At 42.9% G+C, this 121,222-nt stretch overlaps 3 protein-coding genes across 5 annotated transcripts; all 3 read left to right on the forward strand.

The window, feature by feature from the left end:
• The first annotated feature begins 18,865 nt into the window (after nucleotides 1–18,865).
• LOC124238645 (small integral membrane protein 29-like) lies at nucleotides 18,866–19,198 on the forward strand. The gene is made up of 2 exons (XM_046659828.1): nucleotides 18,866–18,981; nucleotides 19,042–19,198. The coding sequence occupies exons 1-2, from the start codon at nucleotides 18,866–18,868 to the stop codon at nucleotides 19,196–19,198; spliced, it is 273 nt and encodes a 90-aa protein (XP_046515784.1).
• Nucleotides 19,199–28,547: 9,349 nt separating this feature from the next.
• APOD (apolipoprotein D) lies at nucleotides 28,548–80,447 on the forward strand. Of its 2 annotated transcripts, none has more exons than XM_046659293.1 (5): nucleotides 28,548–28,700; nucleotides 67,337–67,487; nucleotides 73,309–73,430; nucleotides 76,723–76,811; nucleotides 79,957–80,447. In XM_046659293.1, the coding sequence occupies exons 2-5, from the start codon at nucleotides 67,365–67,367 to the stop codon at nucleotides 80,190–80,192; spliced, it is 570 nt and encodes a 189-aa protein (XP_046515249.1). In that variant the 5' UTR covers nucleotides 28,548–28,700; nucleotides 67,337–67,364; the 3' UTR covers nucleotides 80,193–80,447. The 2 variants fall into 2 exon arrangements, with proteins under 2 accessions (XP_046515249.1, XP_046515248.1); XM_046659292.1 differs by lacking the exon at nucleotides 28,548–28,700 and adding an exon at nucleotides 63,583–63,713.
• Nucleotides 80,448–98,595: 18,148 nt separating this feature from the next.
• PPP1R2 (protein phosphatase 1 regulatory inhibitor subunit 2) lies at nucleotides 98,596–120,539 on the forward strand. 2 transcript variants are annotated; one of them, XM_046658910.1, is made up of 6 exons: nucleotides 98,596–99,033; nucleotides 109,124–109,231; nucleotides 111,410–111,487; nucleotides 112,001–112,098; nucleotides 116,866–117,033; nucleotides 119,019–120,539. In XM_046658910.1, exons 1-6 carry the CDS (start codon nucleotides 98,912–98,914, stop codon nucleotides 119,063–119,065), a joined length of 621 nt encoding a protein of 206 aa, XP_046514866.1. In that variant the 5' UTR covers nucleotides 98,596–98,911; the 3' UTR covers nucleotides 119,066–120,539. The 2 variants fall into 2 exon arrangements, with proteins under 2 accessions (XP_046514866.1, XP_046514867.1); XM_046658911.1 differs by having other exon boundaries at nucleotides 112,001–112,095.
• The last annotated feature ends 683 nt before the right edge of the window (nucleotides 120,540–121,222 follow it).

Raw genomic sequence — 121,222 nt, forward strand, 5'->3', positions numbered from 1 at the left:
TGCTTTGACAGCCAACTGCAGACAGGTGTGACTCAAGAGCACCTTGCCTCAGCGGCACCTGCTATCTTCCAGCCTCAGGGCTCTGTCACTGCAGCCTGGGACCCCTGCAGGAACCCACTGCCCATTCTGACATGTGCATAAACCTGGAAGTGCAAAGAAACTAACACTTCATGGGACAACCCTTGACCAAGGCAGACAGGAGCTGGTGGGGACATACTCCACTCTTCCATTCTTCAGGTGAGCAGTTCTGGGGCACGTCCTATACAGATCCCAAGATGATAGAGTTCCCGATGCCCATATAGTGCCCAGCTCCATCAATTCAATAATGCATCCCGTGATTGCCTTTCTCTTTCCCTCCTTGCCTGTTTGACTCTTCCCAGTCTTCCACTCCTGTTCCTGGTGATTGATTCCCCAAATAAACTACCTGTACACGAATCCTTGCTCAGGCTCTGTTTTAGGGGGGAACCCAGATTAAGCCAATGGTTAATCCGAAAGAGGCATCTCAGCCCACGTTTCAGACCTCATTCTCCCCAGACCTTTCCCAACTCTGTTAATGAGGAATCATTTGTTTGCTTTGAGCTTTTGCTCCTTTTATTTCCCAGTTGGCCTGCCCTCTGGGGCATCGCTAATTAGCTCAGAGGTAGACAGGAAGTGTCAGAAACTCCCAGGAGAAAGGGCCCCTGAAGGGCTGGGACTCAGTGAGAGTCCGACAAAGCCATCGGCAGCCTCGCCTTAAACTTCTCCCCTGCTTCCAAGGTCCCGGCTGCTGACTTTAGAGAAACTCTCAGCTCTGGGGTTGAACATGGAAGCAGAGACAGTGTGAGACCTAGGTCACTCCCAACACAGCATGTGCCAAGATTCTGTCTCCTTCCTGCCCTCCCCTTACCCCCACCTCCCTGTAAAAGCAGTTCCTCTGCCTGGATACAAGGTCTCGGGCCAGGGTCTTTGGCACCTAGGACATTTCAACTCATTTCAACACCAAGAGGGTGTTGTTGCAAATTACCAAGCTAAGATTAGGTGGGAAAGAGCCCTTAGTCCCTGCCTTCAAGGAGGGAAATGAGACAGGGACATAAGCTAAATGAATCATAAGTCCGTAAGTCTTCTAAAAGAGGGGCATGTGAGTGTAGTGAGAGTTCTGGCAGTGGGTCAGGATGGGCTTGTAGAAGAGGTCGCATCCTGAAAAACTCTCAGTTGGAAGGAAGTACTCTCCAAAGATCCCCTGCTCAGAGAGCCACAGCGCTTGCTCCTGCCCCTGTATCAGCTCCTAATTGCCTCCGAGCTCACACTTTTGAATCCCAGCTCAAGCTAAGCATTCCCCCATCTTCCTAGGCCCCAGCCCTCCCCTGCTAGATCGGGCCCTGCCCCCTCTCCAAATGCCCCTGGTCTTCTCTGCCCTCAGTGTTAAGTGTCGAATGCCAGCTGGTGCAGGTTAAATCCTGCCTTTAGAAACTAAAGACAAAATAAACAAATGGGACTACACCAAAGGAAAAAGCTTCTGCACAGCAAAGGAAACCATCAACAAAATGAAAAAACAACCTAACAGTTGGGAGAGGATATTTGCAAGTCATATATTGGATAAGGGGTTAATATCCAAAATATATAAAGAACTCATACATCTTAACAACAAAAAAACTAACGACCTAATTAAAAAGTGGGCAAAAGATCTGAACAGACATTTCTCCAAAGAAGATATACAGATGGCCAACAGGCACATGAAAAGAGGTTCAACATTACTAATAATTAGGGAAATGCAAATCAAAACTACAATAAGATATCACCTCACTCCCATCAGAATGGCTCTAATTAACAAAACAAGAAATAACAAGTGTTGGAGAGGATGTGGATAAAAGGGAACCCCTCGTATGCTCCTGGTGGGAGTGCAAACTGGTACGGCCACTATGGAAAACAGTATGGAGATTTCTCAAAAAATTAAGACTAGGACTACCATATGATCCAACTATTCCACTGCTGGGTATTTATCCAAAGAACATGAAAACATGAATGTGTAAAGATACATGCACCCCTATGTTCATCGCAGTATTATTCACAATAGCCAAGACTTGGAAGTAGCCTGGGTGCCCATCAAGGGATGAACGGATAAAGAAGAAGTGGTATATGTGCATGTGGAATGCTACTCAGCCATTAAAAAAATGAAATCTTGCCATTTGCAACAACATGGATGGACCTTGAGGGTATTATGCTGAGTGAAATAAGTCAGAGGGAGAAAGTCAAATACCATATTATCTCACTCATAAACAGAAGATAAAAACAACAACAAGGACAAATCAACACATAGATACAGAGATTAGATTGGTGGTTACCAGAGGAGAAGGAGGGAGCCAGAGGGCGAACAGGGTCACTGGGCACATATGTATGGTGAAGGATGGAAATTAGTCTTTGGGTGGTGAACATGATGCAATCTAACAGAAATCGAAATATAATGATGTACACCTGAAATTTATATAATGTCATAAACCAATGTTATCTCAATAAAAAAATAAAAAATAAATAAATCCTGCCCTTAGCCAGCCACCTCGAAGCCCTCCAGGAGTGCACGTGTGCAGTGCTCTGTGCTGAGTTCTGCTGGGGGATAGAGAATAATAACACCATTTACTCTCCCAAACCCCGTAGGTCTGCTGTTTTGATGCAATTGAATTTCCCTTAAAGAAAAATTTGGGGGGGGGGGGGGGTGGCTAGAAACCATGCCTTTAATCTGCAGAATTTTAGAAGGATCAAGTTGCTTTTTCTGTAACTGACAGTGAAGGAAAGAAAAAGCCCAGTGTATTTTTCTAAAACAAAGCTGTGGTGCTGAGAACCTAGGGTGATGAAAAGAGCCCTCGATCCTGACGTGGCTGTAATACTGAGTTCTGCCCATGAACGAGAACCAGAGGCCCAACTTTTTCCCTGAAGTGAACGAGCAAGTAAAACAAGTGCTTGGATCTTACGGGGGCGGTGGGGGGCGGGGGGGGGGGGGGGGGGGGTGTATTAAGTGCCTTCATCCCCAGCTCCTTTCTCTCTCTTGACTCTAACATATTTAATTAAAATGACTGTTTGTTTAAGCCACAAAGTTTCAGGGGGAGAAGTTCGGAAATTTAAGCAAAGTTCTTTTGATGTGATTGGGATCTTTGAAGAGGGGAAAGTAGGGGAGGAGATAAAAAACACATGTGTCCCCACCACTGCCCATCCACCCCAAGCTAGAGCAACCCATAGAATTCCTTCCTGCCTGCCTTCAGTTTACAACCATCCAGCCCTTCTTATACCCCAGGCCTTGCGATTTTGTTCTTGCAAGGGTGATAACCCAATTCAGGGTCCCTGTTTCCAGTAATACAGCTTAGCAGTTAGCGACTGACCACAGTGTGCCCGACACTATGCCAAGTGCCTTGTGTGCATTATTTCACTTCATCTCTGCAACAATCCTAAAAGTGACCTAAGATTATCCCCATTTGCATGGCCTCAAGAGGTCAAATAATTGCCCACAGCAACACAACTGGGAAGTGGCAGAGACAGATCCCACCCAAGTCAGCCCCTTTCTTTAAGCACGCCACGATTGTCCTAAGTTTCTTGCTTTGAAAAAAAGTATAAATATCCCAGTTCACAAGGCTATTTGGGATATAGAATATTTTATAACCAGTTGGGCGTTGTTTCCATGAGCAATCCAACAGAAGCTGGAATTGCTTTGTTATGTGGAAATTTCTTGCAGCACAACACAGATGCCAAGATCTGATGCCCTCCACTAGGAAAAGTAGGTTTTAATTGATCATAAAAACTTGGCAAGACAAAAATATAAGATTCTCAACCTTTAAATCTAATTTTCTAAACTTCAAATTCTATTTTTTCAGAGAATATTGAATATGTTGTACTAAACTGTTTTAAAACCCAGGATACAAAACCATATGCTTATTTTGATTAACATCTGTTCAATTTTTTCCCAACGAATGTGTATTATTTATGTTTTCTGCATATTGCTACCAGGGACAGAGCCTACTATTTCAAAAGGGAAATCAAATTGCAAAGCTCTTGCCTCTCTTTTCGGGTTGCCACCACCCCTTACCAAAGGCCTGTTTGCTCCTCCCCAACCCTTCCCCTCACACCAGCTCTTTCCAAGACTTGAAGGTTTTCCTTCTACTGATCGTTCTCATATCCAGCATTCTCTCACCTTAGTTGGTGGCGTAGCAAGGCTCCTTCAGCCCTATCAACATGCAGGATCTTCTCCAGGCAGATTACAAGCCAGATACACCTGGAATCCTCTTAATTTTGTTAATAGGGTGTAATAGACACCCCTGGAAACCTCTACTAGGCTTTAAGTATGTTATTTCAATGTTTGCCTTTAGCTGGGAAGGGAAATTCTCACAGTCGTATGACAAGCAAAGCCAACTAATGATAAAATACAGTTTTTGGAGTTCTGGGTCTTTGTGTGTTTGTCATGGAATAGACAAAGTTCAGCTTCATAACTGTTTGTTTTAAGCTTAAAATGTCTGTGAGTTTGGCCCTCTGACAAGCAGAGGGTCGAGGGTAGATGCCTCTGCTTCGGGACACACAAGAAAAAATGATGCCAAAGGGCAGCTCCAGCTGACTCCATCTTGAGCTCTCCCTACCAGGTGTGTGTGGGCATAAGTGAGCAAGGAACTGGCCTGAAGAGAATGAGAAATATCTAGAGTGCTCTGACCATGACTAGAATCAGGACCTGAGAAAGATTTCAAATGGCCAAGTGGCTTTGGACAGGGTCAGCTGTAAGACGGTGGGGCCAAAACATACCCCTTGAACATCAAAAAGGAGGTAAGAAAGAGTACATCTGGAATACAGGAAATCCCTTAAGTGTATCTCTTAGTATTACCATGCCCTGTGAGGAAGGTCAATGGAAAATTACAACAACCCAGTTCAGTCAGGACTACTAAGGCTTAGAGCCTTCATGAAGGGAGGTTGGGTTCGTCCCACCCGGTAAAGAACCATGACCAGTTGAGGGCAAAGGCAATATGGGATGGGCAGTGGGAAAAGGTCATTATAAATACCAGCTACAACCATACGTCCAGTTACAGAAACAAGGACTGTATTGTCATGAGATTTCTTTCTTACTTTGTTATGAATATGCGTGTGTAATATCTTTGTTTTCTTTTCTCTCTTATCCCCTTATCATGCAACATAAGATGTTTTGACTTCATATCATATATATCATAGTATTGTTAGCTTCACATTATAGTATTTAAGTTACAGACCATCTAGGACAAGAGTAAACATCACGCAAGGACTTTGTACCTCTCCCAGTGCATTTTCAGTTGTACACAGGATAGTTGTATCATGTTAGGTGGAATTATGACTTTGTTATTGTCTTTATTGGAGACTAAGTATGGTTTAAGGAGATGTGTATGGGTGCCAAGTTGACAAGGAGTGGACTGTGATGGTTAGTTTTATATATCAACTTGGCTTGACCACAGTGCCCAGATAGTAGGTCAAACATTACTCTGAATGTTTCTATGAAGGTGTTTTTGGGTGAGATTAACATTTAAATTGGTGGACTTAGTGTAAAGCAAATTACCCTTTATAATGTGGATGAGCCTCATGCAAGCAATTGAAGGCCTTAGTGGAAAAGGACTGACCTCCCCAGAAGAGGAGAGAATCCTGCCAGCAGACCACCTTTGGACTTGAACTGCAACTCTTCCCCGGGTCTCTACCCTGCCAGCCTACCCTGCAGATTTTGGACTTGCAAAGCCTCTACAATCATGTGAGCCAATTCCTTGAAATCAGTCTCTTGTTGTCTCTCTCCATCCATACACATCCTGTTGGTTCTGTTCCTCAGGAGAACCCTGACTAATACACTCACGCAGAGTGGTCTGCTTCCCTAAGTGGACCCTGATACAATATTGAAATAGATCCTTCTACTCTGGAATTGGTCCCTCTTTCTGTCTGGGAGGGCAGGACCCAACAGGAACAGGGAGGACCCTTACTCAGGGGCCTGGGGCACAGGTCAGAGGCAGGAATGTTGGTCTCAGGCCAAGCTGGGACATGGCGAGGCTTGCTTTTCACTCTCTCCATCCCCTGAGCTCTCTGCGGTCTCTGCCCTCCGGGTGCTCACAGCCCAGGGAGCTGGACAGACACATCTGCAGCTTGCTCCACTCCAGGGCAGCTTGGGCCAGATGATGTAAGAGGGAAAACCATGGGGCTCTGGGAGGAGAGGGGAGGAAGCTATTTCTTCAGATTGGGGCCAAAGAGCAGGCTTCACCGAGGAGATGACTGCCTTGGCTCCCAGATTCAAAGATAGACTGGATATTTTTCCTCCAACTTTGAATTTGAAAAAGTTTAAACTTACAGAAAAGATGAAGGAAGAGTATAATGAAGACCGATACAGTCACAATCTAGATTAACCAATTGTTAACACTGTCTCATTTGTTTTCTCTTTACATATACACATACACATATACACTTGGCTGAGTCATTTGAAAGTACGTTGCAGACATCAAGCTACATCACTCCCAAATATGTCAGCATGTATCTCAAAAGTACAAGGCTCTTCTACATAACCGCAATACTATTGTCACATTCAAGAAATTTAACATTGACAACAATAATATGATCTAATTAATTCATACTCAAATTCCTTCAAGTGTCCCAATAATGTCCTTGATAGTTTTATAGTCTTTTCCCTCAATCAGGATTCCTATCAAGGATCATGACCTACATTTACTTATCATGTCTCTTTAGTTTCCTTTAATCTAGAACAGTGCCCTGCCTTTCTTTTTCAGGGAGAGGGTCTTTCATGACATTGACAATGTAAGTCCAGGCTAGTTGTTTTGTAAAATGTCCCAAAATCCATATTTGTCTGATCATTTCCTTATGATTGGATCCAGGCTAAACATTTTTGGTAGGAATACTACAGAGATGATGTTTAGGAAGAATTTGGATGGGCTGAGACGGGGAAGGGTACACCAGACACAGGGAGCAGCAAAAATTATATTCCTTAGGTGTGAAAAAGCCCAGCAAGTCTGGGAATAGCTGTGGCCCTAGGGAGCTGCACTGTGTCATGGGGCACGTTGGGGGTGGGGGTGGGGGGGGGGGAGGCAGGAGACGGGTAAGTGGCAGGAGCCAAGGATGGCCAGGGAAGTTTGGTCCATGTTCAATGGCCTTTGTTCAGAGGGCACTGGGGAATCATAGCCTCTGGAGGCATATTAGCTTTTCATAAAAGAACCTCAAAGACCAAAAAGCCTTCAAGACCCAAAGAAGTAAGTCTCACATGGTAGAGTCCTGGCCCTGGAAGAGATATTTTAACAATGGGGCCTTCCCAAGTATCCCCCACTACACCACATATTATAAATTGGAAAAGAGAGAGACAATCTCAATTAAATAAAAAGGAGCATAATTACTTTAGTGTCATTCCTCTTTCTTTCACTATCTTTCTCTATGTTTCACTATTTCTTTCACTAGCTCTGTCTATAGTCATTTTCCTCAGGGATGTTTCCTTCAGCCCCTTGCATCCTTTGCCCTCCCTTCTCTCTCCTTCCTAGTCACCCAGCCAAAAACCTGGGATTTCCCCAAATTCCCTCTGCTTCACCCCTCACATCCAGGCTGCCTGGCCCAGCCCCCTATAGCCGGTGCTGCAGGGGAGGGTGGGGGAGGACAGCCAGGACCAGGTCACCAGGTACTGGCTGTCCTCTAGGGAAGCTCCACCTGGGGGCCTGGGAGATGCCCAAAGACCCTGACTCAGGCGGGGGATGCAGGCTGTGAACAGGAAGTAAGGTGTGCCCCAAGCCAATGACCAAACTGGAAGGAGAAGTTTGTAGAAACGAAGAAAGTCTGAAGAGATGAGGCTGAGGAATGTCTTGGGAGGCTAGGGGGAGGAGGGGAGGGTGGCTGGGGGCTGGGAAGCTTGTTTCTTGAATTTCATGGCAGATTCACTGGGCGATGAGAGGTGTGTTCTTAAGGTTACACAACCACCCTAGCAATATCTCTTTTTTAAGGGGACCCCAGCCAGCTCGGGTAACTCTGGGTTATCCTAATACAATGTTTCCTCACTGCTGGAGGAGACTACTTGAGGCAGACCAAGGGTTTCTGGAACTTCTCCTTGCTTCCTCATCCCTCCCATTTTACCAGGTTCTGCAGCCAGCCTCCAATGCAGGAGGGGTTGGCTTACTTGTCCCAGCTTCCTATTTCCTCTCTCCAGTCACTGGGTCATGTCTAGGGTAGTGGAGGACAGAAGACACAAGCTGGGATCCTAGTGAGTCAATTAGGAAGAGTCAAGGAAAGTATAGGACATGAAGGGATGCACAAAGGGGTCTGGGGTAAGCTGGAAGCCAAAGACCACCAGACTGACCAGCCCAGTCTTCCAGCACTGACTGAGCTAGAAGGAAAGGCAGAACCAGCAGTGTGGAAAGGAGTGAGCTAAGACAGGGCCCAGATGCTTGCTGGCATTCAGGGCATATCAGGCCATCCTTAGAGGTTTTCCCTTGAATGGCTGCTCATTTTCCTGCATGACGTGAGGCTGCAGCAGCCACAACAGAGAGAGGTGAAAGCCGTGCTTACGGGGAGGGTGTGTTCTGATAAGTAGAGGCTGGCTCAGGAAATGGGTCCCACACCCACACAAAATAGTGATAGAACTCCACCCGTGGTTGGGGGCTTGCAGCTGGAAGGCAGAGCCCCAAAGTCATGTCCCAAAGAGATGCCAAAGAGAGACACCATGTCCAGACACCTCAATGGTGAGGATGAAAGGCAAGAAAAAGAAATGAATTATAAATAAAAGGAGCCAGAACACCATTACTGCAGCACCATAATTATTAATCTAGAATATTGAGCACAGTTAACATAAAACTATTGGAATAATAATGGAGTTCAGTAAGTTGGTTGACAAGACAAATATAATGAGAAAAATAAAACCCTTCCCATTTAGAAAAGGTAACGGCAAAAAAAAGAGAAAAAATCATAATAATCACAATAGCCCAAAAACTATGACGTACTTGGAGACAAGGAAATGAAAAGTCTGTATTTTACAAAAGTATGTGTCTACTCAGAGACATGAAAGATGAACTGGAAAATGAGGGCAAATACATGTTTCCAGGTAGAAATGCAATATTATAAAAAAACGGATTTTTTCCCCCACATTTATTTAGAATTCAATGCAGGTTAGGGGAGGGGGGAACTCAACCAATTAATCCTGAATGAGTAAATATGCAAAATTAGGCAGGATAATTTTGAAAAATGCCTCATAAGATCAAAACATACTACAGGGCCAGCCCCAGTGGCCTACTGGTTAAGTTTGGTGCACTCTACTTCAGCAGCCCAGTTTGGTTCCTGAGCACAGACCTATACCACTCGTCAGTGGCCATGCTGTGGCAGTGACCCACATACAAAATAGAGGAAGATTGGCATGGATGTTAGCTCAAGGCCAATCTTCCTCAAGCAAAAAGAGGAAGATTGATGGGGCCAGCCCAGTGGCACAGTGGTTAAGTTTGCATGCTCACCTTTGGTGGCCCAGGGTTCACAGGTTTGGATCCCCAGCACTGACCTAGCACCACTTGTCAAGCCACACTGTGGCAGCATCCCACATAAAGCAGAGGAAGATTGGCACAGATGTTAGCTCAGGGCAAATCTTCCTCAGCAGAAAAAAAATAAATACTTCAAAGCTAATCTAACTACAAAAAGATGGTACAGGGCCAGCTCTGTGGCAGAGTGGTTAAGTTCATGTGCTCTGCTTCAGCGGCCCAGGGTTTCACCAGCTCGGATCCTGGGCATGGACGTGGCACTTCTCATCAAGCCACGCTGAGGTGGCATCCCACATAGCACAACCAGAAGGACTTACAACTAGAATATACAACTTTGTACTGGGGTGGGGTTGCGGGGGAGGCTTTGGGGAGAAGAAGAAAGAAAAAAAAGAAGATTGGCAACAAATGTTAGTGCAGGTGCCAATCTTTAAAAGAAAAGAAAAAAAGGATAGTTCTGGTGCATGAATAGAAAAAGTAGATTAATAGAACAAATATGCACCCCAGAAACAAGACCACAAATTAATGGAAATTTAATATACGATAAGATTAGCATTTCCAATCAAAAAAGATAAATTATTTAATAGTATAGAGACAATTATCTATGTATATACCATACACAAAAATAAATTCTAAGTAGATTAAAGATCTAAAAATGAAAACTAAAACTATAAAAATACTGGAAGAAAATATGAGACTATGTCTATATCTTGAGGTTGGAGAAGGATTTGTTAACCTTAACACAATGTCCGGGAGACACAGAGGAAAAGACTGGAAGATTAGACTACTTAAAAATTTAACTTTTGGGGCTGGCCCCATGGCCGAGTGGTTGAGTTCACGCGCTTCACTGCAGGCGGCCCAGTGTTTCTTCGGTTCGAGTCATTGCTCGTTGAACCACGCTGAGGCGGCGTCCCACATGCCACAGCTGGAGGGACCCACAACGAAGAATATACAACTGTGTACCAGGGGGCTTTGGGGAGAAAAGGGAAAACAATAAAATCTTTAAAAAAAAAAAATTGAAACTTTTGTACAAGGAGGGCCACCATTGAAATCATTGGCTGAAAGAAAAATTTGCAACATATATAATAAATAAGGGCTAAAAATCCACAACCTATAAAGTGCTCTTACATATGAATAAGAAGAAGATACACAACTTAATTGAAAAAAAAAAACATAAAGAGTAGATAAATCACAAAAAATAAAATCAAATGGCCAATAAACATACGAAGATATGCTCATTTATGATGATGAATCCTAACTTTTTAAATGCAAAAATTAAAAATTTGTTTTGTCAATCAGTTTGGTGAACATTAAAAGATGGGAGGGAATATGAGTATGCAGCATCCTCTTACACTGCTGGCAAGAGGAAAACTGTGATCTTTTCTGATCAATTTGGCCATTTGGCAGCATGCATGATACCCATGGACTGAGCAATTCCATTCTAGGATTCCAGCCTACAAAAATAGTAACATACTTCACAAAGACGTGTGTACATAGGTATTTGACACAACATTATTTGTAACAGGAAAAAAAAATCAAAAATAACCTAAGACTGGAACATTTAAATAAATTATGGACCACCTACACCAAAAATACCGTCTGCCCAGTACGGCTGCTTTTCTGGGTCACACTTCCTCATGTCCTGGCTCCATCCACCCCCTGACCCTTTTCACATGACTCCTGTTAGAATAAGTCTGCCTTCTGGCCACAGCTGATTGATTTCTGGTCCTCACTTGCTCCATGGCAGATCAGTCAGGGCCCTCCCCTGAAATTTTGGAACTGAAAGTGAGAGAAGAGTCAGTCTAAAGACGTAAAATATTAAGCTCAGGAGGTAGCTGGGGAGCTCCCTCAGAAGCCAGGTTTCTGCCCCGTGAACCCGACAAACACAGCTGCCAGGCTGCAGGGAGTGTGAGCGGAGTAGCAAAGCTGACATGCAGAAGTCCCGCAAACAGAGAAGGGGAGAGTCCCGCCCCCACTCCAGCTGTCCGTCCTTGTCATGGGTCTCATAAGACCCTGTTGTTGTCCTTTGGCTCAATTCTCCTTCTCACTTAAACTAGTTCAAGCTGGCTTTCAGTTGCTTACAACCAAACATGTACTACCTACTATGATTTCCCACCATGGAGCACTGTGCAGTCTTAAAAAGACTGAAGTCAAACGTATGAAGAAACAAGGAAAGAGATCCAGGACATATTGTAATGTGAAAAAAATCAAGGTGCAGAACAATAGGCATACCATGATTTCATTGAAAATTGTTTTTTAATTTTAAGAGCACTATTTGTGTAATATACAAAATTACAAACTGTTACTTAGGCATGAAAAAAGATGTGGACTAGTAGACACCGAACTCCCAATAATTATTATTTCTAAGGGATTTGGACGGCAGAGGCAGTGAGGAAATTTACTTTCACTCCAAATCCTGGTGTATTACTTTTTTAATTAAAAAGGCTTCTGAGCCAACCCTGACGGCCTAGAGGTTAAAGTTCAGCGCTCTCACTGCTTTGGTGGTCCGGGTTCCATTCCTGGTCGTGGAACCACACCACTTGTCTGTCAGTAGCCGTGCTGTGATGGCAGCTCACACAGAAGAACTAGAAGGACCTACAACTAGGATGTACAACCATGCCCTGGGGCTTTGGGGAGGGGAATTAAAAAAAGGAAGATTGACAACAGAGGTTAGCTCAGGGCAAATCATTCCCTGTGAAAAACAAATAAATAATAAAAAAATAAAAAGGCTTCGGAGGGCAGGACAGTGCCCTACATCATTTTTTGTTTTTTTACAATTGCTCTAACATTCATTTATGCATTCTACAAATATTTACTGAGCCCCTGCTTTGGGGAGTTCTGGCCTCTGATCTAGCCCCTGGAGACACAGCAAACACCTACCTTTAAGGAACATCCATTCCAGACCAACACTGAAGGTGCACTAGGTTAAAAAACAAACAAACAAGAGCCTACAGGATCCAAGGAGCTAAGATATGGAACCAGAAGTGGAGGTGGGGCATGGACAGGGCACAGAGCCAAAAGCAGGAGAGGAAAGTGGGAGAACCAGAGAGCAGAGCAATCCTGGAGACACCACCAACGCCCAAGGCAGCTTATTGCAACACAGAATTATGCCCAGCACTTGTTGGAACCGGTGAGCTGGATTTAGTCGAAGGCACTGAGCCAACTGGGTGGCATGTGAGGGATTGTTATAAGCAGTTCCGGCCATATAAGAGGCACATCACAGATATTTGTTAAATGAAGGAATAGCTACATTAAGTAGGCACATTCACCCTTGATCACGTCAGCACTAAAAAAGCCACCAAGACCTTCCAACGTAACCAGCGGAGGGAGAATGTCAACCTTTGGGAGTGTGGCTGCCCCTCACCACCTCAACTCCCGCCTCCAGGGAGCCCCTCCCCTTAGGCATGCCCGAAGCTGCTCCCCTTTACTTTCCACCCAGACACGGGCACTGACCTTTCCCCTATTCCCGCTGGGGCCGGGAGAGCAGAGTTGTTCCGAAACCGGGGGAAATGTTTGCCGGGTCCTGACCCAAGGCTCAGAGCAAACTGAGGGGAACTTCACACCTGAGACAACAGGTAGCCTCTGATTCCTGAGGCGATCTCAAGGGAGTCACCCAAGGGACGTTGAGATAATAGCAAATGCAAAGAAGTCCCTGGGGACAGCCACTCACATCTGTTCCCATCTTTACTTGATCTTCCGAGATCTCTGTAGAGTTTCTGCTCCCTGAGGTTCCGTGGGACAAAGAGCGAGTGTTCACCACTTCTCCCCCATCCTGAGGGCAGAGAGCCAAAGGGAAGCCCTGAAGACTGGTGGAGCCCACACCTCCTGTTCTGTTCTTTCCTATTCTTTGTGTGTGTGTGTGAGGAAAATTGGCCCTGAGCTAACATCTGTTGCCAATCTTCCTCTTTTTGCTTGAGGAAGATTGTCGCTGAGCTCACATCTGTGCCAATCTTCCTCCATTTTATGTGGGATACCACCACAGCATGGCTTGATGAGCAGTGCTAGGTCCACACCTCAGGTGCGAACTGGGGAAACCCAGGCCTCTGAAGTGGAGTGTGTGAACCTAACCACTACACCACCGGGCAGCCCCCTGGTCTTTGCTATTCCTAAAGTGCTCCAAGGGACAGGCTCTCCAAGGGCAGCCTGCATCAAAATGACAAAGCTGTGAAGAACTCCTACTCTAGAGTCTAATAAGAAATTAGCAATTCAGCAGATCTGAACACTTCTCAGAGTCAAAAAATTGGCATCCAGTTTCTGCCGCTCTCTTGCTGTGTGACCTTAAAACCTCTCTTCCCTGAATCTCCATCACAGCGGACACAGAATGACAAGGCAGGCTTGGGGAACACTGCAGACAGCTTAGAGTGCCGATGTTCCCTCATTTTCATCCAGCGTGATGCCCTCCTGACTCCTCCAGGAACTTCACTGCCCTTTCAAGTTCCCAGGAGCTGTGATCAGGGACGTGCAAGCGGGAGGCAAGGTGGAGAGCCGGAAGAGAGCCCAGCAGCCCTTCCCAGCAGTGGGACCAGCCCTTATGAGAAACCACGGCGAACCAAGCTAGCTAGAGGTGGAGCTCTCCATTTAGTTGAGAAAAAGTTAAGCCATATGTTGAGTTAATAGTCTCATTAAATATTATGGTCCAACAGTGTAGCACCGAACATTTTGGGTAAATAATACTCCCTCAAGTATCAATAGCATCTGCCAGCGATGAGTGACTCACCATGTGTACAGTTATAATAGCCTCACTTCTCTTCTAGGAGAAATTAATCTGAGTGAGACAACTTGGTTTGGGCCAGAAACAGTAAGAAAGTCAATCTAATGGGCTTAAATTAATTAAAATAAGGTTTTGGAAAATGCCTCTAACACTTAGGGCTGAACAAATTTATGTACCATGAAGTTGTAGATATTTATTCCATTAATAAAATTACCATATAAATAATGCATCATTTCGCTCCCAAATGCTCAATGGTGTTTAAAGCAGCAGCAACCTCAATCCTTGGAGCGTGTTCAGAACCTTGCCTTCCTGACTACTGCTCTACCTCCCAAGTCTTGGAGACTCCAAGCTAAGTGGGAAAGGTCTTTGAGACCCAGGCCAGATGACTGCCCTGGAAAGGCAGTGGCCCTCTCAAAGATCCAGGGCAGCTGATGATGGGTCCTTGGTGGCAGGGACGGCTGGCAAGGAGGTTTAGGCTTGGCAGCTCCTCCTGCAAGATGCATCTGTGCTTCCTCCCACCACCAAGCCACTCGGCTCTTGAACCACGCAGCCTCTACCACTTACTGCTGAGCCTTGAGTGCTCTTGCATGGTTTACGTCATTTGTCCAGAACCATGCATCTTGACCCATCTCCAAGATGCGTACCCAACTCCAAGTCCACGCTGACCTGTCCTGAACTTCCCAGGTGTGTCTTATTTCCTGTCTTTGGGCTAATCTTACCTACTCTTTAAATCCAATGCTAGTCACCCTTTCTCTCATCTTCGCTTCCATTCCAGCCCACTCCTTTTAGGTGTTCAGTGGTCCCCTAGGGCTAGCAAGTGTCCTACACCATTAGGGAAGAGGGACATCTTATCATCGGAGAAACCTATGAAGAAGAGGGACTCGAGAGACACTGCTCAGAAGTGGAGCATCCTTCCACAGGGAGGTGCCTTAGAGACAATGGAGCAGAAATGGGCCCTCAAAGCCGTGTCTGCTCCTGGGCATGCGCCCCTTACAGAATACCCATATTCCATCGGCCCCAGCACATCAGACCAAACACCAACTTAGGAGTGTTGTCAGGGGATGCAGGGAGCTGGGGCTTGGTGAACACAGAGCCACCTGTCTTTTCCACTCCTCCTACCTCTGTCCCCCTCCCACGGTCCTGCCGCCTTTTTGAGTCTCCAAATAAAAATTAGCTTATTCTACCCCTCTCATTCCAAAAGTAGAACTTCATTCATTAAACCAAAATTTATGGAGCACTTACTATTCGCTCTAGGCACTGGGGATATACCCGGGAACAAAGCACATAAAAATCCCTGTTCCCGTGGGGCTTAAATCCCAGTGAGGGAGACAGAAAATAAACAAGATAAATAAGGATTCATATTGCCATGGTGATAAGTGCTGAGGATAAACATAAAGTAGGAAAGGAGGATAGAAGTTGTCAGAGACGATGGGATGGTGGTGCAATTTAAAACAGTTTCACTCCAAAGGTGATATCTGAACAAAGACTTAAAGAAAGCGGAGTAATGAGGCACACAGATATCTGGGGACCAAGATTTGTGGGCTCTAGTAGATCCAAGATTTGTGGGACCCAATGTTTATACAACTTTGAGACCCTCTTTAAGAAAAAGAATATAAAGTTATTAATATAAAGTTAGCTGCACGGCTTTAGACGGGCCCATGTAAGTTAAGCGTCAGAAGCTCACATTAGCTCAAGAGCAACCGCCTTGCTCCGGCAAGAGCGCCTGCTCAGAGAACAGCAAGTGCCAAGGCAGGCACATCATGCGCAGTGAGCACAGAGGGGCCAGGGTAGCTGGAGCAGAGCCAACCAGGGGAAGAGCAGGACCGGGTGCGGTCAGAGGGAGCTGGGGCCAGATGACCGGGGATGTCGGACTTTGGCTTTCCTGGTTGGGATGGAAGCCACTGGAGGTTTTTGAGAAGAGGAGTAGCATGATCTGGCTTCCATTTTGAAAGCATCCCTCTGACTGCTTTTTTGAGAATAGACAATATTTTGAAGTAGGTCATGGACGGAAGAAGGGAGAACAGTTAGGAGCCGGTTGGAACAATTTAGGAGAGAGATGATGGTGGCCTGGACCAGGCTGGCGGCCGCAGAGGTGTGAGAAATGGCCTGATTCTGAATATGCTTGGAAGATAAAGTCGGCAGGATTTGCTTCCAGATCAGATGTAAGGGTAGGAGAGAGAGAGAGATGGCAAGGATGACTCCGTGCGAGGATTTTGTCCTGTGTAACTGGGAGGGTGTAGTTCCGTTAACTGAAATGGGGGGAATTTGAGGGCAGATTTTAAGTGGAAGATTAGAGTTTAGTTTTGAACATATTAACTTTGAGATGCTTCCACAGCCCAAGGAAGAGATGGAGTCTGGAATCCAGTCGGGAAGAGACTTGGGGTGGAAAAAATAACTTCTTGAACCTGGCTTAGATCCCTAATGAAGTGAATGTGGACAGAGAAAGGAAGTACTCCTAGATCTGAACCCTGAGACCCTCTGATTTAAAAGTGAGAGAAGAGAGAAGGAACTGGCGGAGGAGACGAAGAAGGAACAGGCAGGAGGTAGGAGAAGAACCAAGAAAGAGTGATCTCTTGTAAGCCCGGTGAACAAAGAACATGAGAGGCAGAAGTGGTCAAGTGCTCCAGATGCTGCTGACAGGTCACGACACGAGGACTGAGGAGGGCCGCTGAATTTAACAACACGGGGAGATCAGTGGTGATAGGAGGCATACCAGAGGGGATCCAGGTCTTAGCAGAGTGAAAAATCAAACCACAATTAAACCTTCAGCCTGATATGTCTGGCTGTGCTGCCTTTAGCCCCTGTAAGCAGTTCTCGTCCATCAGGTCTGGTCCCTGGGACCTTCCTCCTTCACTTAGGGCTTGTGGGCTGTTCCTGCCTCCTGGTTCTTTCCAACCCTGCAAGCCAAACTCAGACACCTGGACCAACACTTCACCTCCTGGAAGCCACTAATTTCCCAGCCCACCAGGATTCTATATCCCCTGGGTGGGAAAAGAAGACAGAAAAAGCAAGACAGACAAGGAGAGAGAAAGAAGTGAACTGGAGACAAGTGAGTTGCCCATTTTTAGTTTCTGATGTCAGTGAGTACCTACTGCCTTTACTTTGTTGTGAGTTAGCTATAAATTTCAGAACTGTATCAATGACTGTGAAGACGGTGCAAGTTGGTGGGAAGGTAGCTAAAACAACATTTTGTTTTTCTGTTTACAAAAGGACTTTCCTTCTTTTTTAACCTGGTAAAAATAGGTAATCATCAAATGAATGTGCCTAGCTTACCAGAAAGCAAACTGAAAGCCCAAGAAGAGGCCGCTCTAAGGTTTATAGTATAAATCTCTGATTTAGCACAGTTTCCCTTCCAGCGACCTAATGCATGTGTACTCTAGGAACACACAGTAGTCCCCTTTAATTGTTCCCCTCCTGACCTTTCTGTTGCTGGTCTTTACATTCAACTTTTAAACTTACTATAAAACCTCCACCACATTGTTCTTTTTATTTAAACAGTCAATTGTCTTCTAAAGAGATTTAGGTAATAAGGAAAATATTTCATATATTTACCCATGTAGTTGCTCTTCATTCGTCTGTGTAGATTCATATTTTCATCTGGTATCATTTTGCTTCTGCCTGAAGGACCTCCCTTAACCTTTCTCGAAGTGCAGGTCTGCTGGAGATGAACTCCTTCAGCTTTTGTATGTCTGCAAAAAAGCCTTTATTTCACCTTGTTTATGAAGGATACTTGTGCTGTCTCTGGAATGCTGGTTAACAGGTTCGAGTTTTTCCTTGCACTGCTTTCCAGAGGTGACCCCACTGCTCTCTTGCTTGTGTTTTTTCCAGTGAGAATCTGCTGTCCTCTTTCTTTGTTCCTCTCCATGTTTCCTTTTGGCTGCTTTTAAGGTTTTCTCTTTATCACTGATTTTAAGCAATTTGATTATGATGTTCCTTGGTGGTGTTTTCTTCATGTTTCTTATGTTTGGGGTTTATTGAGCTTCCTGGATCCATGAGTTTATAGTTTTTATCAAATTTGGAAAAATTTTGGTCATTATATTTGCAAATATTTTTTTCTGTTCTGCCTTCCTTCTCCTCTCTCTGAAGCTGACCTTTGACTGGCTCAGGAGGCAGTATATGTCCAAAATGTGCTGGGGGAAAAAAGCATAGCCGGGGGCCAGCCCAGTGGTGTAGTGGTTAAGTGTGCTCTCTACTTCGGTGGCCCAGGGTTCGCTGGTTTGGATGCCAGGCACAGACCTACACACTACTCATCAGGTCATGCTGTGACATCATCCCCCATACAAAAATGGAGGAAGACTGGCACAGATGTTAGCTCAGCAACAATCTTGCTCAAGCAAAAAGAGGAAAATTGGCAACAGATGTTAGCTCAGGGCCAATCTTCCTCACCAAAAATAAATCAGTTTTCTCAGTTCAACTTTTCAGGAGAGTTTGGACATTTATCTTTGAATAATTTCGCTTCATCACTGGTATTAAACCTGACAGTGCATCCTATTCACTCCTAGGGACTTAAAAAAAAAAAAAAAGGATAGCTAGTTGTCTTTTTGCTTTTTTTAAAAAAAAATTATCTTAGGCCCAGGAACCTAATGAGGGCATTTGTGGCAGACTGCGGCAGCAGGAGGGAGCTCAGTGGAGGTGCCTCCTGAGACACTACTGCCCATGCCAACTACCCAGCCCTCCGGCTGCCAGTGTCATGAGTAACACCACAGTGCCCAATGCCACCCAGGCCAATAGTGACTCCATGGTGGGCTATGTGTTGGGGCCTCTCCTCCTCATCACCCTGGTCGGTGTGGTGGTGGCTGTGGTAATGTATGTACAGAAGAAAAAGTGGGTGGGCCGTCTTCACCATCACTTGCTCCCCATGTGCAGCTACCACCCCACTGAAGAGCTACACGTGGCTGAGCAGGAGCTGCTCTTTGACATGGGGGACCCCAAGGTGGCACGTGGCTGGCAGAGGGGCTACCAGCTCAAACAGATGCCCTTGCTGGATGTCAGACATGATCTGACCTCTTGCCCTGAGCTTTAGAACCTCAGGGTCCTGGAGAGCCTGGGCACCAAGCGGTCTGCTGCTTCCCCCTCCCATTTGCACCCACCCAGCTTCCCCTACTGGGTGCTGGGTCTCCACTCCTCCTGCCACCGGTCCCCAGAAGCACCCATTTCCTAAGCGCCTGCATAGCAGCCAGTCTCCACCACCACCTCACACCCCCCAGGCCTTCAGTCCTTTGTGGGCTCTGAGCCTACGCCCTCTCCCAGGGGCTAAAGGGAAGCTGTTCCTTCTGGGGTGGAAGGGTGGCTGGGAGATGGAGCCTCACCCTTTCCATGGGCACCACCTTTCTCTAGCCCTCCCTGCCTTGGCTTTGGCATTGTTTCCATGGTGACAGGGCCTAATGTATCGTATTCAGTGTATATATTTTGTAAATGAAATTTTTTTTTTTTTAAGATTTTATTTTTTTCATTTTCCTCCCCAAAGCCCCCTGGTACATAGTTGTATATTCTTCGTTGTGGGTCCTTCTAGTTGTGGCATGTGGGACGCTGCCTCAGCGTGGTTTGATGAGCAGTGCCATGTCCGCGCCCAGGATCCGAACCAACGAAACACTGGGCCGCCTGCAGCGGAGTGCGCGAACTTAACCGCTCTGCCACGGGGCCAGCCCCTAAATGAAATGTTTTTTGACAAAAAAAAGTCTTAGAGTAAGATAGATTTTAGAAAAACATATAAATAGCAAGTAAACAACAGCCATTAAAGAGAGAGAGAGAAGAGAAAAGAAAAATGATAGATAAATTTGAAAGCAGGAAATGTTTAAACACTCACGAAAAAAAAATAACCTAAACAAAATCAAAATATAATGACAAAAAGAGGGGAAGAGAATAGAATACATATGACAAAGAACTAATTAGCTTAATACACAAGAAGACATTTACAAATAAAGAAGACAAAGATTTGAAAGAAAGAAATGAGCAAAGGATATAAAAAGGTAGTGAACAGAAAAAAAAGTGAATGGCTCAGAAACATGTGTAAATGTGTTCAACCTTACTAATCTTAAAGACACACCCATCACAGCTACATATACAATTTTCACCAACAGATTGGCAGAGATTAAAAACTTGGAAATGACCCGCCCTTAACATTTGCAGGGTTAAAGCAGCAATACAAATACATACCCACATATCATATAATTAAATACTTAAAGGTTATAAATCAAGCAAACTGTTAAATAAAATATGTTCTTTTCTCTTACCTTAACAAAGACATCTCAGTCACAACCTAGAAGGCCAGGTTCAAGTTTAGGATCCTCACACTCCTCAGATTTCTGCACCAGATCCAGCTCCCAGGCTAGCGTCCGTAGCCACCCTCCCACTTCTTTTCCCGCCCCAGCTCCATCCTCCACCTCAAGCTGCCTTATGCCCGTGTGTGTGTGTGTGTGTGTGTGTGTGTGTGTGTGTGTGTGTGTATACCCCACCTCATACATCCAAGCCCCCTCTACACTTTATATCTGGTTACCCCTTGGCCACCTTATACCAACCATATACACTCTGAAAGGTGGATCTGGGAAGGGGCCTATGCAGACCCGAGAGGGAAGCTTAGGGCTCTTTGGGAAGGAAATTGTGAGGTCCCAAATCCCCAGAGCACGGTCAAGAAGGGGAGCGCAGGCTCTAGGTGGGCACATCCCCTTGACTCCATAGAGCACAGGCGCTGTGGGAAGGGCACAGCCAGAGGAGAGCCAGAATGGAGCAGGCTACGGCTTGGGGCTCATGGTAGGAGCCCCCCCAGGCCTGGTCCCAGGGCGGTACTAGATGCAGGGAAACAGACAGGTTCGTACGCTAGTTGTTTCCAATAAATTTGGGGTGGAGAGCAATTTGGCAATGTTCTCCAAAATTTGACCCAGCAGTTCCACTTTTAGTGATGTGCCATCTAGATTTACTGGTAAAAGTGCCCAATGATCTATGCATGATTACATTCACTATAACACTATAAAACCAAAAAACCTGCAAACCATATAAACATCCACCTGACGGTGAATGAGTAACTAAATTATGGCACCCTCAAGCACTGAAATATATTTTGCAGCCATTATATAGCATAGGCTGGTGTGAAAGATCTTCAATAGATATATTTTTAAGTGAGAAAAGCAAATTAAGGATCTAATGTGTAGTATGACCAACTCTGTGTGTGTGTCTATTATGCTTACATTTGCTAAGAAATTTCTAGATGGAATTACAAGAAATTATTGAGTTATAGGGAGTTACTGACCCTGGTTAGTAAGAGCAAGGATGGGGGCCAGCCTGGTGGTGCAGCGGTTAAGTTCACACGTTCCGCTTTAGCAGCCTAGGGTTTGCCAGTTCGATCCCGGGTGCAGACACAGCACCACTTGGCAAGCCATGCTGTGGTAGGCATCCCACATATAAAGTAGAGGAAGATGGGCATGGATCTGAGCTCAGGGCCAGTCTTCCTCAGCAAAAAGAGGAGGATTGGCAGCAGATGTTAGCTCAGGGCTAATCTTCCTCAAAAAAAAAAAAGAGCAGGGATGGATGGGGACAGTTTTTGCTTTACCCCTCTGTCCGTCTGAATTTGTTGTCAGAGCATTTAGGACTTTCATAATTAAAACAATAACAAAAAAGGCACTGAGTAAAATATCTCAGATACGTCCAATAACAACCTGGCCTCAATCAACTACAGAACCGAGGACCAATCACGTGCAGGCCGCATGCTGGGCACTGGGGTGACACAACCATGAGTCTGAGGATCTCCTTTCCAGTCCAGTGGCATTTTGTTCAGCCATTTGCTGCCAGATGTTTCTCCTTCTTCATTTCCAAGGTGTCAGGAACCCTACAGAAACCCAAGAAAGAGTGTGTCACACACCAAAGCGTGTTTTCTTCGTGCATTTCCCTAGAAGGCTGCCAGCCTGGGCAGTGGGTCAGAGCCCCTCTAACTGCTGGTTTGCACACAGCTGGCAGGGGCCCTGCGGGCTTAGGGAGGAGCTCAGGCCCTGAACTGCCCTGGTCTCACTGATGTGCACAGCGGATCAGAGGATTCTTCTGTTACTAGGAAAACAACTCAAAGGCAACCCTCCCCAGTAGTGAGTAAATATCAACACCCCCAATCCTGAGAGAGGCCGGCAGAGACGATCTCTACCCAGGCAGAGTCCTCCACGGTTAGTTCTTAGTTATTGGTCCGGGAGCTCCTGGACCTCAGGGACCAGACTAGATTAATCTCTGTACCCCGATGCCTGGCACAGTGCCTGGCACGTAGGTGATGCTGCACAAATGTTTGTTGAATTGACATCAGAGCCTGTCCCCTCCCCCTGCCACATCACACCTCCTCTGCAAAGAGCTGGCGGCTCCTGGGCTTCATTGCTTTGGGTTTGGGACAGTCAGCTCCCTGAAGGTGGTCCATCCTCTTGCAGAATCTGCATCCAGGAAAACTCACCACATGAGGAGCTCCTGATGACTTGCTCACTTTGATGCTGAGAACTTATTCCAGAAAATTTAGAAAATAAAAATTACTAGTATTACGAATGAGATAAAAATTATATTTCCCTTACCTTCCTGCTCTAACAGAACCCCCCATGGGACATACTCCCCTGGTGGATCTTCTGGCCTCACATTATTTGTCCATTCCCGTGTTCCCACTTTCCTCAGCCTTTCTACTCCTTCACTACCATCTGCCAGGGCAACCCAGGCTTTTCCACTTTGGCACCCAGCACTGGCTGTCACTTTCTCAGGCTTCTAGGAGCCACCCTGGAGTTTGCCTCATCTGCTGGGGTCCTTGCCAGGGTTTTAAACTCATCATCCTGGGAACGTGCCCCCAAGTCAGCTCCTGCTTCTCCCATCTTCTATCCCAGGCCCGGGCTCAAGGGCGGGTTCCCTGAGCAACCAGCTGTGTTTACTTAAGAAGCCAGGGACTGTTTGGTACCGAGCCACCTTGTATTTGCTTTGCCTCCTCACCTCCCTTTTCTCCTCACTCTTACTTTCCTGGAACTCAACCCCTCTCCTCAGTAAAGCCTTAGCATGCAAGCTTTGCCTCAGGCTCCGTTTCCTGGGGAAACTGGGCCAGGGCCGGGATCCTAAAGATTTAACCTGTTGTGAGAAGGGAAGAGAGGCTTTCTTCCTGGCCCTTGGCCGGGGGAGTGCCCAGAGTAAATCCATCTAGCCTACGGATGAAATGGAAACCCAACTTTCATGGAAAGCTGTTAAAAGTTAAGAAGGGTACCATAAAGGCTAGTAGACAGACATTTAATGGGTACAAAATGTGGGCCCTCCCTGAAATGACACAGCATTTTTTAATTGAAAACAGCTTGAGGATGGTGCTTCGCTGAGGCATCCCCAGGCAGCAGGGGGCAAAGGAGAGGGGCAAGAGAGGGTACCATATGCTTCCTTGATGCTTACTTGGTTCACAACCTGTTGTATATTTCTGCTTTCCTCGTGGTCCATGAGGCTCCAGATCCTGCGAAGACTATGAGGAGTTAGTGAGTGTGGCGGGGTGGGGATGGAGGAGGGAGTAGGGGAAACTGTTTCAGGATTTTTAAGAGGCTTTAGTGTTTAGAAGAGCTACATTGCAAGAAAAAAGGAGGGGAGTGTTCGTTAGGCAAAAGCGGGTGACCAGCACACCCAAGGTCCTTAAGACTTCAAAATCACAGGCTTTCTCTTACATACAAGTTCAACCCAAGACCCCTTCCAGGAATGGCTTTGTAGTCAGTGGGAGAGGAGGGGCCTTGTAAAAAAGACAGGACCTCACCATGCCCAGCAGAGGAGAGAAGGGTAGATCTTGTGGTCATAATTTGGCAAACTTTAAAATGGTTGTTTGTAGGCCCTGGTGATATACATTTGAAAGGGGTATTTGTCCCGTGAAACATTGAATCTATCCTATTGTTGAGACTCTACTTTTCTTTAGCTTCTATCATGAAGCATTGTCTCATTTTGGAGAGGCTCATTTGTTTATCACTCAACAAGAAGTGACCAGGAAGTTCAAAGTCAAATGATAGGTCTGACTTTGTATCTCACTATCGAATACTAAAACCAATTATTTCTTCTGGGACTCCAATGCAACGTTTGATAAAGATACAGGATCCAAAGGGAAATATGGGGTCCTGAGCAAAAGAAGATCAGATTCCATTTTCACTTCACAAGATGCCCCTGATTCTACATGACAGTCCTTAAAGGCCAGAAGAATGAATAAAATACAAGCTAAGACAAATGAGAAGGGACCCGTGCCCTGATGCATGGTTCTCCTGAGAGAAGGCAGGCAGAACAGTTGCTGGAAGAAGCGGATGCTCGAGAGATGGTTCTCAACCCCGGCTGCACGTTGGAACCACCCAGGGAGCTTTAAAAAGGGCTGATGCCTGGGTAGCACGCCCAGAGACTCTGATTAAATGGTCTAAGGTATGGCCTGGTGGTCAGAAAGCTTCCCAGGTGATTCTGATGTGCAGCTCCAGGCTGAGAACCAATGTTCTAGAGGAGACATACTTCTGTTCTTGATTCTCTTGTCTCCATCTGTTACTCTCTTCGCTGTTCTTCAGTCATTTTCCCCTTGCTATTGGCCAAGGCAGCTTGCTCCAGAGCCCAGATGGGTTGTGCTGACTGGTCAAGTCAGGAGTGGAAGTCAGCTCTCCGGTGTGCCCTGTGCTTACTTCCCAGGCTTCAGCTTCTCCTCTGCCACCCTGAATAGAATACATTCCCACTCTCCTGGCAGCACGGCGCATACAAAATAAAGCTTGAAGAGTGCCATGAGTCATCCACAAAGCTCCACTGGGAAGAAAGACACTGAAGAGGACAATTTGAGGTCGACACAGCCAGAATTCTTTTCATTTCCCTTTTAGTTTACATCAAGTCAAAAAAAGCCCTCAGTGGGGAGGTTGAGAGATTCTTTCCCCATTGATAAGTCTATTAGGCTCCTTATGCCTTGAAAAGTGAATCAGTATTCTTTCAGGCTCAGATAAATGATTCCTGCTGAGACCCATTTGGACGTGGGAAAAGCTCTTTGTAGAAAGGAATAGCAGTTTCTACAGAATTCTGCATTCCGGGTGGCCATAGCTTTCACTTCCTGGACACCTGATTACCCTTCAAAAATAAGTGGCATCCTTTTTATTTTATTTCAACCAGAAATCAGCCATAGATATCAGAGGCTGAAGAGATAAGCGTTTTATCTTTAAAGCAAAACTAAATTGGGCCATCAGATTATAGTGCTCTAGAATCTGGCACATACGAAGAGCTTGGCAAACCTAGTTTTATTATCCAGAGGTGGTATTGGCTCTGCAAACCATCAAAGGCAAAATTGCTGCTTCACTTTTAAGCAAGTCCAGGTGTGATGGCCACACCTGAAAAGGCAATGGTGAAAGGACAGCCTGCCTGGGAGTAGGGGAGCAGCAAGGGGGAGAATCGCCATGAGTTTGCTCCACTTCTCTCTTTGAAGCCAGACAGAGCTCTAAGAACAGCTTGGAGCAGTGGTTCTCAAACCTTAGTGTACAACAGAATGACCCCCCATTTCTGATTCAGTGGGTCTGGGGAGAGGCCCGAAAATCTGCATTTCTTTTTAAAAATTGCTTTATTGAGGTCACATTGGTTTATAACATTATGTAAATTTCAGGTGTACATTATTATATTTCAGCTTCTGTATAGACTGTATCAGTTCACCACCAACAGTCTAGTTTTTATCTGTCACTAAACATATGTGCCGCTTTATCCCTTTCGCCCTCTCTCCCATTCCCCTCTGGTAACCACCAATCTGTTCTCCTTATCTATGTGTTTGTTTATCTTCCACATATGAGTGAAATCATACAGTATTTGTCTTTCTCTGTATGACTTATTTTGCTTATAATACCTTCGAGGTCCATCCATGTTGTTGCAAATAGCACCATTTTGTCTTTTTTATGGCTGTGTAGTATTCCGTTGTGTGTGTGTGTGTGTGTGTGTGTGTGTGTATACACATATACCACATCTTCTTTTTTTTTTTTTTTTTTTCCCCCCCCCCCCCCCCCCCCATACATAGTTGTATATCTTAGTTGCAGATCCTTCTATTTGTGAATACCACATCTTCTTTATCCATTCATCCATTGATGGGCATTTTGGTTGCTTCCAAGTCTTGGCTACTGTGTTTCTAATAAGTTTCTGGGTGATGCTGATGTTGCTGGTCTAGAGACCATATTTTGAGACTCACTGGCCTGCAGAAGGAGAAGTTAAGAGGAAGGTTGTGCTATAATGCTGGAAAACCCACTGATGAAAGTAGCCCCAAAGGACTGTGTCCCTGGAAAGTTTTTCTTAACTTGTGAAAAATAGGTGCCTTGTTCTTTTCAGCCAGGAGTGACTCAAACAAACACCATGAGAAGCTTTTTATTTTGCTAAAAGAAAATCATGTTAATAACATCCTTTTATGATGATGACTTAAAACACCATTTCCAGCCTCTGCGTCTGGGCCACCCGGTGCTGTCCAAGGACACTGAATTCCTTTCCGCATTGTCTTCCCACCCCCTGCCCCCAGCCTCCATTGGTGGCCTGATAGAATCTCAAAATGTCTTGGTGAACAATTCTGTAAGGTTTTATTAGCATTGAGTTAAACAGGAGTCTTAACCCCAGTTTTGCCACTAACTAGCCACATCACTTCTCTCTCTCTGGGCCTTGGCTTCCCCATCAATAAAAGGAGGGTTTTGGATAAGATAAGTAGAGTGAAAATGACAATATTTTGATATTCATAGTTTACTTGGCACTTGCACAATATTATCTCAGTTAATCCCCTGTGAAATAATTTTTATTCCCTCCCCATTTCTCAGAGAGAATTGGAAAAGCACAGTGATTTTTTTAAGACCAATATAAAAAATGGCCACATAGAAAATTCTGCAAAAACTACCACTGAAGATACAGTCCCTTTTGCTACTCAGTGTCCCTTACATAACAATTTATGTGAAAAATTCCTCCTAAAATTTAGTGCCTGATAAGTATGTCCCTGCGGAAGATGTAGCAGGCCTCATTTTACAAGACAATCAGCTTCCTAATCCTTAATATTTTTCTTTTGTTCCAGCTGCCAGGAAGTTTAGAACTAATTATGCCTAGATTATAAAAACCATTTAAATCTCAAATTCCTGGTAACAGTATCTCTCACATCCTCTAAATCCTAGTGCCTCCACGTGTTCTTAGATGGATTATGTGTGATTGGGGTGACAGCGTAATTTACCATCTAAATGGGACCCTTTTCAGAGTGAAAGGGATACTGTAAATAATGATGCCAGGGTGACAGATGTAAATCAGGCCTGTTCCAGGCAAACCGGGATAGATGGTCGCTCTACCCATAACTGGAAATACACCTGGCAAAAATTAAACACAAATAATACTCAATTTGACCTTGCAGGCGCAGCAGCTTGGGGTCTCATTAATCTCAGTAAAGTCACATAGAGCTGAAGATAGATTATGATTCCTAGGAAACGACGGCAACAAAAAGGTCCCAAAGGTATCTCGGAGACCGAGAAGGGAGAGGGTGTAGCGCTGACCTCCCATACCGCTTCGTCTTCCAAAGCTCCGCCTCCTAAGCCCCATGGGTGCCCTGTCCCGCGGCCGGTGGCAGCCTTAAAATTCCTTTTAGGATGGGCTTAAGCAAGGGAATCTGTTTAGAAGGGAAAGGGGAGGGAGGATTTAATCAGAATTGTGTAGCACTTTGTTGAAAACTGGAAAAAATGTGGATTGTCCATCTCGATGAATGGAGCGGCGCTGATGAAGATGGTGGGGTCCTGAAAAGCCAGTCAGCAGGCAGTTCCGCTGCCTCGCAGGGCTTGCCGCCCCAAATCTGCATGCTCACTGCTAGCTCCTCCCCCCAACCCCGCCCCCGACACACACCCCCGCCCCTGCTGAAGACAGGACTGACCCATGTGCCATTGCAGGACCACGGAGGCACAGATGGAGGCCACCCAAGGAGGCACGGACGGAGGCCAACCAAGGGTTGGAGCTTTCAGTGGACAACCAGGTGCCCTCGTTCATACCCAGACACACTGCTTGAGACCTTTCCCACCTCCCCCTTTTCCAGTCACAGAGGCAGGTGAGCTTGCTGCGTCCAGGTGAGTCAGGGGTGAGGGATGGGCTGAGTCTTGGGTGTTACAAGAGAGGAGGATCAAGGACAGATGTATTCGGTCCATAAACAGGCCTGAGAGGCCAAGTATGCACGGTCGGGCTTCCCGGAGCCCGGGAGTCCCCTCGTCCGGCCTCCCCACTTCTCCCTGCCACACCCAGTAAAGCTCCGCCAGTCTCACTCCCAACAGGACAGACTCCTGCGGTCACCCGGCCGGAGGAAGCCGCTGCGTCTCTTCCAAGAACTAACACTAGAGGTCGCTCTTCTCCAACGTCAGGCAAAGTGCAGCGGAAGGGAAAGCTCCAGCTTCTGCTTAATTGCACTGTGGAAGGCCGGCCAACTGGCCCTGATCAGAGGTGGCAGTCCCGGCCCGCCCTCGTCCCAGGTGGGAAGGCGCTGCTCGGGGCAGACGAGGAGGCTGAGTCCGCCAAGTTCCAGGGAGGCCCAAGGTTTCGAAGGAGAGGCGGCGCTGGGCTGGACGGTGAGATGTGGGCCCATGAGGGCGGGGGCCCATCTTCATAGTCCTTTCTCTTGTCCCGGCCGATCTGTTGTGGAGAGGATGCTGTGCTCTGCAGGAAGTTGAGTGTCTTGGGATCTGAGGAGCTGCCTGGTGGCAGGGCCGGGAAAGACCTAATCCAGGGAGAAATACTTTCCACAAGAGATGAAACTTCTGGGAGCAAGAAAAGCCTGTGCAATCTGGAGAGCACATGAGCTAATATGTGTGTGAACTGTAAAGCGCTGCCCACACCCATTTTTAATTGGCTTGTTATTCTCTGCAGATATGGGAGGCTGAGGCCTCCGGTAAGAGCCATCTTGGGCCAGGGCTCCCAGGGTGTTCCCCAGGCTGGCTTGCCGGTTCTCTCTCCCTTCTGTTCTTCTTGGCCAGGATTTTCTCACAGAGGCTTGGTTTTCTGTGTAAAAAGGGAGGATGGCTTCCAAAAGGCAATTCTACCAACTTTAGTTTTCTAGTCACAACCTATTTTCAGCTGGAAGCCAGAGAGCTGGTTCCGCATGCAGATAAGAACACTGAGGTTTAGGGAGGTTAACACCTTGCTGAGAGGGGACTGGAACCCCCCACCTGCTCACTCCCCAGGCGGTGTCCCCGCACTCCACCCAGCTGTCTCTTCTCATCGGAGAGCTATTTGCCTTTCTCAGCAAAAGACGCAGAGGTGAAAAGAACACTCTGCCAGGGCTGAAAAGTTTCAGGCTAGGCAAAGGCCTCAAAACGAAAACAAAACAAAAGGCAAACAGAAGCAAGCGTTCCCTCTGAGCCCTGTCGACAGTCCCTCAGTCACGGAGCAGTGCCTGTCTCACATCCATGAGCCGTCTAACTTGGGCCTTTGGGATGGGCGAAGAGGTCAACGGCCTGCCTCCGCAGCACCGCAAGCTTTTCTTCATCCAGACCAAATGGCAGAGCTCAGCAAGGGCTGGTAATGCACCACCAGTGCTCCGTGTGTCCCCAGAAGTGCAGCCTCTCGTGTCTTCAGTAGAGAGCAGGTAGGAAATGGTTCCACATAAGGCCCAAGGTAGCCTGGCAGGTCCACAGGTGTGGCACAGTGCAGCCCCCTCTTCCCTTTGGGAGGAATAGTGCAATCTGTTACCCAAGTGTAAAATGACCTAGGGGTCTCCCATGACAGACTGTCCAAGCTGGGCATCCTTGGGGGCTATGAGTCATGCTGATGCTGTCGAACACAATGGTAGAACCGAAGGGTTTAATGTACATGTTGAATTTACTCACTCAGCTGAGCTCACTCACTAGCGCTCTCTACAGCTAGAGTATGAGCATCCTGAGGACAGGAACCATGGCCATTCATTCTAGACGTGTGTCCGCTGACAAACCTGGACACAGGTGTATGATGGGTGCATTAGGGAATACCCCTCCAATCAACCCAGCTTCTGAACCTCATCACTGAATTGAATTAAGCCTTGGCTACCCGTCTTAGAGGAAATTGTTTTTCTGGAACACAGGGAGGATCCTTGGATGTAACAAGTCAACGTTTTGAAACACAATAACCATTTAACGGCATTTCTTTATATATATATATATATATTTTTTTTTTAATTTACTCCTGAAGAAAGGACCTTTCAGGGGTGGTTCTTTCATGTTTCTTCTCTGTTTCTCTCTCAAGAACCAACGTTTTTCTCTCAAGAGAGTGCTTTCCACAGCATGTTTTACCACCTTTGAGAAGCCAGATTGTGCCAGAAGGGCAGTAAGCCGTGAGAACAGGCTCTTAATTCAGCTCCTCTTGACCTTGAAGATCATCTTTAGAGTGTCAGGGAATAGGACAAAATATTCCAGAGATTTTTATGTATTTTCCTTGCTGGTGGATATAGGCAGGATTTCTTCTATTGCCAAAATGTCCTCAAGCCCTATTCTGTGGCTACAAAAAAGGTCACATTAATGTAAAAGTCGCATTTTTATTTTGTCACCCACACCCACCTGATTCTGGATCTCAGCCCACTGGCCAGATGTCTCCCCCCACACCCACGTATTTCCAGGAATCCCCCGAGTAGCTGAGATGTGCTGGAGGTCAGCTCCCGCACAGACTTCTCTCCAGCCACCACCATTCGTGCTCCTGCCAGCAAGGCTTCGTGGCTTTCTGGTTTCATCACCCCAACCAGACAGGTCCCAGAAAATACTCAACAGGTGTCACCACTCTGCCAAATCACTTCTGCACCAAAATAGACGTAACCAAAAAATGACCCCTTTCTTAGGACTATGTCTGGAAAAGGGAGTTTCAAAGTTTACCTTTGTGACCCCAGCTGCTATGTTCAGTGGCGCCCAAGCACAGGGCCAGCACCTGAGAGCGAGCACCTCCTTAAATTTTGCACCTTCGTCGTCTCACTTGCCTCACCCTGGGCTCGGCTCTGCCTCTCAGAACTCTTGTCTTGCTGTCTCACACCTCCCCTTCAGCCATCCCAGGCCCTCATCAAAACCTCTATCGGTGGCAGAAAGATGCCACCCTAAGCCACACATACCATGGGGCAAGCACCTGCATCCCTTCTCTCAGGCGTGCAGCGACCGCATCACCTGGGACCACAGAACAATAGGACGTGATGGTAGAAGGCAGAGCACCAGGCCCCAGAGCTCCACACCCAGCGCCTGGGTGACTCTGGGAAAGTTATTGAACTCCCTGAGCCTTTGTTCTCTCATCAGTTAGATGAGAGACTAAACTACATTTCTCACGTGGTGGTTGTGATGATTAAATGAGATGCCTCATTTGAAAATACTCCTTAAATAATGATTTCCCATCTAAAAGCAGGTGGGTGGGAGATGTTTGCAGGGCAAGGGTGGGAGGGAGGGAGCGGGTGACAAGGCCAAAAGGACTTTGAAAGAGATTGCTGTATGTACTTTGTTTTAATTACTGAAGTGTTTCTACTTTTGCATTACTGAATTTTAAAATTGTTCGTTTTGCCTCCCAGTAGAGAATGTTAATCAGTGTTAAGTGAGCAAAAGCAGAATATAAAGGCATATCTATATGTTGTAAGCTTAACTGAGAAAGATTATTTGTTAGGGATCCAGAAAATGAAGTGAATTTGGAGGAGACAGACTCTAGGGTGAATTTCCTTCTTTCTTTTCTTTTCTTTTCTTTTTTCTTTTTTTTTTTTTTTTGAGGAAGATTAGCCCTGAGCTAACATCTGCCACCAATCCTCCTCTTTTTGCTGAGGAAGACTGGCCCTGAGCTAACATCCATGCCCATCTTCCTCTACTTTATACACGGGACACCTACCACAGCATAGCTTGCTGAGCAGTGCCATGTCCGCACCCGGGATCCCAACCAGCGAACCCCGGGCCGCCAAAGTGGAATGTGCGAACTTAACGGCTATGCCACCTGGCCGGCCCCACTTCTTTCTTTTTTTTTCGCTTTGTATTAAAGTTGATTGAATTTTTCATTTTCTTCCAAGATCTGTTAGTATGAGAGGCTTGTTTGATGGTGAAGTGATTAACTCAAATAGATGCCCACACACATTATGTCAGCATGTTGACCAGACCTGATTTCCTTGCAACTTTCTTCCCTGAGAACAGGGCTCCCTGGTCCTCGTCCCAGGCCCCTTTTAGTCACCTTGAACCACTTAACATAGTCTTACAACTTGCTGGGTGCTGCTTTTCAAAACTCTCATTCTGGCCACAGTTATTATTTTTAAAACCCATTTATCAAGTTGAAGTTTACGTGGCAATTAAACCTGCAGAGAATGCTTAGATTTGGTGCAGTTGCTAGGGGAAAATGGACCCCTCTCTCCTGTTTCCCCACCCCTTTCCTGCTCGAAACAGGACGTGCGTCTCTCTGTGGGTGGGTCATGGTAAGCGCTAACCGAATCATTTTTTCCAGCCTCAGAAACCTTTATCTTTGGTCATGGACCTTTTCAAGGAGAAGGTTGTCACTGACAATGTATTTCTCTTCCCGCTGGTGGGAGGGACATGAGTGTCGTCCTACTGTGTCTGAGTCACCCTGTTTCGGAGGAGAGGGGCTCCCTCTGTTCCCTGTTAGTTCTCAGATTGATCAGGCCCCTATCCCAGGGGAAGTGCTAGAGCCTTCGGGGTTGGTGACAATGTGCTTCTGGATGAGAGGCATTCGCTATGGGGGAACACAAAGCCCCCTCTCCTGTTGGGGTAACCTCCCCGAACCTTGCCTAACAACAAAAATGGGGATGATCAGGATCTCAGCCTTTTCTAACTGAGAATAATGTAAAAACCCTAGACATACAACACCCTCCCCAACCTAGTCTCCTGCCCTGATGATAGAGGTGTCAATCAGAATGTTTGTTAAGCGCTTGCTGTGTGCCAGGTGCTAAACAGATGTTGTCCATGTGTTATCTTATTTAATCCTCATAACAATCCCCCGAGCTGGGCACTATGTCCACTTTACAGCAAAGGGCACTTGTTTCCATTTTTTGTTTTTTGCGGCTTTATTAAGGTATGATTGACAAATAAATATTGTATATATTTAGGTAGTACAACATGATTTTTTAGGGTATACAATGTGATGATTTAATATATGTATACATTGTGAAATGATTACCACAATCAAGTTAATTAACACATCCATAATCTCACATAGTTACCTTTGGTGTGTGTGTGTTTGGTGAGAACACCGAATATCTACTCTCTTAGCAAATTTCAGGCATATAATACAGTATTATTAACTATAATCACCATGCTATACCTTAGACCCCCATGACTTATAACTGGAAGTTTGTTCCCTTCGACCAACATCCCCTTATTTCCCCCACCCCCAGCCCATGGCAACCATTCTACTCTCTACTTTTTTCAATTCCACATAGAAACGAGATCAGACAGTATTCATCTTTCTGTGTTTGGCTTATTTCATTTAGCATAATGTCCTCAAAGTTCATTCATGTTATCACAAATAGCAGGATTTCCTTCTTTTTTATGCTGAATAATGTTCTATTGTGTACATACCACATTTCTTTTATCCATTCATCTATCAGCGGACACTGAGGTTGTTTCCACATCTTGGTTGTTGTGAGTAATGCTGCAGTGAACATGGGTGTGTAGATATCACTTTGACGTACTGATTTCATTTCCTTTGGGTGTATTAACCAGAAGTGGGATTGCTGGATTGCCAAAGCAATCTTGAGAAAGAATAAAGCTAGAGGCATCACACTGCCTGATTTCAAACTATACTACAAAGCTACAGTATCAGCACAATATGGTTTTCACATAAAAATAGACACATAGGCCAATGGAACAGAGTAGAGAGCCCAGTAATAAACCCACGCGTTTGAAGTCAACTAATCTTTGACAAGGGCACCAAGAATACACAATGGGGAAAGGATAGTCTCTTCAATAAATTGTGTTGGGAAAACTGGATATCCACATGCAAAAGAATGAAATCAGACCGTTGTATTACATCATACACAAAAATTAATTTGAAATGGATTAAAGACTTAGGTGTGGGTATATTTCTGGGCTCTACATCTTGTTCCATTGATTTGTGTGTCTATTCTTTCACCAATACTACACTGTCTTGATTACCATAGATTTTTTCTTTTTTTGAGGAAGATTAGCCCTGAGCTAACATCTGCTGTCAATCCTCCTCTTTTTTGCTGAGGAAGACTGTCCCTGAGCTAACATCTGTGCCTGTCTTCCTCTACTTTTTTTATATGTGGGGTGCTTGCCACAGCATGGCTTGACAAGCAGTGCGTAGGTCCACACCCGGGATCCAAACCGACACACCCTGGGCTGCCGAAGTGGAATGTCTGAACTTAACTGCTGGGCCACGAGGCTGGGCCCTACTGTAGCTTTATAGGAGGTCTCCAAGTTGGATAGTGTCCGTCCTCTGACTTTGTTCTTCAATACTGTGATGAAGAACAATATGTTCTTCAATATTCTGAGTCTGAGTAGCATCTTGATAAGCAGAAATGGAGGTGAGAGCACTCAGGAGAGGAAATTGAGCAAAGGTTCAGTAGAGTAAAGGGGAGATGCATTTGAGGACCAGTGAGTAGTTCCAGTTGTCTGAACCCTGGTTTTATAAAGACTGTGTTTTCTGCAAAATAGATGCTTCCAACCCCAGATGGAATCGTTCTTTCCCGCGGGGCTTGTAAGTACCCCAGCCTGGAGAGGAGGGCCGGAGGGAGACCCTAGAAGCTGACAAGGGCGTTTTGCCAGCCATGGAGGTCAAGGGCCCTGATTTAATATCTTAAATTTTTGTTGATAAGATTTCTATCTTTCAGCCTGATGTAAGGACAGAAAGAGAGCCCCCAGAGGATTTTCCAGCTATGAGGAGTCAGTGAGATTTTGGGGAAGACACTGATTTGGAGTCAGGAGGCCTGAGTTCTGGCTTGGGCTCTGCCATTCCTGGCCTCATGATGTGGTACAAGTCACATCCCCCTCCGTGCCTCAGCTCCTTTGTCCCTGCAGTGCGAAGACGATGGGTGTCCTCTCAGCCTCCCAGGGAGTATATTATAAGGAGCAGTTAGGGAATGTGTGTGCAAGCACTTTGTAAACGCTGAAGCAGTACACAAGTAGAAACGGTTATGAAATTGAAGGAGGTAATCCTGGAGGGCGAGGTGCCGTCAGGCGTCCAGCACGTGGTCATCATGTTGCCCTTTTCTGCTTCCCTTCCCAAGTAGGGGGACGTGCGTTTCATCATGGCTTTTCATGAATAATTACAAGCCTCAATGAGGATGCTCCATCTACAGACCCAGTCCTGCCCTCGCTTTGCCTTCATATATTTGTAAGTCCCTTGAAGGCAAAGGATCTGCCATTTTTCTGTATGCCCACAGTGCCCAGCACAGGGTCTTGCATGTAGGAGACATTCCAAGAGTACAATGTTGGCCTTTTAGAAACAGAACACATTGGGGGAGACCTCACTTGATAGGCATTAATACGACAAAGTTAGCTCACCACAGCTTGGCGTGAATCAGATGATTAAAAAAGTAAATGTGCCGTGTCTGGTAAAGGAGAAGATGCACACATTCAATGACCCAACCGTTCTAGTCACAGCTACTGACCCTAGAGAAGCTCCTACACACGTGCACAAGGAGCCATGATCAAGAATGTTCACTGCAACACTGTCTGTAATGGAAAATTGGAAACAGCCTAAATGCCCATCAACAGGAGTGTGAATAAACACGTTGTAGAAAACACAATAGATTGCTAAATAGCAGTAAATGAATCAAAGTAGGTAAATCTCAAAAACTTGTTATAGAAAAACATGCAATATGTTACAATTTATATGAAGTTTAAGACATATAAAACAATGTTATCCAGGGGCTGGCCTGGTGGTGTAGTGGTTAAGTTTGCATGCTCTGCATCAGTGGCCTGGGGTTTGCCGGTTCGGATCCCAGGCACAGACCTAGCACCACTTATCAAGCCATGCTGTGGCAGGCGTCCCACATATAAAATAGAGGAGGATGGGCACAGATGTTAGCTCAGGGCCAATCTTCCTCAGCAAAAAAAGAGGAGGATTGGCAGCGGATGTTAGCTCAGGGCCAATCTTCCTCAAAAAAAAAAAATGCCATCTATTATTTCCTAAAATATACAAAGACATGCATGGGAAAAATAAACACCAAGTTGGTGATAATGGTTTCTCCAGGGGAGACAGGGAAGAGAGTGTGAAGGGAGTGCCTAGGGGGTTTCAATTATAGCTGTAAAGTCTGAAGCAAGTGTGGCATCATATTATTTCCAAAGCAGAGGAGTGGGCTCTTAAGAGGTTATTTTATTCAGTACTTTTTACATACCTGATATATTTCACAATTTGAAAAGCACTTTGTCAACAAGAGGAGGAAAAATGCTTTAAATGAAGCTTAGCTTAGGCTGCATTCATAAAAGCAATGTGCCCCAGACGAAAACAGTGATTAGTCTCTCAAGTTTGCCACGTGGTGGCACTGCACTCCCCAGGAGGCCTGACAAACCAGAGCCCAAGGGGGAGGGGTGGGGATGCTGGAAGGAACCATCTCTTGTGAAGAAAGTTAAAGGAAGAGGAAACATTTAACTTGGAAGAGAGAAGATTCCAAGGGGCATATGACCACAGCCATCAAATATCTCAGGTGGGGCAGGAAGCCGACATACACCTGTGACCCTGCACAAGGAAGTAGGATAGAAGCTGGGAGGGAGAGGAGGCAGACGGAGCTCACCCTCAGTCACGGCTATTGGACGCTGGACCCCAGCGGGTGGGAGTCCCACAGGGGTTAGGAAGAAGAGCTGATCTTCCAAGCCTTGGGGATGCTGCTGGGAGGACTCCTGCCTGTGTCAGAGGTTGTCTAGATAACCCGTAAGATCCTTTCCAGCTCTGAGAGCCTTACAAATTCAAGTTGGTATGAGCCTATAGTCGTAAAACTATAACGCAGCATTTATTTTCTAGTGTTAACATCCCAAAATGTAACAGTAACAAATATTATTCTATCGTAATTTATCCCATCTTCTGGGAGTCTCTAATCTTTTTTCCTTTCTTTCCCTCTGTTTTTCTCTGACTGTGTCTCCATGTTGCTGGTGGGTTTGCCCCTCTGTTTGTAGGCTGCTGTCTGCATCTCTTATGTCTTTGTCTTTTCTTTCTGGTTCTCTCTTTGATTCTCTCTCATTTTCTCCCTGCTTCACTCTCCTCACCCTCCAACACTTCAACTCCCGCTACGTCATTTCCTTTTTTGTTCCCCAAGGAGCATTATTTCATATATATTTTTTAACCAACTTTATTAAGATATAATTCACATATAATAAAATTTGCATATTTTAAGGATATAATTCATGAGTTTTGACAACGGTATTAACTCTGAAAGCTATCACCACACCCAGACAGAGTATTTCTATCACCCTAACACGTTCCCTGGTGCCCTTTGTGGTCGGTCCCCTGCCCATCCTCTGGCACCTGGCAACCACTGATTTGCTTTCTGTCAGTATTGTTTTGCTTTTTCTAGAATGTCATGTAAATGGAATGATACAATATGTAGTCTTTTGTGTTTGGCTTCCTTCACTTAACATAGTGCTTTTGAGATTCATCTGTTCTTGTGCATATCTGTAGTTCATTCCTTTTCATTACTGAATAATATTCCACTGTATGGATTTATCACAATCTATGATATTCACCACATAGATAGTCATCTATTCACCACTTGGTGGATATTAAGGTTGTTTCCAGTTTGGGTCAATAAGAATAACGCAGCTGTGAACATTCGTGTAGCATGTCTTGATGGATATATGTTTTTATTTCTCCTGGGTAAATACCTACGAGTAGAATTGGTGGGTCATATGGAATGTGAGTGCGTTTAACTTTATAAGAAATCATCAGATTATTTCCAGAGTGGCTGTACTCTTTTGCACTCTCACTGGCAATGTCTGAGAGACCCTGTTGCTCCACATCCTCGCTAACGCTTGTCAAGGTCAGTCTTTTTAATTTTAACCATTCTAGTGGGTATAAAGTAATATCTCATTGTGGTTTTAATTTGTGTTTTCCTAATGACAAATGATGTTGTGTAGTTTCTCAAGTGCTTATTAGCCATGCATTTATCTTCTTTGTTAAAGTGTCTGTTCAAATCTTTGGCCCATTTTTTAATTGAGTTGTCTTCTTATTACTAAATTGTTAGAATCCTCTATATATTTAGAATATAAGATTTTCATCAGATATGTTGCAAATATTTACCTCCCATTCTGTGGTTTACCTTCTCATTGTCTTAACAGTTCCTTTTGAAGAGCAAATATTTTTAAATTTGATAAAGTTTAATTGGTAATTTGTCTTTCATGGTTCATGCTTTTTGTGTCCTAAGAAGACTTTACCTAACTGAAGTTCACAGAGATTTTGGCGTAGGTTTTCTTCTAGAATTTTTAGAGTTTTAGCTCTTGTGTTTAGGTTTACGACTCATTTTAAATTAATTTTTATATACGTGGTATGGTATGGGTGGAATTTCATTTTTTTCCAAAGGGATATCTAGTTGTACTAGCACCATTTGTTAAAAAGAGTATCCTTCCCCCCATTGAATTACCTTACTACCTTTGTCAGGGATCAAAGGACCATGTATGCATGGATCTATTTCAGGACTCCACTTTTTCTTTGATCTATATGTCTATCCTCCATTCTCCTGCCACAGTCTTGATTAATGTGATCTTATAGTGGATCTTGAAGTCAAGTAGTGTAATTTCTCCAACTTGGTTCTTCTTTTTCAAATTGTTTTATTATTCTCACTTCTTTGCAATTCCATATCAGTTTTTAATTAACTTATCAATTTCAACAACAAAAACAACTAACTCTGTTGGGATTTTGATTGAGATTGAGATCAATCTGTAGATTGATTTGGGGAGAAGTGAGGTCAAAATGATGTTGAGTCTTCTGATTATTGTTAGTGTGATATATCTTTTCCCATCTTTTTAGTATAACTCATCTATGTCTTTCTACTTGAAGCTGGTTTTCTTTTTTTTTTTTGATAGCAAATAGTTGGGTCTTACTTTTTAAATACAATCTGACCACCTTTGCATTTTAATTGGAGTGTTAGACTATTTACAGTTAATATACTTTTCTGTATAATAAACCAATGAAAAGGAATCATAAAAAGTACTCCATCTAACAGAAGACAGGAGGGGCCGGCCCCATGGCCGATGGTTAAGTTTGTGCACTCTGCTTTGGCGGCCCAGGGTTTCGCCAGTTCGGATCCTGGGCGCAGACATGGCACCGCTCGTCAGGCCATGCTGAGGCCACGTCCCACATAGCACAACCAGAGGGACTTACAACCAGAATATACAACTATGTACTGGGGGGCTTTGGGGAAGAGAAGGAAAAAAAAAAGAACATTGGCAACAGATGTTGGCTCAGGTGCCAATCTTTAAAAAAAAAAAAGAAGACAGGAAAAGGAGAAAAACAACAACAAAGAACATATGGAATAAGAAGAAAACAAATAGTAAGTTGGCAGATTTAAGATTAGATTTTTTTAAAAATATCAATATTATCACTAGGTAAGTAATTTTTGGTTGACAGATTTTTTTGTTTATTATAATAAAGATACCACTTCACTGTTTCTGGGCTGCATAGTTCCTAATGACAATAAGTTTATTGTCACTTTTTTTTTTAAAGATTTTATTTTTCCTTTTTCTCCCCAAAGCCCCCTGGTACATAGTTGTGTATTTTTAGTTGTGGGTCCTTCTAGTTTTGGCATACGGGGTGCCGCCTCAGCATGGCTTGATGAGCAGTGCCCTGTCTGCGCCCAGGATCCGAACCAGCGAAACCCTGGGCTGCTGAAGCAGAGTGCATGAACTTAACCACTCGGCCATGGGGCCTGCCCCTATTGTCACTTCTATCTTTGTTCCTCTGTATTTATTGTCTCTGTCTTTCTTTTTTCTGGTTTGCTTTAAGATTTTCCCTATATCTTTAATTTTCAGCAGTTTGTCTATGATGTGCCTGGTAAGCATGTTTTTGTGTTAATCTTTCTTCCAGTTTTCTCAACTTGTTGACTCTGTGGTTAGTCCTTATTAGTTTGTTTTTGTCTTTTATTAACTGTGGAAGATTCTCTGTCTCTTCAAGTATTTCTTCCGCCCCATATTCCCTCTTTTGTCTTCTTTTGGGGCTCCAGTGACATATATGTCAGACCATCTGACATTGTTCCAGAGCTCTTGAATGTATGTTTTGCATTTTTACTCTGTCTTCTCTTTGTATTTCAGTTTACAGAATTTCTTACCTATCTTTAAGTTCACCAATTTTTTCCTTCTCCTGTGTCCATGCTGATGATAAGACTGTCAAAGTAATTTTTCATTTCTGATATAGTGTTTTTCACATCTGGCATTTCCATTTGACTTTTTTTTTTTTTTTGAGGTAGTTTTTCCTTTTTTTTTTTTTAAAGATTGGCACCTGCGTTAACAACTGTTGCCAATCTTCTTTTTTTTTTTTCCTCCTTCTTCTCCCCAAAGCCCCCCAGTCCATAGTTGTATATTCTAGTTATGAGTGCCTCTGGTTGTGTCCATTTGACTATTTTGAATAGCTTCCACCTCTTTGCTGAAATTCCCCATCTTTTTATGTATGTTGTACCTTTTCTGCTAGTTCCTTTAACATATTCATTATAGTTATTATATGAGTTTCCTATTGCTGGTATAAGAAATTACCACAAACTTATTGGCTTAAAACAACATAAATTTATTGTCTTACAGTTCCAGAGGTCAGTAGTCCAAAATGTCTTAAAGGGCTAGAATCCAAGTGTTAGCAGGGCTGCACTCCTTTCTGGATGTTCTAGGAGACACCTTGTTCCTTGCCTTTTCCAATTCATGAAATATTGTCATCACAGATGCACACAAGTCCCCCTCTTATTTTATTTATATATTCCCTTTTATCCCACTTCCATCTCTCATTCCTCTCTCTGTCCCCTACGTGGGTAAACATCCTAATATATTTAATGTAGATCTTTTTGTTTGTGTTCTTATAAAATATATTTTGTTGTTTAATATATATATATATATGTCTTAAATTACATAAATGGTAGTGTGATTTATATCTTATTTCATGTTGTACTTATATCTTATTTGGTTTTTTGCTTTTTAAACTCAGCACCGTATTTCTAAGACCATGCACGTCATTATGCATACAACTGATTTCTTGCCTCTGAGCACTGCATAGCACTTCAAGGTGTGCGGACACCATAATTTATCTTTCAGTTACTCCAGTGACGGACTCAGATTGCTTCCAACTCCACAAATAGTACTGCGATGAATATTCTTTTACATGCCTCATTATAGACATGTATGAGGTTTTCTTTGAGGCATACCAGGAAAGAAATTGCTGGGTCATAGGATATATAAGATTTGACTAAATCCTGATTCTCTCCAGAATGGCTGCACCAGTGTCCCCTTTCCACCAGCAATTCATGAGGTGTCCTATAACCCACAGCGCCACAACACTTGGCATTATCCAGCTTTCCAACATCTGCCAATCTAATAGGTGGAAAGTGACATCTCTTTGTCATTTTAATTCACGCTGCTCTGATCACTGGGTTAAGTCAGTTTGCCTTTTATCTATGTGACTCGGAGTTGGTTTTTTCTCTCTTGTATCCTCAACTGAAAACGTTTCCCAGGCCCTTTTTAGAGCTTCCCACAAGTATCATTTGGTCTTTGTGCCTTGTTTATTGTCATCACTGATGACAATCAGATGTAATCAGAGGCAAACTAGTTCTTTCCTTCAGTCCTTGGCTTACGTGCCGAATGTATTAGGAACATGCAGATGCCTGAATTTCAGTCTGAAGCTTGCATCAGCAAGACTTTTGCCGCCATAGTGTTTGTTTTATTTTTAATTGCAATAAGTAATTAAATAGCAAGACTTGTATTTTTTGTTTCTGCTTTTTCTCCCCAAATCCCCCTGGTACATAGTTATATATTGTTTTTAGCTGTGGGTCCTTCTAGTTGTGGCATATGGGACGCCGCCTCAGCGAGGCCTGACGAGCAGTGTCATGTCCACGCCCAGGATCCAAACTAGCAAAACCCTGGGCCGCCGCAGCAGAGCATGCGAACTTAACTACTCAGCCACAGGGCTGGCCCCTATAGCAAGACTTTTTAATCACCATACTTGGGGCTCTGTACCCAAGAAGGGAAACCATTCCTTTCTCAAGGTGTTTGCTGTTTATTAATAACATTTAAAAGTCATCATTATACTGTCTTTCCCTTCTGGGTTGCATGAATTATCGGTTTTAAAATCTAAGGCTGTGTCTTGAAAATACGTGCAGTTCTGTGAGGAGGGTCAGGCGTATGCTGTGGAAGAAGTTGGCTCAAAAGTAGAATTTGGAAAACATAATACTCTGTCCAAATATTCTCTCACTAGCAAGCCAAATAAAAAATAATATAAACTTCTTCTAAATACTTTAACATTTTTAAACAACGTTTTAGGTATCATACTAAAATGCCAGTGCTTACGGCACTGCAGGCTGCATGCACATGTTGAGCAGGGTCAGGATCAAGCTACATAAACCCTCTGAAAGTAGATTCTTCTAAGGTCTGATGTAGTCAAATTTCCCTTTTCGAGTCCCTGGGACTCTTGTCACACAAAGTCCCAGAAACTGTTTTGCAAATGTGGTCATCAGTTTCCCTAGTCATCTGTCAATGGCATTTTCCATCCTGGATGTTTTCTGAGTTCTACCTAGATTTTCACAACAGAGTGGTCTGTTCCTTCTAGTCTAGTCTGATCTTCTGCACCGGTGGCCAAATTTTGCTATTAGATGAACTACATTTAGCAAGGACAGTCTGATGCTTTAAGAAGCAAAAAATGCCCCTCTCCTCACCTCACCCTACTGATGCTCATCACCTCAGCTATGGGTACGTTAGAGAAGCATAGGGCTGTCATGGTTTTAGAACTGCTCATTGGCAGCCACCCCACTGTTTAGTAGTAGCAGAAGAGAAGGCTGCATCCAAGGCCGCACTATGCAGTTGTACAGTTTGCACATTGCACAAAAAGGCTCAGTAGAGCTGGTGAATAGAGACTGAAATCCAAGCTGTGCGTCCTGACTTAGAGATGGGTCTTCTCAGAAGGGGCAACACAAAGGTGCCCTGTAAGCCACGAGAGGCCCCACAGGGTCAGTGTTGGATCCAAAAGGGCCAGATCCAGGACTTAGGGAGGGGTGAGAATAGGCTGAAGTTGCTGTTCTGTCCTGAACCCAGACAATGTATTCTCTGTTGCACCCTGTAGAAATTATATGCTTGCGAGGCTGCCAGAAAAATTGCAGAGTGGCTTCAGATCCTGGGAGAAATGAACTGCATCAATGGTTCTCAGAGGTGGGAGGGGGAATTTTGCCCCCAAGGGACATTTGGCATTGTCTAGAGACGTTTATGATTGTCACAATTAGGGCCTGCTACTGGTGGTTAGAGGCCAGAGAAGCTGCTAATCATCCTACAATACACAGGACATTCTCCCACAATAGAATTATCTGATCCCAAATGTCAATAGTTGAGGAGCCCTGGGCTGCATGAAGGTAAGAGGAATGAATTTCCTCCATTGGTGGATGTGTGGGTAATAACCAACGGTAATAATGTGGTTGTCATTTTAATCTAGTATTTAAGAGGAGCCAGCCGGATACTTTGGTTTTCCCTTGAAGTAAAGGTTCCTCCTCTACCCCACCCCACCCTCACTCCCTTCCCACTTGTCTCCCTATCGCCATGGAAGACAAAATGCGTGGATGCTCAAAAGAAACTTCTACACGTGATTGTGTGCCTGTCCATGTGCATGTGTCTGTGTGTCTATGAGAGGAAGAAGCAGACAGAAAAAGACATTTAGAGATGCAGAAGGAGATGTGCAGAGAAAGATAGTAAGAGAGTCAGGGCAAGGGGTAGATGGAAAGACAGAGACAGAAAAAGTAAGAGAGAAAACAACTACAGAGGACTGACATCCAACTAAATTTTTTTTCAACAAATACCACCTATGATATGCCAGATTCTGGAAATTCAGTGATAACAAGTCAAGGTCCCTGCACTCAGTGAGCCCATAGTCGCTCCAAGAGACAAAGGCAACCGGCTGTGACACGTCGAAAGTGGAAAACTCACGATAAAATCACAAAGAAAGCTGGAGTGGACACGGAGGAGGGTACCCAGGGAGATTTCCGGGGGAGGCAACCATTGAGGTGAATGGGGAGGAGAAGCAATTTGTCTGGTGAACAGAATGAGGAGCGAGGATTCTTGGTGTCAGGTTTGGGGAATGGTAGAGCATTGGGAGGTGAGGATGCAGGCTGGACTCGGGCAGTGGCGGTGGCGGAGGTGGGAAATGAGGTTGGAAAGGGCAGTTGTGAGCCCCCATAATCCCCAGCGCAGGATTAGACCTTGAATCCATGCTTGAAGTTGTACATGTGGACGATGCTGGAGCTTCTTGTATATTTCCTCACCTCTTTCAAGTTCTTGCTCAAGTGCTGCCTTGTCAGTGAAGCCTACCCTGATGACCCTGTGAAAATTTCAGCCCACCTCCCTGGCATTCCCAGCCCTCTTCTCTATCTTTTTCTATAGTACGAATCATCTAATACTATGCTATATTATCAACTTATTAATTTAATGTTTGTTTCCCTTGACTGGAATATAAGCTTCATGAGAGCAACGATTTTCTTTTATTTACCAATATATCTAGACAAGTGCCTTGTGCATAGTAAGTGCTTAAGAAATATTTGCTGAATGAATGAATGAATGAACCTGGGGGCTGGAGGCATTCTCTCATCTGTGAGCCCCTTCCCAGAACTTTCTGTTTCTGATGGCCGCTCCTCAGCAGGTGAAATCGTTTTCTAGTGTTGTATGACAAGTTACCACAAACTTAGGGGTTTAAAACAACACACACATGTTATATCACAGTGTCTCTGGGTAAGGAGTCCAGGCACAGCTTGGTTGGGTCCTCTGTTTAGGGTCTCACAAGGCTACAATCAAGGGGTCAGCTGAGGCTGGATCTCACCTGAAGTTCTGCTGGTGAAAGGGCCACTTTCAAGCCCCTCGGATTGCTGGCAGAGTTCACTGCCTGTGGCTCTGTGTGTGAGGGCCTCAGTTCCTTGCTGGCTGTTGGCTAGAGGCTGCCCTCAGCTCCCAGAGCCCATGTGCAGTTTCCTGCCGTGTGGGGTTCTCCAACATGGCCACTTTCTTTTCAAAGCCAGTGAGGGAGACAGAGACTCCAGCAAGATGGGCACTACAATTTTAAGTAAAATAATAATGTAATCTCATGCGCATAATCACCCATATCCTGTCACCTTTGTCAAATTCTATTATTAGAAGCAAGTCACAGGCCCCAACCACACTCAAAAGGAGGGGATCACATAAGGGCGTGGACACCAGGAGGTGGGATCATAGAGGCCATTTTAAGAGAAAGCCCACCACAGGAGGTGACAGCTGGAGGTGATGCTTCTACTTTGAACGCCAGCAGTCCCCTGGTCACATGCACACCTCAGCCTCTGCGCATATGAGAGTTAATTACGCACATATCTGCCTCTCCCACAAGATTGGGGACAGAGACTGTTCTCACTCATCTTTAGTCAGTTTCTAGCACAGAGCTTGGCACATAGTAAGTCTTCAGCTTTGGATGAATGAATAGAAGGAAGGATGGAAAGATGGATGGATGGATGGATGGATGGATATCAAATGAATTAATTTATGGATGGATAGATGGAAGGAAGACAGAAAAAAAGGAAAATGTGGTAAGAAAACAAGGGTCAAGGCAGAGCGCCTGGACAGAATGAGTGCGGCCCTCACCTGACACTGGGGCCACAGTGTGAAGGAGGAAGATGAAGCAGTAAGCCAGGTCTGCTCATGGTCCCAGCCTGTTCCTGGAACTGCCACTTGGAGTCTTTCTATCGGGGCAGCCAAGAGACCGGAGGCAGGCAGTCCCTCTTTCCTAGATTTTCTGCTTTCTCCTCAGGAAATGGGAGTGGAAAAAATCATGAGAGATGTCCAAATGTTCCGTGTATGAAGGCACCAATGAAATCCTGTAGCTCTTGGTGACTTTGGCAGGTCTGGAGGTAATTTCTTAAGAAATAAACTGGAGGAAGAAAGCATTCCTTTGTAATCCTCTCCAAAGCCCCAGGCAGGCTTTTGATAACAAAGGATTTTAAAAGTGCCTCATGCCGTCAACATTGAGTTTTGAGCTAAACTCCTTGAGCTCCTGTTACAGTGTGGGATGATGAGTCCAGGATGATCAGGCCTTGGCCTCGGAGTCCAAGATGGAAGGCAGGTCCCTAGCACTCGTAGTTCTAGAGGTAGGATCTCAGGCTGCCATTTCTCTGTTAGAACTGTGAGCAGGGCACACTCTACTGATGATGCTTAGTGTGTTTTCCACACAGTAAGGCCTCATGGGAGGAAAGATTCTGACATCTTTTCTGGTGAGAGAGTAGACTAGGTGGCCTTGGGTTAAACCTTTACATGTGCATACATTTTTTTCCCCTTTTGCTTACATTTTTATGATTTCTTTTGTGCCCCTGATCCATGACAGGTAATTTGCTTTCTGTCAGATAAAGGCCATTAATAGCCAAGGTGAGTGAATCGCCACAAGGTCACACTGGAGGCCATGATATTTATGTCTTTGCTAATCAGGGCCAGGCTGTATGGCTGAGGGACACCGTTGTCTTTAAAGGTGACAGCTGAGCCTTTTGCATGGGTCCATGTTTGTCAAAACCTTTGTAATGGAAACCTGTGAAATGCTTGGTGCTTAGTCTCCTGGGGAGTAGCGGAACCACAGAAACTCAGGATATTCTGACCCATGAAGAGAATGTCAGATTCCAAGATAAGTTACTAGCTTTAAAATGAAAATTTTAGCCTGGCTTTCTCTTCCTGTGTTTTCTTTATAACCTATCAGCATGCCTGCACCTGGCTGAAGCAGCTTAAAACAAACCCAGAGAAGCCGGTGAACAACAATGGGATGCTGAAATTGCCCTGAGAGCAAAATGGGAAGGAGAACTTGGAATTTCCAAAGCACAGGGCTCATCCTTGTTTTGAAAGCAGTGTCCTCATTTGAGAAGAAAGGGGCTTTAATCTGTTTCTCATCACACTGACTTGTCTCCTAGCTGTTTGCTTGAGTCCTTCCTTTACCTGGAGAACTCCAAACATGAGGAGCACAGTTCCTCTGGATCCAAAGCCGGCAAGCAGACCTGGAGCCATCGTGAGAAACGTTACAAGACCCTCGAGTTCCCTGCGGGGTGTCTGTATTCTGAGTCCACACTTCAGGCCCCAACCTCTAAAAGCTGACTTGGCGCAGGTGGAGAGCTTTTGTATAAAGGCTTCAGTACGCACCAGTTCTCCTGCTGGGTGCACAGCGCTTTGCTTGACACTAGGAGGAAACACAAGAGGAAGAAGGTCATGGCCCTTACACTCTGGTGACAGAGGTGAATTATTCCAGGGTCACCAGGAACCCCTGACCAGGGAACTGACTCTTGACTGGGGAACAGTTCCAACTCAGGTACACCTGGTGGTCACAGCCAGTCTGAGTGGACTCATCCTGGGGTCCAGGGCAGTGTCAGAGAAAATTCAGAGCCATCACCTTGCTCATCTTCCCAGAATGGGCTACTCTAGCAGGTTTTCTGTGTAGGAAAAAGAGTGCACACACAAACACACACACACACACACACACACACACACACACCCTAGTTGTTCATCCCAAGAATGTTCTCGCAGGGTCCACCCTGTAGCCCGTCCCTTCACCTGACTCTTATTTTAATTGAGAGGTTTTTGATGGCACAGCCTGGGCTCACTTTCAATAAGTAATTCTTAATAAATAGTCTCTGTTAGAAAGACTTGCTTTGCGTGTATTCCCCTTTTCAACATTGGAACAAAAGGAAAGAAAAAGACTCATCATCTCCCATTCTCCTACTGAATCTTGTGTGATTGTCTCTTTCCTCCCAAACACGGGTCTCTCGCACTGCTAGCTTTCTATCTCTACTCGTATTGCTTCTTAAGAAATTTAACCTCTGGGGAGTATTTTTCAAATGGACGGACACTTCTAACAAAGACTGCTTTCTTAATGGGTCCGTATCCTTTCAACTTTCTAATATTTAAAAATGCATTTAGATATAAAGGCCTTTCCCATCTATCTTATCTAGAATGAGCCGTACTTTCCTGCCCACCCTGGACCATTTTTCTCTATTTACACAGACTCATTCATTTTTTTTTTACCCAGTTTTATTTATTTACTTGATTTTTTGATCTGTCTTCCTCCACTGAACTGTAAGCTCCACGAGGACAGAGACCACGTCTGTTCTGCTCCGTACTGAGCCCCCAGCACTAGCAGAGCATCTGCCATATAGGAGAATCTCCTTAAAATATTTGTTGAATGAATAAATAAAGTAGAATGTTCATAATGAGTGGTATATCATGGTTTCCTTAACTAATTAAAAGTAAAATCTAGGGCACAGCAACAGTGGAGGGTAAGCAATGCCAGATATGTCAGAATTGGGTTTTGGGAGAGTGGAGCAGAGTGCAAAGGCTAACAGGGCTGACAAGTCAAATAAAGGTGCCCGTCATCATGGAGTTAAATGCCCACAGCTGGCGCAGGAGTCAGAGAATTTGAGGGAGGATCAAGGGGATTGTGGGCAGTTGTGGGCCTGGTCACTTCATGCCAATGAGGTGGGCCAGCAGATAAACGACAATGTGTATGAGCTACAAAATGGCGGCTGCTTCACTTCCATCTTCTATGTCTCACATGAGAATCCCTCTTGTAGCTCACCCTAACCAAAAACATACAGGAAAGGAAATTCTGGAAAATGTGATTTAGCCTAGCCACGTTGACACATTACAAAGCCACTGCAGTGGGCTCTCACTATTTATTGAACAAGTGCTTGAATGAACGAATGAATGAATGTGTGAACTGGCGTGGCAGCAAGAGGCACTGGCCATCTGGTCTCACTAGAATGAGACCTCCACAAGGGATGGGATTTTTGTCTGTTTTGTTCATTGCTGCATCCCCAACACCTAGAATGGTGCCTGGCCCATGCAGGTGCTTAATAAAACTTTGTGGAATGAATATTAAATGGATCTGACCCAAAGTCAGAGGAACCTGTGTGGAGTCATTAGACGACACAACCACATGAAAACTTTTCTTTGGTACAGGGTTTGGGAAATGTGGTGAGGAGCTGTTTTATACATTTAGCATAAAGGGGCATAAAATGGAACAAAGGAAAAACCATATTTCCTTCTCTTGCAACATAGCTTGGGGGAGCAAATATTAAACTGTTGCAGTGACTGCTGAACAAATATCGTAAGTAATAAGCCAATTACAGAGAAACTTGGCTGCTGAGAGCCAAGAATCCTGGTTAAGGGATAAAAGAGGGGAGAGGAAAAGTTAGAAGCATTTTATTCACGACCTTCCTCAAGGCTATGTGGGGAGCTACAAAGCAGACTAAATTGTAGAGGGGCCTTGACCTGCTGTGAAACCTGGACAGGCCACGGATACCCCAGGACCAGAACCATTCAGTTAAAACCAGGCTGCACCCTGAGGTAGTTTAGAAAGTCGCACTCCTGGAACTTAGTCTGGGAAGGCTTAAGGTTTTGCTCGCTCAGCCTTTCCACTTCTCTATTGGAAGGTCTTACATAAACTCTGATGCAATTGCAGCATCTCTTTAACTCCTCTGTCTCCATATCCCTCCATAAGACCTCATTTTTGTTTTGAAAGTTGTATGCCCCTCTACTTCCACGACTCTTATCACTGTATATCAGAAATACCAAATAGTAACCATGGTTCTCTCTGGTGGGATTACTGGCTTCTGTGTGCTTTTCTTCTTTGTGCTTTCCTGTGTTTTTTGTATTTTTTGGATTGAACATGAATTACTTCTACAATCACACACACAAAAGAGTTATACTTTTATGTACTATAACTAAGTTGGCTGGAGCAATGAAAAAGAGAGCTATTGTTTGTACATTTTTAAAATAAATATTGCCAGCAGCATCTTATCTCTCAGCATGAGCCACTTAAAGTATAGATGCTACTTCGGAGCTACAATATCATTGGTAAATGAGATACCTGTGGTGTACTGATGATATAGTACTTGTACTTGGTACTAGAATTGCTTTTAGACGTAGCTCCTTGGGGAAGTTTATCATCTGCCAAATGTTGTTGGTCTTCGACTTGAATTAGACTTCCTTTGATCTTTCTACCTTATATAAACTAAAAGACTATATACTTTGTCTACAAAAATACAATAAAAAATCAAACAAAAGGAGGTAACTTTGCATTTGTTATGTATGGTATCTGAAGAATCGCATGGCTAGAGGTTAGAAAAAAGATGTCAAGAAGTGGTGTTAGTGGACATGAAAAATGCAGTTATCATTGTGTTGTGGATCTAATGAGCAATATAAAATTTAAAAGAATGAAAACCGATTATTTGGCTTTTAAATTAAAACCAGGGTATATTTGAAGACCAAGCTTTATAATTCATCCCTATTTTCGTGGCTGGTTAAAATCTGACAACGAAAAGATCAAAGTTTCTTCACCTAAATCTCCCTAAACAAAGCACTAGAAGTGGCCTCAGTAAAGTAGATATGGAAGATTAAGATCTTTCTAGACTTTGGAGAGCTAAATTTTATTTTATAAGTTTTCCCCTGCCCTAATTCTTGGTAGAGGTGAGTCAACGAGAGGCGAGCTCATTTCTTCCACGAGTCGCAGTCCTGGCCTTCCTCTCCTCCGCTTCTTTCAGGCTTCTTCCTTATTTTATCCCCATGTTCAGCGGTTCAGCCAAGCAAGGCCCAGGGCCCTCCTGAGGGGTGAAGCCTAGGTGTGGGGACATGCTCACTGCCCTCTTCCATCATTTGTATTCAGGCAAAAGTGGGCGAAATGAGCATCAGGGAAGCCTTGGGAAGGGATGTGAAGGATGGAGACAGAGGGAGAGTCAGGAAAGGGACCCTCACTGCCTGGGAAGCGTGTGGAAGGGAAAAGACCAGCCTTTCTGTGAGGAGAGAATTGTGGTAACACTGCGTATATGTGCCTGAGTTCCAAGTTTGGTTTGCACTAGATGAGACAATGACCTCTTTTTCCCACAAGAAAGAGCCTGTCCAAAATTAGCCAGGTGCTTCTTTCTACCCTCTCCAGATGGGCTCAGGGCTCTCACTAAAATCCTAAGGCTGGTTCCAATCCAACCACTAGAGGCTTATCATAAAAAGTCTGCCTTTCTCCTGGGTCCAAGGGCCTCAACTCTCAGCCACAACACTTAATCATATATCTATAATAAACCCTCCTCCTCAAATAATCAATTCTGCAATTTGGTAGAAAAACCAACCAGACCATTTGGGTCCTGCAAATAAACTAACCTATGGAATCATGGAATTTTCCCATTCTCAACCAGCGATTTTGTGCTGGAGAGACCAACCTTTATATTCACCAAATGTCCACTAGATTGAGTGCTGAACAAGCTCATAGGGGTAAGACTGTGAGAATGATACACGGATAAAACTCTTCTGGTGTCAAAACAAACTCCATGAGGACAAGATGTACTTGGGGTTTGACTGCAGCTCTTCTGTCTTATGGTGGGTTACTACAGTTCATCAGGAAAATAGTTTAGAATTTGCAAAATCTTCAAATCCTGCCTTGGAGAGCCTGTGCCTCTTGGCTTCCTTACAGCTCCTTTGTGACCATAAGATAGGTTTAATAATCAGCCTCTTGGTTGCACAACTATTATTATCCCCATCAGAGTAACACAGTTCAGAAAAATAGAACCTGTGTTTGCACTCCCTGTTTCAGATAAACAATTTCATCCAAAGAGAAGAGCAGCTGCTATTTACCCATGACTTTAGTCCTTTCCTGGCGCTGAAGCTGGAGGGCCAGCAGCAAATGGTTTCAAAATAGAAGCACCTTCCCCAACTGCACTCTCCATATGCCCTCCTCCCTCACCCCACAGCCTGTGTCTCTGGCTCTCCTCCCCCTTGGTGAGTGCATATGTAGAAAACAAATGGAAGGGCTGGCCCGGTGGCGCAGCAGTTAAGTTCACACGTTCAGCTTCAGTGGCCCAGGGTTCGCCGGTTCGGATCGTGGGTGTGGACATGGCACCGCTTGGCACGCCATGCTGTGGTAGGAGTCCCACATATCAAGTAGAGGAAGATGGGCACAGATGTTAGCTCAGGGCCAGTCTTCCTCAGCAAAAAAAGGAGGCTTGGCAGCAGTTAGCTCAGGGCTAATCTTCCTCAAAAAAAAAAAAAAAAGAAAACAAATGGAGACCCAGTGGGTCCTGGTGCTTCTGAGGAGGCCCACAGGCCCTGGTGAGAGCTGATGATTTGGGAGGTGGAGCAAAGCCAGTGGGCCTCATTTAAAGACATAAGCAGAGTTATGCAAGGATCCAAGGGTTTTAATGGTTCCCAAGCTAATCTGACCCTCCCCCAACTTCCCTCTCTGACTCCCCTGACCTGCCTGGGGTGCTGTCTTCTTCCCATACTAGGTACCAAATGACAGTCATGGAATGTTAAAGTGGCAAGAAAGAGGATGAAACTTTGACTGGGCAGAGGCAGTGCCTTGCCAAGGTCAGCCACAAGGTGATGACAGTGCTGTGCCTAGAACCCTCCTGTCTTGATTCACAGACCTGTGCTCTTTCCAGGAGCCCTAACATGAAGAGGATTCTTTAACTGAGCTGTTATGAAGATTCTCCCAGATCCAGTGCCTGGGTATAAATAATAATGGCCTGTCAAGATACCAAAATTGAAATAAGACAAAATAAGATAAACCTTAGTTGGCTATAATATCACTGAGAGGACACTACGAACTGCCCCATCCCCAAGAGTCTCAGGGGATCTGAGTAGGGTCTAGAAACGTGGTGGAGATGGCCAGTCACATGAATTCTTCCTTCCTTCTACTGTTCACCCAACAACCATCTGTATAGCAGGATTCATCCCTAACACTGTTTAGCACCAGGTCTCTGTAAAATCACAGATGCTCAGGAAAGAAAGGGGCCCTAAAGAGTGTGCAGAATAACCAAGTGTCTGGGTGCATATAAAAGCACATGTGTTAGAAGCAGCTGCAGGTCTGAAGGCAGCTTCCTGATACTTCAACCCACGCCTGTGTCCGCAGATCCGCTTGAGGCCTGCTTATCCGGTTAGTTCCTCTAAATGGGCAGCAGTTAAGCTGTATATTTCAAACCAGAATGTTCACTATGCCACTTGAATTATTCCATTTAGCAGTCTACACTGCAAGACTCCAATAGGAGAACTGGAAGTGACCCTCCACTTATCCATTTTCAAATCTAAAATCCTATGGCTTTCCCTCCGCTCCGCAGGATGTCCTAATGTAGCCATTTATCTCCTGCACCGTTTCCTCAGCCCATGCTGTCCCTGGACCAGAGATGTGCTTCCTCCCAGCCCAACACGGATGCCGTGGGAGGCCTGGTACAGCGACCTGGGTTGGGCTGACCCCGCCACTCCATCTGCTCACAGGGACAGTGCTTCCTTTGTACCATTGTTTGGTTTTTGTTTTTGGTTGCTTTTTTTTTTTTTTTTTACTTTTGTTCCCCCCCAGTTTCAAACCCAGTCCCTCAGGGCCTCAGTTGAAGCAGGCCCTGCCCAAGCACATCCCCACGCCAGAACTTGTAATTATTCCCTAAACAGGCCATGAACATCTTTTTAAATGACCCTCTTGAAGTGGGAGGGTCTTGGGAAACCCAGTCACTTCCCCTCAAATGGAGGCACCAGCTTCTGGAAAATTCCACAGCCCTGGGCACTGGTTAGTGGGGAAAAAAGGGGTGAGGAGTGAATTAGGTTGACACCTAAATCTTTAGGCCATCAGTTGGGTTCTTTTGAGTGAATTAGGGTAAATCTCCAGGAATTAAAATTCTCAACCTGCAATAGTTTCTATGACAACGTGAAGATCATCTCAGGATAAACTGTAGAGAAAAAAAGGTAAATTGTATGTGTTTATCCCTTAGGGTTGTGAGGTGGGAACCTCCTTTTGGCCCAGGGGTCTTTTTTCACATGAGCCCCTCCTTGGCCCTTATATTAAAATCACAGGCCTTCTATTCATGACTGAAATTTCCCTATTTGAAACAGATTTGATGAGCCAGATCTTTCTTTCACATATGTTTCTTTTAAAAGTTGAGTTTGTTTTCCTAAATTTTTGTTATTCTATGTCAAAGCAGTCCAGTTCAAAGAAACAGAATGTACCAGAAACAGAGATTTAATCATTAAAGGCAAAATGTATATGTCATATTTACTTGAGAGTTCGTGACACCAAAGATAAAAGGATTCCTGGCCTACCTCAGGCTTTTTGCCCTAGAGACCAGGGTCCCCCTGTGGTCCCAAGGTACGCAGAGTGGTACCTGCATGGCTGAGCTAGGCACCTGAGATGCTAAGGGTCCCTAAACTTTGTCCTTCTCTGGAGTAGGGGTGGCTGGGGGAGGGGGAAGATAAGAGACCACTTGCCGCCCCCAGATGAGCAGGACAGAGTCTCCCAGGGCCCTTCATGGCAGGATGCAGAGTTCCTGAATCTTCGGGAGTTTGTCTAGTTAGTGGCCATGTCTAGCTTTTTCCATAAAGGCCACTGCTCCAGGTGAGAGAGGCTGAAGGCAAGAGACCAGAGCAACTACTGCGAGCGGCAAGAAGCTGGAAAAGCACACTCCACAAGGATTTTGTCTTGTACATCTTCCTGGTGCCTAGCAAAAAGTCTAGTCCTTAGGAAGTGCTCGGTAACCATTTATTAAATTAATAGATGATTGACTTATGAGAACAGGTCAAAGATTTAGGCCTGGGGTTGGGGGAGACAGAAGGAAGTCTGACGGATTAGTCAGAAACGTCAGGAGAATCTTAATAAGTCTCAGAATCATTGGCTCAGCAGAGAAAATTCCTTTAATCCAAGACCCAGGTCCAAATGCAGCTCCCACGAAGGTTGTGACATATGGTCTGAACTTAGTGACACTTGAGCTTTCTTCTATCAAATTAGATGGTGGCCTGAGCTAAGGCCTTGCCACTGGGGAAAGAGGGAAGGGATAAATAGAACTTCAAGAGGCTGGATGGAGAGAATTTGGGGAGTGAAAGTATGTAAGTGTTGAAGAAAAGTGGCTCAAAGGTGAAAACAACTTAGAGACAAATATCTCCTTCACAGGGTTCCTGTCGGAGTGAGGATTAACACACGAGTCCCTGCAAGAGGGGCCGTTCGGTATTTGGGGGCCATTCGGTAGGTGCTTCATAGAAGCGGCTTTCCTCATCCCTCTCCATTTTCGTTAAATGCAGGACTATCCTGGAGGCACTGCCGCTGCTGTCTTTATCTGAGTCTCATGACTGAAGACTCGGATGGACACACCCCTGCCTCTACTGGTCCCCACTGAACAGATAGAAATAAAAGTGTCTTCTCTCCAGGGCTGCATCAGGAAAACCCTGAAAGCCATTCTCTCACAGTCAGAATGTTTCCTTTGTTCCTCTGAGACAGAACCAACATCTCTGTGAGGCACAAAGAGGCAGCCTGACTCATACGCTGAGCAGACGCTGTGGGCCGAGTGATGGCTGCACGGTGGTAGCTGGGGCTGCGGCCCTGAGATTCCGGTACTTGTTGTGGTATACATTATGATAACAGGCAGAGGACCTTTTAAAAAACTGAACATATATAATTCCAAACATCATGTTCACATTTATCCTCAGACCTCCCAAACACGCTCATGCTGAGCTCTCCTGGGATGTCTGCAGGGCCCTTCAGGAACTGGAAAGGACCAGATACAAGTCTGGCCGCATTTCTGGTTCTTTCCCCTACAAGTATTTTAATCCCCTTATTTATTTGACAAACATTTCCCAACCTCCTATCTTGTGCCAGGCACTGTTCTGGAAGTTGGGGCTTCAAAGAAATAAGGCCACATCCCTTCGCACATACAGCCTTGTAGGGAAGACAGACAAACCAGAATGGGATGCTGTGTGACGTGTTAGAGCAAGTTGGTGCACGCAGCCTGAGGAGCACAGAGGAGGGCCACAGAGCCCGACCAGGGTTTCAGAGAAGACTTCCTGGAGGACGAGCAAGAGTTGGCCAGGTGAAGAAGGCAGAGAGGCCTTCCAAACAAGGGAGCAGCAAGCAGGATGCACAAAGGCAAGGCAGACCTTGGCTCAGTGGTTCTCCCCCTAGCTGCACATTGAAATCATCGGCAGAGCTTTTAACAGTTCCTGATGCCCGGGCTGTCATACAGATCTATTAAGTCAGAATCCTTGAAGGTGGGGCCCAGGAATCAGCCTTGTTAAAAGTACCCCAGCTATATGTAGCCAGAGTTAAGAACCACTGGTCTAAAGAAGAGTCACTAACATAAGAAGTTTGGAAAATAAAAGCCTGAAGAATACTATAATAGCTTACTGTGCCGGTAATTCTGAAACAGTGGCTCTTGGACCCAACGCAAAGCATGCAAGGCCAAAGCATGCATTGATCGATTCTCGAGTCTGTGATGGATCTACTATACGGCCCACACCCGCATCTGGAAACCAGTGAAATCTGTGGTTCTCAGTCCCCTTCTGTCCCCCACACTCTCCCCTCTGCCTCCCCACTTTCTCCCTACACGAGATGCTGCCCATGAAAAACCACTTGCCATTCTTAAAGCAGTGTGCTGTGGTTCTCAAATCCAATAATACTCTCCTCATGGCCCTAAGGAGCACCCACTTATAAATACTAATTTCAGAAACCTTAAAAGAAGGCTTCTAGGCTGAACTCCAGACACAGTACAACACCACCACTTGTGACAAAGCAAATAATGGATCAATAAACCAAACTTGGCCATTTTATTAAAGACTTGGATGAAGACACAGAAATCCTGTTCTTCAGATTGGGGCATGGCCCAGTCTGAGAGGGAGAAGGACCGCCTTGGACCAAGAGACTGGCCGATAGCTCCCCTTCGTGAGAAGGCGAAGATGGAAGTGGGTGTGGATCCCAGTTCAGCCACTCGCTGCACCACGTTGGGCAAGATACTGAAGCTCTGTGAGCTGTTCTCTCCTCCATGAAATGGCAACAATCACATTTACCTAATGACTGCTCTTGGCTTAAAGGAGAGAATATATGTCAAGTACCCAGCATAACAAGGGTCCAGTATCCGAAGGCTGGCTCATCAGCCAGTGGTAGCTCTTTTAAGCAGGATTTATTCTAGCATCACACTTCATTATCAGAAATGTGTTACAGGAGGGGAAATAACACAGCGGGTAGAGGACAGGCCAGGTTGTGACTTTCTTCTTGCTGCTGCTCTCCCTCCTCTTTCATCTCTCTCGAGGTAGCACATGGCTCCCACAACATCTCAGTCTGCTCCTCTCTCTCAGGGGTAGTCCCCAAATTCACACTGAGTGTGTGTTTGGTGCAGTCTCTCCACCCATCTTCCAGGTGGGTGGGAAAGCCAAGAGCCTGGTCTCTCCCTCTACTGGCTAGGCCTCTGCCCCTATGTGCTGCTCCATAACCTGCTGTTTATTGACCTCTCTGACCCGCCCTGGGAAATGGCCTTCACTCCCCAACACTCAGCTGGACTTGGTTAAAAGAAGTTTAGTTCCCAGAAGGTATGTTAATGGAAATTATGTCAAATCCAGCAGGGACCCCAGAGATCCTCTGGCAGATTCCTACCCTTTTTGTGCCACAGACCCCTTTGGCAGTTTGGCAAAAATGTCCATAGATGCATAAAATAAAAGATACAGTATCACAAAGGAGTTCAATTCTACTGAAACACACTCTATCAACTTTCCATGGAGTTCCATGGATTCTATATTATAGACACCCAAGAGCTGAACCCCTCACTGAGAGCCTGGGGAGCTCACCAAGGTCACCCAGCTAAGAAGTGAGAGAGCCGGGGCAGGAGCCCATCTCCCTCTTCCTGGACCTGGGCTCTTTCTGCCAATTTATTTATTATTTTAGAAAATTAGGGAAAACAAAACAGAAATCTTACTGCTTCTGCATGGAAAAATCCTGAATTTTGTTCATGTTGGAAGGTATGGATGAGGCCCTGCTCCCCTATATGTATTCGTGAGAACTGACCTCATTTTGTACAGAATTGCAAATCTGGACAAAGATTATTTCCCAGCAAACATCTGGAAAATCTTAATGCCACGATAACTTGGCTGAGGATTCATCCAGTGCACTGGTGATGGTGGCAGATGTACCAGCTCCTGGAATTTGATGGATGATACTGTTGGGCTGAGGATTGAATCGATGGGTTCAATTCCTCTGCTTTCAGGTGGCCGTTGTCAAGAAGTCTGGAACACCAGTCTGCAAGCCCACTGCAAAAAACTCAGCCCTCCTGCCTCGCTCAACAGTTGTTAGGAATCAGTGAGTAATTCCTAAGCAACTGGCGTCATCTTTCTCTGCAGAGAAGGTTGGAAAGCATTGAACACCTGGCCTCTTTCCCAGCCGAACCCTTTAACCCCTTACCCTGCAGGGACAATAGAACATAATAATTAAAAGTGGGGGGTTGCAGTCACACCTCAGGGCTTAGATTCTCACTTCATCACTTTAGAAAAGTTGTTTGACCACCTCTTCCCACTTCAGATTTTCCATCTCGCTAGTGGGAATAGTACAAAGGCCTGCCCTGCAGGATGTGGTGGCAATTAGAGCTAATGTATGGAAAGCATCCATGGAGGACCTGATGAGTAGAGTTCAATAGTGAGGAGCTATTATTAGAATCAGTTCTAGGTTGAATGCTGCACCTTCCCCACTATGTCCCTTATTGAATAAAGCAGATGTTAAGGCAGGTGTAATTAGCAGAGTGACTGTGTTCAAAGAAGCCCGTTCACCAGGATCAGAGCAGACCTGTTTACTTTATCCAACATATCTCAGCAAGATAAGTGACTTGACCACAGCCATACAAAGAGAAAATCCTGCATCTTCTTACCACCAAATCTACATACCTCCCTGCGTTTGGTTGCCTACCCTCTGCCTTCCCTCTTGTTTCTATGGACTCAGAACCCTTGCTCCTCTCAAAAGCCAGCCTCTCCACCTCTGGATCCCGCCCCCTCTCTGCTGCTCAAGGCGGCTCTCCACCTCTCTCTCCTACATAGGCAATATTTCTCTTCTACTGGATCATCCCCGTGTGCACGCTCTTACGTCTCCCTTAACCCCTACGTCTCCTTTCAGCACTAATTTCTCTACTTTCCTTCAACTTTAAAAGAGAGTTGCTGTCTCTGTGTCCCCTCCTCAATGCACTCGAATTGGGCTTCTATCCCCACTATCCACTGAGACTGCTGTTGTCAAGGTCACCAGTGACCTCCATGTCGCTAAATCCACTAGCCACTTCTTTGTTATCTTTTTTGACCTTTCAGCAAAAGTTGATTATTTCCTCCTTTTTGAAACGTTTTCTTTCCTTCGCTCTGTGATAGCCCACTTTTCCTTCTTTCTCTATTATTGGCTCCTTCTCTACTCAATCTCTACAGGTTAGAAGGTACCAGGGATCTGTCCTGAGCATCCTTTTCTTCCATTATTGTATGCCCTCCCTTGGTAACACTATCCAGTCCCATGGCTTTAGTTCCCAAATCTCTACCTCCAGCCCTGACTGTTCCCCAAGACTATCCATCTGTCTTCTTAACATTTCCACTTGGATGTCTAATAGGCAACTCAGATCTGATTTATTCGTGAAGAACTCGGGTTTTCCCCCCAAACTTGCTCCTGCCTCAGTCTTCCTAGTTTTAGTGATTCGCATGAGCATCCACCCAGTTGTTCAACGTATAAGTCTAGGAGTCTGTCCTGATTCCCCTCTTTCCTCATCCTCCATATTCAATCTATCAGTAAGTCTTGTCCACGTTATCTCCAAAGCATGTTCCAAATTCATCTTCTTCTCTCCATTTTTATTACAATCACTCCTGAATGAGGGTCATAGCACCTCAGCTGATCCCTCTGTAACCATTCTACAATCCATTCTTGACAGGCCAGCCTGAATGGTCTTGTCACACTCGTGCTTAAAACCCTCCAATAGCTTCCCTTTGAACTGGAAATAAAATCCAGATTCCTGAAAGCAAGATATAATATGGCTTCTGCCTACCTCTCCAAACTCATTTTGAATCACTTTCCTCCTCACTCTCTCCACTTCTGCCACAATGCTCTTTCTGTCTCTTAAAAACACCAAGTCCACTCCCACCTTAGGACATTTGCATGGGCTGTTCTTCCTGACACGCTCTTCCCCATGATTCTTGAATGACTGATTCCTTTTTATCATTCATATCTCTGCTGAGATGTTGGTGCTCAGAGAGGCCCTTCCTGACCACCAGCCTCAAGTAGCCACCCAGTCACTCCCTGTCACGTCATCCTATTCTCTCATATATATTTTTCTGTCCATGTGTATGACTCTCCTCTGGAAGGTAAGCCCCACGAGGGCTAGGACATTGTCTTTCTTCTTCACCACTACATCTGCAGGACTTAGAACAGTGCCTGAACATGGCATGCTTGATATATGTTGTTGAAAGAGTGAATGAATGGGTGAATGGATTAGTAATAGAACCAGGACTGGAACCCAGACCCCCACCTTCCAGTTCAGCGTTCTTTCCCCCACGCCACGTCAAGTTGCACTTTTCACCACTTTGATTGCTTTCTTGCTGTTCACCAGATGCTTAGCACCATTCAACTCTCGACTGGTTCCGGCTCCTAGTGATAAAAGAAATGGCCACAAGAAAGCAGGAAAGCGAGAAAAAAGGGCATCTGAATAAATCATGAAGTAGGTAATAATTCTCACAAATAATGAGAATTAAATGTTCTATTATTCATTCAATCATCCAATAACATTTAGTAAACACTTATTATATGCCTGGCATTATGCGATTTACCAGGGGTAAAAAGACAGACCTACTCTGAAGGATCTGACAGTCTCCAGAAGGAGATGGCAGCCTTGTGGTGATGCATAACATAGCATGATGGGCCCAAGAACAAAGTAACATGTGCTGAGGAAACACAAAGCAGAGAGCGAGGAATGCTGCGTGGAGTGGCCAAGAATTCAGGAAGACATCCCAGAGAGGGGAACTTTTGAGCTGAGTCTTAAAGAGCAAATATGTGTTATGGAAAGCTCTTCCTCTGGGTTTTCACAGCAAAAGTATAGTTGTGTTTCCCCTTTATTTGAACTGACAAAAGAAAAATCACTTTCGAAAGCCATACAGGATGATTCTGGTAGTTGAAAGAAGCACTTATTAATAAATAGAGAAATTTTCATCAGGGAAGCCTTTTTTTTTTAAGATGGGATAGTTCTCTATTTCTTGCTACAAAAAGTCCACCAAAACAATTTCGCCTCTGTTGAGTTTCTTCTAGTGAAACCCTCGAGGCAATCACCTATAGGATGAAAGATCACCCAACCAAAGAATTACTTTCCTGTAAAACCACAGGCCGTCTTCTTGAAGAAATGTGCTGTCGGGTAAGAGCAAAGTTTTGCGACAGGTGAGAGAATGAAGTAGATCCACATGCGTTGATATAGAGAGATACGTTATCTCATGAAAACAAGCAAGTTTCAGCACACTGGAAACTTGCTGTTATTGTTATTATGTTAGGATCTCTGTAAGAATAACCTAGAAGAATAAAGGCAAACCTAACAACGGTTCTCTCTGAGATATGAGGTTATGAGGCACTTACACTTTCTGAGTCCTACATTTTGGTACTATTTTAATTGTTTACAACAAATGTATACTATTTTGGAATTTAAAAAAATAAAGACTTATTTAGAACATAGGTCTGACTTGTTTTATGATGCTTAAGAACTTGTGCTTGGTTCTATAGTCCAGAAACACTTGAAGAAAGGATTTCCCTGAATCATATCATTTGCCAACATTTTCAGAAAAATATAAACCAAGACCCAGAAAGATAATGTGATTTTTCACATGCTGTGACTCCTACACTCGTACCTTCAGCTCCACAGTGCTTGATTCAATGCTAAGGAGTAAAACACATAATACATCCTTCTCCAACTCACGCATTTGGAAACTTTAGTAACATTGCTTTGTGGAAAGCTATGCAACTCTTTGGAGTAGAGGGAAATATTCTTTTTATGAGGTTGACAAGAGGCTAATCGTGTATTTCTTCAATGACAGGCAATTCTTGGTGAGAAATGTGATGCAGGTAAAGAAGATACAGAAACTTACAGGCTAGTCCTGTCTCAGGAGAACAGTTCAAATAGAAGTCTCTTGAATGTCACCTCCAGGTCCTTTTGCATATGTTAGAATACTCAGTAAATTCTTTGAATAGAGAGGTCCCTTCCATTCAACTTACTAGTATTTATTGAGCACTTACAATGTGCTCTGGCCACTGGGGGTACAGCAGTAAGTCAATGAGACAAATTCTCTGCATTCGCAGAGCTTATGTCTTAGTGGAGAAAATACAATAAGCAAGAAAATACATAAATGAAGGGTGTAATTTCAGGTAAAGTATAATTAGGATATAATGAAGCAGGTAAAGTGATAGCAACAAAGTTATTATTTTTTTTTGAAAGGTCAGGAAGGCCTGTTATAAAGGAGGTGACGTTTGAGGAGGGGTATGGAGTGAGGCAGGGGGCATGCAGAGGTCTGAAGGGAAGGCATTACAAGGCACAGCAAGAGTCAGTGCCCTAAACAGGACTAGGAATTCCTTATTTTCCTGAAAAGGTAAGGAACATCCCAAAGAAAGAGCTCTTGAAATTTGATATGTGAAGGATTCACTCTATTGTTGTTGTTTTAATGTTTATAAGACCTAGTGCTGTAAATTTCTATTGCTTACAAAGTTGAGAATGGATTTTATTTAGGAATCTGAATCTACTAAAAGGTACCCTCTTACCTATGTGCCACTAATAATACCTCCCGCCTGTCACAAAGACAGAGAATCCAATTAGTAAGAGTCGAAGTTGTTCATTTCACAGAGAGAGATGAGACCCAAGCAAAAGTGCCCCTGGGCTTAAATCTGCACACCCCCACCCCAAGCAGCAACAGGCTGCCTAGAATATGGAGCTGGGAGGATCATAAAAGATACGGAGAGAGGAGCTGCAGAAGACGCCTTCAGCATTCTTAGCTCTTAGCCCCAACTATTACAGAACTGGCATCTCCCCTGTACACCCAGTTCTGGTGGAAACAGAAACGACAGTCTCTACTTCACAATGGGGAGACTGAGGCTCAGAGAAGTCGGTGGCTCGCCCAGGATCACAAAGAAAGCCAACTCTAGTTCCTAACCTTCGCTCTGCTGCCTGAGCCGCACCCCATCCCAGGGACCACACAGGGCGGCATTCATGTTCCATTTCGGGCAGCGGGATTGCTGACTTCTCCATTACACAAAAATGAAAAATAAATACCAGATGTTTGAAAACACGTTGCAACTCATCTTACTGGAACTTAAAAGGGCATTCTGACTGAGAAAATTAAATTAGAAAATCCGCGTAGCAAAAAAGATGTTTTGAATGAAATAAACTTTGTCTTTCTCACACACACACACACACACACACACACACACAAACAACATCTCTTTGTTTCTTCTTCAGGGAGCAGCTGTGAAGGAAATTGGGGGAGGGGGATGGACATAACATCCCATCTTTGTGTTTCATACAGAGCTAAGCTTTTAGACCAGCCTCCCTGAACTGTAGGGGGTGTGGCATGCATTAAAATTAAACTTCAGTGACCCAGTGAAGCTTATAAAATAGCTTGGAGAAGCCAGTCACCAAGACAAGGCATCTCGAATTGGATGATTTTTGCATGTGGAAACTGCCTTCATCTTGATAAAAAACGGTAGGTACTGTAGTTTTCATTTTCATTTGTGATAAATAATGCTTAAAATAGAGACAGTCTTGACTTTCAATTGCCCTTTTTCAGCTAAAAATAATAACTAACCCAGTTGAGTGCTTGTGCCAGTAGCTCTGCAGACTTTGTCTCATTTCTCCTGAAACAACCTTACAAGATAGATATTATCAGTGCCACTTCTCAGGTGAGGAAACTGAGGTTCAGCTATCCTAAGCAACAGGCCTAAGATAAGACTGCCAACAAATGCCGGAGTTGGCGTTGGGTGCCAACCCAATGCTGACACACCTCAAAGTCTTCTGCTTGCACTGTGCGCCCTCCCTCTATACTATATGAGACAATGAGAAAATTCTCCATACACCTATACTGTACCAGATGAATTCTCGGGGAGTTGGTATCCAACTGTGCACTATAATAAAATTAACTGAAAAGTGAACTAGAATTAATTGTGTGAACAGAAAATGCATTTAACAACATGGCACAAAAATATTTTCTTCAGAAGAAATGTTTTCTTGTTAGATTCAACAGCTAAATGGGTTTTGAGACCAAATGTACAGTGGAAATGTACTTTCTTTTATCACGTGAAATCTAAAAATCTAGTCTTTAATATTCTGCAGCTCCTTGAGAGCAGGGGCAAGGTCTACACTAACACCCAGGCGTTAAGAGGTTAAGAGCTTGGGCTCTTAGGAGACCTGGGAATAAGTTCTGGCTTCACGGCTTACCGGGAAGTAACCTGGGCAAATTAACCTCATTGAGTACCAAGAGAATGTCAGCCTAGGTCCCTTCCATATAGAGTATTGTGGAGATTCAGTGCATAGTACATGTGAAATGGAAGCCAGGCTTCTCCATGGGGAAGCTCAATGAGAGTGAGCAGCAATTTGCAGAGTCAGTGCTGGCCCAGGGTGGATGCACCATAACCTTAGTAGAATTCTTTCCAAATTACTTAATATTCAGTTAATATTTAAATCATGTTTTTTTTTAGTATTTCAAATCTCCTCCTCAGGACAATCTTCCCATTAGTGTTAGAAGAAGATGCAAAAACATACGTGATACGTACCCATGTTCATAGGTATACGTACATAATGTAATTTACCCTCAGAAGGTGCTCAATAAGTATTGGGTAAATTAAAATGGAAGGGGCATTGAAAAAAGTTATGGGTGCTATCAAACCTTTCTCTCACAAAAAGTTTTAACTATCAGAATAAAACTAGTACAATAGAGAGGCATCTTTGGAAGAAATGCAATCAAGGGGAATTAGCTTTGCTCTGAAATCCTCCTACAGCACTAAAGAACATGTTTCAGCTGACAATAGAACATTCTGTAATAAGATATTTGTCAGGATAAGATGTGGAACTAACTTTTGGTGTAACTGTCACGTGGTGGAGTGAGACTCATCAGGTCACAGAGGTAGGTGTTTTTTGAAAGCCACCAAATGTGGTACGCAGAGGGAAGCTTGGCTCTGGGGTGCTGCAGAATGGAGAGCTGGAGGAGGGCCGAGTCCCAGCTCTCTGCCCCCTCTGGGCCCTGGCTTCCCCATCTAAATACCTGGGGGGAACAGGTTGGATAAATGACCTCTAAGAGCCTGTCCAGTTTGGGGGACCCTGTAGAATGTGCATAGTGTGTGGCCATCCTTTGAGGTTAGATCTTCTGGGCAAGGCACTGGGCTTGGAGCCTCCGGGGAGCCAAGAGTAGAGCTCCAGTGTTTCTAAGGAACTCTTAGAAATGGAGGCAAATTTTTGTGGGTTTAGGCTGGGTTTCTACAAGTCTACCATCCCCTAAAATGTTAAAAGACAGGTGTTGTTTACATGGTGGGAGGGGCTGAAGGGAAATGGAACCTCAAAAACTAAGGAAGATGCTCCCACTGAAGACCTGCTCAAAGGGGCTCTGCAACGATCCTTACCCCCCACACCCTCCCACCCTCCCCCCACTGCCTACTCCCCACCCCAGCTGGCAGCTTTTACTCATTATGTAACTGTTCTTTTGAAAACCAGGCAATGAAATCTCCAGAAGAAAAGCTATTGATTATTACAGGTTATTTGGAGGTTTAGAGACTCATAATAAAGTGGTTATAATTATTCCTGTTATGACACATCCTTTTAAATGCTCAGATCTGAGAACATTTTGCTTGCGTTGATTCAGTGCTCCTCATCCCAGGGAGAAAGGCCAAGAGCTGGAAATAGCTCTTGTGCAACTACAGGCAAGGAGTCACAAGGGAGACTGAAAGCAAGTCAGTGAAAGAAGCAGGGAGCTGCCCGGGCTGCTGTGCTCTGCCAACAGCGCTGCAGCCTCCCATCCCTGCTCGCTGCCCCTCCTCAAAGCAGTTTCCACTGCCAAGGCCGCTGGGCTGAAACGCTTGTTGCACAGTTACATGTCAGCGGCCAGTCCTTCTCTGGTTAAATACACATCATCTATGAAAAACACCTCCAAGAGAAAGTTCAAAAAAAGAAAGATGCTACTCTAAATTCTATTATCTCATTTAATTCTTGTGAAACTTCATAAGGTTGGTATGATTATTATTCCCACTTCATAGACAAGGACACTGAAGCATCAATTGGACCCTTAGTATGTGCAGAGCCAGAATTCAAACCGGGCAAGGTGACCCTGGGGGTCCCCAGCACACTGCTCCCTGTTAAGGCCTCCAGGCCTGCTCCTGGGCTGGCAGACAGCCCAGCAAGATGGGGCAGGGGTGGGTGGGGGCCAGGGAGGCATTCCTCTGATGAATCTCATAGGACACTAAATGTTGTGTATGGGTTGTTTTCGTTTTTTTCCTCTCTCATGGTTCCCTGCGTGGTTTCAGTCTTCCCCTTTGCCCATCCCCCCTCCACATTGTTTCTGTTCCTTCAACAAGAACCTAGTGCCCCTGACGCTGTGAGGTTTCTGTGGGTGAGTCCCAGGAGAACAGACATGGTGCCCATCCTTGAAAATTACATAATTAGGTGAGGGAGGGTTGCAAAATAAATCTAACGAACTCTATGTAGGGGCACGAGCCTAGGGCCCTATAACAACCCTATGTCTTTCTGGCCCCCTTCTGGGCAGGATGCCAACCATCTGGGATTCGTAATGATCCAGGGCCTGGCCAACCCAAACCTTCATTTATCTCACTCAGAGAACACCACGTCTTAAAGGAACACAGAGCCCTTCCACGTGAGCTACTGTCCCTGGGAATGCTGGTTGTATCAAGGACAGTCCCTTTTGACAAGCACGTAGTCTTTGGCCTGTATAAGCGACCCCCTCTCTGTCTGTGGTAGCAGTAACTCCATCCAGCTGGCCGCCACTGGACACTCCCCATAAGTAAGACCCCATCAACCCTTATGTCTCATACACCATCTCTGGGTCTTTTCTTTGGTCTCTCCACAACCTATCCCGCCCTGGGCGTGCGGCCAGACACTCTAATACCAGGCAGAGTGTGCTCCCGCGGGGGTACAAACAGTTCTGAGAGAGCTCACAGGGAGGAAGGCCTCACCGTGCTGCTGACAATTCGGGTGGCCCTGTAGGGCCAGGAGCTCAGACAGGCTGCCCACGAGGGACCGGCCAGCCCAGAAATCTGTCTCTGGTCCCTGCGCGTCCTTGGAAGGCTCAGAACCACTCCGGCTGCCTTGTTTCCCCCACTGCAGGTTCCACCAACAGCCACCCAACGCCAGGATGGTGATGGCACTGCTGCTGCTCCCCGCACTGGCTGGCCTCTTTGGAGCAGCCGAGGGGCAAGCCTTCCACCTCGGGAGATGCCCGACTCCTCCCGTGCAGGAGAATTTCGACGTGACTAAGGTGTGGTAAAAGGCTGAACTCCCCCTGTTTTTCTGTCTCCTGTTTGAATGAGCGTTCTACCCGGTTTAGTTTTATTATTCTGCTGTGAGTACCACAGCAAGCTTTGGGGTAGGCGGTTATCTTACTTGGGGTTCCCCCACAGCAGACTCTGAGACAAGACCTGGGGAGCAGAGAGTTTTTGGAAGATGATCCCAGGAAGCACGAGTGGGCATGTGGGGAAACTGGGGCAGAGGGGGCAGAAAAGCAATCAAAGCAATAAAGGGTTTGTTCATGAGCAGATTACTCTGTGAACAGCGGGGTTCAATCCTGCTGGGGATCCCCCGAGGAAACGTCTAGAATGTGCCTCAGATTGTTCCACAGATGGAGGCAAGTGGGCTGTGGGAGCTCCCGTGGCCCCGGCAAAGCCTCCTGGCAGAGGAGACACAGGGGCTCAAGGTGAGAAGCTGGCAGCGTGTGTGGGAAGTGTCCACCACGGCTGAGGTGAACTCACAGCGGGGCTGAGCGGGCCCGGGACCAGGTATCAACAGCAGCTCCTGCAGTCCTGTTATCCCCATTCTACAGACAGAGACGCTGAATGTCAGAGAGCTTATAGCCTACCCAGGTCACACACACAGTAAATGCAGAGTGGGATTCAAAAGTAGGCTTCCCAGTAGTGAAGGACACCCAAGGATCACTCAAACAGGACCTCGGAGAGGACAGAACTCCCCAAGGGGCTTTCTTGCTACCTGCACTAAAAATATAGCAATATAACCAGCCTCCCCCTATATATGGCTTTTCTTCCTGGGATCAAGCCCAACTTTACTGTATTTATGTATGGCTAGTAGGGAAGGAACAGCAGAAAGAGGCAGCTATGCGATGGCATAACTTAGAGGCTCCAATTGCTGCTAATTCACACATCGAATCTTCCTGTTAAGATATGTTCTCCTTAGTAGAAGTTTGGATCTCATTGAAGAAGCGCCAAACTTGTTATGAGTAACATTGAAGTTGCTATCAGTCACTCACACCTCAGTGTGAATGAGTGTTGGGACCTCTGAGGGGATGGTTAGGTAGAGGTATGAGGGAAGAGAGTTCAAAGCCTGAAGAGGGTGTAGAAGGAGCAACATCAACAGAGAACTCCCACAGGGGAGGTAGGAAGGGGAGACACAGTCACTGAAGTCTACACTGATTTACTCCCGTAATGAAGGGCTGATCACTCTATCCAGGCAACCCTGGTAGTCCACACGAGGCTTTACAGAAAAAATCCAGGGAATTTAAGTTACATTTCAGTTTTGGGGTAAAAATCCCCAGACACTTTGGAAATTATAATTGGTCTAAATTTACAAAAGTCCTTTGAGGAGTAAAGCAGGATGTTTAAAATAACAGTTTTATTGAGATATAAGTCATATACTATATAATTCACCTGTTGAAAGTGGTTTTCACTTTCATGGGGTCTTAGTGTCTTCACAGAGTTATGAAACAATCATCACAATCAATTTTAGAACAGTTTCATCATCCCAAAAAGAAACCCCATGCCCATTAACAGTCACTCCACATCTGTCCCCAACCCTCCCTGCCCCAGGCAACCAATAATCTGCTTTCTGTCTCTATGAATTTGCCTACTCTGGACATTCCATAGAAATGGAATCATACAAACATGTGGTCTTTTGTGATTGAGTCCTTCTACTCAGCATAATGTTTTCAAAGTTCATCCATGTTGTAGTATGTATCAGTACTGCATTCCTTTTCATCCCCAAATAAAGGTCCACTGTATGGATTATGCCACATTTTATTTTATCTGTTCATCATTTGGGTTGTTTACACCTTTTGACTATTAGGAATAATGCTGCTATGAGCATTCGTGTTCCAGGTTCTTGTTGGTTTGAATGTTTTTGTGCAGTTTTTTGTGAACATACATTTTCAGTTCTCCTGGGTGCATACCTAGTAGAATTGCTGGATCATATGGCTTCTCCATATTTCACCTTTTGAGAAACTGTGAGACTGTTTTCCAAGAGAGCTGCACCATTTTACATTCCCACTAGCAGTGTATAATTCCAATTTCTCCATATCTATGCTCACATTTGTTATTGTCACCTTTTATTTCTAGCCATTTTTAGTGGATACTAAGTGGTATCTCATTGTGATTTTGATTTGCATTCCCGAATGGCTAATTACACCGAGCATCTTTACGTGACCTTATTAGCCATTTGTATATCTTCTTTGCAGAAAGGTCTATCCAAGCCCTTTGCCCATTTTTTAACTGGGTTATTTATCTTTTGATTACTGAGATATGAGTTTTTTGCATATTTTAGATACAAGTCCCTTATCAGACATCTGATTTGCCAGTATTTTTTTCCCATTCTGTGGATTGTCCTTTCACTTTATTGATGTGTCCTTTGAAGCACAAAAGTTTTTAATATTAATGAAGTCCAATTTACTTATTTTTTTCTTTTTTTGCTTATGCTTTTGGTGTCATATATAAAAAAGCTTTGCCTGATCCAAGGTTATGAAGATTTATTTCTATATTTTCTTCTAAGACTTTTATCACTTTAGTTCTTACATTTAAGCCCTTCATCTACTTTAAGTTAAATTTTGTGTATGGTGTGATGCGGAGGTACGACTTCATTCTTCTGCATGTAAATATCCAGTTGTCCCAGAACTATTTGTTGAGAAGACTGTTCTTTCTCCATTGAATAGTCTTGACATCCTCGTCAAAAATCAATTGACCGTTTATGTGAGAGTTTATTTTTGGACTCTCAGTTCTATTCTATTGATTTATATGTCTATCCTTATGCCCATACTATACAGTCTTGATTACTATAGCTTTGTAGTAAGTTTTGAAATCAGAACACATGGGTCCTCCAACTTTGGTTTTCTAGCTATTCTGGGTCCTTTGCATTTCCATATGAATTTTAGGATCCGTTTGTCAATTTCTGCAAGGAAGCCATTTGGAGTTTTGACAGAGATTGCCCTGAATCTATAGATTAATTTGGGGAGTATTGCCATCTTAACAATTTTAAGTCTTCCAATCCATGAACATAGGGTGTCTTTTTCATTTACATAGGTCTTCTTTAATTTCTTTCAACAATGTTTTATAGCTTTCAGAATATGAGTTTTGCATTTCTTTGGTTAAATTGATTCCTAAGTATTTTATTCTTTTGATGCTATTGTAAATGGAATTTCCTTAATTTCATTTGCAGATTGTTCATTGTAAGTATAGAAATACATTTGACTTCTGCATATCAATCTTGTATCCATTAGCCTTGTTGAATTCATTCATTCGTTCTAATAGTGTGTGTGTGTGTGTGTGTGTGTGTGTATTCCTTAGGATTTTCTACATACAAAATCATGTCATCTGCAAATAGAGATAGTTTTACCTCTTCTTTTCTAGGATTCTTTTTAAACATTGCATTCTGCTTATTTAGATAGAGACACTGACGCTCAAAAGATGAAAAGGCCATCACGAAAACAATAGGAGATCATGAGGGAGCATGACATGAAAATCAATCTTCCACCTCTGAGTTTCCTCTTTTCTGGAAAATCACGCTTCCTCAGTTTTAATTGCGGAACACTAGGGTCACCTTAACAATAATAGAACTATTTTAAATGCCCTATATAAATAATGAAGCTTTTTCTGAGGATGCCTATGAAACCAGTTGACCTCTAACCTTATTCCTGGTGCTTTAAATTAATAAGTTCATTGGTTTTATTTTTTATTTTTATTTTTTCCTAAAGATTGGCTCCTGAGCTAACAACCATTGCCAATCTTATTTTTTTCTGTTTTTTCTCCCCAAATCCCTCCAGTACCTAGTTGTATATTTTAGTTGTGGGTCCTTCTAGTTGTGGCATGTGGGATGCCGCCTCGGCGTGGCCTGACGAGTGGTGCCGTGTCCGTGCCCAGTATCCGAACCAGCAAAACCCTGGGCCACTGAAGCACTGCGCGCAAACTTAACCACTCGGCCATGGGGCCAGCCCCGTTACTTGGTTTTAATTGAAAGGTGTGTTTTAATAAATGAGTGGAAAATTTATGTCATAAATGTAGACATATATTTGAACAGAGAACCATGTGACCGAGGCAATATTGCCACCTATTTGCAGTATGTTCTCATTTCAAATTCTGACTTTTTGAAGGTAAGTACATCTCTTTGACTTCATTCTGTTGAGTAATACATATTTAAATTTCTAAAATAATTTGAATTAATATTTTGACTAGGTAAATATATTCACATGGTTCAAAATTCTAACGATGCAAAAGAATATACAATGAAAAATTGCCTTCCCCCTCCTGTTACTCCAGCCTTAGTGTCCCTCCCCATTAGCAACCAGTAAAAACAGTTTATCGTGTATCTTTGGGGAGCTACTGTGTACATATACAAACAGATACATACATAACTGTGGTGGGCAGGATGATGTCCACACCCTAATGCCCGGAATCTCTGAATATGTTCCTTTCCTTGGAAAAAGGAATTTTGCAGATATGATTCCAGTTACGGATTTTGAGATGCAAGAGTAGTATAAATCTTAAAAGCAGAGGACCTTTTCCAGCTGTGGTCAGAGAGGGATGATGATGGAGCAAGAGCCAGAGATGGAATGAGGGAAGGATTTGAGCTGCTTTTGCTGGTTTTAAAGATGGGGGAAATGGTTCTCAAACTAAGGAATGCAGATGGTCTCTAGAACCTGGAAAAGGCAGGAAGACAGATTCTCCGCTAGAGCCTCTGGAAAGGAGCACAGCCTTGCCAGCACCTTGATTTTAGTCCAGTGAGACCCAGGTCAGACTTCTGCTGTACAGAGACCACAAATTTTTGTTGTTTTAAGCTTGCGGTAATTTGTTATAGTAGTAATAGAAAATTAATATAGTAACCTTTCCCCTCATTTTTACATGAAAAGTAGCTCAATATACACACTATATACACTATATTTTTTACCTGGCTCTTTTTCCATTAAATGTATCTTACAGATAATTGCACATCACTCTTTTAAAAGAGGCTGTGTAAGATTCCATTATATGGATGTGCCATCATTTATTTACTCAGTCTCCTACTAATGCTCACTTAGGCTGTTTCCTGTCTTTTATTATTACAAATAGCACTGCAATGAACAACCTTATGCATACATCATTTTTTTATTATCAGGAAGGTACATTCCCAGAAGTGAAATTGCTAGCCAAGAGTATATGTATTTTCGGTTTTGCTAGATGTTGCCAAATTGCCCTCCATGAAGGTTGTACGTCGGTGCGTTCTCTTTGCAAGGCAAACATATGGAAGGGGGACAGTGCTGCCTCCCCGCGCTCTCACCCACATAGTGGCACACATCCTTTATGAACTGAGCTCGAGCCCAGTGGAAGAACGACACAGTCTTCTAAACCCTGATCATTTGCCAAAAGCCTTTGTGACCAACTCCCTGTGTGGGATCATGTGAAGAGAAGTTACCAACACTGGAGCCCCAGCTCCCCACAGTGCACTTATCTGACTTTGCACACAACTCAGAGATTACTTGTAGGATCGTAAAATGTTTGAGATGGAAGGCATCTTACATCATCTAGACCCATCCCTTCCTTTTACAGCGTTTAGAATTTCACCCAGATTTTGGCTGATGGGGACACTGAGAGCATATCTAAAGAAAGAGCACTTTTGGAATAGAATGTGGCATTCAACCAATGCCCACACATCCGATTCACTTATGCCCATTTGAATCAATTTCTTGTTCAGTTGCTGCTTGAAACAATGCAGCCCATTTTGCCTCGTTTCCCCAGGAAAGGGCTCTGTTCTGAAAGACAACAATGGGGAAGAGTTTGCAGGTCCCTAGAGGGCCACAGGACTTGCTCTGCTTGTTGTTGTCTCTACAGTATCTTGGAAGATGGTATGAAATTGAGAAGATCCCAGTGAGCTTTGAGAAGGGAAGCTGTATCCAAGCCAACTACTCACTAAAGGAAAACGGAAACGTCAAAGTGATAAACAAGGAGTTAAGGTGAGTGGCTGTGGTTTCAAAGGCAATGCACATCCTGGAGCCAGCCCTTTAGAGAGCTGTCCTGGAGTGCCTGGGTGTCCTTGCAGTCCAGTTCAGGGAGGACACAGTCATTGCTGGGTCTGGACTGCCTGCTCACAACAGATCCTGAGATGAAAGCTTTTGTCAGGCAGCACCGTGGAGACTAGAAGTCACTCATTCATTTCTGAGCACCTGTTGTGAGCACTTATTGTGTACCAGACCCTGTGAGAGGCACTAGGGACTCAACAGTGACCCAAACTGCAGGGTTCCTGCTCTCATTGCAAAATAGATACCCTGGTACCATCTTGTCTGACCTCCAACCAAGAGAGAAGCCCATTCTACATCATCTCCTGACAGGGGGCATCCACTGTCTGAATACTTCCAGGAAGTAGGAGCTCATCACCTTCCATGACAGTTTATCCCATCTCCAGACAGCTTTAACTATTAGAACACGCCTTTTCTTATTAAGCAAGAATCAAACACATACATAGTCACATTCTAGGTTATGTGAACAGGATAGCCTACAGAAGTGTACTTTTGTATTACTGAGGGCTTCTAACATTGATTTTTGATGCAAAAATTCACACTTTGGAAAGCAAACACAAATTTTAAAAGACCCCCGGGAAGAACTCCTACCAACCTTCCATCAACAAAGATAAGAGTAACAATAAACAATAGCAACTAATATTTATTAAGCACTTCCTATGTGCAAGGCACTATTCTGTATCTGTATGTATGTATACATGTGTGTACATGTGTACATATATATATGTATGTATGTGTACGTAAATGAGTATATTCATTTAATCCCCATAGCAACCCTGAGGTAGGTACTATTATTAACCACATTTTTATGGATGAGGAAGTGGGATACAGAGAGGTAAAGTAATTTGCCCAAGAGTCACACAGCTTATAAGTGACAAAGCTGAGATTCGAACCCAAGGAGAAGTGAAATGGGGATGAGAACAGAAGACAGCTGAAAGAAAGGCTGGGAATGAAGGGCCGTCCTTCCTGTTCCCTACAGGATTTGAGAACTGTGTTCCACTTCAAGAAAATAACTACAACCCAGCCTGGAAATCACTCAGCTAAGACAGGTTTTTGTGACCATCTCATTATCCGCTAAGCTTCTTGTGGCTTGTGAGCCAAAACACAGTGCATAAACTTGACCCTGCACAAACCAAAGAAACAAAATAAGAATCTTGAGGGCCTCTAAAGAAAAATCCAGCCCATTTCAGAGCCCAGGAACGAATCGAGATGCAGACACCCAGAAGATCTCACAGGAATTTTGTAGGCTCCAAAGTTGCAATGACTTCATTTCAAATATTTTGTCTCATTCTGAGACCAAGAGTCAGACAAGGGCGCAGACCCCAAAACCCATGAGATTCCTCCACACTCCTTCAGAGTTGGCCAGGAGTCCTCTTTACCGCATCCTGAGCTGTAGGTCACTCTGCCTCTAGGGTCATACTCGTTTAAGGCACAAGGACACGTGGAGAAAGGTTAGTTCAGGAAAATGGTAGTTTCTCCTCCCAGGAGTACTGCTGGGTGAGCCGAGGGCATGCAGGGAGTCTGAGCAGAATCCTCCCGCCAGTGCAGAGAATCTGAGGACCACATCAGCTGGACAGGCTGGGAGCAGAAGGGCTCAGGCTTTGGGACTAGACTGCCCGGTTTTAAATCCTGGTCGTACCACTTGCTCACAATGTGATCTTAGTTTAGTTATGATAATTTTCTAGGCCTCAATTTCCTCCTCTATAAAATGACAATAATAATAGAACCTCCCCCCCTAGGGTGTTTGAGCATTCAAGGAGGTAACCCATGTAAACCACTTAGAACAGTGTTTGGTATGTAGTAATCATTTCATAAATATTGCCGATTATTGTTAGTCTGCTGCTACCCTTGAAAATACAAATGTATTTTTCCCATGAACGAACTGCGAGTTAATGATCAGACTGGTGTTTCGAAAACTCTTCTGGTGCAAAATAAAAGTGATGGTGAAAAGGGGAAAAGTCTATTGGGAAGAGACTGGTTTGTTGCCAAGCAACTGTATGCAAATAGAAATGGACCATCTTCCCTGGCTGGCTGAGTTCCAGGTGAGAGAGCGGAGCACAGTCTCCAGCCCAACATGATGATAAACAGAAAATGCAATATCCAGGAGCATCAGAGAACATTCCGCACCCTCTCATACCTATTGCTTATTGTCTGGTTTCTAGGACATCCATCACCACTAATCACAGCCTACTGACTTTTTGACACACATTATTGCTCTAATTTTGTTTGTCTGCCCCCTTGAGGACTGATGAACAGGCAGCTCCTCTGTCGGCCTCCTCAGAAGAGCACCCTGACGCCGAGCACCCTTCTTCACCGCCTCCATCCCAGGCCTTTCCTGTCTCCTCCAGGTCCATGGGGTCACTGGGAGTTATCCAGAAACAGGGCCAGCTCCCTTCAAAGAGTGAAAGCATTTCATCCAATTTAAAACCACCACTTTTCAGACATATCACCATTTCATATACCACTAAGAAAGAAACAACACCACCAATTATAGGTGTAAGGTGGCATTACTTGTAAGATGTACATTTCTTCATATTTAGTGTCTCTGACAGCTGGCTGCCCCTGAGAATCACTGAAATGTGGTAAATGTTCCTTCACTGCCTGCTTTTACCTGGCCTACCCTGAAATCTCCCGTGGAAGAGTTCAGAAGTTTGCTGAACTAGAAGGGGTGTCCAAGCTCAGACACAGGAACCCTTTATGGGACAGATGGTGTCACATGGTATCACTGAGGACCAAAGAGGGGAAAAGCTTGCAGATCTCTAGACTCTAGGTTTTGCATTATTTTCAGTAATCAATTCACTCCTTATTTTTCCTTTGGCCCCTTCTCATTTTTAAAGAAATGATTCTTCTTGGAGTATTGGGTTGTTTTGTTTGTTTTTCCCTCCTCTTTGATTCTCTCTTGATTTGGAGCCTGGGAGCAGGAAACAGCCTTACAGGCCATTGCATACAGTCCAAAATACAGTGTTGAAGTGCAAGGGCCGAACATATTATCCAGTCCTGGAGCATTGCAATTGTTCCTTCTTATCACCCCAAGGCTCTCTTCCTCCCTTGGTCTCAGAGACAGTCACAAAGGAAAGGGGAGAGAACGGAACCAGGGTCCAGCCCACCTTCAAGAGCCTCTCTAACCAGAAATCACAGGGTTGGCCGCCATGGTACTTAGTGTCATAAATCTTGCCTGCCATTGATTTTTGACTTTCAGTGAGTTCAGATTTTTTTTTACTCACTGCAGATCTGATGGGACTGTGAATCAAATTGAAGGTGAAGCCACCCAGAGCAACCTCACAGAGCCCGCCAAGCTGGGGGTTAAGTTTTTCTGGTGTAAGTATCCGCTTCTCTCAGGAGGTTTCAGGGACAGGAGATGTGCACACTGAAGGCTAGAACCCTGGGTTGGAGCACTCCTGTCACAACTGAGTGTCATCGTATAACGATCAATACATAATGATGTGTGGAGCACCTGCCACATGCCAGGCACTGGGCTGGACGCTGGAGATGCACTGTGAGCAAGACGGCGCTGGCCCTCGTCCCCACGGAGCTCACATCCCAGTGTGGATACTGACAAGTACCCAGGCAATTGACCATAAAACTACAGTAGTTGTTTCTATAGAGGAAGCACAGATTGGAGCGTGTAGTGCACGAGCAGAAGGACACCCAATCTAGGCTTATTTCCCCAAGGAAACTGAGGTCTGAAAAATTAGTAGTTATTAGCAGAACAACTAACATGGGCAAAAGTTTGGAGGCAAAAGACGACAAGAGAGGGGGTAAGTTTGAGTCCTGGTGTTGCCGCTTTCCAGCCACGTTGTTAGGGTCCTTGAAAAATATTTAATCACAGGCATTTGCCCTCTGAGTTCTGGGCTAACTGAGGAATGAACACAGGCAACATAGAAAGCACTGAATATTAGTTTTATTGCTGATATAGATACACTGGAGTATTCAGCTCAGAACAGTGAGGGTTTCTGATGCCAAAAGTAGTTGGGAGCCCCTCTCCCCACCTGTGGGGTGGATACTGAAGTCACCGGCCGCAAAAGGAATCACTACCTGCCCCCACCCCCACCCCCAGGCCTCCACAGATCAAGCCCCTAGAGTGGGGCAGAGAGGAAGTTCTTATCTTATAGACCAAGATAAGAACGCTGGGAGAAGGAGAAAACAGTTCTTCCCACACATGCGACTCTGGGCAACTAACCTCACAGCTATGCCCAGAGGCAGGAAGATAAACTAGATAACACACCGTTAAGGTACATGTCAGCTTCTCTGCAAATTAGAAATTTCTACAAATAAGAAAATCAGAGTACAGAAAAGCTGGGCGATGTAGGCAAGGTCACTGCTAATTAGAGGCAGAGTTGGGACTAAAACGTAGGTCTCCGGACTCTTAATTGAGTGATGGGGATGGGAGTGAAGGCCATTCTGTGCACAACCTTCACAGGGAAGCCTGCAACAGGAGCTATAGGAGGGGCAGGAGCTGTTGGCTGGGGAAGCAGAAGGGGAAGAGATTTATTCCAGTTGAAGAGATCAGATGTTTGCATTGGGTCTTGCAGGGTGGGTGGGAGAATATGGAAAAGGATGTTCCACGTGAAGGGAATAGCATGAGAAAAGGCCTAGAGAAAGAAGCCTAGAGCATGGGAGGGTCCATGGAGCAGGAGACAAGACTGGGAGGGCCTCACTAACTTTTGTAGAGAGTTTGAAGTGACTTCCATAAGCGATAGGAGACTGTCAAAGTTTTCTAACAAAGAGACATGGCAGTTTTCTATACTAAGAGGAAATATCTAGGTAAATTTGTGCTTGAGAGCTAGGCCATGTGGGAGGAAGATAGAAGGTGCATACCTGGGTGTGTGCAAGTGGGGCGTGACGTTGCTACTTCTGGAAGAGGTGGAAGATGTATTTTCCCCAAATCACTCAGGTCTGAAGAGTTCTCAGAACATCTGGAAATACACAAAGCAGTTGCAATTCAAAGATAGCAGATATATGATGAAGATGTACTCTCATGAGTGAGCCGGGCAGGTGGCACCAACAGTTGAAAAGTCAGTCAGAAACAGCCCTCGGTCTAGGTCCTCCAGCCTTGTCCAGGCTTCTGTCCAGACATCCTCCAAGTGTCCTTCTGTTTTCATATTTATAAACAGGTAGGAAGTCAGAAGGAGGAGGGACCTTGGTGGGTGGCCATCTGGACTAGTCTTCTCGTGGTGTCCTGATAACCAGCTGGGTCTTTGACCCTCAGCCGAGCTCTAAGCACTCACAGACTGCCTGCTTTGTCCAGCAGCTTCTCATGCCCGCTCACGGGTGCTGAGGTCTAGTACAGTTTGGCAAACAGAGGGATTAGTTTTCAGTGGAGAAGGTGGGATGCTTAAAATCCAGGAAAGCAAAACACCCCTGACTTGCTTATGTGTGCAGGTCTTTGTTTCTTATGGGGTCAGCACACAGCTTTCTCCCATGTGGGTCCAACTTTAACTTTAACAAGCTGGGCTATGAGTTTTCCTGGCCTTGGACCTTGGCTGTGGAGGTCAAGTTCACAGAGGAGTTTTCTGGATTCAGATGGAAAGGATAAATGCTCCCTCTCTCCTCCTAAGGACCTCTTTAATCTTGGGCTTTCTACTCTATACAGATGTCAACTGATAAATCTCTGTAGGCCCTTTGTGAGAAAGAGCTTATAATCTGTTACCACCTGATTTACCATATTATTAAGAATGGACAGACATTTGAAGGTCATGCAGGAAGAAAAACAAACCAACATTAGCCCCTGCCTCCTCCCTTAGGCAGTCTCAAGAGGAAGCTGAGAGGGGCCAGTCTGGTGGCGCAGCGGTTAAGTTCACACATTCCGCTTCTCGGCAGCCAGGGGTTCACCAGTTCGGATCCCAGGTGCAGACATGGCACTGCTTGGCAAAAGCCATGCTGTGGTAGGTGTCCCATCTATAAAGTAGAAAAAGATGGGCACGGATGTTAGCTCAGGGCCAGTCTTCTTCAGCAAAAAGAGGAGGATTGGCAGCAGTTAGCTCAGGGCTAATCTTCCTCAAAAAAAAAAAAAAAAAAAGAGGAAGCTGAGTGGTACAGACTCAGAAAGCCTGGGGCCCTGACCTTATAGTCCTGATTCTGCTTAGCCAAGTGGTGCCTCCATTTGCACTGCTGCTGAGTGTAGCCTGTCAGTCCAGGGAGTCCAGCCAACATCCGAGTTACTGTGGGCTTCCGGAGACTGACCTGCTACCAGGGACAAAGGATCCAAAATGGCTCTGAACTCTTGCTGCACCTTAGAACCACTTTTAAAAGTCCTGACCAGCTCCAGATCAGAATCCAGGGAGGGACAGAGGGAGGTGGGCCTAGTATTTTTCAAAGCTCCGATGTGATTCTCCCACATGAAGCCAGAATTAAGAATCACTGACCTAGAAGAATGGGCCCCAGAGCCTGGCTTCCAGGGCCCTGGAGATGAAGGTTTCTCTTGCATTGGTCCCTCCTAATACTGCCCTCCTCTGGTCCTCAGTGATGCCTTCTGCTCCGTACTGGGTCCTGGCCACCGACTACGAGAACTACGCCCTCGTGTACTCCTGTACCACAATCATCTGGCTTTTTCATCTGGATCATGTTTGGATCTTGGGAAGAAACCCTTATCTCCCTCCAGAAACAGTGACCTATCTAAAAGATATCCTGACCGCTAATGACATTGACATCGAGAAAATGACTATCACAGATCAGGTGAACTGCCCCGAGTCCCTGTAACGAGGCTCTAAAGGGAAGCCGCATTCACTCCATATTCCTTCTTTTGCTTGGCTTTTCCCCCACCCCACTGCACCCACCCACTAACCAGCCCACCACGGCAAACCATTGCAAATACCAGAGGGAAATGTGACAGTGGAAGCCAGTGTAGAGGAACTCACGGAAAGTTGGCCCAAATGCTTAGTCATGCACCCTGTTACCTTGCAAGCCTAATAATAAACTTGTTGCTGACCTGCTGTGCTCACAGTAGATTCCGAATTGGATTAGTTATTATGGGTTTTTAATTATAAGCTATGTTTAGAAATCCTTAAGCAGTTATGTAGGAAAAAAAAATTAAACCCTGAACAGTTTAACGATAACTACCTTGTTTCTGGAGAAAGAAAGGTGATGGCACAGGCATCTTCTGAATCCAGGTGCCCCCATCTTGCAGTTGGCACTCCTTTAGGGGGACCATTTGGGGGTTTTGAGTCTCTGACAGGCAGTTTCTTTGAAGTATTTACTTTCTCATCACAAGGTCTTCAGAGTCAGGCTGAAGAATGGGACCATCTTAGGGTGTGTGCAAGGAAGAAGAGAATCTATCAGGGAGAAGATTATGGGGATATTTTTTAAGAAAATGACTTTTTTTTGGAGGGTGGGGAGGTTTTTCACTTAACTGATATTTCCTGAGCCCCAACTGCATTCCAACCATTGAAAAACACAGACCACCCTATTCTCCCCCAGGAACTCCCAGACTAGTGAGGGAGACAGACAAGTAAACATGCAGTTATGACCCTGGCTGAGGCGCCAAAAGCAGAGGCCTATGGAGGGGGCCGTGGGAGCTCCGAGAACGTCTCAGCCCCTGCAAGCCACGGGCTCCCACCAGGTTGCACACTCTCGCCTCTGGGTGTGCCGACTTCAGGGAGGCAGGAACCACCTTGAGGGTTTTTTTTACATTGTGACTTTTAAAATCAGAGAGACCTCAGAATTATCACCCTACAATTTCTCTGAGCCCACATGACATTTATAATCTACTAACATTTGGGGAAATGAATAGAAAATTAAGCCATTTGATTTGGTTTTTAATTTTTCAGCATGAATATAAAGTATTAATTTTCTTGAACACTTGATGCTCTTTAATGCTTTATATTAAAGGTAACAAAAAAAAAAATCCAAGGATCTTAATATGTACCATTTTCATTTTACTAAATAAATACGACCACGAAATGGAGGTTCCAGTTCAAAATTCCTAAAGGCTGAAAAACACTGGGTAAAAAGGCGGTAAGGCGGAGGTACGTATTGAAGGAGAAGACCCTCTCTCCCAGCTCTGCGGCCGCTGCCCCTTTGCCCTATCACACTGCCCACCCCGCCAGAGAGCACGTGGCTCCCCTTCTAGTCTGCAGTCATTCCCAAGAGTGTTAAGCTGCCTATCTCTTACGTCATGGTACAAAATAAGTCGTGATTGCGTTTCTCTTATCAGCTGTCTGGTAACTTCTAAAACAATGAAAGTGACTACGTTTTGCACATTTTCCAGTGTCTTGCCCAAGACATAGGCTCAAATTTTTTATATGAATGGATTACAGAAAGGGTGTATAGATGGATGGACATGGGGGCACCAAGTATTTAGAGGAAACATGGGCAAAACCAGCAAAAAATCCAGAAGGGAGAGAAAGAAAAGGAAAGTGGGAAGTAAACAGCAAAATGGAGACAAGAGTATATAATAAATCCCCATGTCCCCATCATTGGCTCCAACAGTCATCAACATTTCGCCAGCCTTGCTTCAGCTATCACCCACCATCCTCCAGTTTTTTTCCTGGAGTGTTTTGAGGAAAATCCCAGACAGCACATCCTATTATTTGGCTCATAACTACCTACATATAAATCTCTAGCCAATACAGATACTTTTAACAAAAAATACAAGGTTATGTTTTATTTCCTGAAGGTGCTCAGAGAATGTACTCTCTGTGTAATTTTAAAATTATTCCATATAGGGGCTGGCCCCGTGGCCGAGTGGTTAAGTTCGCGCGCTCCGCTGCAGGCGGCCCAGTGTTTCGTTAGTTCGAATCCTGGGCGCGGACATGGCACTGCTCATCAGACCACGCTGAGGCAGCGTCCCACATGCCACAACTAGAAGAACCCACAACGAAGAATACACAACTATGTACTGGGGGGCTTTGGGGAGAAAAAGGAAAAAATAAAATCTTTAAAAAAAAAAAATTATTCCATATAATCCAGGTGAAAAGGAAGATGTATGCACAAAAATGTTCATCATGGTTTTACTTATAGCAGCCCCTAAACTGAAAGGAGCTAAACTATCAAACATATAGCAGAGGAATGGGATCATAAATTATGGGACAACCAGTTGATGTAATCTTGTGCATTCATTAAAATTCGTAGTTATGAATACTACACGGCCACATAGGAGCTGGTGTCTCCCCACCCTCACTCACTGCTTGGGGGTGGGGCCGGAGGTCTCTGCACATGGCCTTGCTGCCTGCAGAGCTAGAGTCTGGAGCATGTGCCCCACCTCCCTGGCCACACCCAAGTGGACCAAGATGTGTCCACCTGAGCTATTGACAGCCACTAGGATTCAGCCTTCAATCACAGGCCGAATCGAAACCTCTGATTTTTGTGCCCTAACTGAATGGAAAAGATATATTAGGCCAATCAAATCAGGATTTGACTTTAAGAAAGCTGTAGAGAGAATGATTGAAAACTCAGGAACCGTCAGGTCATATAGGTTGGGGTGGACATTATTGGCCATGCACAGCTGAAGTTATGAGAGTGCAGAATAGAAATGCAAAGATAAGCAGGGGTCCCACCTATGCCCCTGACAGAGCAGCTTCGGTAGCTAATGGCTTTCCGTGTCCTAGCTCCCGCCCTTATGGAGCTTAGCTGTCTTAGTTTCCCGTCCTTGTAAGATTAGGCACATACACACACACACAACATTTTTCTGAGGTAAATTAACTTGACTAAGTGATTGTTCCTTGCAACCAAATTAGCCCTAAGACAAGTGTTCACACTATAATGTTGAGTGAAAAAAAGAATGCAGCATTGTAACTATGTTATGTTTATAGTTACACAAAATGATGGCATAAAATCAAGGACTAAAAGTGAACAGAGAAAATGAAAGCAATTATGTGTTACAGTGGTGGAATTACAAGGTGATTTTTTTTCCTTTGCTATTTCTGCTATGGGTGTTTGTAGTGTAGGCCCTAAAACTTTAGACCCTAAAACCTCCTTTTAGTTCAGTCTGACCCTCTGGCAACTCTAGCGCCAAGCTTCAGAGAAATAGGCCTCTTCTTCCAACAATTAGCTAAGACTGTGAGACCTTTCTAGACTATTCTCCCATCCCACCACACTCCCAATACCTCTGAGATGATGGCTTGATTTGTGAAGACAGGATGTGTTATAAAACAGTCTTTACCACCACCAAGTACCTGCGTGCACTTCTAGGAGATATGAAGGGAGATATCAGGGAATTTAGAAAGTTTTTATTTTCACAGTTATCTAAACATTGTGTTATTTTATAAAAGATTTCCCAAAAAAGCAACCACTCACCTTGATCATTATGAGAAACTATTAAAATTTTTAATGTTTTATTAAATATGGTCAACTTTTATGCTAAAATCAGTATTTTGACTAAGTACTAAGTATGAAATTAAAATAAAGGTATCAAGAGTTATCTAATGTTTTCCGGCAGAATAAGGTAGTCTGAACGGTTGGTAATGCTGAGAACTGCCGTGGCGGAAAACTCACGGGGATGGGACCGAGCGCTAGTTCCAGCTCCTGACTGGTTACTTAGCCGCTTACTCCAGCAGAGTCCTCCCCTCACGCGCCTGTCTCCCATCTGCTCGTCGTGGAAAGAGCCAAACTAGATGAGATCTCTCTAAGGTCTCTTCTAGGTCAAACATCTTTAGTTCTACAGTTTTGTACTGATTCATTAAGTACAATTTTTGCTAGGAAGGAAGGAGTACCTGTACCTTTATAGGGAAAATAAGCTATAAACTTAAAAGACCAACTCTTGGGGGAGCCCAGTGGCGCAGTGGTTAAATTTGCACGTTCAGTTTCTCCGCGGCCCCGGGTTCGCCGGTTCGGATCCCGGGTGCAGACATGGCACCACTTGGCACGCCATACTGTGCTAAGCATCTCATGTATAAAACAGAGGAAGATGGGCATGGATGTTAGCTCAGGGCCAGTCTTCCTCAGCAAAAAGAGGAAGATTGGCAGTAGTTAGCTCAGGGCTAATCTGCCTCAAAAGAAAAAAAAAAGGTCAACTCTGTGCATTGTTTTGTGTCTTCTTCTAATCCTTATTTAACACACACACATGCACATACATACACACACTTTTTTAAATCAACATATATATATATATCTTTTTTCACTTGCTAAATTATTTGGATGTACACATTTTTCCATAGGGATATACACATTTTACTCATACAATATGTCATGTTCTATAAATGCATTGGAAGTATCACATTTAACTCTCCCGAATTTTCCTGGGCTGCTAATTATAATTATAATATAAAAATGCCAACCATAAGCCAACTCTTCAGCATCTTCCGTGCAACCAGAGACCCAGGGGAGCAAGAGCTCATTGAATGATAAAGCGACTCTTCAGTGAGTGAGGTTAGAAGGGGAACTTGAGACAAGTGCTGTCACAGGCCAGAGCTTGATACACATGATCAAATACACAAAGCTTTATCCCAAATCTCCTAACCTGGGGGTGCTGAGGCCCTAATGATGCCTCTGGACACCTGCAGAGCAGTAGGTACCCAGCTTCTGCTCAGACACTTGTGGTGCCCTCGGATTGATGTGCATTCTCCTGGCCTGACACCTCAGCCCTCCCAGTGGTCCTCCCAACCCAGCTCTCCCGCCTCCTCTCTCCCTGCTCCTTCTCAGCTTCCCAGTCTACTGGTTCTCAACCAACGCATGCCACAATACCAGGGAGAACATCTCAGAACCTTGCAAAGACATCCCAGAATGGGGAGAGAGTGGGCAAAAGAGGGCAAAGATTGCAAAAAATTCCCCTGAGCAATTCAGATTTACTGTCAGGCCTCAACTGAGAACCATCGCTTTGACTGCTTACTGCTCCCTGTGTCTCCTAACTCCGTGACTTTGGTGCACATCATTCCCCTCACTCAGATCTCCAGCTGTCAAAACCCAACCCTCCGAGTACGTCAGTACTTCTTTTTTTTAATTCTCTCCAAAGCCCCCCAGCACATAGTTGTATATGCTAGTGGTAGGTCCCTCCAGTTGTGCTATGTGGGACGCCGCCTCAGCATGGCTTGATGAACAGTGCCATGTCTGCGCCCAGGATCCAAACCAGCAAAACCCTGGCCCACCAAAGCAGAGCATGAGAACTTAACCACTCGGCCACGGGGCCGGCCCCTATGTCAGTACTTTTGCAGAACAATTTGACAATATCTAGCAAAGATGCTGAAGGCACAACCTTTGAACTAGTAATTCTATTCTCTGGTAAATATCCTAGAAACACTTCTGAACATGAGCACAAAGAGACATGTGCAAAAAATGTTCAATGCCTCACTATCTGAAAGACTAAGAAACTAGAAACAACCTAAATGTTCATCAACAGAAGAAGTGATTTTAAAATTGTGGTATACACACACACACACACACACACACACACACACTCATACACACACAATGAAATACTACGCAACAGGGAAAATGGAGAGCTACATGTATCAACACATATAGCTTATAAAATATATATTTATATAAATTTAAAATATGTAGAAGGATAAATGCAAAAAGCACTATGCAGAAAAATACAATATACTACATATAAAAGGACATTATTTCAGAATAAAACATAAATAAGAAAAGTGTAAAGAAATTCAGAGAATAATAAACACCAAATTCAAGGTCCTGGTTACCTCCAGAGGGTGGAGGGCGAGGGTTGGAAGTGGGTAGGAGAAAACAAGTGCCTTCCATTGATTGAGTAATTGCATTAGTTTCCTGTGGCTGCTGTAACAAATTACCACAAATTTGGTGGCTTAAAACAACAGAAATTGATTCTCTCACAGGTCTGGAGGCCAGAAGTCCACAATCAGTATCACTGGGTCAGAATGAAAGGGTGCGCAGGGCCACACTCCCTCTTCAGGCTCTAGGGGAGATTCTGTTCCTTACCTCTTCCAGCTTCTAGCGGCTGCCAGCATTCCTTGGTTTGTGGCCACATCATTCCAATCTTCAAATGTCTTTCTGCTCTGTCTTCACAGGACCTTTTCCTGTGTGTGTGTGTGTGTGTGTGTGTGTGTGTGTGTGTGTGTGTGTGTGTTTGAAATCTCCCTCTGCCTCCCTCATATAAGAATACTTGTGATGGCATTTAGGGCCCATCCAGATGATCAAGGATAATCTCCCTATTTCAAGTGCCTTAATTTAATACATCTGCAAAGACTCTTCTTCCAAATTTAGCCTTTACAAGTTTCAGAGATTAGGACCTGATATCTTTGGGAGAGGGCATTTTTCAGCCTGCCGCAGTAACGTGTTATTTCTTAAGCTGAATGGTGGGACATAGCAGACAGAGACTCATGGCCATCCACCTTGAGTTACAGTTATGTCTTACATCAGACACAGAGCGTGAACTTCCCACAGAAAAGAGAAGGCTCCGGAGGCTGCAGAGCAGTGTGATGGGAGTAACTCAGTGAGAAGGTTGGAAGACTGGGAGTCATGCTCTAAGAGTGGGGTGTATGAATTTGTCATTTCAGAGGTGGGGCAATTCTGGTTAAGATGAGAACTCTTGTCCATTTTCAGAATTTTTTGTGAATACTTTTTAAGATGTTAAATTATAATATTTAAAGAGTGACCCCTCCTCCAAAAATTAATGAGAGACCTGAAGACTAAAAGACAAACAAACAAAAAAATCTTTCAAAACTGAGTGGATTGGATGCTAATGTCTAGCAGTAGATTTTCAAGCATTGAGGACAGGTCAGGGAAGAAAAATTCCAGTTATATTACATAGGCAGCCACTAGTTCCACCTGCTTTTAATCTAAGCCTTCTGTTTCAACCTCTCCAAGGTCAAAAGAGCTGCCAGTGCTCTGTGAGTCATCTCAGTCCCCAGGAGGTGACAAATGGGCTCAGGAGCTCCCTGGCTCACATGGGCAGGGCTGGAGGAAGCAGGTGGCCACTCCTTTGTCAGCACAGTTCAGCTGTGACTAAGCACATGTTCATTCTTTGCCTGCAGCCTGGTCCAAGCAGGACTGGTATGGCCAAGACATGCACCACAGTGTCAGAGGACTCCCTGCATCCTCCCTTGCCAAATGAGGGTGTGGTTGGTAATAGCCAGGACCAACCCTACTGGAGGATGCTATGGAAATCTATAAAGTTGAGGCTGACATCTGTGGCATTCTGCCTAAGGGCATTTTGTCAACAAAGTGTCCTGTGCATGGGAAACAGTCTAGATGGGTCATTTTTGCACCTTTGGATCACTGATATGAATAACCTCTCTACCTTGGCAGACTTAGAAGCTAAGGTGGTTGGCATTTCATTGGTCAAGTCTCAGCTCAGATGGCATCTCTACAGGCATCTACCTAGAAGTGATTGCCCCAGTTACCTTCCATCCCATCCCCCTTTTGATTTCTTTCTTACCACTTTTCACAATCTGCAATTATCTTGCTTTCTTATTTGCTCATGTATTTATTGTCCATCTCTCCCACTAGAATGTAAGCTCTCTGAAGACAGGAAGCCTATTTTTTTTTGTATACTCATATCCTCAGAGCTTCGGATAGTACCTGACACATACCAGGTACTCAATAAGTTTTTACTGAATGAATGAGTGAATGAACGAACAAATGAATGAATGCAGAGGCTGAGTAAATGTCCCAGGACCAAGAAAGAATCAGTCATAGAAGTGAAGACAGAACCCAAATATCCTATATTCATGTGCTTCAACATATTCAGCTAAGACGGCTTCCCAATTTGCTATTTTCACAACGTTCCCACATTTACCACTAAAATATCATCCCCTTCATATGCACATTCATTTTCCAACTGGAGAAACTGGAGCCCAGCAAAGTGAAATGACTTGAACAAACCTACGTGGCTAGTTATAGTTATGACTTGAACTTGGACCCTAATTTCTATCAGAGAAATAATTTACTCATAAGATGATTTGGAGGTTTTACTTTATTTTGTTCCTTTCCCCCACAAAGAAAACAACAAAACACTTCCTATGAGAAACGTGTTTTTGTCTCCATTAGACAAAAAACTATGGTACAAAGTCAGTGTTACATTTGGCAAGTCAATAACCACTACATAGGGGGTTATATTTGAGGAGTAATTATTAAGGACACGACTTTAGCTAGACTTGATGATATTCTGTGTTATCAGAGATGAGTGAGAGGAGAACATGCTGCTCCCCATGGCTTATCAGGTACACGAGATGATCAACATTGAAGCGTTGGACTTAGACTCTGGTTATTTTTAGCATTAGAGATATTGTTTCATATGGTTAAGGGCCAAGTCTACGAGGAAGCAGAGGACTGACTGACTTCCTGAGGCCTGCCCAGCATCTAGGACCATCTGGACAAGGACAGCGCAGGAAGCCTGAAGAACAGGAGCTTCTAATACTCCCTTCTCCTCCTCCCATGAGACTATGCTGCCTCCTTGTGATTTGAGGGGCAAATGCTGATGGCGTGTACTTAATACATTAATAGAGAAACTTTACTAGTTTCTTAATAAGTCTGAATGTTTTATCTGCGTCCAGTTCTCATTTTCCCTTTGTGTGTTGTTGAAACAATACCCTGGCTCATTCATTCGCCCTATCTTACTTCTTTCTCCTTGAAAATGTCACCTGTTCTGAAGCCTGTTTTGAATTATAATAGAAAAGTATCACCATCTGTCATGGGAAGGAGAAAGAATTTTTTTCAGCTCAAACAAATAAAAGCCCTGAGGTGCTATAGCTTTTCATAAGTAAGTTCACTGCCAACCAACAGCAAAAGAATTACCTACAGTAAGAGGAAATCATGAAGATAAGTGATTTACCAAAGAATAGCCAGTCTTAGAGAACCTTAGCTCTCAAACAAACCTCGTGGCTTACTGATATTCTTCATTAATTATGTTTAGTATTGTAGTAGCCACTCCCACCACCATCCTAAAGAAAGGCATCACCTTTTAAAGTCACAATGAGCAACCCAGGAGCAGCTTCCTAAGAGACAATTTTCAGTACAGAATGATGGTACCCTAAATGTTAAACACAAAACTGGGGGAAAAAAATAACACAGCAAAGCAACTTAAAATGAAAAATATTATTTCAGACTAATAAAAGAAAAGGAAAAAGAAACTATTCAGGTAGTAGAGCAACTTTCTTAAAATCCACAGAACATCCCAGAAAACATTGCATTAAATCACCAAATTCAATACAGTCAAGAAACAGTATGGTAGTTTTCTGCCTAAGGAACAAAGATTGATAAGCTATGCCATGTTTTCAGTTATCTTCTCTGAGGACTGGTTTGACTCATTATTTGAATTATGCCTAAGAACGCTGACAGCTCGCGTATTAGCTCTGGCAGGAAGGCAGCATTCCTGTTCTTAGAATTACTGCCTCTGAAAACAAATCCAATGTGTCAACTCTAAATTATCTCCTTGACTCTTAGCTATTGATTGGCTAGCCTGTCTCTCCTACTACGTGGTGAGGGCCTCACAGGCAGGAACCCTGACTTTTCATTTTTATAACCCTTTCTTCTAGTACAGAGAAGCGAAGTTATCACACGGTCAGGCGTGGAACCTGGCTCAAAAGTCAATCTCCTTTTGAGCACTGTTTTTTTCATCTGTTCTATTCTTTGTTCCTATCTTTTTGGCATTTTAAAGACTTTTAAAAATATTTTGACCAAAAGTACCTCGGATTTTTTATTTCAAATTAGCTCTTAACATATTTACAACATTTTGTGAATGATGGTATTGTTAGTTTCCATATGGCTGTTATTTTTCTTTTATTCACTATGGACCCAAATCTCAAAATCACTAAATAATATACTGGATTCTGAGGTGCTAATTATATATACTATAAATTGTAAATACTAATTTGTACCAAATACTATGGGTGACTAAAAGCAAGTTATTTCAAGCATTTACAGTTGGGATCCACCCACAACAACAGTCTTCGGAGTCTCATATAATCTCCACAACAATGCTTCCAGTTGCCTGCCAGGAGCTCCCTCCCCACCTCACCCAGGCTTTACTGCTCAGCCCCCATCACGGCTAACTGCAAACACCACTTCTTTGAAGGGAGGTACCTTAGAGTCCGCATCTAATGTCTGCGGAAATCCAGCAAGTCCATCAAGAAAAAACAAAATAAAAATGCCAAAAATTAGGCATAAAAAAAAAAGCACAGGCTATTCTCATGGATGCCAAAAGGGCCGTATTTTAGGTACATTGCTTTAGGAGAATTGACCTGGAGCCTGCTTGAGTTGCTCACGATCTAGAGGGAAAGGTAAGCTAGAAAATCAACCATTACAATATAGGACCCAGAGACCACATAGGATTGGGCTGCTGCTATCGAGGTTAGAATGGGGCATTATGGGAGCACAGAGGAGGGTCAGGGAAGATTTCACTCAGGTGCAAATCCTGAGCTGAGTTTGGAAGAACGAGCTAGTATTAGCCAGAAATAGAAGGGTAAGGAGGTGTCATCCTAGGCAGAAGAAAGACTGTCACCCAAGAGAACTCAAAGAATTCGTAGCATCTGGGGTCCAGGGTCTGTGGAGGAGCAGTGGACTATGAAGCTAGATAGGTGGCCAAGGGTCAGACCACCCATAGCCTTGTAAACCATGACCAGGAGTTCAGATTTCAATCTGAAGGTGAAGGGGAGTGATGGAAGGATCTAAAGCTAGCAAAGAACTTAACTTGTATTGTGAAAATAAAATCAGGAGCCAGCCCTGATGGCCTAGTGGTTAAAGTTCAGCGCTCTCACAGCTTGAGCAGCCCGGCTTCACATCCGGGTCATGGAACCATCTCACCTGTCTGTCAGTAGCCATGCTGTGGTAGCAGCTCACATAGAAGAACTAGAAGGACTTACAACTGGGATATACAACCATGCACTGAGGCTTTGGGGAGGAAAAAAAAGAAAGAGGAAGATTGGCAACAAATGTTAGCTCAGGGTGAATCTTTCTCAAAAAATAAATAAATAAAATAAAATCAGAATACCAACTTATTAATTCATGGTAAAAAGAACATCCCTAAAGAGCAGATCAGAAGCCAGAGTCCTCTGGGAAGCAAATCTTCTGCCTTCAGGTCGGTTCCAAGGGATAACACAGTCTGATGAGGAAGGAGTTGGTGAAGCTCAGGCAACAGGCTAAGGCAGCCTCATTCACTACCCAGGGGGATCCCCCTACCACCAGCCCAAACACCTTCCCCCTGGGGAGGGCGCTGTCCTGAGCAGATAATATGGAGCGAAGGCTCTGGCAGCAGAGGCAGATGGAGAGAGGCTGGGTGAGCTTGATACAGCAGAAGCCTCCATGAATTAATATGAACCCACCCTTGCATGATGGCCATTTTCCTATCTGCTTGGTTGGAGCCAGCCCACACCATTTTCTACCAAATATTCTGATTATCACCCAGAGGATAAGCAGTTTGCGAGGCACGGAGGCTGGAGTGCCCAGCAGACAGCGCTGAGGAGAAGAAGAAACACTGAGGTGTCTGGAGATGACAGTGAGGAAACAGGCTGCACAGCCAGGGAGGCGGAGGGTGACAGGGTAAGAGGCCTAGGGAGAGGAACTGGCCTTAGATGTAAAAAGACTTGTCCACCTGGCCGTTGGAACTCTCCCAAAGCTGGTTGAGCTGGGAGAGAAGTGCCGCCAGCCCAGTTGGCTCCTAAAAGCAGCCGTCCCAGGAGGGAAGAGCTTGCCCGGGCCCCAGAGCCTGGAAAGACTGAAAGTGGAGTTCAGTGCCTGGGGCCGGGGGAGGAGAGAGCAAAAGACATTTGTGTTAAATTCTGCTTGGAGTTCTTTTAACATTGACTTAATTTTATTATATTCTAATCAAGAAGTATAATCTCACATTTAAGAGGTATGCTAACTTGATCCACCAGAAGATTTTATTCCTGCCCACTCAGTATAAATTTTCTTTATTTCTATGTCCCTCTGTAGAAGGAGAGAAAGCATGAAACTAAAGCAGTTAATGTTTTTATGTGTTCTCTTTGACCCTGAAAAATCTGAGGGAGTTTCTCCTGCTGCCTTAATGCAGTGTTTCCTATCTGGAGGCATCTAGCAAGATCAAAGTGCGTTTCAGCCATGGTCATCCAGAAAGCACCACAGCCGTGCACCACCGTGTCCGTAGCACAGAATCACACACGCTTCTGGACTCTGTTCTAATGTGGCAAATGCAACTGCCTTTGATGGCACAGCTGAGCAGCGTGTTTAAGACTGTTGGAATATTAGGGGTATGGTAGGCCTTTATAAAATTAAGATAAAAATTAGTGTCGACTAAGGGCCTATCTTGGACAGAGTTGGGTTTCCAGATAGGTAAACCATTAACAACAGGCAATTAGAAAGAGCAATCTGGTTAGTTACCTACAATACAACAGTATTGGTGCCACAGTTGGAAAAAAAAAATGTCTAGGGAAAAAGCTCCTTTTCACTTTGGCTTCATTTTTAATCAATTCAGTTCAAGATGCTGGCTAGAAAACCCTATAGATGAGAAAGAGTGCCCTAGAATGTTCTTAACAGGAGATATAAAAGAAAAGATTATTGGAAACCAGCATTTCCTTGCTTTATGTTTCACAGATGAGAATGTTTGCACAGAAACCACCAACCCATGTGGCCCCTGCCGCTGGCTTCCCAAGCGTGAGCTTTTCTCCACAGTCTCCCTGACCTCGCTCTCTCCTGACTTCCAGTCCCAGGGGGGAAACGACCCAGACCAGTTCTTGTGAGAGCTCTGTGGTTCCTACCACAGATTTTTACCCAGCCCTGCCTCATCCACAGATCACAGATGGTCTGGAACCTTATCCAGAGCACAGGCCCGCTTAATAACATCTGACTGACACAAAGAGGAATATACCTTCACGAAAACAGCAACATTGCCCTCACAGGGCACAGAACCAACGCTCAGAGAGACCTAATTAAAACCATATGTGTGTGTGTGTGTGTCTAAAAATGAAGATTTTTTTGTTTAAGAAAGGGTTCCGAACCTAAAATGGAAAGAAAGAAAATACCGGCTGTAGTTCAGTTTATGAAACCAAGCAATAGGTGATGCCTAGAAAAGGGCCTGGCGCGTAACAAGCCTTTAGTAAAGATTTCTGACTGATTGTTGACAGCACAACTCTCCTTGAATGCCTTCTCTACCATATTCAACAGACTTTCTTGTTTCTATTATTCCCTTTACCGCATTGTAGCTGTTAATACCTCACTCTGCCATGTAGAACAAGACATGTAATCAGGTCATTTCCCAAGAAACTGATATTTTTAAGGGTAGCATTATTTGAGGAGGAAATTTCAGAAGAGTTTATTCATTTATTCATTTATTTACTGATTCGACCAACATTTATCAAGAGCTTCCCATGGACAGGCACTGATTCCTTCAGTCATGCTGCCGGGGAGCTAAGAGGAGAAATGCACTTGCTCCCGAAGAGGCTGAAGAGGCTGCAGGAGAGACAGACGCTTAGAGAATTATGATACCATCAGACACAGGAATGCTAACAGTTCCTCAGGCTCTCGGCTGAGGCAAAGACTACCTCTGCCTGAGTGGATGGGGACAGAAGAGACCTTTGAACTGGGGTGATTACAGAGCAAGAACAGGGGACAGCGTTTCACACAGATGAGTAAAACACGGAAAAGTGAAGGAACATGGGGTGCTCTGGCACCTTGAGAAGCGTAGTGTGACTGGTGTGAAGAACACAGGGAGATGGGAAGTGAATGTGAAAAGATAGGGAGCCTAGAAAAACAGATGGGGCCAGATTGCGAAGGCCCAAGGAGGTCAGACTTCATCCTAGGCAATGAGCAGTCACTGAGGACTGAGCTCCCTGAGTGAGAGACGAAAGGGCAGAAGGGTCTACTTGTTTGCCCTGTGCCTAACACCGAGGCTGGGAAAGCAGAGTTGAATTTATAAATTGAAGTTCATCACATAACCCAACTTTTTTTTTAGTATGAGAGCAGTATAAAGAAGAATGGACAATAAGGAAAATGGAGATTGGTCCCTAAACCAATCTGGAGACTGTTACAACAGTCAAATAAAAATAATAAGATTATATATTTGAGAAACTTCAAAGTAGAAGAAATACAAGTAAGCATAAATATGGTTATTCAAGTAAAACTCTTCCTACTCTACACAATGACTATGTGGGCTTCAGTGTATACACAGAGTTTCCCAGGAGGTGTTGATACTAACATCACGTATATTCTGAATCAAAGTCTATACTCCGTATTCCATTATGAGCTCATAGAATAATAAAATGCAGTCGAATCTGGCAATATTAGCACAATGAGATTACAATAGATGGCATTGCTTGCTTACTCCTTGCAATAATTTACAAACTAGACCAGTGGACACTTACGGAAAATTTACAGTTCCAAAAAACTGAGTGATTTCTGGCAAGCACAGATTAATCTGTAGCTTAGCCAGGAAAGTAATTTACGTTTCCTACTCACCATTCCAAGGTTCTTCACACCGCTTATCCTGCCTTCTTTTTTCTTTCCATTTTTTTGTCTAATGGGTTTTTTAAAAAGTAAGTACTTCTCCAGATTCCCTCAATTTAACTCGTTTTTAAAGGGTTAGGAAACACCTAGGAACTAAGGAAACCTTTGTATACCCAACAGGTGTGCGTATGCTTTGTGAGTCTCCTCAGAAAAGAATTCTGGCAAGTTGTTGGCTTTTGTGGTGAGGCGAAGGAATCTTTCTGGTAGATATCTTCAGAGAAGAGAAATGGTGGGGAGTTCCACAGTAGCAAATCAAAGCCATTTTGTTAGCAGAAAATGATTAATCTTTGTCCTTGGCTTTCTTTCTCTCTTTTTAATACTTTCTGTATTTTGGCCTTAGTAGCCGATTCCAATAAGCAGAGAGCCAACTGGCTCGGCCGCATAAGGGGATGCATTAAACACGTCTCCTCGCCTCCTCCCTATACGTAGCACTGACTCAGGCAATCGTGATGAAGTCTTCAGAAAGAGAGCAGAAATAATTGTCAGATAGTTTTTAAACAGGTATATATATTTAAATATATGATTTGCCTTGAGCTCAAGAGCTACCTCTAGAAACTGAAACCAGAATGGAAGCTTCCATCACTCGGCAGCCAAAGCCTCGACACGCAGGAAATGTAACACAAATACAGCCAAATTAAGTGCCTGGGCTGTTTGGTCCATATGACCTCCTGCAAGAGTGGATCTCAGCAGAGGCAAGAAGGAGAGCTCTGTGTAGAAGCACTTGGAAATCTTCTTTGGGCCACAGTGAGAAATAGTGGTTCAATTAATCTAAAACATAAGGAAAAGCTGCACTGGGCTTCACAATCTTGTAGTCAAACTCATATCTCATTAATTGTTAAACATTAAGAAAGTCCTCTCCCTCTGCGTTCACTTTTTGTGGATTTGGGAGTGGAAGAAACAAGGGGCAAAGTTTGACTTTTGATGAGGGACACACTTTTTTGGGTTCTTCAGAGAACTCATCATCATTTCCTGTTCCAATGCTTTTTATTTTATTAACTGTAATAAAACACATTATGTCATACTGTGGTAACTCTTTTCATTAGAAGGTCTCAAAGCAAGGCCGTGCTTAATTAAGGGCCCAGTTACAGTCAGGTCTAGGGAGGTGACTGCCGGGCCCAAGCAGGAACAAAGCAAATCTGCCTAATAATTTAGAGCATGAAGGGAAGTTTTGTGTTTTCCCTTGAAAACACGATGACCATCGCTGACCTGGACTCCTGCGGACAGGGCAGGAGGGGCAATGCAGGTGTTGGAAGCTGCAGTAGAAAAGACTCAGGAAGGGAGGTAGCCATTCTGCTTCCTCCTCAATGACAGCCCTCTCTCTGCCCCAGAGGCTGGGCTGGGCAGGGCTGTCAGGGTGTGATGTCAGATCCACTGGGTAGTAGGAGACATGTGGCCAGGAACAGAGGAGGGGCCAGGAGAGGGAGGTGCCAAGGGTGGCTGAGGAGGCCTCTGCTGGGGTGGTGGGTGGTGGGAGGGGAATCCCTGGGGAACACGCACAGGCTCTGACTAGAAAAGTTGGTGCCCTCTGCCCTTCCTGCTCACTTCCCCCTCCATTATCTCAGGCGGCATTGACACCTTTACTGAGGCCCTGTTTCATGCCAGAAACTCACCTACAGGCTGGGGGCCAGGCAATAAAAACAGAATAGTTTTCAGGAACCCTGAAGTTGTTCCTGAGGAACAGAAGTCTAAGAACAATAAACTGAGTGTTGCTCCTCAAGGAACAGAGCCTGTGCTAAGGGAGATGAGATTTAGGTCACAGAGATAGGAGACTTGAGTGACATTGCTGCCATGGGGGAAGACAGAGTACAGCCCTTCCCCCATCCACATTCTCTCCTCCGACCCCCTACGCCAGTGGCTGGACGTTGCTGGGAACCAGGTGTCAGCTCAATCTAAGGAAGAACTTTCTGAGTCAGAGTTGTCCAAAGATAAAATGAGCTGCACTGGCAGATGGCGAGCTCCTGGCCCCTGGGGTTGTTGGAGAAGAGGCTGTACAGCTACCTGGTGGGCATGACAAAGTCCCTTCCAGACCTAGTAGTCTGTGAATCCACAGGGGCTGGTCTGCTGGAGGCGGCAGTTCTGGGTAGACTAGTCTGCTCTGCTTTGGCCTGGCATGAGGATGATGAGGATAATCAGGGAAGAGTGGTGGGAAGGAGCCTGGTGATGAGGGAGTTGGGACTGGGGGTACGAGTGGGAGGGAAAGGGATCTCTAGGGCTGCCATAACAAAGTGCCAGGAACTAGGCGGCTTTAAACCACAGAAATTTAATGTCTCACAGTTCCGGAGGCTAGAAGTCCAAAATCAAGGTGTTAGCAGGATTGGGAGCTCTAAAGAAGAATCTGTTGTATGCCTCTCCCAGGTTTGGGTAACCCCAGGCATTCCTTGGCTTGTAAATGCATCGCTCTAATCCTCTGTCATCACACGGCGCCCTCCTCGTCTGTCTTCACATGGTCATCTTCTTATAGGGGCATCAGTCATATTGGAGTAGGGTGGGCCCTACTCCAATATGATCTCTTATTTAACTAATTAGATCTGCAATTACCCTATTTCCAAATAAGATTACTTCTGAGGTACTGGGGGTTAGGACTTCAACATATATTATTTTTAGGGGAACACAATTCAACCCATAACAGAAGGCAACTTGCTTAATCTCTGAGACCTCCTCTCTTTCCATCTGTATAACTCTGATGCTGGCACCGCATGGAGATGGGCTGGGGGGCTGGAGTGGATACCAATCCCTCTGCGGGCCCTATTTTGACTTCAGATACAGCATAGTTCTGAGCTTGTTCCTAGGGCTTTGAACTTCTGCCCTTTCCTTTACTCCACAGAATCCACTTCTCACAATATCCACAGCACCCCCAATCAGGGCATCCACATATCCCGATACTCTAGAGCCTCAAACTCTTGCTCTCACCAAAGTCCTCCCTGAGATCCTTCATTCACGCTCAGAGAGGATAACTGGGGGAGGGTGTGTGGCGGAGGGCTTTTGTTTTTCTCCTTTGGGACTCATCAAAGAAAGACCAAACAGTCCCCAAGGCTTCTGGACTATTTCACCCAGTGTAGGACAGCTGGTTACCTTCAGGGAATTCCCTAGATTTTTTGGAGGAACACATTATAAACCACAATTCTAGGAACTTCTGCCAGTAGTACCTTCCATAGGGTTACCAACATAGAGGAGAATGTGGTAAAAATGGGAAACACTAGACTTGGACATAGTCCATCCACTTCGGGCTATGTGACGGTAGTGGTCAGGTCACTTCCCCTCTCTGTCTTTCAGCTTCCCCAACGGTAAAAATAAGTTAGACTATTTCAACACTGATATTCTATGATGTCATAAAAGTCAATATTCTATGATTTCATAATAGGTCTCCAAGGGCCATTCCAATGCTGATATTCCATGATTTTATAGAGAATTAAACTTTTTATGCAGGTTAACTGAAAGGAAAGAGAAGATAGACATCATTTCTCTGAAAGTCAGCTAATGTCTTTGGGGAATGATGGCACCTTCGAGCCTCAGTTTTCCGATCTATAAAATACAGAAATAACAATATGGACCTCATAAAGCGGTGGGAGTGAGCGTGCTTGGAGAGATGTACAACTCTACACAGGCAAGCCAGGAACGTCCCCAAGTTCCTCCGCAGCAGCTCCTGGGCTCCCTGGAGCCGAGCCGGGATAGGCGCAAGTCCACCGAGAGGGCCGGGAGGGGGCGGGGCGAGGAGGTTGGCTTTGTTCTCGCCCCGCCCCCGCCCCTCCCTAGATATCGCGAGAGGGCGGGCCCGCTTGGCTTTGGCGTCGGCGTCGCTCCCGCGCTGGGGCGCTAGGCCGGCTTATCTCGGGTGGCCGCGGATAAAGTGCCGGTGGCCAAGGGCGGGCGCAGGGCCGCCAGCCGCGCGGCGTCGGCCGGGCGCCAGAGCGTCGGGGTGATTGTGTCGTGACAGCGACGCCGGTAGCCGTCTCCGCGACAGCAGGTGCGGCTGCTTTAGCCCCTAGCGGGCTCGGCGGCTGCTTGGCGAGTGTCTGCTCGCGCCCAGCCCTTTCCTTCCTGGACCCGGCGGGCGCCAAACAGCGACGCTGAGCCGACCGCCGGAGCGGCGGGCAATGGCGGCCTCGACGGCCTCGCACCGGCCCATCAAGGGGATCCTGAAGAACAAGAGCTCCACGACTTCCTCGGTGGTGGCCTCGGCCGAGCAGCCCGGCAGGAGCGTCGACGAAGAGCTGAGGTGAGAGCGGAGGGGCGGCCCCTCGTCCCCGGGGCGGTCTGGGAAGCCGCTCCTTCGCGGCCCGCGGCCTCGCCCTCCCCTCGCCGCCGTTACCGCCCCGACCCCGAGCCGGCGCGGGCCCCGGGCGGGCGGGGCGGCTGTGGGTGCGGCTCCGGCGCCGCGGGTCTCCTCCTCCGGCCGGGCCCGGGGCTGGAGCGATCGTCAAGAAGGCAGGAGCTGTGACGTTGATCGTGTTTTCCTTTTTTTTTTTTTTTTTAATATATACACATATATAGTATTTTTTAAACATTTAAACATGACCTTTGAACTTTCGGAAATTGGGAACGTTAAAGAATCAGATTGAAGTTTCAAAGCTTCACCTGTTAAGCTTTTCTTATTTCTTAACCTCGTATCTGAGCTATTTAAAAATTCTTCAGTAATTAAAGTGTATTTTCTTGGCTTGGGAACCCTTTAAGATCTAGTCTCACGTTAGGGCGACCCCTCCAAAGAAGAGAGACTTTCTCCGTTTTTCTAATTGCCCTTCTTTCGCAGTCATTCCTTTTTATGTGAACATTATCAAAAGCATCATGCCACGCTCTTCTTAGGTCCTCGATTGTCGTTCTTTCTGCACTGAGAGAAACCAAAATTCTCCGAGTCCTTGATCTATATTTAATGGAAAGCTGCTTATTGCTAATTATTTTTGCATCTGCAGCGACAGTTTGAGTGCTTTCTCGTCTTTGTTCCTCTTGAAAGACATATGAAAGCTCGGAACAAATCAGAGTAGCAACTTACAATGATCCAGTGATAATTTAGCTGCTCTTGCATGCTCACAGATACACATGTAAAAAGATGTTGACCCCTAGAATTGTGTGTAATAGTAAATAGTTGGAAACAACCCACGGTCCATTAATAAGGGCTGGTGAAATACTAATTATGGTACATTTGTGTAATAGAACAACATACCAGCCCTTGAAAAAGAATGAGATAGGTGTTTATGCACAAAGATATCCAAGGTGCAATGCCCAGTGAAAAAAAGTTGCAATACAGTATACGTATATAGTGTAAAATATACCATTGGGTTAGAAGTTCTAGGGAGCTTGGGTGTTATACTGAAAATATAAGGACCCTACATTCTGGAAATAAGGCTTAAGAAAAGTTATCATTGAATCTATAAAGTCATAAAGCTAAAAATGAGGATGTTTATGAAAACTTAGAATGTTGGAACTAGGGCACACCTGTTTAAAGGATCATTTTAGAACTATAAAAGGAACTACTACTTGGTGGTGGCAAATTTATGGGGATTTGTGTTACCCTGAAGAAAACGAGTTGGATCACAGCTTAGAGTCGTGGCTTGTTGGAGTTGGAAAGGACCTTAGTTTGTCTAGCAGCTCCCCCACGCCCACTCTCTTTTGGATGCTTGACTCTTACCTCCTCTAAGATGCTGTTTTCCAACTTCTCTTTGGGGTCAGATGCTTCATATGGGGTTGAGAGGGTGGTGGGCAGTGGTTGTAGTTCATGGAACTAAGAAAACAGAATCTCACCAGAATATAGCTATAACAGGAAGACCAAGATAGTTCAAAAAGAAAACAAACCATAGAAGGCTCTTAGTCAACTTCAGGGTATTCAGCAGCAGGAGTATGGTTCTCACTGGCATTCATATTATTTAGCTATTCTCCAGTGTGTGCTTCTTTTCGTTTAGCTACCAAGTTCTTATTATTTTCTTATGTCTTTCTCCGCTTCCTTAACTTGTACTTATTCTCAACTTTGATCTGCTGCAATTTCCCAGGGCCCCACACTATGGGTTGGCCTCTCTCTATAATTGACAGGGGTTTCCCTACGGGTCTTTCTGCCTCGAAAGCCACCATACTAGACTGACTCACCTACAAAGGGCTCCACCTGTAGGAGCTGCTGGCAGGGAAGATTCACTTAAAAGGGGCCTTTTGCAAGGTGGGTGACTTTGATTGACTGGTCTATTAAAGGATTATAGTCCTGTCTTCAAAGAGAGCTACCAAGCCCTAATTCATTGAGGTTCATGGTGTTTGCTTCCCAGTAGTAAAAGAGGATGGGCTTTTTCATGATCAGTGTTAGATGATTGTAAAGCAAAGAAACTAACTCTGTTGGTAATACAGTATAGATTATTATTTATGTAACAGCTCATGCAAACAACATTAGTGACTTTATGAGAGCCTCTTTGAACAGAAACTATAAAAGTATAGTTGAACACATTTAAAACAAACTTTTTGTAATGTTTAATTTAATTACAACTAATATTCCCCCTTTTGTATAAAAGGCTGAAAATAGCTCTTTCAATTACAATGCATTTAAAATTCAGAAACTAATAAGTGTAATGGTTTAACTTTAAATGTTGGAACAGAGCGTAAGGCAAAAGAATGTCATATTAATGTGAAAATGACCAGGGATCTAAGTCAGTTGTCACTGTTCTCTATGGTTATGTTCTGTAGTCACCACAAACACTGAATTAGTGAATACTGAACCATTGCTCCTAGGGGAAGTGCAGAGTTAGGTTCCTGCAAGCCTTTGGTAAAAACACTTTGATCAACCAATCAGTACATAGCCTTTTTAAATTTGTTTCTGTTTAAAGACACCTTATTTAATTTGTATTGTTGATTCATTAACATGGAACATGTGGCCAACAGCACTGTGACTCACGCCTGAATGAAACTGATCTAACACCTATTTTCTCCATAAGGCACATCACAGCCTGCTTTTGCTTAGGATCACTAGACAGCACTTCAGCACTGCCCTCGGTTAAACAGCGAATTCACCAACAAAAAGCACACAAACGCAAAAACCATGGTACTAAATAGATTGCAAAAAGGACACTTGTTTATGGTATGATTGCTGAAACAAGAAGGTAGAGTCTCCCCTTGTTTAACCTCGGCTGGGAATGTGTGCATCCAGCAACTCAAATTTTTTCCTGTTCTACACATGCCTGGGGAGACCGAGAGAGCTCAAGTGTTGATTTTGGATTTACAGGTAAATTTTAGCAGGAGGCAAATTTGCAAATACAGAATCCACAAATAACTATACCTTTTATTGGTGCCTTTTTTGTGTAAAATGCAGTGGTAGTTTCCTTTTTCTGCAAACCCCCCCCCATCAGTTGTGAGAGGATGTTATTTAACATAACATTTTATTTAACATAAAGAGATATTACCAAGGGATTTCTTTTTAAGGCCAGAAGTTGAGTTGTCGTATTCCAGTGGTCTCTAAATTTTTTTTTTTTTTTTTAAGATTGGCCCTGAGCTAACATCTGTTGCCAATCTTTTTTTTTTTTCTTTTCTCCCCAAAGCCCCCCAATACATAGTTGTATATTCTAGTTGTAGATCCTTCTAGTTCTGGTATGTGGGACACCGCCTCAGCATGGCTTGAGAAGTGGTGGTAGGTCCATGCCCAGGATCTGAACCGGTGAAACCCTGGGCCACCAAAGCAGAGCGTGCAAACCTGACCACTCAGCCATGGGGCTGGCACTAAGCTTTTTATAGGAAAAAATTCAAATATGTTTGTTTATAATTTATACATATACTACTATCATTAGATAACATCTCAAGGCTCAATATACACTTAAAATGAGGTTTATATAGGGCTGGCCCCGTGGCCGAGTGGTTAAGTTCGCGCACTCTGCTGCAGGTGGCCCAGTGTTTCATTGGTTCGAATCCTGGGCGCAGACATGGCACTGCTCATCAAACCACGCTGAGGCAGCGTCCCACATGCCACAACTAGAAAGACCCACAATGAAGAATATATACAACTATGTACCGGGGGGCTTGGGGAGAAAAAGGAAAAAAAAAAAATCTTTAAAAAAAAAAAATGAGGTTTATATAATGCCATATTTCAAATAGGCCTTAGAATTTTTTTCATACTGTTGTTAAAACTTTTTTGATGGGGAGGATGTCTCAGTGTTGTTATTTTCTTATTGTTCCCATTGTACTTTGCGTTGGTACTATTATCTTCAGTGAGTGGTTTCTTCTGGTCCATTTGTCAGGTACTCTTTTTTTGAGGGTTAGTTCAATTGAAACTGGATGGAATCTGTAAATCCACATAATTAGGCATAGAATAAATCTCAGTACATTGCAACACACAGTTCAACTAGTTAAAACGCTGTTATCTCCTATGATTGTGGAAGTCTCATTCTTTCAGGATATCTTGAATATAGTGCAAAGCTCCTGAACGTCTAACCTAACAGACCCAGTAAGTGTGTGCATTTCATCAAAAACAAGACATCATTGATTCTAAGAAGTACCATGATTTTATGTACCACCAAGAAAGAAAAAAATACTGTCAATTGTAAGATGCCATCCGTTTTAAGATATAGTCTGTCTTCAGAGATATTAAAATGAGAAAAATATGCATTTGGAGTCATTGAAAATAGGATATTAAGTGTCACTAAAGCTTACCTTATGAGAAGTGTTATAGGTTAGTGATTAATTGGGGGCCAAATTGCCTGGGTTCACATCTCTTCTGCTACTTATTAGCTTTGTGACTTCCAGTGAGTTATTCATTTATACCCGTGCCTTTAGTTAATAAATGTAAAGTGTTTCACCCAGTACCTCACCCTCAAATGTTAGTCTTATTCTCGTAGAAATAAATACAGAAATCTCATTTTTCCCACATTTCAGTGGGTGGTTTTACACAATGTGCTTTAGGGTCACTATGTTCAATTCAGATTCTATAGTAGTCTTATGTAATGTGGGCAAATTCTGCTTGAAAAAAATGTGCTTGAATTAATTTCCTTTAATATAATTTTTTATAAGCATGCTTCAGCTTTGTCTTTTTCTACCTATAAAAGGATATGGAATATAGTCAAAGGCTCACTGAGTAAAGTTTTCAAAAATGACTTTTTATTTACTAATTGCTTTTATTGTGAAGTCTTACTAATCCTTCAGTAATGGTGTCAAGCTTCAAAGTCTTGTACTTTGTCACCCAATAAACTGAATCTTCATTTGAAGAAAGAACCATTTCTTGAAATGTGTAATTAAAGTTTAACACCTTGAAGCGAAATCCTGCTTCCCACTCCAAGCTCAGCTAAAACTATCAAAGAGCAAGTCACAAGCAACGAGAAGTACGAGTAGGTCTTCGACATGGTATCATATGAGCTATCCAAGTGAAAGTGAGAAGTGGTGACTTTTCTGGACTAGATTTAGGCTGCAGGAGAACCAGTCACCCAAGGGGGAGGGGAAACTGGAAACAGCAGGTGCTTTCACCCTCACAGCAGATCTGCAGGGTAAGTGGTGGTGCCCCTATTTTTTGTAAGTGGGGATAATGACCCAAAGAAGGTCGCAGGAACAGTTGGTGATCATGTTGGGATTAAAGTGAAGTTCACTCCTTGGGTTTTGTTACTCCACAACTAGTGTTCATTCTACCAAAACTTTAGAGATGCTAATTTCCATATTCACCGTCCTCTGCCACCTGTTTCTTCTACTTCACTACTTTCCACCTAAGAATTCCTACCATTCTTTGAAACCTGTTGTTTTATGCCCTTATTTAAATTCATGTCTTTGCAAGATATTGTTATCTTCTTTGGATCTGAATAATTATAAGGCATTCTTTTTTCTCTTAGTATTGTGTTGAAGTGGAGTGAAGCTTTGAATATGTAAAACTTTAATTCTGTTTAAAGTGGAAAGTAAACTAAATGGCAAACTAGGAAAAATTAGGGCTATAGGTAATGTGGTTTACACCTTATATATACCTTTGGATTATATATAATGTGGTTTAAACCTTCTCTTATAAATTTGTGTGAGTTCTTGACATTTATATAGATGTAAAGAATTCAAATTTATATGAAAAAAACTCAGATTTATAAGAAGCTTTCAATAGATAGGCAAAGATGTAAACATAATTCATACAAGGAAAGTAAAATAACAAGCACTTTTTTATATTACTCATTAGATTATGAACAAAGGAATAACACCAGACATCTTTTAAATACCGATTTGTACCTGCTCGGTGGAAAAAACACGCACGAATACCCAATCCTGGCAAAGTTTGTTAATTACCAGGGACATTACAAATAGTCGTCTCTTTTAAAAAAGGTATATGGCATCATGGAGTGAACTCTAAAGCTCTTGACAAATTTTAACCCGCATATGCCTGTCTAAAAACTCATTGACTGGAATATGCACAAATGTGTTCATTTCTGCCTTATTTTAAGTAGGAAAACCTCGGATTCAATCTAAATATCTAATATTAGGTGACTAGTTCATTATTAAATATGCTGTTGTTAAAAAGGTAAAGAGTAGAAAACACGAGTGGCTTATTATGATAAAATATATATACTGATAGCTTCCATATCAGTATGTGTTTTTTATATACTGTATATACTGTTTTTTTATATATACACAGTATATGTAGTTTCATATATACTAATAGCTTATGTATTTTTTCACATATATTATACAGAGTGGAAAGAATATGAAGAAATCAAAATTGTTAATGGGTTAGGGTGCTGGAATTATAATTATTCAGCTTTATCCTGGATTTTAAGAAAATATTTCTGCTTGAATCGTACAGTTCTTTTTCTTCTGTCATTATCTCACAAAACAGATTTAAAGGGTGTTTGGGTTCCACCATTAGAGATACCTCTTAAAGTCCAAAGGTCCGTCTTCAGTCTTGTATCCTAAGCAATAATGATGATAAATTGTCATTTTGATTCAATATTGTTGACATCATTTAGGAAATAACTTGTTTTATTTTGAGATTAGGAACCACCCAACAGGTCATTAATATGTGCTTTAAAATAAATATTTTAAATTAAATAATTAAATATTTTATTGTAATACGCATACAGAAAAGTATATTAAATGTAATTTTAAAGCTTAAGAAATTATTATAAAGGAAACAGTCTTGTAACTACCATACTGGTGAAGAAAAAGAATGTATTCCATCACCTCAGAAATGTGTCCTGCCCTTCCAGTCTCCTCTTCCCCCAATGTAACCACTATCCTGACTTTCCTGGTAATCTCCTCAATATACACCCCTACACACTTTAGTTTTGCCTGCTTTTGAACTTTATATAAATAGAAATGTGCTGGTTTTATTTTACAGTATCTTTAATAGGAAATATTAATAGGACTGTGTATTAACATAGGTTTTATGAAACTTTTGCCTTTGCTTTTCTGTTTCTGACCTGGTCTTAACTCTGGCTGTCATGTCAGAGGCATGTCTCTCAAGAGGGAACACTTAGTTACTGTATTATGGATCTCCCTTCGTTTATTAATTGAATTGCTTTCTTCATAAAATTAATCTATGTCTCTTAAAACTTGTATATGTTTCTTTCATTAACCTTCTAATCGAAAGCTTCTTTATCATTTCTGCTATCTAACATCTTTAGAGGTGTATCTCTTTTTCACTGAGTTTCCTTATATAGAATATGATCGTGAACAGACTTAATCGCTTATCTACGAATTTCTGCAAATTTAGAAGGCAGACTATTTATAGCAAAATAAAATGTCTGAAACTTAGTTAAATAGACAACTGATTGCTTTTTAGAAAACTCATTCTATGGGAGATCCTAAATATTTCAAAATCATTTAAATTTTGAGTCTTGCAGGACAAAAGTAAAAGGCATTCAGTAGAAAAGCAATTTAAATATCTTTTCAGAATACCTTATCTCAAGCTGTTTTCTACAGTGCTGAGTGAGATCTGATTTCAGGGTTTTTAACCCCAAACTTTATATTTTAAAATCGTAAAAACTCCTTATATTTGTATGGTGCTTTTATGATTTGGTTTCATGGACATTATTTCAGTTGATTCTTTCAACAACCCAGTATCGTTAGAAAGACACTTATTAAAACTCCATTTTGGGCCAGCCCTGGCGGCCTAGTGGTTAAGTTCAGGGCACTCCACTTTGGTGGCCCAGGTACAGTTCCTGGGCACAGACCTACACCACTAGTCTGTAAGTGACCCTGCTGTGGCAGCAGCTCACATAGAAAATGAGGAAGATTAGCAACAGATGTTAGCTCAGGGCGAATCTTCCTCAGCAAAAACCAAAAAAACACATAAAACTCCATTTTATTATAATTTCCATGTAGACTAAATATAACCTAAGAGAGGATGTTTGTTGGACTTGCCTGTAGTCACAGGACTAGTGGAGGATGCCTGGAACTTAAACCTTAAACATCTATTCCAGTTTTGTTGTGGTTTTTTCCCCCTGCCACAAGACCAAATATTGCTATGATAGACTGTCAGAAACTAAGCATCTAAAGAAATCAGTATTGTAAAGCAAGGTCTGTTTACCCGGTCTAGTTGATCATGTTGTTTTTTTTCATACTGGCAACATTTGAATTTGATTAGTTGAAAATTCAGGTGAGTTCCATGCCAAATGAATAAAAAAGCAGTTTAACAAGAAATCTTGTTTCTGTGCCTAAAATTAATGACCCATATGTCTTAATTTTTAGCTGCTTATAAGCTTTTAAGATTTTGACTATTTCATGGTGAAGAAACATTAGGCAGCTTCTGACTGTTTTGGGGGAAAAGTGGGAGTTGTAGTCTCAGTCACCTGTGGAGTATGTCTAGGCCAGTATTTGCCTCTTGATAAAACAAAGGGTAAGTAGGCTTGAAAGGAAGTTGTAGTTAAAAGTACTTAGTCTGCCACGGAATATTGCTCAGCCTTAAAAAAGAAGGAAATTTTGACATATGCCATAACATAGATGAACCTTGATGACAGTAAGTGAAATAAGCCAGTCACAAAATGACAAATACTATATGGGTCCACTTACATGAGTACCTAGAGTGGTCAGATTCCTAAAGACAGAAAATGGCTTGATGGTTGCCAGGGCCTGGGATGAGGGGAGAATGGGAAGTTTAGTGTTCAAGGGGTACAGAGTTTCACTTGGGAACGATGAAAAAGTTCTAAAGATGGATGATAGTGATGGTTGCACAACAATGTGAATGTACTTAATGCCACAGAACTAAACACTTAAAAAATGGTTAAAATGGTGAGTTTTATGTTACTTATATTTTACCACAATAAACATATGAAGAAAAATTGCTTAGTCTGAAATAGGAACACTGTGGGCCCTTTAGGGTAGAAAGCAAAAGAACGTAAGGTCAGTCTCACCTGCCAGAGTGGGCACATGCAATTTTTTAAGGTGACTCAGAGCGTGGAGAAGGGAATATGATGGTAAAATTTAAGTATGTCATTCTTCAGGAACATTTCAGGATCTGGGTAGATTTAGGAAAATTTAAAAATCTGTAGTAAAACCTCACCAATGTGGACCACATGGAGAAAGGATGATTTGAATCTGTAAAATCTGCATTCTTTCTAAAGTAGTTTTATTTTTGAGTATATAACCAACTCAAAAACTGTGTATATATATTGTTGGCTGGCAGAGAGGTCTTTGATGTCCTTTTTAATGCTAGATAAGGATTTGTAATTAAGGCATTTAATTATTGAGCACCTTAGTAGTTGTGGGAATATTTTTTGAATGGATATTAACAGATGTTCACAAAGCATTTCTATTTCTCTTAGTAGATTTATCCCAAATGATTTGTATTGATACATCATTTCTTAGCAAATTCTTATTTTTATAATTTAAAAAAACTGAACTATAATTTTATTTACAACCTGCATCTTTATTTAGTAGTATCTGAATTTAATGGAGTTTTTTCTGTAGTTTTATGTTCTGATTCTTTTAATTGTTATGGATATCTCCGAAAAAATTAGGTCAGAGAAATATTCCTCTTATGTTTTTTATCAAACTGTCACTAATATATAATAAATCAAAAATCCTTAACTACTGAGATCAGACAATGTGTAAATTTCAGTTTTTGCTGTTTTTAGTTCTATAGGTCAAATGAAAACTAAGCATGTCATAATGTAGTGTTTTTGAATGCCTGGTAAAGATTCTGAATAATGTGTTTTTAATATGTAGGCACTAAGTAATCTATAAAATATTTACTGACATTTTATTGTAATTATTTATGGCTTTTTCCCTAGTCAATTTCTATTTTAAGAAAGCAGATGTAAAAATAGAAGTTAGCAGTCAAATAGAAATTGATACGTGGGATCTGGCTATTTGTGATTTTTGTATGTGCACATTTTTTATCTTTTACTGCTCTGATGGAGGAAAATTCTTTTTCATTTTAATTTTAGTAAAAAATCCCAGAAGTGGGATGAGATGAACATCCTGGCAACATATCATCCAGCGGACAAAGACTATGGTTTAATGAAAATAGATGAACCCAGCACTCCTTACCATAGGTAATGTGTAGACATCATTCCTTTTCTGACTTGTTCCCTTTTGCCTTTAATATGCGTTTCTGGATAACAGCCAATTTGAATTTGTTTGTTTTTACATTTGTTACTGGAACACTAATTACTAACCCAACTGCATATTTTTATGTAATAGTATAAGTATTATGTAACTTTAAAATTATAGAATCCACTTCGTACATTATAATTGTAGTAGTAAATGTTTATTTGTTGTACCTCAGTGGTCCCTAACTGCTAATGATGCACACAGGTTAGTGACTTTTGCCTTCCTTAAAATAATCTATTTATAAAAAGGAAGATGAAGATGGGCTTGTTTGCTTCCTAAGTAGGAACCAGAAGCTTACTCGGTGTTTTGCAGAAAAGGATAACTTCACAAATGGTAACTCTTTTTTAACCCATTCATTGACAAGTGATCATTACTACTGTGTCTTTATTTTTTAACTTACACAATGTTGTAGTTCAGATAGTTGCATTGTGATTGGCAGTTTTGAGTCTTCTAGAATGTTTTTACTGAACTGTAAAGTGACAGCATGTGGCAGTAATTAGTATTACCCTATACCCTAACTTGTATGGAAAAAAATAAAGATTTCCAGGACTGAAATATTTTGTCATTGAAGTAAGACAACATAAATGCAGAAGTTACTATTAAAATAGAGTTATGAAATTCTTTGTTTTAAGTCAGTGGATGAAAACTTTGGAATATAAGTTGAGATAACTTGGTAGTAGTAAAAACAAGAATAAACACAAAGATTCTGACAAGGGTAGAAAGAAATAGTGAAATAGGTACAGATACTGAAACTGAATATTAATAAAGCTTGAGAGAAGGAATAAACCTATCATTTATGAAAACTTTAAATCCTTATTTTTCTCCTAGTTATAAGCATATAGTTTAAAACATATCTTAAAACTTTTATTGTACCAGAAGCCAAAGTCAGGGCTTTCTTCTTTTTCTGTAAAGGTAGTAGACATCCCTTACTGATCTCTGTTGGTTGGAGATAACTATCCTAGAAGAATTAAAATCAGTCATGGTTTAAAGAAATAGCTGTAGCCGTTATTTTTAGATTGTTTAAAGTATTATAAATCTGAATGATAGATATTTGATACTGCTTTTTTTCTCTTTTTCACATTACCCATATCCTTCCTCTGAGAGTCGCTAAAGTTATTTGATCCCTAAGCAATCGAGGCTGTATGTATGTACAGATATAAATGTTCAGCTTTTATCAATTTAGTGCTCAGTTTTATCAATTCCTTTCATGGGATTTTCTGTTCTTTTTTTCTTCTTTGAAGACTTTTATTTAACAGAAGATGATACTTTTTATAGAAATACGTTATCCTACGTAAGAATCTCACTCTAATATAGACACACAAACCCATAAAAATAATTCATCTGTTAATTTTATAACATAACCTAGAATTTTCTATGGAACAATTCTACAAATTGACAGATTATTTTATCCTCCTCTGCTTAATCATATCCAGTAACGTACGTGAGTTTATTTCAACCCTTGGAAAAAAAGAGCATCATTTAAACTGTAGCACTTATTTAACTTGTCTCCTAACTAGTAAAGGTATAAACAAGCAATTTTTTTTATATATAACTCAGTTCTGCTTTATACACCTTTCAGTGGCTTGAGAATTAAAGATGCCCAACTTTGCAATTAAGTGGGGAGCAAATTTTCATTAGGGGGTAGATTGGGTAAGCTAAATAGCTTTTAAACTTCTTAAATTAGGTTTTTAGGATCAAATTTATTGTTTTACCTAACCTTATGTCTGCGTAGATCATTTGTCTCTGTCTTCAGGTTGATGTACAAATACGTTATCTAAAACCAGACCGTGGCCGGGGGGGATTTGCGTTGTTTTTCCCTCCCACTGGATGGAATAATTGAAGTATTTCAATTTTTTTCAGATGATTCAAGTTTTCAATATTTATTTTCATGGTTGCAGTAGTGGTTTTTTAAATCATTTGAAGCCTTTTCTTGATTTGTGCTATGCTTTTAAATATTTGCCTTAAGTAGAAACTATTTAAAATTAAACTTCAAAGATGACAACAGAGCTATAAATATGTTGATATTTTAACTAAGTCAGTAGAATTATGTTTCTCTACTTTGTTTTTCTGCTTGAAAAATTGTAGTTCAGGTATTAATTATAATGTGCATGTCATCTCAGTATGGTCGGTGATGATGAAGATGCATTGAGTGATTCAGAAACCACTGAAGCCCTGACCCCAGATATCTTAGCTAAGAAGTAAGTACTGATGACAATAAAGCATTTTCACTTATGCTGTTTTTAATTGTGCAAACTTAAAGACGTTTTACTTTACTCATACAAGTGTAAATAAAAAATACATGCTAAGTTTATCTGGATTTTTTATAGTCTTGTTTCTAGATGCAAGTGACAGAAAGGTTAGAGTGCCAGAGCCTGGTGCACCGGATTCCCTGTGTCAATTCCCTATGTTTTCTCTTTTTTTAAAAAAAAATATCCTGCCACCTGGGTTTTAAAGATGAAATGAGAAAGGCAAAAATAAGTGAATTTGTAAAACTCTATTCCTTTACTCTTCATTGCTTTGTCACCCTCCACTCTTCTTATTGTTTATTGGTTTCTACACCCATTCTCATTCTTTTGCTTTTTATTTTCCTCATCAGATTATAGCTAGCATATTTTGATCTTTAGATGTTTTTATGAGACTCAAAACTTGAAAAAGACACTCAACTAATATGACAGTATCACCATGTTGATTTGTAAATGATTCTTGTACAGATTAGCTGCTGCTGAAGGCTCGGAGCCAAAGTGTCGGCTTCATGAACAAGAAAGCAGTGGAGATGAGGATAGTGACCTCTCACCTGAAGAACAAGGTAGTTTCTTTCTTTTACTGCTTTCAGCATTATGCTAGTAATTTTTGCTAAAGTAAATCCAGTATTTGGGAGATTGTCAAATGATTTTCCTTTTTGGGAAGTGGATGGTGGGAGATTAGGGAGCTTGATATTTATAATTCAGATTCTACTTGTGTGGATTTGTTGTATAACAGCTTTTTTCCCCTTGATTTCAAGAATTTGGGAAAATATTACCTTTTTAAAGTAATTATAAGTGTTCCTTTCTTTGTACTTTTTTCAGTGCCTGATAAAGCGTAAATGCTCAGGAAATACTTATTAAATTAATGGTTTTAGAGTCATTGAGTGTGTGGATGGTCTTCAAGTGGATAGCAGTAAGAACTAATTTCCCAATTGCTTGTGTCTTAAAACAGTGATGAAACTTACCACATGAACCAAGATGGTCACATGTAGAGTGAAAATTTTTATTAGGTCCCATCAAACAAAAAGAACAATAGTGTCCTAGAAAGGGGAGATAAAGACAACCCTCTCCACGGGGCTGGAAGAGGCTCCTGTAGCCCATACACAGTACAGGATTACTACCTGCCCATGGCTTCTGCTTGCACAAGTAACAGTGGCTATCTGTTGAGGGAAGGAGAGAAGGAAGATATTCTACCATGTTGCTATTTATACTTTTTGAACCATGTGAATGTGTAGTCTTCTCAAGAATTAAAAATTGTTTATATGGTTTATTTTCAACTATTTTTAAAAGGAAAAACCAATATATAGAGAACAAGGCAAAACAAAAACAAACCATACCTTCATAAAAAAGAAGAGAGTAGCAGTGTAGTTGAAACCTTGAAATGCATGACTACCTGTACTGTAAAGAAGTTGAGAAACTTTAGAACTAAGATTCCAAACATTTGCTAGTTAACTGTCAGGATCTTTGTCATGTGTAGCTGCTGAGGTATAATTTGCTGTTCCTTTCTGTGATCTTCAGAATATAGCTTATTCAACAACTATGATAGTCTGAGCTTAATTGATGTAGAACAGAGCAGTTTTACATATAGCATAATCTCAAGTTGTATTATTATCTCTTCTACCCTCAGTGACTTCCTGACTTATTTCCCAAAAACATATCCCAAAAGGCCCTTGAAAAGACTTTCAAATAGAAATTGTTTCTGGAGCTAGTTTTCATTATTCTTTAAAAACAAGATCTATTGAGAACAAGGAATTTATTATTAACTTGTATTGTCAGTTTTTATTAGGGGGTTTTTCCTAAAGTTGTAGTTCCATGAATTAGCCAGCAGGGGGAACTATTTGACCAGTTACAATTGTACAAATTGGGTTCCCACTAGTAGAGGTATTGATGCATCTAGGTGTTTATTGCTTTTAAATAAATTGCATGTTTGAAAATCTTTGTTTATTGACAGAAATTCTTAGAAAAAATTATCTTGTAACTGATAGCATGATAATTAAGAATTTGGCTATGGAGTTGGTCAGATCTAAGTTTGTCTTAGGTGTCACTTGTCTTATTTGCTTAATTTCTCTGAGCCTCAGTTTCCTCATTTCTATAAATTGGTAGCTATAAAAATTGGTGAGTGTTAAATGAGATAAAGAATTTAAAGCAGTTAACACTGCTTCTGGCATATTGTAAGTGCTCAGTAAGTATTAACTTTTAGTAGCTTAAAATAATTGGTATGGGGGCCGGCCCCATGGCCGAGTGGTTAGGTTCGTGCATTCCACTTCGGTGGCCCAGGGTTTCAGCGATTCAGATCCTGGGCGAGGACATGGCACCACTCATCAGGTCATGCTGAGGCGGCATCCCACATGCCACAACTAGAAGGACCCACAAGTGAAAATATACAACTCTGTACCAGGGGGCTTTGGGGAGAAAAAGGAAAAATTAAAAAGAAAAATCTTTAAAAAAATATACTTGTAACTATTTAAAAGCTATAAAAGTCTGCTATGTACATCGCAGAATTTTACTATATTTTCATATACTTTATTGTCTAAACTTAAAGAGTCACTATTATAAATAGTCCCATCAGACAATAGGCATAAATTGAGACTTCCCTGGGCAAACTGGGACATGTGGTCATCCTAACTATATAGTAATTGAAAAAACAGCATATACAACAATATATGGTTCATTTTTAGAAAAAATCTAAAGTTATAAAATGTTAATGGTAATGTCTTGAGTGAGAAAATTGAGTCACTTTTTTTTTTTAATTTCTGCCATGAATGTGTGTTACTTTGTAATGAAAAAAAAGGCATTAGCCTTTTTAGTAAATTTATCTGGTATTAGAGCCAGTTAGAACCATTTTTTTGTTTGTTTTTTAGTATTGGCTTTTACATCATCTGAATACTTGAAAGGCATCACTAAAAATTTAGTCAAGAGGATTTGGTCTTTTTATTGGTCTCTTTTTTGATTTTACTTCCTCTACAATATGGTGCTCACAAATTGTGAAACAAAGCACCAAAGTAATTTATAGGTAGAGAAGCAGAAAGATGCCTGGCAAGATCTTGGTAGTTTGAAACAAATGTTTATGGGACGATGATATGGATGTTGGTCTCAGAACTTCCCTTCTCTCAACCCAAATAGAGGCTGAAAAGTGATCAGTAGTGACATGAACTGTAAATGCGTGTTTTTAAAACAAATAAGTATAGATGATGATAAAAACTTGGAATTAGAGGACGTTGAGAAAGTACTTTGATACCCTTATTTTGAGAGATTTCTTTATGCCTTTTTGGCATTAAAATATTTTTATGGGGGCCTGCCCAGTGGCGCAGTGGTGAAGTTTGCATGTTCTGCTTCGGCGGCCTGGGGTTCGCCTGTTTGGATCCCAGGTGTGGACATGGCACCGCTTGGCAAGACATGCTGTGGTAGGCGTCCCACGTATAGAGTAGAGGAAGATGGGCACGGATGTTAGCTCAGGACCAGTCTTGCTTAGCAAAAAAGAGGAGGATTGGCAGCAGATGTTAGCTCAGGGCTGATCTTCCTCAAAAAAAAAAAGAAAAGAAAGCTGGGGTAGCTATAATAATTTCAGACAATAGATTTCAGAGCAAATATGATACCATGGAAAAAGATCATTTCATAATGATAAGTCAATTCATCAAGAGGATATAATAATCCTAAACATTTATGCACCTAATAACAAAGCTTCAAAATATGTGAGGCAAAAACTAATAAACTTGTGGGACAGCTCTGGTGGCCAGGTAGTTAAGTTCACTGTGCTCCACTTCGGTTACCAGGTGTAAACCTACACTGCTCTGTTAGTGGCCATGCTGTGCTGGCAGCCCACATACTAAAAATAGAGGATGATTGGCATGGATTTTAGTTCAGGGCCAATTTTCCTCAGCAAAAAAGAGGAGGATTGGCAGCAGATGTTAGCTTAGGGCTAATCTTCCTCAAAAAATATATATATTTTCATGAGTATCATAATAAAACTATGGTGACTGAGTTTAAATGCTCTTGTTTGGCAAACAGTTGGCAATTTTACATCAGCCTGCTTTTTTGTTTTTTTAATTTACTGGTCTAAGAAATTTTAAATGGTTGATCGTTAAAGAGCTATTAATAAAATATCAGTTATATTGATTTGCTACTCGTTTTATGTTTCTATGGTGAAGACTATAAATGAAAGAGTAGTCTAGAATCACTTCACTATTCCTTATAACAGGTTTTTCTTAAAATTATTCTGGGAATGAGGTTATGTTTTTAGCCAGCAATGTTTTAAATTGTGGCAATTTCTTAATGGATAATAAGAATTTTTAGTGGAATTTTTCTTTATTAGTAAAAATAGAAAACTTGAAACTATTAAAATTACCCCGTCCTTCCTTGACCCAGAATTCACCACTGTTAATTGTTGAGTCTTATTTTCTCTGTGTGTGTATATGCATGCATGCATGCATATGCATGCAGGCTTTGTACATTATATATGTTTGTACATTTTATATGTATATATATATAATTTTCCTGTATCTTTAAATTTTCTTCCCAAGTATAACTACTAATGGCTTTTATTTCTAGTCTCCCTTTAAGATATACTTGAGGGGGGCCAGCCCGGTGGTGCAGTAGTGAAGTTCACACATTCTGCTTTGGCGGGCCAGGATTCACTGGTTCAGATCCCGGGTACAGACATACGCACCGCTTGTCAAGCCACGCTGTGGCAGGCGTCCCACATATAAAGTAGAGGAAGATGGGCACGGATGTTAGCTCAGGGCCATTCTCCCTCAGCAAAAAAAAATAATAATAATAAAAAAAAGAAGGATTGGCAGTGGATGTTAGCTCAGGGCTAATCTTCCTCAAAAAATAAAAAAATTTAAAAAATGGCTGGCCCCATGGCTGAGTGGTTAAGTTCACACGCGCTGCCTTGTGGCCCAGGGTTTCACCAGTTCGAATCCTGGGCGCAGACATAGCACCGCTCATCAAGCCATGCTGAGGCGACATCCCACATGCCACAACTAGAAGGACCCACAACTAAAAATACACAACTATATACCAGGGGCTTTGGGGAGAAAAAGGAAAAATGAAATCTTAAAAATAAAAAAACGTAAAAAAATAAAATAGATGAACTAGCAGAGGTTGGCAAACTTTCTGTAAAGGACCAGATAGTAAATATTTTAGGTTTTCTGGGCCTAGTGATCTCTATTGCTGCTACTCAGCTCTGCCATTGAGCACAAAAGTAGGCTTAAGCATTACAAACATGAATGAGCATGACTGTGTTCCAGTAATACTTTACTTACCAAACGTGGGCTGTAGTTTGCCAGTCCTTAAGCTAAAGATTTCCTAAGCCTATTTTTTGTATCTTGTAGAAAAAAAGCGACAGTTTGAAATGAAAAGGAAGCTTCACTACAATGAAGGACTGAATATTAAATTAGCCAGACAATTAATTTCAAAAGACCTACATGAGGATGAGGAAGATGAAGAAATGTCAGAGACTGCAACTGGAGAAAGTGTGAATATGGAAGCATCAAATGAAGGTTAGATGTTTTGAAAATATCACTGAGACTCTTGTGATCCTTTGTGCCTACGTAATATACTTTATTTTAAACTTATGAAGAACCTCAGAAAATTTTGCTGAGATTCACTTATTATGTCAAAGTTTCTAAAATTTCAACCCTTGTGGCCAGTTTCAAAATAATAAGGTTTTCACGCCCAGAGTGATTTAAAGACCATCTGTTATGTTATACAGCTGGTGTTTTTTTTTTTTGGTTTACTTGCCTCTAAGCAATGTGTTTGTCTTCGTGTTGAGCTATATTTTGTTTTTAATGTTTCAGATCATATTTTATCTGTCATAATCTAAATTAAGGTTTAAACTGTTTTAAAGAAACACTTTTGTCATGGAAGATTTGTTTTAATATCCCTTCAGGTACAAAATATGTCTTATCTTTCCAATGTTGATTCTTTTGACTATTGGATTAAGTTATTGGCTGATTTTTGGTTTTGTTTTCTGTCTTGAACAACCAGCCCCTGCAGCCTACCAACTCTTCTTGATCAGTCCTAGGACACAGCTTTTATTTGTTTATTTTTAATAAACTGTTATTCTGGTATTCAGAAGGTGAATATTCTACACCATTAATGGAGATTTCATGCCTGTTTACCTACTCTTTGTATTTGCAAACTTAGGCTTTTCAGTTGAGATGTAACTTATTTGTTGTGCCTTGGATGGTTAAGTCTTAGGAAAGTAAATAATTATTATATTATTGTTTTGATGAGCATATATGAAATATGAGTAATTCTATGATAGAACCTGATGACTGTGTCTCAGGATTACAGCTTTTTTTTGTTATTCCATATTTTGCTTTCAGCCTTTCAGTTTGTTCCTTACATCATTTCATTTCTGTTTAATACACCATAGTCATTTAGCTTATATTTAACTTGAACAAACTTGATTTTGAGTAATTGTTATATGTCTCTCTCTTCTTCTTCTTCAATTTATTATCTGTTTTTAGATGACCTGTCTCCTAATTGGTCTTTGGTTTCCCATTGACCTAGGTCTTGGTGATTTCTTTTGATGTATTCAAAGTGAATGTTTCTTTGGTGATAACTTTTCATCAATTTCTGCTCAGACTTTCAGTGTCATTTCTTAGTGACTCTGGCAAAGCACTGAGAATACCCCTCATTTGCCACTGAAATCTACACCAGCACCACTGTGCCAGAGATTAAAGGGCGTTCTTTTATAAGCCACAGCTTTTGAAAAATAACTCTGGCCTTTTTTCTCTCTCTGCTTGTAAGACATTAGATTTCATACACTTAGTACATAAATATATTTTTTCATTTAAATGTAATAGCAAATGATTAAAATTTGTGTTAGCTTAGTGCCTGATTTTTCTTCAGTGGAAATGAAGTACTCCTTACATAGGAGTATATCCTACTTAGCTTCATAAAGTCCACAAAGATAGGAAAGACTACATAGTAACACATAAGGAAGAAAGTTTCTTATTTATCCTCTACCCTTTTTGGGCCCTTAAAAAATTCTTTACCAGCTTTTAAAATCTCCAGGTTCTATGGAACCCATTACTCTTTGAGCATTTTCATTCTCCCTCTCCCCCCGCAGCCTTGCCCGTCCCCACCAGTTTTATTTCAGTTTTTAAAAAAGTGTCATGTTTAGACTCTGAGAAAATATTTTACTGTTTTGAGATCATAAATGCAGATCTTTTTATAGCTCTGGATGTTTGAGTTGTAATAAACTCTTAGCTATTCACCTGTGATTTATTCACAGAAATGTTAAATCTGATTTGTCCTGTCACCAAGTAGACACTCCTGTTCCGCTCTTCAGAGTATTTAGGGAGTATACAGATTTTCTTTCTCTCAGACTCATTAGCCTGCATGTAATATACCTTATTTGTTCTCTATATTTGTTTATCATCCATGCTCCTGACAGGGAACTTCAGCGCAGGTAGTCCCAAGGTTGGCAATACACAACAAACAAATTATGTTGACTTTTTTTGTTTTATCTTTGCAGGATCTACTATAAGTGACCAACTGCAAGACACATCACAGAGTTCATAGAAGAGATTTGTCCAACACTGTAACTGTCAAATACAAAACCCTGTTACTATACTATACTGCTTGTTCTCTACAATTCGACTCAAGTACCAAATGCATACCAGTTATTATATATTGCCAAGAATTAAATAACTTTAGAGACTAATTAGACTGAAAATTCCTAATTGATACATATATTCTCGTGCCTAGTACTTCACCACAGATACAGCATAATGCCATCAGTCCAAAACTGCATTACTTTTGTAAGAACACTGGTTAATTTGTATATTATATAGCTTTTTATGCTTTAGAGGTTAAACAGTACCTTTGGGGCGGGAGGGGTATCTAATTTATTTTCTTCACTTCTAGATATGATAGCTCTTATAAAAAGTTTTTTTTTAATCAAAATCCAATTGGAACAACATAATATAGACTGATAAATATTCAGTCTGAAAAGTATTTTAACACACGTCTTCAACTTGATTTGTCTGTTTAGTTGAAAAGGATTATAAGAGTTACTGTTGCATTTTGTGACCTCCTACCTTTAAAATTCCTGTTGAGTTTCTTTATGTTTACAAGGAAAGGATTGAACTTTTTCTCATCAAAACTAGCTTTTTTCACAAATTATCAGGTTAAACTTACACCAACGTCTGCTCTGACTTTTCTTTGTACACTCAATGGGCAGACTTCAGATCAGTTTTTAAAATATAATTCTAATATAGTTTCACCATTCCCTTTATTTACCTTTTTTAACCTCCTGCCTTTGTTTCTTACTCCTTTCCACACATACGCACACAATCCTTTTTAAGGATCATAAAGATCGTCCTGACATTGGGCACTCTTCCTTCTCTCACATATTCTGTCATTTGCTGCAACAATGAAAATCTTGTTTTGACTATCAATGCCTGTTAGCTCTTCTAATACAGGGAGAAAATGGATTGAATAGTAGCAGTACTATAGACAGGAAATATAATTCAACTGCAGAATTTCTACACCTCTCTGATTTACAGCTTGCTTATTAAATTGCTGTTATTAGTTTATTGTTTGACTTAATTAGACCCTAGAAAACAACTAACAGGTTTTTTTGCATGATGAGAGAACTGTGTGTAACCAGTGATATGATGATAGCTCCTGAATGTATAGACAGAAGTTAACCTGAACACTTTTTAATTTAAAAACTTTAAATAGTCCCTACTTTAAGGAATATGATAATGTATACTATGACAAATGTACTTTATTCTTCTAGTACAGTAAGATTTGAATTTTTTTTCTGAATTGAAGTGCAGGTCCTGTGTATCTTGGTTTAGTGATGGTTTCATTTCTAGTCAGTTATTTGAATCTTAATTTTTTGTTAGTATCAAAAGAATCCATTATTTGAACAGACTTTCTAAATAATTTCTGTATGTTGTATATATGAAATGGCTTTTAGTGAACAGCTTACCTTCCACTTGCAAGTTTCTGGAAATATCAGTATGTCAAAATAAAAAGTGGGAGAATTCTTTGGTGTTAGACAAATGTTTTTATTATTTTGAATGTCTTTTTTTTTTTTTAATGGGATCCAATCAAAGTACTTCTGAACTGCAGGTATACTATTCCAACTAAAACATATTAGCTAGTAATACTGCTGATTTATAAATAAAACAGTGTTTATCTCTGCTTTCTGAATTTAGAATGTTGAGATATTCTTATCTGTTTAAACCTGTTTTGGGGGATTTAAGCTTATGCATATGCTGTGTACATATGTTCGTGCACACAGAACTCTTGGTTTTCTCATTTTGAGTTCTTAGAAAGTATCCACGTACTCTCTATTTGTAGCAATAGCTGCTGCACAGTGAAGAAAAGGTGAGACCTTTAACAACTGATTATTTTGGTGTTTTCAACAAACTTTCTTGAAACTTAAGTCACAGGCAAACTCATTTCTGGTTTCAGGAAGTTCTAGATAGTTATCTCAGAGGAGTAGGACAGGACAATAGCATGTTCAGCAGGATTTTAGGTGGTCAAATGTAACTGAGTATAACTGTTTTCATCAAGTCATGAGTTCCTAATTGACATGGTATTGGATTATGCAAAAAATGAACTTTTAGGATTCAAGTTAGGTTTTCCTTTGGAGAAAGTTATCTGTCAATGTTCAGTTCTAGCCAAGGTAGATTTTACATTCAACTTTTTAATCAATATCACTTC

The sequence above is a fragment of the Equus quagga genome, chromosome 4 (assembly GCF_021613505.1).
Source record: "Equus quagga isolate Etosha38 chromosome 4, UCLA_HA_Equagga_1.0, whole genome shotgun sequence".
Classification (NCBI taxonomy): Eukaryota; Metazoa; Chordata; class Mammalia; order Perissodactyla; family Equidae; genus Equus; species Equus quagga.

What these genes read in the sequence shown, in the direction of transcription:
- APOD (XM_046659292.1), top strand. Translation starts at nt 63,670, where the DNA reads ATGATTTTTGCATGTGGAAACTGCCTTCATCTTGATAAAAAACG. An exon ending in AGAATTTCGACGTGACTAAG is followed by an intron (nt 67,488 to 73,308) that starts GTGTGGTAAAAG and finishes TTGTCTCTACAG; the next exon opens with TATCTTGGAAGATGGTATGA. An exon ending in GGGGGTTAAGTTTTTCTGGT is followed by an intron (nt 76,812 to 79,956) that starts GTAAGTATCCGC and finishes TCTGGTCCTCAG; the next exon opens with TGATGCCTTCTGCTCCGTAC.
- LOC124238645 (XM_046659828.1), top strand. Translation starts at nt 18,866, where the DNA reads ATGAGTAACACCACAGTGCCCAATGCCACCCAGGCCAATAGTGACTCC. An exon ending in GTGGTGGTGGCTGTGGTAAT is followed by an intron (nt 18,982 to 19,041) that starts GTATGTACAGAA and finishes CCCCATGTGCAG; the next exon opens with CTACCACCCCACTGAAGAGC.
- PPP1R2 (XM_046658910.1), top strand. Translation starts at nt 98,912, where the DNA reads ATGGCGGCCTCGACGGCCTCGCACCGGCCCATCAAGGGGATCCTGAAG. An exon ending in AGCGTCGACGAAGAGCTGAG is followed by an intron (nt 99,034 to 109,123) that starts GTGAGAGCGGAG and finishes TTTTAATTTTAG; the next exon opens with TAAAAAATCCCAGAAGTGGG. An exon ending in CCAGATATCTTAGCTAAGAA is followed by an intron (nt 111,488 to 112,000) that starts GTAAGTACTGAT and finishes ATTCTTGTACAG; the next exon opens with ATTAGCTGCTGCTGAAGGCT.